Genomic DNA, 104,316 nt, shown 5'->3' with positions numbered 1-104,316 from the left:
GAGAAGATTGAACTGGAGAGGGAGTCAGCTTCCCAAAGGAGATTGGGCAAGTCTTCACCTATAGGCACCTACCTTCGTGGCCTCCACATATTTTGTTTGCATGTTTTAAGTCGTTAACTATTAGAGAAACATACTAAAGTATTAGAGTGGAATGTTATATCTAGGATTTGCTTTAAAATACCCCAACAGCAAAAATGGTGGGTAGAATAGATGAAACAAGAATGGCAAAATGTTAATAACTGAAGCTGGGTGAAGGATGATGGGTACATGGACGGGGAGTGCAGGAGGTAGCCAATTAATGACTCTCATCATTGATGTTTCTATCTCTTTCTTCCTCTCTGAAATCAATAAAAATATAAATAAAATAAATAAAATATGACCATAAAAATAAAGAGCAAGGAAGAGTGAGTGAAATTATTCCACAGGTACAGATAGCAGAAAATGTGGGCAACCTGACACTATCTAAACGTGAGTGATCATTAGACTCACCTGGGGACCTTTGAAAAATGCAGGTTCCTGGGACCCATGTTATGTAATTTAGATTCAATAGTGTAAGTTGGCCCCCAAAATGTGTATTTGTAAAAGGTCCCTGCAATGGATACAAGATCAGGCCGGCATGCAACCTTGTCCAGAATTGAGGTGGAAATGCACCAACATCACCTGGAACACCTGCTTCTACGCTTATTATTGGAAAAATTCATAGAAGGAGATGACATCATCTCCGGGTAAGTCGTCCATGAAGGACGTGTTGATGTGAGTGTTTATTTTACACACTGAGGTTGAGCTTTGCCCAGATTTTGTTGTTGTTTTGGTGGCTACCGAACGTGTGGAAGAGACATCTCATTTGGGAACATTCTTTTATCGTTAACAGTAATGTTTATTATGGCCTAACCACAATGGACTTGATTTTAAGTGTTTCTTGCATTAGGCCAAGTGGAGCCCAAGAAGAGGGGAGCGGGGGCAGCTGTCCGTGGTGCTGAACTGGGGAGCCGGCTCCAGCCTTTGACCTTTCCCGCAAGAAAGGGCTCTCCATCCGCCCTCCAGCCCCGTTTTCCTCTCTGCTCTCACCGCCAGTTTCTCCTCTTTCCCAGTACGAGCAGCGGCGAGAGTGGCCCTTCATATTTCCGTCCCAGGCGGCAGATGATCTTGGGTTGAAGTCCCCCACCGCCCCCCTTCTCCGACTGCCTGGGCGGCGGCTGATGGGCGCAGCACCCTCCTCTCCCTAGGCCCCTCTGGGGACCTTACCCCACCCCACACCCAGTCATCTCCGCGGCTCCCTGAGCACGCGGCCCCACCTCCCTCCGCGCCCCCTCCCCACCTCCCAGCCTCCTCCTCCTCCTCCTCCTCCTCCTCCTCCTCCTCCTCCTCCTCCTCCTCGGTCCCACCCCGCGCGCTGGCAGCCCCGGATCCGGGCGCTGGGGGGAGTGAAAGGGGGCGAAGGAAGCGGTACCAAGGGCGGAGCGGCAGGAGGAGGGGCGCCGGGCTGGGCTCCGGAGGGCGAAGCGGGCATGGACGCCGAGTACCCGGCCTTCGAGCCTCCGCTCTGCAGCGAGCTCAAGCACCTGTGCAAGCGGCTGCAGGAGGCGTACTGGGAGCTGAAGGAGGACCTCACGCCGTTCAAGGATGACCGCTACTACAGGTAGGGCGCGTGGGCCTGCAGGGAGGGGCGCAGCGCCGGCCCCGGCCTCCCCCACCGCCCTTGCCGGACCGGCTGAGCTCCGGCGGCCCCTTCCAGGAGCACCAAGCCCTGGGTGGGGGCGGGGGCAGCAGGTGCTTGGGTGCTGGCTGCGGGCGCCCGCATTCTGGGGGCCTAGGGTAGGTCGGGGGAGGGGCGAGGCGCCTAGAAACCTGAGCCCAGATTCTTGCATCCCGAGAACGGGACTCGGGCTGCGTCCCTGCTGCGCTCCTCCCTCTCTCCTTCTCTTCTGGTCATGCTTCCCCCCCTCTGCCACCCACCGCCTGCTCAGTCGTGGTCTGGGGACGTGATCACCCCCCTTCAGCGTCCAGCCGAGAGGGCCTTGCGTCTCCTCTGAGGTCCGAGGCCCCAGGGCTGCGGTGGGAGTCTCTGAGGCTGGGGGCTCCTGGGTGGGGCAGCTGCCTCAGGCTGAGCAGCGCCTGGCGAAGAGGCCGTGGGGAGCCGCTGTCAGCACCCACAGGGGCGGTGTGTTTGGGCTCCTCTGTGCTCATCTCTGCATCCCTCTCCTGAAGCCAGGGGAGAGCTGTGGGGCCCACAGACCCTGGCGAGGGCCCGCCCCTTCCTCCCTGCGCTGTGCGGTTCTGCGGGGAAAGTGTGGCCATTGCCAGTGGCTGGCCGCCCCTGCTGCGCCCGGTGCGGAAAGGACCTATAGGGGCTGCAGCCTGGAGCCGGGATGGAGTTTGCCCGAACTGGCTCCGCGGCTCGAGAAGGCTGCCTGCTAACGGCGCTTCAAGCTTCCTCCTCGGGAAAACGGGAAGCTTGGACCAGAGGCTCCTGAAAGCCAGGCTTCCAAGCACGGCTTGCTCACTGCATGCTTAGGGATGGCCAGTGTCCTGCATGGAGGGAGGGGGTGCAGCGCCGGGCCTCCCGAGGACAGGTGTCACAGTTCTGTCACACCTTTCCAGAAACCCGAGGCTTCCCAGGGCTCATCCACAGTCTATTACTGAACAGTGTATCTGAGGGGGTTTTAAATGTCATGTGGTGTAGCTTTGGGGTGCGCCTCAAAAATCTTTCTATTGCAGGTCCTGGGGGACAGGATAAAAAAACCTACAACCCGCAGAGTTTCACATCTTATTTTCCATACATTCCAATCTCCTGTTCATGAATCTCTCCCTCCCCCCCCCCCCCCCGCTCTATTTTTCCTATATTTTATTTTCTTGGGAGTTAGTGAATAGCAGAATGGTCTTCATGCAGGTAGCAGAAGAGAGAACAAAGCCACATCACTGGTTAACCCACAACTGGACTGTGCTTTATTCACTCAGCCATTTATTCCACTAATAGTTACTGAGCATCGGCTGTGGTTCTGCTGTGGTTCTCGGTGTTGGGGTGAGCAAGACAGACAGGGTACCTGCTGTCCTGGGGCGTATGGGTAATAAGCAAGTGGTGACCTATGGCTATGAGTGCTGGGAAGAGAATGAACCATGTGCCATGATCCAGCGTGATGGGTGCTACCTCAGAGAAGGGGCCAGGAAGGCTCTTTGAGAAGGTGACATTGACTGGGAACTGAGGAATGAGTTGCTCACTAGACAGTGAGCTGGGAGAGGAAAGGAGAAGAGCAGACAAGTGTAAACCCCTGAGACCATAAAAACATGGAGTGGTGACAGAACAGACTGCAGACCAGCGTGTTGGGACTCAGGGTTGGAAATGGACAGGGCCAGGTCCTAAAAGGCCTGGAAGGACAGACTGATGGTGTGATGGAGCTCCAGTGGGAGCCAGTGAAGGGTTGGGGTGGAGGAAGTGACCCTGGCCGTTTGGCTGCCTATGCTACAGCAGGCGCGGGAATCTTTGCTCCAGGAGCAGCTCATTTACGTTGGCTCCTGAAGACAAATCCGCCGTGGGCGGGAGGGGCACCGAGGATGCTGCCCTCGGCCATGGGAATGCTCGCTGCAGCGTGCTCTGCAGTGTGGGTGCCGGCAGCGCGGTTAGGCCGAATCAGAGGCTGTTTTGTAGTGGGGAGAGGTTTGGGGTCGCTGAACTGTCTTCCACGGCTCCACTGGGCGTTTCTATCGGTCAGTGGGCTGCACCCTCACAGAGCTCAGAGAAGCACTCTTGGGCATCTAAGTTGAGAAGCTGATAGTTACAGCTCCTGCATCTGGCTGGCTGGAAGGCGAGCTTGCTACTATAATTTTTGCTCCTACTCTTCTCAGCATCTTCACTTTCCCATTAGCGATTTATGATTAACATGCACCGGTCCTTTTCTCCCTGGAGAGCCAGGGACTAGCCTCGTGTCGCCAAGTTTCCTCATAACAGGGCGAAGCCAGGAGACAGCTGCTAATGCTCTGTTAGCTGGCATGGCTCTTTGCGTATTAGCTGCATCATCTGGCATCACTGAAAACCGGCAGCTATGTGGTCAGAGGGCTCACAGTCATTTTCACCAAATGAGAGATGACAGTTGTACTGCCTGCTAGGGACAGGTGGAAAGGCATGGGCTGGGCATATGGAACCCTGGCTTCCAGTCCCAACTCTGCCCTTTGCCTTGGGAAAATATTGAATTTCACTGGTGATCAATTTCCACATCGGAAAAATGAAGCAAAGATGTTGTGAGGCTCAAGTGCTTTATGGAGATAACACTGGAAATGCTTCCAGTCCTTGCTGGTTTGGCTCAGTGGATAGAGCATCGACCTGCAGACTAAAGGGTCCCAGGTTCGATTCTGGTCAAGGGCACATGCACAGGTTTCGGGCTTGATCCCCAGAAGGGGGTGTGCAGGAGGCAGCGGATCAGTGGTACTCATTATTGATTTTCTATCTCTTTCTCCCTCTCCCTTCCTCTCTGAAATCAGTAAAAATAATTTTTTTTTTAAAAAAGAAAGGTACTAAAATGTTCATAGCACCACGATTTGTCATATTCCTGAACTAAAACCAGCCAAACACTCAGCAGTAGAATGGGTAAAGGTGGCTTGTTCCATAGTGGAATATTATCTACACTAATAAAATAGAACCATGCAAATTGACCATCCCTCCGCTGTGCCCACCAGCCAATCAGAGTGATACACAAATTAACCCAACAAAGATGGCGTTAATTTGCATACACAGGCACTGAGCGAAGACTGCAGACAGCATAGAAGGAAGCCAAGCGCTGCAGAAGGGAGCGAAGCGGTGGAGAAGGGGAGAAGGGAACGGGGCCGAGGCAGCAGAGATGGGAGCAGAGCTGAGGCAGCAGAGAAGGGAGCTCCAGCCTCAGGAAGCCCTTCCTGCAATGGGCCTCCAGTACAGCAATAAGTGTAAACAACTTAAAACAACATACAACAACGAAGATGAGCCTCACAGATATCCTGTGAGCAAAAGAAGCCAGACATGGGGAGTACCTACACTTTGCTTCCACTTAAATAAAAACGTATAGAGCAGGCAAAATGTCTCCACTGTTAGAAGTCAGGGTAGGGTTACTCTGGGGGGACAGTGGATGGGAGGGAGCAGGAGAGGGTCTTCTGGGGGCTGGTAATGTTCTGCTTCTTAATCTGGGTGCCGGTTATACGGGTACATTTAATGGTGAGCATTTACCAGGTTGTGCGCATGATGTGTGCACTTTTCGGTATGTTTATTATGCTTCAATAGGAAGCTGAAAAGAAAACTAGCTCCTGTGTCTCACTGATGACATCGGGCCCTTGCCCTCTCTTGAGCACATACTGGCAACGGGGTGGAATCAGACTTCCACAAACCAGGGGCCCAGGAACTGAGGGTAGAGCCAGTCCCACCAAAGGAGGAGGAGCAGAGGGCTGAACCAGATGGGGGTTCTGTTAGGAACTAGATGTGGGTAATGGATGCAGGGTGGGCAATTGGCTGTGTCTATGTCACAAACGGTAGAGGGTTAAACAAAGGAGAGGGACAGTAAATGCATTCCCCTAGAGCTCAGTTCTCGACAAATTTGTGGTTGGCCATTTGCTGACCCATACATGGTTTCTCGTGTGATTACCTTGTAAAATACATGAGCAGCGAAGATGGGCTTGCTTTTTCTTGGCCAATGACCTGTCCTCACCCAAGAGGCTTCTGGAAGCAACATTTCGTCCCCTGGGTGAATTCATCGCCCCGGGGTCTGGCCCTCAGTCTCACCGGTCTATCTTAGACCTCACGTCCAGGAAAAGCTGTTTTCAGTGACGGCTTCACAGTGTTTACTCAATTGGCTGGTGCAGACCCATGAGAACACGGGTCCCGGTGGCACCGCATCAGGGCAGGGCAACTGGCGAGACGGGTTCTTAATGCTGGCCGTGCATCAGAATCACCTGGGGAGCTTTTAAAACACAAATGCCCAGGCCCTGCCCTGGAGGATTATGATTTCATTAGCCCGGGCTGGGTCTTGGCCAGGATGGAGAACCCAGGAGGGGTGAGGACTGTTTAGAGCATCAGACGGAGGGAGCCTGGAGCACCCACTCCTCCGCGGACAGGAATATGGGAAGTCATGAGCCACGGGCCCTGTCCCCCACACAGCTCAGTGGCCACGGTCAGTGACCACCTCGGCTGATTCTCCCGTTTCTGTGCTTCCCGGCTGCCCAACCTCCCGTTTTGGATGAACACACCTGCTCAGGTTACAGTCAGGGTTAAGGTCAGAGAACCACTTTCCTGGTGATGGCAGCCTGCATATTTCCACCCTGACCCACCGTGCTGATGGGCTGTTCATGTTTCAGCGGACGAACTTGTCTCCTTGTCCTCAAGGTCTTGGAGACAACCCACCGTAGCTGGAGTCCTGACCTCTCTCTGTGTCCTCGTTTCTGTTTTGGTGGGAAGAGTGATAAGTGTCCCTGACGAGACTGTGGTTTTAGAACCGGCTTCTCTATCCCCATCATGTAGACCAAGAATGTCATTAAACTTGAATACTCGGATCTTAGCTTAGTGTTAGCCACGCCCTGGCCTGCGAGGCGGACTGGTGCTGTTGTTCTCCATTTGCAGCAAGATACAGGCCGTGGGGCGGGCCAGGGTCCGAGGGCCTGAGCAAACACAGGTGTGAGGGGCCAGCACAGTCAGCTCCCCAAGACATATCCATCCCTGTCTTTGCACTACCCCTGCCCAACTCCCCAGGAAGCACCCCTACTCCTGACCCTCTCTTCTCCCTCTAGGATCTTCCCCCACAATTGTCCCCACTTGTCCTCATCTCAACTCTGACTCCTCCCATTTGTTTGCAAAGTTCCCTCAGCCCAGCCTCCAGGAGCCACCACACTAAATTCTTCAATGCCTGTGGGCCTGGCCCCCCGCCCTGCTGCCCTGTAAATGGGGTAGCGCTGGGCCCTGCATATTGGCTCCACCTTGCTTGTTTCTCCACTTATTTCACGTTGCCCCACTCACTCCCACCGGTGACTGACTCAAATTCTCACACACCCGTTGCTGTAAACGCAGCCACAGGATGCATGTTCTAGCCATTTCGAGTTTGCGTACCTCTGAACCAGCACCCAACTTCTGCTGCCATCGCCACAACAAAGCCCGTGGCTGTCGCGGACCCCGACCTGCTGCTGCCCTTGGGAGCTCTGCCATCTAGTCTTCCCACCTTGCTGCTGAGTGACTGGCCACGGAGGCCCGCTCTCCCACTCCCCTCTCCGGTGGGAGTTCCGTCCCTCTTCCCCTTCTGGGTGGTGGCCCTGACCACCCAGTCGGGAGGGTCTCCTGCGGAGAGGGACCTCCCTCTCTAGGCAACCGGTCCAAGTGCCACCCACTGTTGTGCAACGCTGGGGGTCCCGTCTCTTCTTATTCAGCTCGGAACCCTGGACCTCACCACCCGGGTCCTGGAGCTGCTCTTGCCCACATCACTGGCGGCCTCTACACGTCAAGCCCAGTGACCCCTTTCAGACCCGCGCACTGTGCGGGCCGGAGGAGCTGACCGGAGCTGGGCTGCCTTGTTCCTGCAGGGCCAGTGACGCCCTTCTCTCATGTTCTCCTTCCGCCTTGTCCTCTACATGCTTGCGAAGCTTCTTCAGTAGAGTCTCTTCCTGTTTGGACTTGCTGAAGCCATAGCACTGTGACTCACAGCATTAAATATCCCCCACAGTAGTTGGGAACACTGTTGTTTATTGCCTCCCACACCTGTCAGATGGGTTACACGTATGACAGATAACTCTTCCCTCCTCGCGGTACTGGTGGGTGAATTGAGAAAGGTTGTACCGTATGAACCAGACATAGCAGCTCTTGTTACCTGTCCGGCAACTTCCAGGTCAAAAGGAGATGGTGACCATAGCCCCCTGCCCCCCCAAGGCCGGAGGTGGAGTTGCATCTATGTCACCCTAGGAACCCATAGTTAGGGCATCAGGGCCTGCTCCAGGTCATTCCATGACTTCGGAGAATTCCTGTTCTTTGTCTTGGCCTTGGGACAGTGTCTTAAAGCCAGGTCGGATTCAGGGACATTTCTCAATAAGCTTTATGGTCCAGAACATAGAATACTAAAATTTAAATTCAAGCCCACACTGTTTCTCATCTATTAAATGGGGATAAAGGCCACTGATAACTCATCAAGTTGTTAAGGTGATTCATTGGCTCAGACCTTGGGCTTTTCGGGTGCTCAGTACTTGTTGGTTCTTCTCCCTGGACAGCGTGGCCCTGAGCAGAGAGTTGAGGAGGCGTCTTGAGAATGGAGTAGGGGCCAAATGGGGGGAAGCTGCCGAAATGTGAACTCCTTCTCAGGGCTGATCCGGACCGCATGTGAAATGTGTTCCGTTCTGAGCTTAAAGAGGAAGCTTGCCAGACAGACAGACAGAGGCAAGCTCAGGGTGGGGAAGCCTGGAGGGGAGGGGAGGGACCTCATGCGAGGCATGGTTGATGAATCAAACTTCCTTGGAGCCCCAGCATATGTTGGGTCCCTCTCCCTTCTTCCTGTACATGGTCACAGCACCTGTCCGTTTTCCTCTCCATCACAGTTAATGCTGGATGAAAAAATAAACGAGAAATAGCGTGCTCTAAGTGATGCTGGACAGCAGCGCAGGAGAGCAGCAGCTAGGAGACTTACCCGGAGGCAGTTTGGCCCTCAAAGATGTCAACTCTTTTTAGAACCCGGAGTCGCATGGAAACAGCGAGGGTCTGAGGGTCTGTGGGGATTCCCAGCAGCGGCCCAGCAGCGGGCGCAGTCCCTGGAGCAGGCGTTTCTGCACCGGATAAGGCTGCTTCAGGCGGGAGGGGGAAACTGGCGGCCTCTGCGTGTGGTTTCGTCCTCTCAGAGTCTAAATAGTTTTTGAATTCGTTTCTAACATTTGAGAATCATAAGGTATCGCATGAAAAGTCCTATTTGAAGTCAGGCTCTTTCAAAGTGCTGAGTGGCAGCCGCCCTTTAGAGGAGGCTCACTCTCTGGTTCGTGGTACCCACCTGACCCGCATCTCATTACCTGACTGTCCCCGCACTGGTGCTTATGTTCCCCAGTCTTGCGGCCTTTTCTCTCCAGTGTCTATGGAAAGAACCTGAGAAATAATCTTTTGTTACGGCTCCTGTGAGCGTTGAGGTTTATGATTCAGAGTGCTGATGGAATTTCTTGTCATAATGATGTACTCCATGTTCAGGCTGCTGCTTTCCCTGCCCCGCCCCTTCCCCCTGAGGTCAGCCCAAACATCGTGCCTTCTGCTTACCTTGTCCTGTCCACCCGAGTCCCAGGTGGGTCAGGGGCCCTTCCTTGGCGCCGCCAGGGGCCCTTCCTTGGCGCCGCCGGAGTGACCTGTGCTTGCGGTAACTTACTTTGCCCGTGAGTTTGCTGAAGGAGGGCAGGAACTGTATCCTAGTCCTGTTGGTCTCTTCCCACCTTCCAAGCTTGACAGCTTAGAGCGTGAATGTGGATACATTAGGAAGGAAGTTTGAGACTTTTGTTTTCCTCGTTTGGTTTGACTTTAAACCCTCAGGACCGTGAGACAGGGGACATTTTGACCGATGCTGCAAAGGAAAATCTTGGAAGTATCCGGTCCGTGGCTCTCGACTGTTCTGATTACAAATGCAGAACCGTGGGCCCAGATCCCGAACCAAGAAAGTGCTCGTGGTCAGCTGATGTCTCCGCCCCGAGCGTGCGAAGCGCTGCCACAGGGATGGTCCCCATAGCGACATTGTGGGCGCTGGTACTGGGGACGGAAAGCTGCATGCCGGGCAGCTGTTAGGAAAGGGTTTGCAGAGGCACCAGGAGAGCGGGAAAGCGCTCCTTCATCACTCACGGTGTCAGAGGTCACCCCCCGCCTTTCATCTCCTCGAGGTCACAACCCTCTTCGGGAATACGGAAAGTTGTGGATTCTCTCCCCAGAAAAATGCAGACACCACAGTGTCTTTCAGATTCCATTCGATGCCCGGTTGAGATGGCCTGGCAGCAGGGGTTCGGATGAATTATCGTGTGGCGCCCTCCGCTAAGGACCGGGAGGAAGGGTCAAGTCACTCATTCATTCATGCATCACTCGTTCATTGGTTCCTTCCTGCGGGAGCCCTGGCCCCGCCTCTGGGCTCTGGAGGCGCGGAGGAGGGAGACCCACCCCCGAGCTCGGCCCTCAGCCTCCAGGCCCCGCCCCTCACCGCCAAGGCCCCGTCCATCACCTCCAGGCCCCGCCCCTCACGCCTGCCGCGCCTCTGGCCCCGCCCTATTCCCCGCCCCGGGCCCCTCCCACTGCCGCTGCGGCCGCTTCCGCGCACGTGACCCGCCGCGCGTCTCGCTCTGACGAGTCCGAGAGCCGCAGCTCCGGCCGCTGTCGTTCGGGCTGCGCCTGTGGCTGCCGCGGCTGCTGAGCGGCGCGGGGCGGGCGCGGACCCGGGGCGCCGGCCGCGATGGAACCGTGAGTGCGGGCCCCGGAGGACGGAGGACGGGCGGCGGGGGCTGGGTGTCCGGCGCCCGGAGTTGGGGTTCCAGCGTCCCGCTCCCGGGAGCCCTGCCGCGGGGCCCTCCGCCCACACCGAGCGCGGGGACGCGGGAAGGGGCGCCGCCGGGCTTCGAGGGGGGCTCGGCTTGGGGCTCCACCGCCGGGCTGGGTGAGCCGTGGAGACGGGGTCCGGGTCCGGAGCGGCCTCGGCGAGCGCGCCCAGGAGGCCCTGGGATGCCCCGGCCCTGCTCGCCCAGGGGCCCCGGGCCCGACCTGCCCAGGCAGCCGGGTGGGTGCCCGAGCGGTGGCCGGCTCCGGGGGCCCTCGCGTCGGCGGCCCCGCGCGGGGAGCGAGGTGCTTGCGAGGCGTCTGGCGATGCTGGCGCGTGGCAGCCCGCCAGCCTCTCCCGGTCGCGGGATGCCCGGCCCGGCGAGCAGCCTGTTGACTTTGGGCCTCGTCGCTCAGTGAAGCTACGGACTTTGAATGAGGAAGACCCGTCCCGGGCCCCAGGGACGCCACCCCAGGCCTGCTCCTGACGCAGCTGTCACCGGGTGCCCTCGGGGCGTCCAGAGAAGGGGAAGCGGAGCACCCGGGCTGCAGAAAGTCGGGGAGAAGGACCGCCCGCCCAGGGGCCCGAGGGCGGGTCCCACGATCCAGGGCGGCCTTCAGACAGGGCTTTGCTGCTCCGTGTCCCCGGTGCCCCTGCTAATCTCTGACCGCGGACATAGGGCAATGAGATCCAGGCACCTGGGGGGTGTCAGCCTTACTGCCTCTGTGCTCCCGGGGGGGCCCGTTCATTTGTGGGGTCTGTGACTGGCACCCCGTGAAATGCTGGGGGAAGGGTGCCTTCTGGTGTTGTGCAGAGTTGTGGCCCTGTGGCAGAGTGACCACCGCATGCCATTGGTGGTTCTGTCCCCTGCGAATCTCTCTCCTGGGGTCCGCACAGCAGCCCCGCGTGGTGTGTGCTGGTGGTAAACCTTTCATAGGACAGAGAGGCCGAGGGCTTGACGTGGTGTGGGCGTTACCAAGACCCAGTCCAGGGCTCCTGCTGGACCCCAGCCGTCTGTTACCCAACTTGGTGGCAGTCCTTCCGCTGTGCGTGGAGCCATAGGCAGCACGGATGCTCCCGGGAGCCGGGTGTCAGGCTCCGCTGAGCAAGGGGCTGGGAGGTGGATGTGTTATCTGGCGGTCAGCTAGCCACCACCGTCCAGCATTCAGGATGGCATGGACCTGGGAATCAGAGAAAGTGTTTGGCAGCGAATAAAAATCCTAGGAGAAAACAGGCCTGGAAATCCGAAGGGTGTGTGGGACTTAGGTGCCTGGTGGAGTCAAAGTGCTCTTGTTGGCAGATGTGACTACTGAGAGCCCAGTGCTGAGAAGGGTGACAAGCGACAGGAACAGGAAAAGAAGCTGGAGAAAGAATGGGGTGAGGGAGGGTGGAGGGGGAGCCGTGCGGGGTCGGTGACATGCAGGTCCCGGCCCCAGGACCTCCCTGCTCACATGCGGCCCAGCCTACTCTTTTTAAAAGGACAGGAGAGAGCGCCATCCAACCAGTCAGAATAAAAAGTTTCCAGTTTCTTAAAGATTTACACTCACGCTTCCTGCACACTCCATTCCTTATCTGACAGTGCCTGGGAAGTGAGATGCCCGGAGGAGAGGGCGGCGGCGGGCGAGTCCCACTCAGCTGTTAGCTCTCGGAACTTCCTGTTGGGTTGCTGACTGCGTGTAGCTGAGATTTCTCAGGTCCCATTGGTTGCTTTGCTCTTACTGTAGCATTTCTCTGCAGACTTAAATAAGGTAGGCGTTTTGTGTGGGTCTCGCTTGGTATTTACCACCCATTTTTAAAGAGTGCACTTTACATGTCTCTGTCATCCTGGGGCATCTAAGTGTGAAGTGTATCAATTAGACTCCCTTCTGGCAGCAGCGAAGGGGTGGGTGGCGCAGCGGAGCCCCGCTGTGGTTTCTGTGTCCCAGGCTTCCTCCGTGGCCCGGTGCGGGGGGAACACCAGGCCTGGGTCAGTATCCTGGCCCTGCAACCATAGAGTTATTTGGGATTGTGTCTCTTAGAATAGGTTTGTTTTTTCTGAACCACAGTGATCTCTAGAACTAATGAGAGATAACAGTGTTCACTTGTACCAGGTGCTGTGGTGAGCACGTGTGTACATCACTTCATGCAGTCCTCACAGCCACCCTCCACATGAGGAAGCTTTTCTTATCCCCATTTGACAGATGAGGGAACTGAGGTGCAGAGAAGTCAGGGAGTCAAGTTCACAGCTAGTAAGGGGCAGGGCTGAGCCTGAAGCCCGGGTATCAGCTCCAGAGCCCACCCCTGACATATTATCCTCTGTTGCCGCTCAGTTAACAGCGGCAGTGACTGAGCGAGGGCTTTCATGTTGTAACTCGTTTATTTGCCACAGCAACCCTAGGCGATGGGCTCCCTTAGCGTCCTCCCTTTTACAATCTGGGAGCCAGAGAACGAAGGGAGTGCCCCAGGTTACGCTGCTGGTCAGTGGTGCAGGCCCTCCAGCCCAGGCAGTTGGCCTCCAGATCCCAGTTGTTAACCACTGGGCTGCACCGCCCGGGGCCCTGCGTTGACCAGTGTGCGGCCTGCTTCCTTGATCTGTTTGCCCTGACAAGGGTATTGGTGGCCTAACCAGCACGCTCCGGGGCGAGAGACACTGGGTTTGCAGCCTGGGAGGCATACACGTGAATTCATGGTTTGCTCATTCAAATACATTTTGAGGTTGCTGGGCCTTGGCTACTTGCATAGTGGCCTTTCTGAGTAGCTAAAGAGAAATTATCTGTAATATATTCAAGTTGGTTGATTGAAATGTCAGAGTTCTTGTTCTGTTCCTCCCCTCAGAGTTTCTTCTCGAAACCCAGTAAATGGCAGGTTTGAAAAGGAAAGACTGGCGAGGAGGGCAGGGAGTGAGTGTGAGGGAGTTGTGGGCCACCTTTCTGCGCCTGACCGTGTGGGTTCAAACCCCACCTCCACCGCCTGCTGCCTGGGTCCTCGGCAGGCGACCGCTCCCGAGCCTCTGTGTCCCTGTCTGTAAAAATGGGCTCATCAGACCTGCTTCACGGGAGCGCCTGCCTGGTACCCAGGAGGTGCCTAGGGGATGCCAGCTGCTCCTGCCCTTTCCTTCCGTTGGTTTTAGACCGGGTCTCAGGGATACTGGTAGGATGAAAAAAAGAAAAAGTGTGTGTGGGGGGGAAGCACAGCTACTACTACTTCTAACATGATTGAATTCTATGCTCCCTCCACTGTTCTGAGCGCTTCATTATTTCATTCATGCCCCCAGCAGCCCTCTGGGTATTGTTTGTCTCTGATTATAGAAAAGGATGCTGAGGCCCGGGATTACCCAGGCACCCAGCCAGTGCTTTGGGCCACAGAAGAAATTATTTGTATACAGATTACAAGAAGAAATAAAATGGGAGGGGACCGAGAATGAAAGCCCCTTTCCACTTCCCAGATTCTATTGTTTAATTCTTAAGTGGGAACTCCTTAAGACAGGATAAAATGAGTAACTAGAAAACGCCGGCCTCCTGGCCCTGCTGCGTGCTGGTTGTCCCCTGGCGTTTGTGAAAGGCAGGGCTGTGGGTGGGTGCTGGTGTGCCCTCCTATCTCCCCACAGAGCCCAAGGACCAACCTGGAGGTGTTTTCTCGCATCCTCTGCTCACCCAAGCTCTCTCCATTTGTGGTCGTTCTGCTGCAGGCCCATGAGGAGGCTCACGGCGTGCTCGCCTGCCCACTTCTTAGTGCTGTTTGATGAACTCTTAAGGGCTCGCGTGGGAGGGAGAAGTGCTTAGAGGGAACACTAATGTTGGCTCTGGGGCACTCAGCCATCCTCCTGGGCCCTGGCTGTCCAGCTGCAGGAGAGGGAGGGGGCACGTGTGGCAGGGTATGTGGCCTGGAGGGCTGCTTGCTGGGGAAGGCACGTGCTTGGAGCTGTAGTGGCCAGATCACCGGCACAGAGGGCAAAGGCCAGAGCCCTCAAAACATTAAAAGATAACATTGGGAGAAAAAAGTTAAACTTTGCAGTTCAGTGGTTGATAATCGATCATAGCAGGAAAAATAATAGAACGTAGGAGAGCAGAGTAAAACCAGGGAAGAGGGCATTGAATGCCTGCCGTTCATAAGGCACAGTTTTGGGCCCCAAGAGCCACAGGGAGCTCCCCGTCGGAGAGGCGTGAAAGCGTGTGAACAGTTGTCACCCAAGATGGAATCTAGCCACGGGTGGGTGCCCCTTCCTGCAGCCCAGGAGCCATTTGCTCTCCCAGTGGTGGGAGGTGGGACCTCGGCTGGGCTGGGAAGGGTGGGTGGGTGCGGGCTGGAGGGAGGGGTGGTGGGAGGAGGAACGGCACTGCGTGGTGACGGGTGGTTGGCGCCTGCCTCACGTTCCAGAAGGGCAGCTCCAGGGGCCTTCAACCAGGGGGTTCCCATGCCTGTGCGACTTAGTAGCTTGAGTTTCATTTTAGTTTTGTTTTATTGTCTGGGTATGTGTATCAATAGGAAGCATTTGATGCTAATAGGATATGTCATGAAAAGCGGCTTACACGACAGGGGTATCCAGGAATTGGGCCGGGCACCTCTGGGGTTGACTGGGTGGTTTCTGCCTCTGGGCTCTCCACCCTCCTGCATGCAGTGTGGCTGCAGCCACTCCGGCAGCGCCCAGTACACAAGTACACAGTCAGGTCCAGGAGGCGAGGAGGCTTCTGTGCCCTCCAGCTCTGCACTGGGAGGGGAGCCTTTTCTTGCAGCGCCTGGTCGATTTCCTGCAGGGTCTGAGACCTGGAGGGGATGAAGGCTGGGGAGGTGGGAGTCTGGCACTTTCAGCCTCTGTGATGGGAGGCTGGTCTCACTGGCAGGGGACCGGGTGGAGGGAGGGGCAGAGAGTGGCCCTGGACAAACAGCAGGTGGTGCTTCTGTCCTGCCCCAAAGAAAACACCGTCCTCTCTGTGGCTCCTGTTCCTTCTTTAGAAGGAAGTGGCATGGTTGTGGGAGGGTCTTGTCCAAAGGAATAAACACCCGTAAACATGTAACAGGCATGTCAGATCCACGAAAGGCTTGGCTGTCACTCTGGGTGGCCGGGAAGTCACTGGACAGTTTTGAACTGAGAACAAACACCTCCAGCTGTCCCTGGCGTGGCTGGGCAGAGAGCAGAGTGTGGGTGCTAAGGGTGGAAGCAGAGACCCGTGGAAGGTGGCAAGGCCAGGCCGGAGGAGGGAGGAGGGCCGAGTCTCGCTGTGCTTCAAAGGCCTTGATGCCCTGGGATGAAAAGTTGGAATCACGGTGTGGACCTGTCACTTGTCTGGAGTAGGCAGTGTCCTTGAGGTATCAGTCGTTTTTGGTGACCTGCTGCTTCAAAGCGTTCGGACAAGCGTGGGGAGGAGAACCATGGCCGGGGGCATTGTCACGTGGAATTGTGCTGTGGTGCTGTCCCTGGCCCAGGACACCCAGCCCTCCCAGAGGGAGGGAGCCTGGCCAGGGTTCCTGCCTGTTGGCCGGTGGCGGTGCCGGCGGCATTTTCTCAAGCAGGGGCTTTTTTTTTTGCTTTCTCTGTGTTTTTTTCTGAGTTGGGTGATGCTTGATTTTCTAATATTTCTAATTTTCTGAACCAGGAAACTTTCTAATAAAGTCACTTTAAGTGGAAGCTTTAAGGAAGGGAAATGATAGACGGTGATAGAGCCCTTGGGAGCTCTCGGGAAAGCGGGAAACACCGGGTGGGCTGTTCGCTGCGGGGCGTGGCTGTGCTGCCATCCCTTCCTTAGGTCTCTTCCTCATCCCTCCTCACCTGCTGAATAACTGCTTCTAAAATCATCATTGATGTGTTTTAAAAATCACAATTTAAGCAGCACCGTCCTACTCTGTGTTTCTCTGCTGCCAAGTGCACTCTGTGCTTCCTCGTCTGCTGGGAGCCTAGCCCTCGGAGCCTGGGCCCCGTGGGGGGCAGGTCACCTGAGAGCCGCAGAATGGGGTGCCATGCGTGACCTTGTATAATTTTTTAAACAACTGTGGGTTTACAGAGAGCGGCCAGGACAGTGTGGAGTGTCTGTACACCCTTCTCCCCGCTCCCCTCATGCACTCACCACAACCCAGGGCTCAGCGCTTGCAGTGCTGTCAGCTCCTGGCCGCATCCCCCAGCGTCTCCTCCCTTGAGCGCTGTGAGGAAGGCTCCAGCGTGAAGCGCCCGTGCAGCTCCCCGACCTCTCCCCTCTGCAGAGTGTAGGCATGTGTTTAGCACCTGGGGGAGCAGACAAGGGACAAAGGAGACCTGCTCTCCCCCAGCCCGCATTCCACAGGCTCTCCCGGGGGCACTCAGGGAGTGGGGTCCCTCAGCCCTTTCTCAGGGATCGGCAGTTACTGCCAAGGGCCAGAACTGTGACATCTTGGGCAAGTGTCCCGCTGTCTCTCGGCCTCAGTTTTCCCATATACAAGTCAAAGGGGTTGGGCTTCCTCCCTGAGGCACTTTCTGGCTCTAATATTTTAGGGCTTTCAGGTCTCATAATCTCTGGGTCCAAAATCTAATGGGCTCAGGCCACTGAATCCACTAGTTGTCTCTTCTCACTCACAGCAGGGTTGCGTGTGGCTCAGCCTTTGGACCCAGGTCCTAAAGGAAAAGATCGAGGCACTGATTCCTTTATTTCTTCACTGTGACACTGGTCTGCACAGTCACTGGCCCAAAGGCCTGGCAGGTCCCGCTGGAGAGAGCTGACCTGGGTCAGCAAAGCCACGTCAGAGCCATGGTGGCTGTGGGCCCCACCTTTGCCCTGGAATATGCTCCAGCTGATTTCCTGCTGAGGAGCTGGAATCTTGGCCTTGTAGGGGGAGGGTGTGTGTACACAGTGTCACGTGAGCCTCGCACCACAAAAGCAAATAACCTTATTCTCTGCTGGTGGTTTAAGCTGTCCCTCCCCCTCCCGGAGGTGTGTGTTTTACCTGTCTGTGAGGCATGAGAAATTGCCTCAGCTCCTGAGACCAGGAAATGCTAGAGGAGTAAAAAGCAAAGCACCCCTCTCCCCCAAGTCCGCACCCCCATCCCCCAAATCTGCACCCCCATCCCGCTCTCCTCTCTTTGGGTTTATGGGTCTCCTCTTCAGGTCCCAGGGGCAGGGTCAGCCACTCTCCATATGGGGTTGATTGGAACAGCCTGGCACACTGGCGTTTACGTGGTGTCTGGGACTGCACTGTTTGGAGACCGTGTGGCTTGCCAAACCTCAGACCTGTCTTCTGGTCCTTCACAGACTTGCCTTGTTTGCCCGCCGCTGATGGAAGGAGTTCTAAAAGAGAAGTGACACTTAACCCCTCCACCATTGTCTCCTGACCAAGGGACAAAGTAGGGATGACGAGGAGGGCACCTGAGAGGGTTAGTGTTAGGGGTAGGGTTCCATATTGGTGTTAAAGCACAGAAAACTGCAGGCAGCTCGCTCAGTGCATCAAAACCAGACCCCCTAGCGAAGGTCAGGCGGAGCTTCACCACCATGGGTGACGCCAGTGAGGGTCTCAGACCGTGAGGAACCTTGGATAGGAAACAAAACGGGTTGGCGGGAAGACAGATAGGGAAGGTGATGCCGGTGGCACCTGCGTTCCCAGTCTCGGCTGGGTTGTGACAGCTGACAGTTAAAGCTGCGTGTTTGCGTGTGAGTGACTTGGGGGCTCCCCGACTTGGGCTGTACTCTGGCAGCTGGAGACGGGATGTGTGTAGAGGGGTCTGGCCACCCACGTGGAGTGGCAGAATGTGCCCTGAATGGGCATGGGTGCCACAGCACATTGTCCTGCCCGAGGAGTGGGGCTCGGCTGGCGCTGTGCCGACCAGCGTGGCCCGGCCTCTTCTCGGAGGGCTTCACCCCGAGCAGAGTGGAACGTCACCCGGCCCTGAGGTCATGGAGACTGCTTTGTCAGGTGGGTCGCCTGGGTTCAGAGTAGGTCCGATTGTGAGGTGAGGGCTTGCAGGTGAGGAGGGCCTCCTGCGGTCCGAGCGGCTCCCTGCCTGCCCCCCACCCACTGGCTTCTGCTCCGCAGGCTGGCGCCCATGCGGCTGTACACGCTCTCCAAGCGCCACTTCGTGCTCGTGTTTGTCGTCTTCTTCGTCTGTTTTGGCCTGACTGTCTTCATCGGGATCAGCGGTAGGTGCAGGTTTTGATCATTTTATCCTGTACAGTTACCTTGGTGCCCCCCCCCCCCCCCCCCCCCCCCCCCCCCCCCGCTGTATCTACCTGCTCTCACCCATCAAGGCCTGTCATGGGGGGGGAAGCCCATTTCTCTCTGCACCCACTGGGTGGAGGGGTGACCCTGGTCCTGCCCCTCACAGCAGCCAGGGCCTGAGTTCAGCGTGCAGCCCTGGGTGGCCTTGACCATGTACCTTTTGTTGTGAAGTCCAACATTTCTGGAGAGTCTTGTGTGCCAAGATCCCGCCTGGGCGCTGGGGAGTCCAGAGCTTGCTGGCTGGCGTGGGAGGCAGGCCATGGTGCAGCGAGTGGTGGGGAGGGCGTGAGATGCTGGCAGCATGAGGCTGCTCTCATGATGCCCCGAGCTCTTGGCAGGAGGGAGCCTGTAGATGGCTTTGGCCTTGAGCTCAGGGCCGCCGGTTGCCTTGCTGTTTGACGGGGGAGAGAAATGGGTTTCTGGTCCTCAGTTTTCCATCTCTGAGAAAGGGGGTTGGATGGGACCACTTCAAAGGCAATTTCGAAGCTAAAATCGGCAAAAGACAGGTTTCTTAACCTAAACTGAGTCTTGGGTCGGTGAATGGACTGAGGAAGCTGGGCAGAGAGGGTGATTATTTCAGTGCCGTTTGCCTCCTGCTGCTGAAGATGATGGTGGCATGGCAACTGTAGCCAATCTTGTTTTCCTCTTCTTTTGAATCCTCCCCCAGGACACTTTTCCCATTGATTTCTAGAGAGAGTGGGAGGGAGAGTGAGAGAGACACATCGATTGGTTGCCTCCCACGCGACCCCAACCAGGGCCAGGAGCCTGCAACCAAGGTATGTGCCCTTGACGAATCCAGCCCGGGACCCTTTAGTCCTCAGGCTGACGCTCTATCCACTGAGCCAAACTCGCTAGAGCCTGTGGTTTTAATTTGCAACTCTCTGACAATCAGTGACTTTGAGCATCTTTTCATATGTCTCTTGGCCATCAGTATATCCGCTTTGGAGAAGTATCTTTTTAGGTCCTTTGCCCATTTTTTTTAATTGGATTTTTTGTCTTCCTGGTGTTGCATTGTGTAAGTTTATTATACATTTTGGAAATTAACCCCTTATCAGATGTATCATTGGCAGATATGTTTTCCTAAACAGATGGTTCCCTTTTTCTGTTGATGGTGTCTTTGCTGTGCAAAAGCTTTTTAGTTTGATGTGGTCCCGTTTGTTCATTTTTTCCTTTGTTTTCCTTGCCCTAGGAGATGTATCGGTAAAAATATTGCTATGTGAGATGTCTGAGATTTTATTGTCTGTGTTTTCTTCTTGGATTTTTATGGTTTCACAACTTACATTTAAGTCTCTGATCCATTTTTGAGTACTTTTATGTATGGTGTAAGCTGGTGGTCTAGTTTCATTTTTTTGCATGTGCCTGTCCAATTTTTCCAACACCATTTATTGAAGAGACTTGATCACTTCTTTTAAGGCCAAAGTCCTAAAAAATTACAGTGTAAGAGTTTGTGAAGGTTGCATATCTGTTATTTCAGGAAAAGCTTTGAGTATATATTAGCAAGTATGCTTTTTTTATATTCTCTACTGAATATTTTTGTAAGACTGGATTAATTGGATGAATAGGCAAATGTCTTAATTTTTTGGCAGAAATGTTTATGCTTTATAGAATAGTTAGGTGCTGCCTGTGTCATAAGTGTTTTCTTGGGTTTGCAGTGCAGAGAGCCCTCATTGAGGGCATGGGAGAGGTTTCTGCACGGACAGAAAACCTCGGGAATGATGTACCTTGTGTGACGATCATGGGGTTCACCTGCACCAGGAGGTCACCATGCAGTGGAGTGGATGTTGTGTGTCTGTGTGTTTTACATATATGTGCAACCTCTGATGACAGACCAGGAAAATAAGATCACCGCCATGTAATGTATGTCTTTCTTGGCATTTGACAAAAGTCAATAAATTATCAGTGTAGGATATAACCTGCTTTTTTCCTTCTGTTACTCTTTAGGACCCAAAGTGATCCAGACTTCTGAAGCTCATTTTTCACTAAATAATAGCAAAAAGGTAAGACTGGGTCTCTGAGTGGCAGGCGATGGGGCATATAAGCATCCAGGTCACTAGCAATGGCCCACCTTGTCCTGCAGGTTGCTTCTCAGCTAACACTGTCCTCTGGGCCTCTGGGTCCTATTTGACAAAATGATTTTTTCTGCTATAATAAATGCCTCAGTGCGAGACAGGCTGGTGGTGTTAACACTTAGAGAGCAGCAGTTTATTTCCAAAGGCTGGTAACTCGTCCTGGCTCCTCATGTCTGCAAGTCTTCCTATTTGCCCAAAAAACGTGGTCTCCATGCTGGGTTTCCAGCAGTAACAGTTCTTTCTAATGACTGGCATTCTTTGCATGAACTCAGGTTAAATGAAATATCCTTTTTCTTTTCTTTTTTTAATTTTCCTCAATTCTTTGCCATCTTTAGAGAAAAACAAAAGTCCTTCCAATTGGAGAATTTTGGTATCTATACTAATAAAAGGGTAATATGCTAATTAGACCGGGAGACCTTCTGGACAAAGCCATTGTGGCAGGGCCGAGGCAGAGGCGGTTAGGGGCAGTCAGGCCAGGAGGGGAGGGCAGTTGGGGGCGATCAGGCTGGCAGGCAGAGTGGTTAGAGGCTATCAGGCAGGCAGGCAGGCAGGTGAGCGGTTAGGAGCCAGCAGTCCCAGATTGCAAGAGGGATGTCCAACTATAGTCAGACATCCTCCGAGGGGTCCCGGATTGGAGAGGGTGCAGGCTGGGCTGAGGAATATCCCCCCCGCCACACACATGAATTTCGTGTACCAGGCACTAGTTCTTTAATAAATACTAACTTGTGGGAGCCCAAATAACTAAACACTTTTATTTTTCTGTGTATCAAATGAAATCTTTATCTGTAAACTGAACACACTTGTCTTGCATTCTCATTACACCATAACATCTGATTGACCCCAAATATTAACTTGTCTGTTCCTCAAGCTCCCTGCTACGGGTCCACTCTTAACAGTTTTCAAAAAGTCAAAAGGAGAAAATATCCTAAAACTTATACCTTTTAATTTTCCTATTTGCTACTGCTGGCTTGAAAGAATCTCCTGTGTAGCCTGTTTCTTCGCATTTCCCTGTTTTCTTTAACTCTTAGACTGAGCACCTGATTTGAAGAGGCACAGCCATGAGGTTCCTGATTGTAGTTTGGCCTTTTAAATTTTCTGTCTTAAGATGTCAGTCTTTTTATGACACTGAAAATAGCAGCCTTCCCACAGGGCTGACTTGCTTCTGAAGGACCATCTCACTTCTGAAAGATGACAGATTACCCTCCAAGAGATCTCGTCACGTAGGTGGCTTTTGGGCACAGCTCTGGTCAGGGTTTTATGGAGACCTGCCAGAGCATGAAGACACAAAAGGCACACGCTCACTCTCAGAGACTGTGCATGCAAACAGTGCTTTCCTTCGGAGCTGTGTGGGGATGGGGGGAGCAGCTTTCTCCGTAGCCGCTGCTGTAGACACCGGTACTGGGTTTTTCAGCAGACACCGCAGAAGTATCATTGCCAACGGAGTCCCCTCTAATTTTTCTCCCCCAGGGTGTTAAGACTCCTCTAAAGCTGAGAATAACAGATGTCAGACAGCGACATGTCTGGTATATTGATATTAAATCAAGATTCTTAGGAACATCCTTCTTTGGTACCCTTATTATCTTATCATACGTCGCATCACATGCACTTTAACTTTCTCCGAGATGGCCTTTTCTTGGTATGGGTATTGTGCCGAGGCTGCGGGTGGTGGGGACGCCTGCCTGGAGGTGTTCATGAGAGACAGATGTAAATTGTAGCAGAGTTAGGCCTTTCTTTTTATGGAGGGTGGGATTTCACTCCTGTTGTCAAGGAAACCGTGCTGTTTCTGGTCCAGCACCAGTGCTCAGCCCTCATGGCTGGATATCAGTTTTGGATGTTAAGGTGAGGTATTTGGTAGCTGCAATGGAAAGGTCACATGGGTTACTTAACTTTTTTCTTTTTCCCTCAGTTGAAGCCAATTCACATACGTTCAAATCCACTGTCTACATACAATCAGCAACTGTGGCTGACATGTGTTGTTGAGTTGAATCAATCAAAAGGTATGAAGCCTGACCTTTGGTCTGATTTTTCTTTGTACAAAGCACCATATTGTAAAAGTTGAAAGAGCTTTCAGATCTTTTAAAGTGTTTTCAAAGGTGGATTATAAGGATGGCCTTTATTCTTTATAATAGCAACAAATTGGAAGCCCCTTAAGTGTCCTCGGTGTCCTCCACACCAAGTTATGCAGCCCCCGGGGAGGGTAGGTCACCCCCAGGGAGGGTCGGTGACCCCTCGGGAGTGCTGGTCAGCTCAGCTGGGTGGCTGCACAGTGAAGGAGCTGCTACTGCAGCCTTTTGGGTGGGGTTCTGGGGAAAATGAAGTCCCAAAGCCCCAAGGCAGTGGGTCTGCCCCCCAGGGACACTTGGCAGTGTCTGGAGACATTGTGACATTTTGATTGTCACAACTCTGGAGAAGGGGTGCTATTGGTGTCCAGTGGGTAGAGATCAGGGCTGCTGTTGAACACCTACAAAGCACAGGCCAGCTCCTCACAGCAAAGGATCTTTGGCCTCACAGTGTCAGCGGTGCCAAGGCTGGAAGACCTGCCCAGAGCACCTCCAGGCCCAGGGCATTGGCTCCTTCACCGCGATGGCACTAGTCATGGGCCGTCCAGGAGAACTGAGGCGGGGCCACCACGCGAGCTCAGTGTTCTGTGGTTCACACGAGGGGCTTTGGTTGAGAAGGAACTTAAAAAAAAACCTTGAAAATTCATATTAGAAAAAAATCAACTCCTTTTCTTGTAACATTTTAAGAAGATAAATTTGATATCCTTGTGTATTTGTATGTCTAGAAAATGGGATGATGGGCATGTACATATTAACTTGGTTCTCTCTAGGTGGGATTATAGTGTATAATGCCATCGTCATAGTTTTTTTTAAAAATATTTTTATTGATTTCAGAGAGGAAGGGAGAAGGAGAGAGAGTTAGAAACATCAATGATGAGAGAGAATCATTGATTGGCTGCCTCCTGCATGCCCCACACTGGGGATCGAGCCCGCAACCCAGACATGTGCCCTGGGCGGGAATCGAACCTGGGACCCTTCAGTCCGCAGGCTGATGCTCTATCCACTGAGCCAACCCAGCTAGGGCCATCATAGTTTTTTGTTCTCTGATTCTTTAAAACAATGAGCATGAAATCAGAAAAATTATATAATCAGAAAAAATAAATCTATTTTTATGTTTGTATAAAGTTAAATTAAAAAATTATGTGGGATAGAAAAGTAATTCATTAGCTGTGAACTATTTGTCCTATCATGAAATGAAGCTAATGGATCTGAAACAGGCCTTGGCATGGGCCCTGGGAAAGGGGTTGCACGTAGAGCTAATAGGAAGGCTTTACGTTGCTGGTGAGCCAGAGGTTCTCGAAGATGCTGAGGCCGAGGTGGGTGAGACCCTCCTGGCTTGTCACAGAGCCAGGCAGGCATGTTTGTCGATGTGAGTGCCTGACGTGGTCCCTGACACTGAGTTTCTTTCTTTTGTAGAAATGTCTACTCAGAAAAGCTTTCTCATGACCGTTAAAGTGGATGGCGTAGCTCGAGATGGAACCACCATGTTCATTCATAACAAAGTTCACAATCGGACAAGGACCCTCTCGTGTAGAGAGGTGAGCATTCCCCGGTCCGTGATTACTTATCATGCCACACCATCCAGACTTGCTTTCTTAAGTAAAAAAGCTCATACCAGTGAGGGTATGGAAAAACCATCTACCTTTATATACTGATACCCTTATAAATGCTTATTAACATACACACACGCCTGTACATGCATGCACATGTACACAAACCCACTCACATGCACGCACATACCCTGAGTATATGTGGTACCTACTTTTGCTGTTGTGTAACTTGCTGCCTGGTGTGTCTGTGGACTGTTGCTGGGAAGAGCAACCTGTTGTTGAGCAGGTACCCTAGGTGCAGAGTGTGCCTGTGGGATGGGAAACGCGGTGGCCCAAAGTGGGGAAGGAGCCGCACTCTTGGTTTTGTCAGCACCGTATTCTGTCAGTCAGAGGAGTCAGACCAGGTCCCTGTGAGTGAGGAGGCGACGTCAGGACGGCGTGGTGGCATGGAAAGCGTGAGGTGCACCAAGACGAGCATGTGTTTTTGAGTCTAGAGCAGCGGTTCTCAACCTGTGGGTCGCGACCCCTTTGGGGGTCAAACGACCCTTTCACAGGGGTCGCCTAAGACCATCGGAAAACACATATATAATTACATATTGTTTTTGTGATTAATCACTATGCTTTAATTATGTTCAATTTGTCACAATGAAATTGGGGGTCACCACAACATGAGGAACCGTATTAAAGGGTCGCGGCGTTAGGAAGGTTGAGAACCACTGGTCTAGAGTTAGGACAGCGGTTTTCCTGCTGGGCCTCGTGCCAGGTGCTCTCGGACGGCACCTCCTCCAGTCCTCCCAGCGGGCCCACGGGGCAGGATCTGTTACCAGAGCCCATTTTATGTCAGAAGAACCGAGGCTCAGAGAGGTCAAAGCACGGACCAGAGCGACACGGGCGCTGAGGAAAGGGGCCAGGATTTCAGTAGGAGCTGTTACTGCAGCCTTTTCAGTGAGGTTCTGGGGAACATGATGCTTTGTCATCCCGAAGACTGTGCCCTCAGTACGCACGCACACGCCTGGTGGGTAGCCCCGGGACACTCGGCCTGCGCGTCCTGGCCGGGAGTATGCAGGTAAGGGAGCCCCTGCTCAGTGCCAGTGATCACTCTCTGTTGGTGCCTCTAAACAGTGGTTCTCAACCTTCCTAATGCCGCGACCCTTTAATACAGTTCCTCATGTGGTGGTGACCCCCAGCCATAAAATTATTTTCGTTGCTACTTCATAACTGTAATTTTGCTACTGTTATGAATTGTAATGTAAATATCTGATATGCAGGATGTATTTTCATTGTTACAAATTGAACATAATTAAAGCATAGTGATTAATCACAAAAACAATATGTAATTATACATGTGTTTTCCGATGGTCTTAGGCGACCCCTGTGAAAGGGTCGTTCGACCCCCAAAGGGGTCGTGACCCACAGGTTGAGAACCGCTGGTCTAGGAGATCCTGAGATGGTCAGAACCACATCCTGAAGGGGCTGGGTCATTGGGGGCAATAGCAGAAGTGGGCCGAGGAGGAAAGTGAGGCTGAGGGGTCTGATGGGCTGTGTGTTAGCTTACACTCCCCTGTGCACGAGTGTGTTTGTGGGAATGTCCGGGTTGTGTTACACTGAACTTTTTTATGCAGGTGCATATGATGAGTCATCTAAAGTAGAGTCTAAGGACTGTAAATCATTTTTGTTTCCAAAAATACCCATTTGGGTCTTTCTTTCTAAGAACTGTTGTTGGCTGGCATCTGAATTTTTCTGGGCTTCTGGCGAGTTCCCTGGAGATGATCCGTTGTGATCATCTGTTGTTGAAATGTGTCACTTCATGGGTCACTGGGTGGGAGAGTGAGGCTGGCTTGCTTTAAAGACACAACTCTTCCCTGTGCGTGTGCAGACGTGTGCAGAAATCATTGTGGCGCACCTGGGCTACCTGAACTACACGCAGTACACGGTGACCGTGGGCTTTGAGGACCTCGATCTGCCCCTCAAGGAAGTGAACTTCACAGTAAGTGGCCAGCTGACGCAGAGGCTCCTGGGCTCCCTCGTTTCTCGCCCATTCTGCTGAGTGGCTGAAAGAACACGGCACTGAAGTTATGTTATTTTAGATTGTGAAAGACATGTACAGTTTTAAAAAGTTACAAGAAAACCACAAATTTATTTAAAGAATTTTTTAGTTTTCACTATACATAGTTATTACAATACAAGGTGGGGCAAAAGCAGACTTACTGATGTTCGTATGGAAAATAATACAATAATTAATAAATATTAATTATTAACACATTGTATGCGGGAAACGTGTTTACACGTTTTACGTATTTATACGTTCTACCAGTGTAGTAGAGCGCGGGACACGTATTAATACGTTTTTTATAGACTAGCGGTAGAATGTGGGTAACGTATTAATACGTAAACTAAAGTTATCGTAATTTTACTGAACGTTGCCATTTGCGCAAAAAATTAGCAAAAATGGCCCGCGCCACCTGTTAGCGCGCGATAAAAACTACCCGCAAACAATGTGTTAATAAGTGAAACCATCTGGCATGTGCCCTGACCGGGAATTGAATCGTGACCTCCTGGTTCATAGGTCGACGCTCAACCTCTGGAGCCACACCAGCCGGGCTCCTGGAGGCATTTTACTGGTTAATGTTTTAAGTTTAATTTCTTGGTGCCTGCACAAGATTTGACATTGTGTTTGCTGATATGCGGTCAGAGTTGGTGCTCAACAATGCTGACCGGAGGAACTGGACCAAAACCTGTAGGCTTTAATTAGGGAGAAGTGACCAGGCCATGAAGTCAGCCTTGTTCCACGTGTCCATTCACGGAATGACAGGGTGAGCCAGGAAAGGACCCGTGGCTCTTCAGACGTCAGAGTAAAGGTCTGCAGCCTGAGTGTTTGCTGGGATTTTACTCTGTTTATTTCCTTTTACTTATTTCCTTTTAGTTTCATTGCCTCGTGTCCAGTGTCTTCAGTAGTATGTGTGTCTGTGTGTACCTTTCAGGGTGTCAGGCAAGTGAGTTAAATCTAGTGTCGAAGACTCTCTGCTCTGAAGTGGGTTTTAAACGCCTCAGATGACTTTAATTCAGTGCGTTGCGTGTGGGCTCTGTGGCCCAGTGCCATGCTCTGGACCTGCTGGTGAACTGGCCGTGGCCGAGGCTGCGTGGGCTGCCTCCTGCCCACGTCAGCACGTGGTGCCTGTGTCCGTGGCTCAGCTCCCTGCACACCTGGCGGGAGTGAGATGAACTTACGGCTGACTCCACGGTACTTATTTGGTTTGAGATGCATATTTTTATGTTTCATTGAGTCTTTTATAGAACATCCTACTCACATCCTATCTACTCACAGTTTACATCTTTTTAAAAATCTGTTTCTTTTCGTGGAAAGCTGGTGTTCTCTAATAAAGAGATTGACAGTGTTGTTTTTTTATATGAGATTTAAAAGCCAAATGCTCTTATTATGATTATAGACTAATTTATCTGCCAAGTTCATCATTAGTATAACACTAATGAAAAACTATTTTCAGATGTAGGTCATTAATATTTTCAAAGTCTGTGTTCTTTGATATTAAGAGAAAATGTAATGTGTTAAAATTTTAGAACATGTAAGAAAGTAGAAGGAAAGAGAACATTTTAAATTACCTAACAGTCTCATACCTAGAGATTATTATTATTTTATTTATTTATTTATTTATTTTAAATCCTCACCTAAGGATGTTTTGCCATTGAGTTTTAGAGAGATTGGAAGGGAGGGGGAAAGACAGAGAGAAACATTGATGTGAGAGAGACATATCGATGGTTGCCTTCCTCGTGCGCCTCAATGGGCTGGGGACCAAGCCTGAAACTGAGAGGCACATGCCCTTGACCGGAATTGAACCTGTGACCCTTCAGTCCTTGAATGACGCTCTATCCACTGAGCCAAACCAGCTAGGGCTACAGATAACTATTATTAATAATCTGGTGTACTTCCTTTTTTGTGTTTAATTTTAATTTTATTTTTCAACTACAGCCGACATTGAGTGTTATTCTGTGTTAGCTTCAGGTGTACATCATAGAGGGTAGACACATACTTCACAGAGTGGTCTCCCTGACATTTCCAGTCCATCCTCGCCCACATTCACAGTCATTACTTTGTGTGGCTGCATTCCCTACGCTGTGGAGTACTTCCTTTCAGATGCATTTTTCCTCAAACATTTTTCCCCACTTTCCATTTTAGTGGAAGACTTATGACCCCGCATTTTCCCAGATGGAAATTTGGTTCCGGTTCGCCTTTGTGGTGCTCACCTTCATTGTCACTGTAAGTACCGCTCACCTGACAGCCAGGCCAGGTTCTGACAAGAGCAGAGTCAGTTTGTGAATTTGGTCATCCAAGTGCAGACCCCACGGGCAGTTTCTCTGAGCTGAGACACGTGCCTCGGGCCTGACACACTATACGCGCCTCAGGTCTGCTCGGGTGCGCAGTGTAGGCGGTGATGCGGTCTCTGTGGCAAGGACGTCCGTGTCGGAACACTAATCCCAGGGCGCTGACTTGCAGGCAGACCCGCATCCGTGGGCACTGACCAGTGCCACTCCCCATGCGGCAGGAAGGCACCGGGTTTGCGTGACTTTTCAGTGCAGGCACAGCCATTCCTGGCTTTCACGTGTGGAAAATTGTACCACACCTTTCCGTCCTGGGCTTTTCGGGAGTGAGGCCCAAATGAGCCGGTTTGGAGGTGCAGGCTTTGGGCTGGTTTGGGATCTGAGCTCAGTGTCCACAGCACAGTGTGACTTCGGGGGAAATGCCTACCCTTCGCACACCGGCGACCCCCCGGCGGCCGGCCAGTGGGGTGGGGTGGGTGGATGGAGCAGGACGTGTGCCTCACGCAGTGACCGCGCCGTCTGCAGGGCGGCATCGTGCCCCTTGGCTGCCGCCCTGTGCTGGCAGAGCATGTGACTTGGGGAGCTTTGCGGTGGTGTCCACCCCAAGTGCCACCCAGGAACACTTGGTGCTTTGCAGACGAGGTGCGTACAGCAGGACACAGCTCGTGGGGGGACGTGAGGCGAGTGCCAGGTGACAGTGGCTGGGGCCTGGGTGTGGCCGGAGGGCGGGACCCAGCCACTCAGATATGCAGAGCAGGGGATGGGCTTCCTTCGTGACTGACTGCAGGAACCACCACTTATAGTTGGTCAGTCAGAAACCCTTCCTGTTTCTGGAAGCAGCTCTGGTACCTGGGATTCTGCTGCACAGTCTGGGCCCAGAGAACAGGCCCAAGAGAAAAGGCCTGGGCATGACAGACAGACTGGAGGACAGGTGTAGGCCTGGTTCCCTTGGCTTTTCCTCTGGGAGCCCAGTGCCATCTGTCGTGTTGCCTTGCGTGGAGCATGTGGCCTGTGCCCGGGGGAGCTCTCTGTGTGGCTCCGTTCCCCTCCTGCCCATCTGATCTGGGCCCCTTGCAGCAGTTACCATCTCGTCGCAGTTGTCACTGGTGGTCTCAGTAGTGAGTTCAACAAGGGCTGACTGCGAGCTCTTGGCTGGACCGGGACTGTGGATCTGGGAGATGGCGGTGCTCAGCGGGAGCAAGCACGCAGTGACGAGGCCGCTTCCGTTGGCAGTGCCTGTTCGCACATTCCCTCCGCAAGTTCTCCATGAGGGACTGGGGCATGGAGCACAAGTGGATGTCCATTCTCCTGCCTCTGCTGCTACTTTACAATGGTAGGTGCGCTTTTATTCCGGGCTTTCCCCTTAGAATGGAGGGCTGGGAGGCATCCGCGAGGTGGGCTGGTCTGTCCCCCTAAGTGGGGGGAGGGAGTCAGGAGGGGGATGCCTCGAAGGCACAGGCAGCAGCGCCCCCAGCATGTGAAGGATGCCGTAAGGATTCGCAAGATGCTGGAGCTTTCACAAATGAGTGACTGCAACTCGGATGGGCTGCAGACAGCCTCCTTGGGACTTGGCTGAAGGCTGCGAGCCCTGCCATCTGTTCCTCTTCCCTTGCCCAGAGCTGCACCTCGGGATTCCCGGGCCTGCAGGAGGCGCGGGCGGCGGGAGCAGACGGCGTTCTGTAACCATCACAGGGCCCATCTGCTCGTTGGCTTTTAGGTTTTTTGAAAAACAAAACGGCCTTTAGTGTCCCCCCTTCTATCCCTGCCTCTGCTTGCAGACCCGTTCTTCCCCCTCTCCTTCCTGGTGAACAGCTGGGCGCTGGGGACGCTGGACGACCTCTTCCAGTCCCTGTTCCTGTGTGCCTTGCTGCTCTTCTGGCTGTGTGTGTACCACGGGATCCGGGTGCAGGTGAGCCGCCGCCCTAGCACTGCCGGGGGCCAGGACTCTGCCCATGCCTGCCTGCCTCTGGTGGTCATCCCTGCCCGCTTCCGTAGGTCATCCCTGCCGGCCGCTGGTGGTCATCCCTGCCCGCTTCCGTAGGTCATCCCTGCCGGCCGCTGGTGGGTCATCCCTGCTGGCCGCTGGTGGTCATCCCTGCCGGCCGCTGGTGGTCATCCCTGCCCGCTTCCGTAGGTCATCCCTGCCGGCCGCTGGTGGTCATCCCTGCCCGCTTCCGTAGGTCATCCCTGCCGGCCTCCGGCGGTCATTCCTGCCGGCCGCTGGTGGTCATCCCCGGATGAACTTGGCCTTGGGGGCCTATCTCCAGCCTTGCGGTCAAGAGAAGCATGCACCCATGCAGAAATGGTCTCAGTGTGTGCGACCCAGTGCACCCTCTTAGGGTTAGTGGTTTGCTGAATTACTAACTTCTCTATTTCTTACTCTTTTTTGCTTTTTAGGGAGAAAGGAAGTGTTTAACCTTCTATTTGCCTAAATTCTGCATTGTCGGACTCCTGTGGTTGGCTTCGGTCACACTAGGAATATGGCAGACGTGAGTATTTTTATAACGCGTGAAACTTGTCCTGGACAGCAGCTGGCATGTGGATGGATCTGAAGTCTGACTGTGTGCTGTGCAGCATCCAGAAAGGAATCTGTCACCCAGAGTCTTAAGACAGTAGGGCGACTTGACCTGAGGATTCCATTTTGCTAGAATGGCATGTGGAGAGATGCACGATTCTTCTAACCTGGGATGGGAAAGGGAAGAGGCGTGTCCTTCTGGAGTCCTCCTCCAGAGAGGCCAAGGCGTCATCTGTAGGCGTGGTGCTCAGGTCGTGCCTGGCTCACCACGCCCACCAGGTGTCTTAGCTGCTCCTTTGGCTGCAACCTGAAAACTTCCCATGTTTCTAAGTATTTCTGTGCTTCTGTAGAATTGTACCACTGCAGAAGCCTGTGGGTTTTCTGCAGAAACTAGTTCCATTTTGGCACCTGGCACATGAGACTTCATAGCTCACACTTTCTCCCCTCCCTCTCCCTGCCCGCCCATCATTCCAGCAACCCGGTTTCACTTTCCAGTGATGCAGGGAGTTTACAGTTATTTTACTTTTGTGTGGACTCATCTGCTTCCTGGTGCCCATTTATCACTGAAAGGTACCTGGAAACAGCTCTTAAAATTGCAGGAGTAATAATAGTATAGGGGTTTTCAAAACGAAAAACACTCCAACTTTCCCATGGTGATACTGTGGACAGTTATGCTAGCAGCATCATATGCATTGCCAACATGAGAGTTAGGATTCCTCAGAAATTTAGGATTACTTTTTCAAAAGCCTTCATCTAAGTGAAAGTATAAAAATAAAAAGTGAACTAATTATTAATCTATGGTTTCTTATAACATATTTTTAGAGTTAATGAATTGCATGATCCAATGTACCAGTATCGCGTTGACACAGGAAATTTTCAGGTAAGGATTGTTAATAAAGCCTGCGGATTTTTTTTAAATGCCATTTTTTTAAAAATGACTGAATTTTGTAATTTAAATTGTGCTGTTGACACAAACTTGCTAACCGGCTATTTGGGAAGGACTATAGGAAATTCATGTGGAAAATTTTGAAAAATGTGCTTGAGTAGTCTGAAAAATAACTCTTTAAAAGCTATGCTGTTACTCCCGGTCCTTGGCTTATGGCTGAAGCTCCAGGGCCAGAAAGTGTCCGACTGTAGGGACACCGTGGGACAACTAAGGAAATGTTTTGTTCATTTATTCTCTCATGCGGGCGGTTTCCAGCGGGAGAGTGGCGGCAGGGCCCGGAGCACGGGGCCCGGCTCCAGGAGGCGCCATCCTGAGATCATGTCCTCTTCGAACCAGGGCCCACGCATTTTCACTTTCACGGTCAGCCCGAGTGGTGTCCTCTCGGCTCCAGGCGCTGGCGCCCTCTAAGAGTCTCCGAGTCGTGTGTCCCAGGGCACGGAGCCGAAGCTGACCTTGGGCGGCCTTAGCATGTCTCTGGGCGCAGTCCCTCCAGAGCTTCCTGTGAAGCTGTAACGCCGGGGCTCTTTGTGGAGTGGCCGCAGAGAAAGAGGGCAGTTTAGTGGGTGATGCCGTGGGAAAGGCGGCAAACCTGTGTGGAGACTCGAAGGAACGAGTGAGTGTCTGATTCTTCACTGGAACCCAGTGGGGGTGCCAGTGGCCTTTCCCATCAATAATGGATCAGTGTGAGGAGTTCGGAAGGTCACTGAATGTAAGCCTTACGAACAGCATGCCATGACCTTTGCCCTCGAGGACAGGTGACCTTGTGAGGGAGAAAAGCACAGAAGTAGAGACCGGAGTGCTGAGGGTTCAGTGCCCACCTGTGGACTGTGGGCCCCAGGGTCGAGGGTGGTGGCATCTTTGCTTTGTCCTTTTTCTGCCATTGAATCAGCCTTCGGACACGTTAGTAACATGGGGAGAGCAGCACCTTGAGCTGGAGTGGGGAGGCGTTCTGGGCCAGGGAAGCCACTGCTCCCGGGTCACGTGGGGACGGCCGTGCCCAGCAGGGAGACGGCGTCAGGCAGGCTCCTGTTACCAAGGAAACACTGGTCAGACTTCCAGGAAGCTGAGTAGCTCCAGACCCACGACCGATCTCGTGGAATCCCTTTATGTTACGGACAAGAAAATGAAGCCCAGACGAAAGTCACAGTTCTGACGAAGGCAGAGCAGCCCCCTGGCCTCCCGACTGGCAGGCCTTTGACGTGGGGGGGTGGGGGGGCTGGCCCTGAGAGGAAAGGGCAGGGATGCCGGGGGGTGGGGGGTGGGGGGGGCTTAGAGCTGGAGGAGGAGCAGCACCACCCACCCTGCGGAGCCAGGCCTCACCGCCTGCCTCCCCACCACAGCTTCTAACCTCAAAACAAAGTGTTCTTGTTTTTCCTGCAACAAAACTACAGAATTGTGGATTAGACCTAACGTCCTCTAAACGACTTCCTTCCGCCCCATTTCACAGATAAGAAACCCAGGTCCAGAGAGATGAGAGTTGCCTGAGGGATTCTGTCTGTCTTTGACACATGCCATGACCTTTGTAGGCAGGGCAGGCAGCCAGGCCTCCATCCGGAGGGCGGAAGTAGGACCGCTGACATCTGCTGAGCACCGCTGCGTCCAGCCCTGTGTGTGCGGGGCTTGCCGCGTGGAAGGGAAGGAGTCTGGGTTCTCCCTCAGCTGGTCAGCAAGGGCTGGGTCCTCGTGGGGCCACTGTGCTCAGAGAGGGCGAGGGCTGAGCCTGGACAGGGACAGTTGGCGCGGGGGGAGCGCTCCTGTTCTGTTGTGGGGCGACCTTCAGGGCTCCAGGACCTGCTCCTACTCCAGTGCCGTGTTGTTGCGTTCCAGGGAATGAAGGTTTTCTTCATGGTGGTGGCTGCTGTCTATGTCCTATACCTTTTGTTCCTGGTTGTGCGGGCCTGCTCGGAGCTGCGACACATGCCTTACGTAGGTGAGCGCCACTTCACAAGTGCCCAGTGCGAGGCGGTCAGGGAGGAGTGGCTGGAGGCCACCAGGCAAGTGACCTGGAGGGGGAAGATCCAGAGGGTCCCTGGGAGCCAGACGGCTGAATGGGTCCCTCTGGGCCATGGGGACGGAGCCTTGGCCAGCGCTGGGGGAGGCCTGTGGGCTGGAAGCGAGCTGGGCCCTGGGAGAGCGTGGGTTGGAGCTGCCTGGATCCTTCCAGCAGGCACCTTGCGGAGGGCCCGGCTGGGGCGGTTTCTTAGTCCTTGAGTCGGGAAGTCACCGATCTCGTGGGGTCCTTTCCCTGATCTGTCACAACAAGTCATGTGGCCATGGCCTCGCCGGGGCCTGCCTTCTGGCGCCAGCATTCCTCCTGGCTTGGCACTAGCAGGTTTCAGATCAGAGGGAAGAGGGCTCTTGTGCAGGGCTTTGCTTTATTTCCAGGCGAGACAGAAGTGGAATGTACTTCCTGGGGGTTTCATGGGGGTGTTCCTTTCTTTTTCAGATCTCAGGTTAAAATTTTTGACTGCGTTGACTTTTGTAGTGCTTGTCATTAGGTAAGAAAACTTTATTTCTCAAAGAAGCAAACTGCATGTTAATCTTCCTCTTGTGGCGTCTTTTCTCCCCTGTGACGGTTCACGGCATCCTCCCGTCACATGTGCTCTGCAGCTCAGAGCACTGGCCCCTTGGAGGGTCTGAGGCCACAGGCAAAGGGACCTGATTTACACTTTCATTAACAATTGTCCGGCTGGGCTGCGTGTGGAGAATGGAGCCCACGGAGGGGAGGGAAGGGGAGGGGAGGGGGAAGGCAGGCGAGGGGCGGAGGATCGGGGTGCTTCGGGGCAGAGCCTGGCTGTGGGCTCACCTTAGCAGAACCTCTGTTGCCACTTGTCGGGGCAGGTGTCTGACAGGGAATCGCTGCCCAGGGATGTGATTGTGGAGGAGCGGACGTTCCTCGGGGAGCCGGTCGTTAGGAGATGATCTTGAAAACATGAACCCACAGGGGCTGCCCTCCCAGGGGCTCAGTCACTCACCCACCCTGCTCAGACGCGGGTGAGTGCACCTGCTCAAACATGAACTCCAGGGAGTGAGAGGAGGAGGGGATGTGCTGAAGGTGACCTCCAAGGCCCTGATTCAAGACCGTGCCATGGCCAACGTCAGGCTTAGCTGACTGTCCCAGCAGCTGGCCCCTGCACCTGAGGTCACACCCTCGCGGCAGGGGACAAGTTTCCATGCAGAAACAGTCGTGATGAGACTGTATGTTAATGGGGCGAATACAACAACTTACACGAAGCTAGTGCTGTTTCTTCCTATATCTTACATATTTCCCTCCTTTTTTCCAGCATCATCATCCTTTACTTAAGGTTCGGAGCACAAGTATTACAAGACAATTTTGTAGCTGAGCTGTCAACTCACTACCAGAATTATATCCTTTTCCTCGGGCTCAGTGCTTCAAGACGGAGTGGTTACAGTCAGGTCTCTGAGCACCACAAAGAGGCAGGTCACCTTCTGGGCCTGTACTGCCTGGGGCGCCTGGGGTCCCGCTCCGTCTGCAGAGAGGTGTGCCCACCTGGCCCTGCAGCTCAGGCTCGCAGGGTGAAGTCAGTCCCAGTCACCAGGTGGATTCCAGCCCGGGACCCAGTGTCTGTGGCCACTCCTGGCCTCTCTCACCACCACCCAGAGGCCTCCAGCTGCAGTCCATGTGGCTGGTAATGAGGACAGTTTGAACCTGTCTCCAGGGAGGGCTTGTAAACCTGTGAGGCCTCCTTGCGTTCCTCTGTGGGTGCTCGTGGGTGCCCACGGCCACGCCTCCGCAGGGAACTGTCAGGTGCGTGACAGGCTAGGTGTGTTTCCCACTCGATATTTGTGACTGAATTTCACACTACGCTTTTATCAGCTTCTCAAAGCGTCTGTCATCCAGAAAAGGGGTAAGAATGACTGCTTTGAGGGCCCGTTTCCACCTCTTCATTTCATTCTTGATTCACCCGTGTGGCCTTCCCGCCCTTCCCTGGGTCACGGGTCCTGCCTCCTCGGAGGTTCCGGGGGGTAACCTGTTCCTTGCAGGTAACCTTGCAAGGTTGCTGTAACCTCTGGCCATGGGCTTGTCCTGTGGTGGCCACGGTCTGGGTTAGGGGGCCCGGGTACTGGCGGTCAGTGGCAGAAAGGGCTGGTGGGTAAGGAGCAGACAGACTGACAGCACAGACCCGGCCCGACCGCCACCCGATGTGGAGCGTTCCAGGTCTGCTTGCTTCCCTTGACGGTGCCACCAGCTGAGTTCTTATCTTTCTATGGCTTGTTGAACTTTTACCTCTACACGCTCGCCTTCGTGTACTCTCCATCGAAGACCGCCCTGTACGGTAAGCCGCCGGGTCAGACGCTGGAAGTTCAGGGCCCATCTCCCGGCTTTCCCTCCTTCCCTAGCAGAGAGAGGAGGTCCCTTTAAGTGTGAGCTCTGCGACTCGGAACACAGCAGCTGCGTGTGGCCAAGCACAAAGTGAAAAGCGTGTGTGAGGTCCCAGCACGAGCGTCCTGTCCGCCTGCCACAGGCCATAGTCTGTTGAATGCTAGTGCCATGACCCCCAGGAGAGAGTCACATTGTACAGCCCTCCCGGGAAGCAGAGCCAAGGGCAGCCGGCCATGGGAGTGGACAGGACGAGAGCTTTCTGGAACCGGGGCAGAGCCTAGCGTGTCAGGACCACTCCTGACTCATATCCCGTGAGTTCTCAAAGCATCTCCGTGAAGAGGCTTGTTTGAGCTTCACGGCAGCTGTAGAGAAAGGTGCAGCTGGGCCCGTTTGCTGCAGGTCCAGGGACGGAGAGGAGGGCAGGCGGTCCTCCTGCTCCCTGTGCACTTAGGGCAGTGGTTCTCAGCCTTGGCTGCACATTAGAATCACCTGGGAATCTTTAAAATCCTGCTTTCTGGGTCCCATCCTCCGGACATTCTGTTTCTTTGTTACTAATGTTGTGGCCCCACCCCATAACAAAGAAAGGGAATTTCCGGAGGATGAGGCCCAGAAATCAGGATTTTAAAAAGATTCCCAGGTGATTCTAATGTGCAGCCACGGCTGAGACCCACTGACTTAGGGGAAGGACCGGGAGGGAGGCAGCGCCCTCCGCTTGTGGGCTCCCGGTTGCCCAGCAGTGCTGCTGCCCTGGCGGGCAGGTGAGAAACATGCTCGGGGCACAGAACACTGTCCCGCTCCCACAGATAGTAGAGGTGGAAGCTGGGCTTGAACCCAGCTCTGTTCAGCCCGTCCTAGGACGGCATCCTGTCCGGGCTAATGCCCTAGAAAATGCTCTGGTTGTTTTCAGAGTCGCAGCTGAAAGACAACCCTGCCTTCTCCATGCTCAACGACTCGGACGACGATGTCATCTACGGGTGAGTGCACGACACCTGACGGCTGTCCCGGGGGCACTCAGCCTGGGCCTGCGTGCGCGTATTCAGCAGGTGTCAGTCAGTCTCAGATGATTTTCAGGGTGTCCTAGCTCATGCTAGAGCTGGCGGTGTCACGTGGCTTTGCTTCCACGTTATCCTGGCTGAGATTGAATGGTGTTCTGTTTACTCAACACCCAGCCAGTGGTGACCACAGGAGGCCAGTGCTTTCTGGATGGTGGGCCCTGGTGATAGTGCGGGTGTGGAGTGGGTGCTTTCAGTTGGTGATAGAAAGGGAGCGAGATCCTGTTAGAATGGCCTGTCGTTGCGGGAGAGAAGCCATCCCAAGCGTCTTAGTAGCGAAGGTCTCTTTTATAACAGGAGTGACTATGAAGAGATGCCCCTGCAGAACGGCCAGGCCATTCGGGCCCAGTACAAGGAGGAGTCTGAGAGCGACTGAGCCCCTGGGAGGGCAGACGTGGGGGCCTGTCCTGCAGTGGCCTCCTGCCCTCCCTCACCTGCCTGTGTGCGACTTGTCTTCTAGCAGAGATTTCCGGGTCCTTATTTGTTTACATATTTTTTAGAGGAAAACCAAAACTGAGGACCAAGTTTAATGTTGGGCCAAATTTATTGTTAGGGTGGCTGCATTTATTTGGGAAGAGAGGCACTGACACAGCCAAATTCTTTTTCAGAGATTTCAGATGAGCGAGAGCTTGTCCTCAGTGGTAGGAAGGGAGTGACTCCTGCTCTTAGTAGAGAGAATTATGTACTTACTTTAAGATGATTTACTAATCCCACGTTGGTGGGGAGCTCTTCTGAAGGCCCACTGCATGGCAGCGTTCCCTCCCCCTGCCCGTGGTGCGTTTTCTGACTGAACTCCAGGGAAGCCTGTGTGCACGCTGCCTCTCGGGGGCAGTCCCTCCCCAGTGAGTGGCTGGCGCTCTCCCAGGACGGCAGCTCCTGTTAATGTGAAATGGGAAGTAATGGCTCAGGAGGGGAAGGTGGGTGGCAGGTCCCGCCCTTCACCCACCAGGGCAGAACGGTGTTGGGGCATTCGAGGAGGGTTTGATAGGGTTTCCAAGGGAAGAGCAGGTAACTGACAAGTTGCAGCTCCAGTGGGAAAGGTCTGGCTGCCATAGGTCTCCCAGGGGTCGTGTGCATATGTGTGCATTTGTATGTACGCTGCTCACATCCATGGATCTGGAGGGATGGCCCTGTGGTTGGGGCAGGAAGAGGTGTCCATTCAAGTCCAAGGAACAGCACTTTCTGCAGCTCTGCTATGAGGACACCCAGTAGAGCTTTATTTTTTTAATAAAAGCTAAACAATTGATTGACATGTGATATTTCAATGGCTCCTCACTTCTTTACTGCCAAAAAGCTTTTTAGTTTCTTATTTGGAACTAGGTGAAAGGAAGTAAAGCATTTTGGATGGTTTATGGAAGAACCTCTTTGGGTAGAAGGTAACTTGTTGGGAATGTCTCGTCTGGCGGTCAGTCCCCTGGTGGCTGCCGTTCCTGTCCCACCGAGCACCCTGGTGGACACCCCTTGCTTCTGCTGTGACATGCTCGGAAAGGCCTCCAGCTGCCAGCAAGCTCATGGCAGACACCGATTGGCCTGGCAGATGCAGAGGTTGGGTATGGCTGTTCGCTGTGCAAACAAGTCCTGCACGTCCTTCCCCTGTGCATGAACTCTCAGCTCCCCTCACGCTGAGCACTGCCCCCTCCGGGCAGTGCTGGGACCGCCTAGAGGTCAGGAGGGACTGCTCATCACTTCAGACCTTCCTTTTTAATTTAAACATCAGTGATAACATACCTTTAATATGGATTCCATTTATGTTTTTAAAGCTCTGTAAATATGAATGTTTGGATTACAACTGTATTGCTGCAAGGGTAATTCAGGTTTACATGGTCTTTTTATATTTGCAATGGTGTGTGACATTTTTTTATTCTGTGTGCTCAGAAGTGTTGGGAAAAATTTTGTTACCAAATTTTACAACCTCTATTAAGACTAACTATAAATAATATGTAAATTGACAAAACTTACTTGTGCTAATAAATGTATCCTAGTATGTGATATAGTTTACGTTTTAATGATAAAATAATTGTCCATAATTTGGAACACTGTTATTTATCAGTAAGTGTAAATTTGAGGCATTTAGTCACATAACTTAGAACTTTTTTTTGGCCTGTACTGTAACCATAAACTGATGACTGATATCTTCATATATTGATTCATCATGGTGTCAAGTTAAGGAAAGGAACAATATGGGCATATTTATTTACTTGGTGTAACGAAGTTGGAAACAAGAAAAAACTTACAAAAGAAAATCCTTAAGGGAAACAAATCATGCATTTTCAATTTCCCTTCCTGGTATATCATACATATCAACATACTAGGGGCCCGGTGCACGGGTTTGTGCACCAGTGGGGTCCCTCAGCCTGGCCTGCGCCCTCTTGCAGTCCGGGACCCCTTGGGAGATGTAGTAGTGTGCGAAACGGCCGGCAGCCAGGGAGGAGCCCGAGCCCTTGCTGGGCCCCGCACCACTCCTGCTCATCCCAGCCCCACTGTGCCTGCTGCAGCTCGCAGCGCAGCGGTAGCGCTGCCTGCCACTGCAGCTGCACTCGCCAGCCATGAGCATGGGTGTCTGGCACCTGTCAGTCAGCTGAGTGGCAGTTCTACTATGGGAGCGCACTGACCACTAGGGGGCAGCTCCTGTTTTGAGTGTCTGCCCCCTGGTGGTCAATGTGCATCAGTCACTGGTCAAACAGTCAACCAGTCGCTTAGGGTTTTATATATATAGATTATATACTCCATGTAAAATTTTGCTTAAAGTATATTTAGCAAATACTGTATGTGCCCTAGGTGTTAGATTAAGACACTAACATCTGCCAGAAACTTTAAACAGTAGCAAGAAATTATTTCTTTGGAGCCTCAAAGTTTTGCAAATTTAAATTATAAAGTCAAAGGGCTAACTTTAGTTCTTCCATGGTAACCGCTTGCATAGCATCATCTTTGGGATAACTTTTTGTGTTGGTCCCATCTAGGGTGACCTGGAAGATGACCACAGGTATTTCAGTGTTCCAAGGGAGACTGTCATCATCTCTGTGGACAACAGTTCCTCTTGATTTATTATTAAATCATTACTGCAGTGAAGTGATGTGGTTTCTCTTTCTTAAGCCCCATTTGAAAGGCTAGAGAAGGCGATATATAAAATGGATTCAAGGTCAGTCCTGTATAGGATTACAGACTGTAGTAAGCTTAGATACATTATGTACACTAGCCCACTAAATGGGGAGATTTATAAGACAAATGTCACCAGCCTCTAAATTTTGTGAAGTATTTACTAAAGCTATAGTTACGGTAAATAGGTTATAATGTGGGCAGTAACTTACTTCCTGGAATCCTTTTCACAGGGAACAACACAGACGCCATTCGAAGGTATGATTAAAAGGGATGCCTACAAACACTAAAGTATATTTAGGTATTTTAAGGGTTTTAGAAGGCAGTTGCCTTAGAGGTTAGACTTTCAAAAAAAACCTTTTCCCCAGGCCAAAGGGAAGTTGCTTTAGTCTGTGACATCTTGTTATCCTGTTTATCTTGATTTCACGTGTTTTAGATATCCTGGTAACTATACCATACTCTGAAATACAGGAGGATTTTTCTGCTACTGAAAACTGCCTTTTTACAAGAAGACTGTAAATATTTGTAAAATAAAACACACTAGAGTTAAAGCTTGAAAGGGTAGAGCTGCAAATTAGATCTTCTGTCAGTGGGCACAGTAAACCCGATCACAGAATGAGCACTGTAATCAGTTAAAATGAATAAATGTTTATTTATGGCAAACTTTGGGAGTGGCTTCATTCTGAGCCTACCTTTTTGGTACGTGTATGTTTGTAATATTTGATCCTTTTTTATTACATTGGTTTGCTCTTTGCATGTGGAGTTAACTTATCTTTCATACGGGAGTGCTTTCAGGACAAGAGCAGGGTTTTTTTCATTTCAGCAGGTGAACATGGAGTGTGTCTTTATTGCCAAGACAATGTGGCCCAAGGATGAGCACAAAGATGAGGTCACAAGACCAGGGTTTGGGGCCCAGCTCCTTACTTACTTGGATATAACTTTAAATCAAGCCAATAACCTCCAAACACATTTTCTATAAATAATGGTGTTAATTGTTGTAGATACAAAATGAATGATTGTGAAGGCATTTTGCAAGCCCTAAAGTACTAAAAAATTTGTGTATGTGAGATTGCTACTGGAAATGAGAACACGGAGTACAAGCTGTAGTGCTGCAGATCTGAGCCGTGTGTGTGCATTAGAGCTCCTGGCTAAGGGAACAGAGTCAGTGGGCCCACTTCCCACCTGCGCTCTAGGAGAGGGAGCCTTAGGATGGAGGTAGAAGAGATCTCACCAGAACACAGCGGAGCTGTCAGGGCCTGGCCCATGGGTTAGCAAGTCTTTGTGTGGAGAGAACCAAAGCCAAATTGCAGCTTGTTTTTGTTTTCCTTTTTGGTTTTATAGATGCTGAAGCACTAATTAAATATGAAGATTTTGTTTGTGATACTATTTAGACCAGCGGTCACCAACCGGTGGTCCGTGAGGTCCGAAAGGTTGGCCACCGCTGATTTAGACTAAAGAAAAACAAACTTTAAATTGGAATAATTTATTCTAACAAAAGTACAAAGTATGGAAAAATTAGTGTGTTTGAATGATTTCAGAGAGTAGAGAAAGGTTCACACTAGCAGGTTGAGTGTTTAGCACCTTTGAACAGAGATATTCAGAGTGCGGACACGTGGCAGTCCAGGTTCCGACTGCCCAAGAACGATCCGTGATTGAGGGTGTGCTGATCACAGGACAGTGCGGTCACTTGGGTTTTTCTCTGCATGTTGAGAGTGCCACAGAAAACAAAGGGCGGGAAAGCTGTTCACTGAATTCATGGCTGGTGGCTAGAAGATCGGAGAGAAATGTTGAGACAGAGGAGAAAGAGCCTGGGGGGATGAGGTGGTCAGTCAGATGGACAGTCCGAAGGCGCTGACGATGCAGTACATGGTCTTATTCTCCCATCGCACGGTGCAGCTCCCTGCGGGCAGATGGCACTGAAAGTCAGGAACGTGGGCCACCTCGTGCTGATGTCTCACTATCCGGCCCCAATACTCAGATACTTACCTCTTTGTGGTACATACATAAAGGCTGGCAAGTCTCTTTTCTATAAAATGCTTTAAAGGTAACTCTAATAAGCATGCATTCAGAGACAGGAACACCCACGCACACAGTTCAGGAAACTCGGCTTTGGACAGTCTAGATCTCAGCAGGTCCAAGAAGACACCACCGCCTCAGGAAAATGCCCACGACAGACTCTGACCCAGAGACTGAGAACCGTACCGTCAGTAGAGCTGTCCCAGAAGCAAGAACTCGCCGTGTGTAGTCCTGCTCCGTTCTTCTGCATAATTATACAGGTCACTTCAATGAAAGCAACTTTCATTAGCGAAATCTACTTGGCAACACACATTTCTTTTTGCCCACTTTCAGCATATGTATATTGATCATGTGGTTGATGCTCATAAAAATTAAGGTCCTATGACACTGACAAACCACACCTGTCCCTTCCCTTCGCTGCACACCTGGTCTACAAGCATCTGACCTGAAGTCTGGGGCATGCCCTGCAACTGTTCCAGCAGCCAACTAGGCAGGTGATGCCGGCTATGACCTAAAGTAAAGCAGTGTGCACAACACAAGTGACACTTCTACAGGGAACTGGAAGGTTGGGCACCACGCTGACACAACCACTCTCTTCTGACACTCGTCCTGCCTCATCAGTATTTCAAGAACCAGCATCCATATATACGAGAAGCAAATCCATTACCAATGTATTTGAATGGTTTTCCCAGCTTGGTGAGTTGGCTTAAAGTTTGTTCTACGACATTTGTGGTCCACTGGTTGACTTTGCTGTGCTGATAGGCGTTGCCGCCGATGGCACTTTCTATAGCCTAGAAGACAAAGCACAGAGGAGCCACTAGCAGCAGCGTGCACCCAGCACCTTCCAGTTAGTATGCAAGTTCGTCCCCTAAGAACTGCTGAAATACAGTTTGCATCAATGTAAGCTTATTTGTATCCATGAGACCAAATACACCTTTTGTTTAATAGGATCATATTTAAGTAAGTTTTACATTTGTTTTTAAGAATTCATAATTACATGGGGGTCTGTCAACATTGTGAAACATTCTGACTTAAACCAGAAAACTTGAGTTTTTATGACAGTTACAACCTACAATAAAAGTGGTCAGTGATCATCAGGTTCTGTCCTGAGCACGAGAGAACAGTGCCAGGATCTGGTTGTGCACCTAGGTGACAGGGGCCGACTGCCTGGCACAGCCCAGTGATCTTGCTTTTGAGAAACAGAAAGCTACCTACAGTCACACCCTCATTTCTATCTACAGGAATTCCTGCTTCTCGGGGACTCCGAGTAGTCACATTACACAAAGATCATTGGCATCCTGCTTCTTCCACCCCATGCGTTTTAGCGTCTTATCACAGCTCCTTTGCATTCTCTGCCACACACCCCGCGCCCTCCAGCTCTGCATAAAGCGAGGCTGGGGGCTTAGGAGCCCCTGGATTAAAGGGACCAGATTACTAGATAATAATCAAGCTAAATGTCTAACTCTGAGGACCCTCCACACACACACTTTGGGCCCAGTTCACTGTTCTTCAGGGACGGAGAAAAACCTGTCTCTGATTTTGGACCCACCCAAACGTACTACTACCCAATACTTAGAATAGCCCGAGAGGACATCACCAAGCAAAGCTGTGGAGGCCGGTGACCATGTGAAGTCAACACCACAACATTACCTCATGCTTCCAGGGAGACTGGGAAGCCTGCCTTCCACTTACCTGCTGCCTGGTAACCAAGTCAACGCTAATGAGGAAAACGAGGGAGGCCCAGGACACTTCATAACCAACTCCACTTCCCACTGGCTCAGTGATTCACCCACCTTCCTGCTCCCCCCACTCCTTCCCTAAGAAACACTATTTTGGAAAAGATAAAAGACAACTAAAAAAAAGCACGCCTAATGCTGAATAATGTATAAGGCAGAACAAAGTCATTTTGTTTTTTGATGATGTTCACAAAAATAGGTTGTGGTTCTTTATCATTCTGGCAATAGTCAATAATTTGTATTAATAACCTGGATTAGAATCAGTTCCAAATCACATACAGATCCTCAATGGTACTGTTAACTCAGATCAACTAATGACTTTCTTGTAGCCAATGGCGTCACTATCTGCTCAGCTTACAGAGGCTCTTTCCCTCTCAGGCGGCCCAGCTCTCTGCAGCCCTCCCATCCCTCAGACACACTGCACACCCCTGCACAGGGCCCTGCACACGCCGTCCCCGCCTTGGCACTTGGCCCCTATTCCCGTGATGGCGAACCTATGACACGCGTGTCAGAGGTGACACGCGAACTCATTTTTTTGGTTGGATTTTTCTTTGTTAAATGGCATTTAAATATATAAAATAAATATCAAAAATATAAGTCTTTGTTTTACTATGGTTGCAAATATCAAAAAATTTCTATATGTGACACGGCACCAGAGTTAAGTTAGGGCTTTTCAAAACGCTGACGCGCCGAGCTCAAAAGGTTCGCCATCACTGCCCTCTTCGCTGAGTTCATGCTGCCCCTACTCAGAGTCCAGCTCTGAACTCCCTCCAGCACCAGCTGCTGTGGCAGCGACCACTTCCCAGTGTTGTTACTGGACAAACGCCCGCCTTCCCTGTCCCGACTGTAGACTCCAGGATCAGTCCCCTGCATGCCCCTTGGCTTTTTTTTTAAATAAATGAAGAACAAGAATCCTTTTTTGTCTCCCATTCTCATTATCGAAGGCAAACACCACAGTCAGTAATGATAAAGCAGGCAGTGTAGGAATGTAAGAAAAATAAGGAAACAAACAATGGCCAACTGAACCACCAGGTGTGCAGTAACTGGAAGTTCAATTTTTTACACCCACTCTCTTCACTAACGTTGGAAACAGTCACTTGTACACCATGACTCTTTATGCTAAAAGTTATAGAATCAAGCCTTAGTTACATCCAATAATAATACTAACATATAAAATTTCCTGTCTGGTTTAAAATACATAATTTACCTCATATGGGAGTAGTTCTTATCTAGCTATTCTCTGAGGTTAAAAACTTATTTGAGCCCCAACCGGTTTGGCTCAGTGGATAGAGCCTCGGCCTGCGGACTGAAGGGTCCCGGGTTCGATTCCGGTCAAGGGCATGTACCTTGGTTGCGGGCACACCCCCAGTAGGGGGCGTGCAGGAAGCAGCTAATCGATGTTTCTCTCTCATCGATGTTTCTAACTCTCTACCCCTCTCCCCTCCTCTCTGTAAAAAATCAATGAAATATATTTTTAAAAAAACTTATTTGAAATACCAAAACACAGGCAGGCTCGGCTGAAACCATTCCAAGACAGTGCTTAAAACACATTATTTTCACTCATATAAGCCAGCGCGCGAGTATTTTAAAAGTAGGCATGTCTCCTCTTACCTCTTTCACAATGTTGCTCACTTCGTCAACAACAAAAGTGGTCTGCAAGGAAGAACAGGGGCAGACTTGGACTTAGATTCCCATCCATGGAGCACTGACTCATGCAAATCTAGGCAACGAGCACTTGAGAAGTGAAGACCTTCCTTTTCCCGAGGAAAACATCACGGAACTCCAGCGCGAAGGGCTCGCCCAGGGGCCCGGGGCCGGGAGAGACGTCGGGAGGGTTCTGGTTTGGTGTCTGCTGGGATCATGCCAGGACCCAAAAGGCTGGCTTGACACTAGAATTTAACCCCTTCATCCACGTCCACTGGCCACTGGGATCCTTGGCCCACATGGAAGCCGTTCGAACCGCGCACCGTCACAATGACCGTCTTCCGCTTCGCCAACAATTGTGCGCTTCAACCCCGTCTTCACCGAGACAATGAGGTGCCCCCGCCCCCACTGACAAGCGCTGTCTCACCGCCGGCTCGAACCCAAACCGAAATAACGGCCTTTATCGCCCAGGACGCCCGGTAGCGAGAGCCCGGTGCGCACGGCGGGTGAGCGCGGCGGCCAAGGGCGCGAGCGGCGGGGACCGTGCGCACCGCAGACAAAGGCAGGCTCTCCGACCCGCACTCCGGCGCCTCGCCGACAGCCCGAGCATCAGACCCGAGCCCGGGGGGACTGGCGAGCTGCGGCTGTGCGTGCGCTCACGCGTGCGTGCCCCTGGGGTCGGCGTTAAAGCGCGGCCTCGGCCAGCCGGCGCCCGCGCGGCCCTGGGGCGCACCGGGCGTGGACCGCCCCGCAGGGCAGGGTCCGCATCGCTCATAGAAGGGCCGAGTGGCCTGACTCCCGGCCGGGACCAAGTGGGCGCGGCGCAGGCGGGAGGTGGGGCGCATGGGGCGCCGCGCAGGGAGCCCCTGGGCCGCCCCACCCCGGCAGGTCGGGGACACCCGGGCAGGCCGCCCGGGGTCACCGCGGAGCGCTCGGGGGGCGCGGCGCCGTCAGCCCGCGCGGGGTACGGCCGCCGCCCTCGTCCAGACGCCCAGGGGCCCCCCACGGGCTGCCGCCTCCCACCCAGCCCGGGGCTCCCGGCCTCCACCCGCCCGTCGCCGGCCGGCAGTTACCTCTTCCGCAGTCTGGTAGTCTTCCATCTTCCCCGGCGCGTCGCCTCCGCCGCCCCGAGGAGAGCGCACTGCGCCGGCGCACTGCGGCCCAGGACTACCCGGCCCCGCCCTTCCCCAGGCCCCGCCCCCACACGCCCACGCCCGCCCCAAAGGCCCCTCCCTCCTCCGGGCCCCGCCCCTATGCGCCCACGCCCGCTCCAAGGCCACGCCCACGCCCCTCAGGGCCACGCCCTTCCCCTTGTTCCTCCGTCGGGCAGGCGCGCCGGGCGTGGACTCGGGACTATCTCCTCTCCTCTCCGAGGTGGCGGTTTCCGCGGGAACCCGATTGAGTAGCCAGGCAACTGCCTAGACCACGGCAGCTAAAACAAAACAAACGTAAGCAAAAACGAAATATGATAAGTGTACAGGCCATTTCGGGGGGCAGAGTCGTCTGTGCGGGGTAATTTGAATATTCAGACGGGTGGACACCTGGTGAACTGTAAGGTGACTTCTGACCTTGATGGGCAGCGAGGTATTGGTTACAGTCCCTCTGGGGATCAGGGGGGCTAGGAAACTTCGGCTCTGATAGGAACCTTCCTCTGGGGAGGCAAGTTTTCCACATAAATTCTTCCTACTATTTTTTAAAGCACCATTTTAAAAAGCATTCTGGGGTGGAAACTTTGTAAAATGCTGCACACTTACAGGCTGCCTTCACCAGCACGACCTAGACGTACACTGGACTTGAGTTCGGGGTCTTTATGAAAATTAGGAATTGCTTCGGGCTCTGGCCGTGTTCTCCGAGAAGGGCTGGGGCTATGGGCCTGCTTGTATGGACTCTGAGGCTGAGATGTGTGGCTTTGCGGACTATTTTTCCGGTTTTACCACACCCTTGAAGTCAAGCTGCCACTCCTTACCTCTCCAAAGCCCAGTTGCTAAAACCCACTTCCCATCCTCCCCGGGAAGAGCTGACGACAAGACCCTGCGGCTCCGCCCAGCCCGCCTGCAATCCATCAGCAGCCCTTGTTTCTACCCTATAGAATCCTAATTGCCACGCCGGCGGCGGAATCTGTTTATTCGCTGATGTTTCCCCTGCCCCTTGCATTGTGCCTGGCACAGAGTAGGCGCACAATGAAAATTTATTGAATGAGTGCATGCTTTCCACACACACACTGGTTCTGAGAGAACTGGGGTGCAGGAAGATGCAATGGCCTGCCTCCTGTGGGTCAGGGGAGGAGGGCAGAGCCTGAGACACAGCTGCTGGGCCCGGACACTCGCTCTCCCACACGTGGTTTCTGCTTCTCACATTCTGAACTTGACTTTCTTTTTGAGTTTTGTTCTCTTCCTATGATCTCGCTTCAACTCGCCTGTTCCAGTTCTCAGTCTTGTGCCTCAGTCTACATGGGATTCCAATCCGTGCGTGTTTTTGTCTGTCTCCTGGACATTCCGGCTGCCCCCCGAGAATCCATTTCTGGTGTTTTCAGTCACGTGACCCCACAGGCCTGAGCCCAACGGGGCCTTTTCCCTCTCTTCTAATTTCCCCCTCTGCTGTGGCCTAGAGGAGCCGAGTGTCTTGGGGTTATGTGCAAAGCCAGAGTGAACAGGTGAGCACCTGCAGTTAAAGGCTGTGAGGTGTGGGATGTATTTTAGCTATTGCTCCACAGCCTTTTAGGAACTTCCCAATCCAGCATTGGTGAGGCAGAGACTAGGGATACTGTAACCGAAAATCACCCCCATATTCATAGTCCCACTTTTTTGTAAATAGGGGGTTTGAAGTCTCCAGGCTCAGTGATGTTGCAGTGCTTGGGAGAACGCAGTGAGAGGGCCTGGCATTCTGCCCAGTGGATGTATACTCTGTAGGGCGGAGGAATGGGCAATCACTGGGGCATTTGGTCCAATCGGGGCTCCCAGCACCCCGATTGCCCAAGAATGCAGGTCCACCAGCCTCATGGCTGCCCATATCTCTGGGATTCAGCCACATTTTAGAATAACGTTTAGTTGCTGCGCAATAAGTCAGTGGAGTGAATCTCGAGTTTGCTTTTCCATTTGGGAGTTAGCCGTAGATTGGCAGGTATTGCGTGCTTTCTTCCTTCGAGTCGTCTCCTAACTACACTCTTTAGAGATAGGGATTGGTGTTGCCAGTGCCTTGATTTAGCAAGTGCAGGCCTCGCAATCCCAGCCATGCCACCTCAGCTGGTAAGTCAGCGGCCTCCGTGGGGTCTCGCAGTGTTGTCTGTGATGTGGTGCCCTTCACCATCCCGACCCAACCCTGTGGCTGTCCGAGTTTTCCTCCCTTTCCCTGTGCCTAGGAGTGCGTTACTGAGATGCGCCAAGTCAATAATAACAACAACAATAATACAAGGAAGCTGGTCATGCCAAAACACTGTAGTCTGAGGAATCTCATGCTGTAAGGAGCAGAAAACAAATCTGTGGCTGACACATATCTAAAGTGAGACTCCTAGGCTGAGAAATTCCATGCTAGCGAGATGCTGTCCGCTGGGAAACTCAGGCACGGTGGGACTGAAGTACCAACTGGAATGGCTGTTGCACTGAGCCCCTTGGGTCCATCTTCCTCCCAATCCTGGCTACCTCGCCCCTTCCCTGGGGCTCCATCCCCAAGATTAACTACTAAGGGATAGCTCATGGGCATAACAGGAACCTCCAGCTGCTATTTTTTCTGACGGTTGGTTTTTATGCTATAACTAGAGGCCCAGTGCACAGATTCATACACAGTGAAAGGGAATTAATTAGAAGGTGGCCAGTGGGGCAGGATTGGGCCAGATGGGCCAGACATGCCCTGGAGCCAACCTCCCACGGTCCCTCTCTGGCGTCTGCAGAGTGAACGGGGTCCCTCTGGCAGGTGGGGTCCCTTGGGCTGGCCTCCGGGGATCTGACCAAAATCAGCTCTCCCGACATCCCCCAAGAGGTCCTGGAATGTGAGCGGGCACTCTGCAAAGTTGCTGTCGTACAGGGTGTGGAATGCAAACGCAAGTGTGCAGTAAACCAGATTCAGGGCCGACAGGAGCCTAGAGGAGCCGAGGTGTGGAATTGCACAACATAACCCACGGCCAAAGGTGGAATTGCACGGCCCCACGAGGAATCGTGCTCCCTCCTCTCTGGTTTTGGGGTGCATCACCAGAGAACCGCTACTGCCAAGTCACTGCAGCTCTGCAGCTGCTGTGTTGAGCATCTGCCCCCTGGTGGTCAGTGCCCATCATAGCGACCAGTAGGACGGGAGGAGGGACACTTAGCATATTAGCCTTTTATATAGAGAGATAGTTATTAAATACTGTGTCAGTTCTGTGTATAGGAACAGACACAGCATAGGCTCAGCTGCAGAAACAAATGACCCTACACTCTTGGTGGTTGAGGACAGCAAAGATGTGTTGTCACTCACACCGCATGCCCATGGAGGGTCTGCTGTGGCTCTGCCCACGTCTCCTCCACGCGGGGACCAGGCCGGGGGAGCAGCGTGACTCCAGAGTCACCGAGGGAGAGAGAACGGTGGCCCAGTGTTGGCTAGGAAGGTGTTGCTCACAAAGTGGCGGGTGTCACCTCTGCACACGTTTTGTCGTCCAGGGCAGGTGCCTTGTCCCTGCCTGAGCTGACAGGGCAAGGACACAGAAGGGAACAGAGTGCTCTCACCTGCCACACACAGTGCGAAGGCTTCCCTCGGGCATGTAGCACCTTCACGCTCTCTTTGCCGACTCCTGGCCGTGCAGCCACTCGGCTGCTCCCTGACCTCCCTTGCCCTCTGGTCGAACCCCAGGCCCGCCCTGTGTCAGCTCCCTTTGCTTTCAGATGTGATCTAATTTATACCTGCCCAGCCCTAGCTGGTCTAGCTCAGTGGGTAAAGTGTCAGCCTGCGGACTGAAGGGTCCGGGTTAGATTCCAGTCAAGGGCATGTACCTTGGTTGCAGGCTCCTCCCTGGCCTGGGCCCTGGTCAGGGCGTGTGCAGGAGGCAACCAATCGATGTGTTTCTCTCACATCGATGTTTCTCTCTGTCTTTCCCTCTCTATTCCACTCTCTGTAAAAATCAATGGAAAAGTATCCTTGGGTGAGGATAAAATAATAATAGCTTATACCCGCCCAGCACCCAGGGCTCTGCTGTCTGCCGACTCTTCCCTGCTGCCCACTGTAGCCCGAGGCCCCAGATGAGTGGTCCCCAAACTTCGTTAATTATGCCCCTCAAGCAGGAACAGTTTTTGAGCATGTCTCCCACAAATGTGTATATTGCAACTATGATATATTAAACTATGAATCCATTTCCTAAACAATAAAGTTTACGTTTTTAGCTTTTGAAAAAGTGGAAGTTCTAAATTTTCCTAGTATATCCTACTGTTATGGGCTGAATTGTGTCCCTCCCAAAATTCACATATTGACCTTTTCACCACCAAGTCCTGAGAAGGTGGCATTCTGTATTTGGAGATGGGGCCTTTCAAGAGGTTAAGTTAAAATAAGGTCCAATATGACTGTGTTTTTATAAGGAAAGGAGATTTGGCACAGACACACAGAGGGAGGATGGTTTGGAGACAGCCAGCTACAGGCCATACCAACACTTCCATCTTCCAGGCCTCAGAATTGTGAGGAAATAAATTTCTGTTGTTTAGCTCTCCGGTCTAAGGTATTTGTTACACCAGCCTTAGCAAAATAATAACTATTCCAGATTACCCTAATTTCTAAAACATTTTCCCCCAAACATTCCTAAATGGATTTATTCAGTGTCTTAAGCTACAAAAATAGTAATATTACTACTAAATAAATAGCAGTTACTAGTTATTGATTGATTGGTTGATTTTTATTGATTTCAGAGAGGAAGTTAGAGGGAGAGAGATATATTACATCAATGATGAGAGAGAATCATTGACCGGCTGCCTCCTGCATTCCCCCTACCGGGGACTGAGCCCACAACCCAGGCATGTGCCCTGACTAGGAATCAAACTGTGACCTCCTGGTTCAACCACTGAGCAACACGGGCCAGACAGCAGTTACTATTTATTAGGAATCTTTTTAAGTCAGGGATCCTCAACCATGATCACTATGGCAGCGCCTGACATAGTAGATGCACAATAAATATTTATGAATGAATTGAATGAACTATATACTACCAGGGAAGCCTTGTGGTCGTCACCAGGAGACAGGCTCAGAGAGGCCAAGCAGTTTCCTGAGCATCACTCAGATCTGTCACTACAGAGTTTGCCCTCTGAATTCACTCTTCCCTTTAGTCATTCTAACCCTTCACAGCTCACCATCACCTCCTGCCCACCACTGCTCCTCCCCTGATGGAATGCACCACCTCAAGTTGTCACCCTCAGGCCAGGGAAGAGTGAGATTTCAGAACCAAAGAGCCAAAGTGATGAGCAAAGCGAACCTCATTTACAGATGAGGAAACCAAGTTCCAGGAGTGTTCAGAGAGATCTAGTGACTCCACACAACACACCCTATTCTTGGTCAGCAGCTGGCTTGCCGGAGGAATCATATTCTCTCAGTTAGAGTTCATGCTGTATCACCCTTAAGAGTGAGTTCAGGGAATGAAAAAAACAGTTCACAGAGCGGGAGAAAATATCTGCAATATAAATATCTGACAAAGCACTCGTGTCCTCAATATATAAAGAACATCTACAAATCAGTAACAGAAAGACAGGCAACCCAATAGGAAAACAGGCAGAAGACTTGAACAAGTCCAACATCAAAGTAGATCTCCAAATGACCAATAAACATATAAAATGATGCTCAGATAACTCAGCTACACAAAACATCAGGGAAATGAAAATTAAAACCGTAATATGATATCACCCCCGGTTGACCAGGAAGTATAAAATAAGAAGGACAGATGACATCAAGTGTGGATGAGCATGTGAAGCAACTGGAAATTGTTGCTGGTAGGAGTGTGAGTACGGCCATTTAGGAAAGCTGTGGGTGGCATCTACTGACATTAAACATAACCTATGACACAGCAATTCCACCCTTACACACGTAACCAACAGAAACACGTACAAATACTCACCCAAGAGACTATATAACAATGTTTGCAGTCACACTATTCATAATAGCTAAAAATTATAAATAACACAAGCATCCATCAATAGTACAATAGATCAATTTTTTTAGATGTTCATACAATCTACACTAATAAAAGAGAAACATGGTAATTGGCGTACGACCGCTACCCTTTTCATTGGCTAATGAGCGAGATATGCAAATTAACTGTCAGCCAAGATAGCAGCCGGCAGCCAGGCAGCTTGAAACTAACATGAGGCTTGCTTGCCTCAGTGACGGAGGATCGTTGGAGGAAACCAACGTTCTCCGCCTGCGGCTGCAGGCCTCTGAGCAGGCAGTTTAAGAAACATTGTAACAAATACCGCCGGACTTCAGCCAGCAGATTCGCAACATTGTAAGCAAAGGCCAGAAACCTACTTTCAGCCGCGTGGAGGCCTAAGAGCTGGAGCCAAGCCTCAAGGTAAAGCTGGCCCAGAATAAAAAAATAAATAAATAAATAAATAAAGGAGCGGTTGGGAACTTCAGTCACTCCCAGCCTGAAAACAGCCCTCAGCCCCTCACCCAGACTGGCCAGGCACCCCAGTGGGGACCCCCACCCTGATCCAGGACACCCTTCAGGGCAAACCAGCTGGCCCCACCCATGCACCAGGCCTCTACCCTATATAGTAAAAGGGTAATATGCCTCCCGGCACCAGGATCAGCGTGACAGGGGGCAGCACCCAAACCCCCTGATCGCCCTGTGGCTCTGTGTGTGACGGGGGCGGGGCCCCAACCCCCTGAGCAGCCCTGCTCTGTGCCTGATAGGGGGGAGCTCCCCAACCCCCCCCCCCCCCACGGGCCCTGCTCTGTGTGTGATGGGGTAGAGCCATAACCTCCCCATCGGCCCTGCCCTGAGTGTGAGAGTGGCGGCGCCCCAACCCCCTGATCGGCTCTGCTCTGTGGGTGATAGAGGGCGGTGCCCCAACCCCCTGATTGGCCCTGCTCTGTGTGTGACGGGGGCAGCGCCCCAACCCCCTGACTGGCCTTGCTCTGTGCATGACGGGGTGGCACCGCATCCTCCCCATCGACCCTGCCTTGAGTGTGACAGGGGACGGTGCCCCAACCCCCCAATTGGCCCTACCCTGAGTGTGACTGAGGGTGGCATCACAACCTCCCAATCTGCCCTGCTCTGTGCATGACAGGGGAAGGCGCCCCAACTCCCCAATCGGCCCTGCTCTGAGCCCGACCAGGGGCTGCACCTAGGGATTGGGCCTGCCCTCTGCCACCCGGGAGCAGGCCTAAGCCAGCAGGTCGTTATCTCCCAAGGGGTCCCAGACTGCGAGAGGGCACAGGCCGGGCTGAAGGACCCCCCCCCCCCCGAGTGCACAAATTTTTGTGCACCGGGCCTCTATCCTATATAATAAAAGGGTAATATGCAAACTGACCTAACAGCAGAACGACTGGGAATGACTGGTCACTATGACACACACTGACCACCAGGGGGCAGACGCTCAATGCGGGAGCTGCCCCCTGGTGGTCAGTGTGCTCCCACAGGGGGAGCTCTGCTCAGCCACAAGCCAGGCTGATGGCTGCCAGTACAGCGGTGGTGGTGGGAGCCTCTCCCGCCTCCTCAGCAGCACTAAGGATGTCCGACTGCAGCTTAGGCCTGCTCCCCGCTGGCAAGTGGCCATCCCCTGAGGGCTCCCAGACTGCCAGAGGGATGTCTGACTTGCCAGCTTAGACCCAATCCCCTGGGGAGCAGGCCTAAGCCAGCAGGTGGTCATCCCCCGAGGGGTCCCAGACTGCAAGAGGGCACAGGCCAGGCTGAGGGACACACACCCCCCCCCCCCGAGTGCACAAATTTTTATGCACCGGGCCTCTAGTAAAATATAATACTACAATGTGAACTTCCAGGGTGCTGTTAAAGTTCGATTTCTTTTTTTTAATAGAGTTTTTTTTATTGATTTCAGAGAGAGAGAGAGAGAGAGAGAGATAGAAACATCAATGATGAAGGAGAATCATCAATTAGCTGCCTCTTGCATGCCCCAACTGGGGATTGAGCCTACAACCTGGGCATGTGCCCTGACCGGGAATCAAACCGTGACCTCCTGGTTCATAGGTCAATGCTCAACCACTGAGCCACACTGGCCAAGCAAGTTCAATTTCTTGATAGACGCATTCACTTTGGGAAACTTTATCAAGCTGTGCTTATGATTTGTACCATGTTCCTGTATGTATGCTAAACATCAATGCAATTTACCAAAAAAAAAAAAAAAAAAAAAAAAGGAGTCCATGCCAGTCTTGTTCTAAATTGGTGTTTGAGTTGGCAGCTGATGTTTGGGATGTAGTCATTTACACTTGAAGTTAACGTGAAACCCTTGCAGGTGTGGGGACATTTGAGCATTTGGAGTCTCTGCTCTTGGCGGGGCGGAGGGGGGGGGGCGTTCTTGATAGGGGTGAGACATTTCAGTAGCACCAGCTCAGTCTTCCCTCCAGATAAAAATGGAAACTGCTGGCGTATGAGAGTTCCTGGGTGTGGTTCGGGTGGCTTTGTTCTCGGGGGCCCTGGGGATGTGGGGTAGCCACCGCGCACTCAGGGCCAGCGGGGAATGCACACTTCACCCCGTGCCCAACAGGAAGGAAGGAGAACTACGTCAGCTGTTCTAACACGAAGAAAAGTTGACTTCCTCCTCTTCGGAGCAGACTCCTCTGATCTCTTCTCTCGCAGTTGATTCAAAGGTAGGCTGAGCATCCAGGTACAGCGTGGGGCCATTTGGGGGCCGGGGTGAGTAGAGATTACAGCTGCAGTGACTTTTCTTAGATTGATGGCATTAAAAGGTGAGAAACAAAAGCAATGGTAAATTAAACAAAGGTGACTAGTCACTTTATTGAATAGCATACATTTAAAATTCAGGGTGATAATGATTTAAATGATATGGAGGAAGCATGTTAGAGTTACTTAAAACAAAAACACTATCCCAAAGCTAGATGGTGTGAATTTTTTTAGGCGGTGGTACAGTGTCCAATTTCTTCTTTGGCTTGTGCGTTACTGTATGTATAGTTTATTACTGTTTTGCTCTGAGTCTGCTGCATAAATTCTGTTTGCTTGGATCAGCCATAATCTTCAGTTTGGAGGAGGAACAGAAATACAATTTTAAAATAAAAAAATTAAATTAGCTGTGGTCTAATTTAAATTTCTTTCAATTAAACTTCCTTAATGCCCAAACCAATTTCTTGGCAAGAGGAGAGATTCTGAGAGGAAAATGCACAGCAGATATTAAGGCTCCATTGAGCTAGAATTGGTGTAGAAAAGGTTATCTGGCCAAGGAAGTGGGAAATTCTAACTTCTCTGCTCAAACAGAGCAGAAAGCTTTGGAGCTAAATGGACCCAGATTAGAATGTGACATCAGGTAAATTACTTAATCACGCCAGCCTCACTCTTCTCATCTGTAAAATGGGTGTATTTACTCCATCATGTTTGTTGTGTGTTGAAATGAGGATTGAGGTATGCAGAATACTTGGCACACTGTCTGGCCCAGAGTAAGCGCTAAATAAATAAATCATAGCTGTTGGTACAGTTGTAAGTAGTAATGACAATTGTAAGTAGTACCTATAAGAATATAATAACATTAATTCTCATTTCTTCACCCTTCCATAAGAAGATGTCAAGTATAAGCCATGAAAATCATGGACTCCTGTGTCAGTGTTTTACTCGGATTTTTTTTTTTGGGGGGGGGGGGCGGGAGGGGCAAGATACCCTCCTGCCTGGGAAGAGAAAGCAGGATCAGCAGTGCACTGTGCGGGCTTTCAGAGGAAATTCCCTTCTCAGCTTGGGTGGGTGTCAAGTTTTCTAGATTTAAGCCCATGTACACGCAACCTCACGTGTAACGGATGGAGTTTTGAGGGACCTGCAGTTACACAGCTTGTGGAGAATTCTTCAAGAAAAGGAATACAGAACTAGGTGCCAGGCCTTGGACAGGGCGTGCGGGTGAGGGACGCCAGGGCTGGCGCTCACTGGCTTGCGGAATACCCACCTCTGATGAAGTAACAGCAGAGCAAAGGAATTCATCAGCGCACGTGTCCGTTTCGGGTCAGACTTTGTGATGGGCGCACACGCCTGTCGTCTCGCCTTTGCAGAAACGAATCTGTCCCGCGTGCGAGTCTGGGCCCAGGTGGGTGGGAGCCGCAGACAGAAAGCTGCTCTCCATTCACCTCCTTCCTTGGGCGACGCCGCCTTCAGGCGGTCACGGCCTCCGGAAAGGATAAACACACGCCAAAAAGACACGGGTGGCGTTTTCCGTGGCCCTTCCAGGTCACCTTGGCCCCCAGCCTCCCCCTGCGCCAGGCTGCCTTCTCGGCGGTGCAGCTGCTCCAGGAAATGGCTGTGGCCAAGCCCCCGAGTGGCCTGCGCTGAGGCTGTGGCTTTGGGGCTCTGAGAACGTGCTGTCATTTCCCCTGCAAGCGGGGCAGCGATGACGCTCCTGCTCGCTCCTGTTCACACGTTCACAGGCCACACCCGGCCCCTCCGCCGTGCGCCACATTTCCAGCCTGCAGGTCGAGTCCCTCCCTCACGGCAGGGAGGAGTCTTTCTGTCCTTTGATTTCAGGGCCAGCTGCTCAGAGCTGGCAGGTAGGTGGGAGAAATGGGGGGGGGGGGGTGCGTTGCAGCCTGCAGGTAGATCGTTGGCTTTCCCATCCTTCCCCCCCCCCCCCCAGTCTCTCATTTCCGGTACTCCCTCCACCGCCCCCCCTCGCCCCCAGCTCTGTCAGGTCTAAAAGCCAAAGGCAAGAGCACTTTGCTCTTAGGTGGAGGAAAGCAAGCAAGCACGTGACTGGCAAAGTGGCCCTGCACACCCTCCCCCGGAAGCCCCCCTGACCCCCGCCCCCGCACCTCCACTGTCCGGTGGAGAGCACCTGCCTCCCCGTGAGCACTCCTTCTCTGTGGAGGTCGTGGCTTTTATACTCACCCTACATGTTGTCGCTTGTTTTCTGGCTGCAATGTGAACTTTTTTTTAATATATATTTTTATTGATTTCAGAGAGGAAGGGAGAGGGAGAGAGAAACATCAGCGATGAGAGGGCGTCATCGATCGGCTGCCTCCTGCACGCCCCACATTTGGGGATCTAGTCCACAACCCGGGCCTGTGCCCTGACCGGGAATGGAACCGTGACCTCCTTGTGCACAGGTCGTGGAATGTGAACTTCATGAATGCGGACACTGGGTCTTGTTTATTGTGGATCCTCACTGCCACGTGCTTGGCAGAGAGCAGGCTGATAAAGTCGGGCTGTTGGGCTGATGGACTAAACCCCGTGCTTGTCCGGATGCCCCTGTTCCACTGGGCCCGGCAGGACTGCACACGGACAAAACGGAAATGCAGGGATTGAAGGACATGCTGGCTTAGGGGGCACCCCACCCCCACCACTGCGGCCTGCATCCCTGTCAATCCCAGACAAAGACGTGGCTCCCGGCCTGGGCCTTGCTGAAGGGAAAGGGAAGACAGGCTGAGGGGAATCCTCCTGCATCCTCCTTGCTTTGTTCCAGCTGTTGGAGCAAAGGGCTGGACCCCGGTGATCCTGGATGCGTGTTGGAGCCAGACTGACGGCCAGATCTCCGCGGAGATGGCGGGTTTGGTGTAAATGCATCTCCCCGCGGCTGGCGACTCTTTCCTTCTGAGTGGTGCCCTGGTATAGGGGTCACTTCATTGGTGTCGAATTTCTTTGCCACTCAAAGTATTTTATTTTATGCATTTAAATATGGACGGTTACCCATCTTTCAATATAAAGATTTAAAGGAACAAAGGTTAGGAATCACTGCTTAAAGAGACTGATCCCTTGGGCGTATTCACTGCTCACCCACCGATTCATATGGATCGTAAGGACTAGGGTGTGGGTTTCTGTAGAAGGCCGACAGGGGGAGTTTAGCTTCTCGAGCATTAGAAGGAAGTGTTATCACTAAGGAATTCATGTAGATCTGATAACGAAACGGCATTGTAGAAAGTGCATTGACTCCGTGGGCTACACTCTCTGCATTTCATCACTACGCATCTGTCCAGTGTCTCATCCATTCACAGCCTCCTTGGTTGGGGGGAGGGACAGGCTGAAGGGGATGGCTGCCCAAGGCCACTGATTAGGAACAGACGTAGGAACAATGTAGGCAGAGCCTTTCGACTGGCAGTAGCAGAAACAGGACCCCATCGTGGGCAGCTGGTGAAACCACTGAGGCCCATGCATGATGGATGGGTTGAGGCTGTGGTGACATCTCTTCAGGCCTCCCTAACTGGTTACTCTTTTTTGAGTTCTGAAGTTAATTGTAAAAATAACAGCTGGCATCGAGGACATTCTCTGCTAAAATGTTTTCAATGGGGAGGTTGGTATTAAACACAGACCTTTCGCACCTCTAATCGCAGAAGAGGCGGAAGTCAGACTAGAAAGAGTCAAGTTTGGGAACTGGAGGCCTTTGGAAACACGAGACCAACTTAGTAAAATTTAAAACCTTCCGACATCACCAGGGCAGACAACGCAAAGGGCTCCCCGTGTGTGGAGGCGAGGCTGCAGGGATGCAGGCCGGGCGCCCTGACCTGCTTTTATTCTCTCCCCAGGCGCTGAGCCAGCTGGCTTTCCGCTGTCCTTCCTGGCGACCGGCAGATGTTTGAAGGGGACAGTTTGCCTCTGAGTCACTGACCGTCTCCCTGCTGCTATTTAAACCCCTCAGATTGGAGATAGGCCTGCTCCGCCGGAGTTATCTGGGTGCTGGGCCCGTGCCTCGCGTAGAGCCTGCTGGCAAGACCTCAGAGGAAGACACGCTCTTGCCTTGGACGGACGCCAGAGGCTGCGGCCGGTGAGAGCAGAGCGCCCGCCCGGTGGCCGGTGGCCGGTGGCCGGTGGCCGGGGCGAGCTCCGAGCGCTCTGTCCGGGAGTGCGGCAGGGAGAGAGGAGAAGCAGAACCACACGGGGAACAGGGCGGGAGCGCTTTCGGGAACCGGGGCTGCTGGACGCGGCCCCTCCGCGCTGCACGACGGGCGCTGGGCCATGGAGTGAAACGTCACCCCGTCCCAGAAGCGACAGCGAAATGGCCCAAGAAGTCAGTCTGGACTCCCTGCAGGAGCTGGAGCAGGAGGCGGTCCTCCGGGTGCTGCACCGGGACCGGGCGGTGCAGAGCATCGAGGAGGAGCGGGTCCGGTAGGTGCCCCTGGATGGGGGGGCCGTTGGGGTGGTGGCTTTTCCTGCTGGGAGCTGCCCCCGGGACATGGCATATGGCTCCTCGCTGCCTGCAGCCTCTGGTCTGACAAGCGCCCCTGGGCAGGGGGGCGGGCAGGGGGCAGGAGGCGGGATCACCTTTACTTAAGCTGCTTTTGTTACTCACTCAATGGTGCCTTTTTGGGGACACATTTGCCTACTTTGCAGGAATAACTCTAGGGAAGCTGACAGGCTTCCAGCACCCCTGGGGGCAAGCCCCCTGGTTAAAGGTTTTCCTAAATTATTTTCCGTGGCACCTGAAGGCACAGCAAATCTGCTGGAATCCATTCCTGCCTTTTTTTCTTTCTTTTCTTCTTCTTCTTCTTTTTTTTTCTCACTTTGGCTGTGAGGAAAGGAGGAGGATGTGGAACCCAAACCTGCTTGGCCTGTTCCCGCCCGTGGGCACGTCTTTCCTCCGTCTTTGTGCCGGGATCCGGTCCATCCTTGCTGTTTCAAGGGACCTGGCATATATGGCATACTGTTCTTAATATGTTTGCTCACCTTCTTGGCACTATGTGTTTTGGCTGGAGATCCAGATCTTTGTACAGCTGTTTGCCGTCAGCTAACATTTACTGAAGCAGAACTGGGTGTTTCAGAGCAGTGTCCATGTCAGCTGTCCAGCCCCCCCTTCGAGTGGGTCGGGAGGCCAACTGGACGCCGATGCTGTGTCTGTCCGCGTCTGTGGGGACGTGAGGTCCAGGAGAGCAGGGAAGGGCGGGGCTGTGGGCCGGGCTGGGCTCTCAGGGTTTGCCAAGGAGAACACCCGCCCAGAGCACACCTGCGGGCACCGCGTGCCTGAGGGAGGAGGGAGACTTCCCGGACACCTGGAAGGTGCTATGCGCTTTGCCTATCCCCACCTGCTCTCCCCAGACTCTCTAAACGGACTCACTTCCTTCCGCTAAGAAATGCAGCAGGCTGAGCATGGGGTGAAAGATCTCTCCGTGATTAGACCAGCGGTCGCCAGCCTTTCAGGGCTCACGGACCACTGGTTGGCGACCCCTGATGAGGAGTGTCGCTTTGGGTATCAGTGAAGAACGTGTACCTGGGGCCAGGTACCTGAGGCTGCCGATTCTGGGGAAAGCCTGAAAGTGGGGTGTAAGCGTGTGCTTGGAATTGGCTTCTCTCTTCTAAAAGCAGGTCACAGGGATATTTCAGAAAGAGTGTCCTGGGGTCCAGCGAGATAGCCCTTTGCCCTGGGCCTGCTGCCTAGGGGCTTGGCCACCGGGAATGGGCAGTGTCCGAGCAGAGCATCCGTTAAGCCATCTCAGCGGACGGATGGCAGTCGCAGGCGTGCCTGTTGCGTTACAGAGCTTCCGTGCCTTGCACATAGATTGTCATCCTCTGCGTGTTGTTTTTCCTCTCCTCTCTGTTCCTGCCTATCATTTTAATGCCCTTTGGGCATGAAAGGATAAACCCAGAGCAATGAGCAGCTCGCTCCTCTGTGCCAGGCCTCTCCCTGATGCTTTGCCCTTCACCCTCCCAGCAGCCCTGGGGTAAGGTTTCCCCTTCCCTGTTTCACAGCTGAGAACCCCCTGAGCCTCGGAATGGGCCATGGAGGGGCCCAGGGCGTGGGTGGCAAGCCCCTTGTCCCTTGCCGCGGGGGTGCTGTCGGGGCCCTGCCCGCGGGGAGGGTGTCTGGCCTCTGCCGTCCGCTCTGTGGGATCTGATGGAACTCTCTGGGCCACAGGAAGCTGAAGGCGCACCTGCAGCATCTCCGGTGGAAAGGCGGGAAGAGCCCAGGCCAGGGGCACCAGGAGAAGGCGTGTGCCCACTGCCGGCGGGCGCTGGGGCTGCTGCTGGACCGGGGCGCCGTGTGCCAGGGCTGCAGCCACTGCGTGTGCTCCAGGTGCCGCGTGTTCCTGAGCAGGACCCGCCTCTGGAGGTGCACCGTGTGCTACGAGGGCAGGTGAGGATGAGGGAGTCCTGGGCGGTGGCCCGAGACAAGCCTCAAGTGCAGTGGGCAAATGTTTGCAGAGCGAACTTCTGAGACTTGGAGGTCACCGTAACTCAAAATCCATTGGATTTCCCTGGCGGGTGGCTTGGTTCATTGGAGTGTTGTCCCGTGCACTGAAGGGCTGTGGGTTCGAATCCCTGTCAGGGCACATACCGAGGATGCAAACTTGATCCCCAGTTGGGGCTCGTAAGGAGGCAACCCATCCATGTTTCTCTCCCTCTTCTCTCTCTCTCATCACTAAAAATGTATCTTCTGGTGAGGATTAAAAAAAAAAAAGAAACGGGCATGCTTTCCATTCGTGATAGACTGAATCTAATGTATTTTAATCTTTTGGTGGTGTGAGGTTTTAAGCATTTTTTTTATCATGGAATTGGTATTTTTGAACTGTCCATTTTGAAAATGGTAAACATGTTGGGCTTGGGCTCCCACTGTTCCTAGCAAGAATGGGTTGTTTGTGGGTCTTTGCACCCCCACGGGAGTGTTTCTGGAGGCTGGGGGACAGCGTGTACCAGGCCACCACAGGCCTTGTGGGGAGGCCTTGTGGGGAGGGAGTGGTCTGCCCTGAGCCCGGGGTGGAGCCAGCGGCCCGGAGACGGACCAGTTCTCGCTCCGCAGTCGCCAGCTGCGGGTCGCTCAGTGTGAATGCAGCGGCCGGATTCCCGCTCCCCTAACTCAGGAGGGCTGCTTTTTGGGCGCCCTGGCACGAATCTCCCTAAATTTCCAGTCCCTTCGCAAGGCCTGATGCATTTCAGTCGCTCACCCAGAGAAAAGTGCAGCCATCCCACCCGATGTCTGTGGTCCTGAGCGGCCTACCTTCCGTCTCTAGCACCGACTCCTACCAGACCCACCTCCTCGCATCTCAGGTCTCCCGGGTTCGTGGGAGCCAAGCCCTCGGGCTTTCCTCGCTTGAGAGGAAGAAGCAGAATCACTGCGGCCGCCGGCCACACCTGTGCTCGCTCGTGCAGGCCTGGGCCCTCAGGAGGGTAGGTGGCAATTCATTCCAAAAATGCCTCGAGAGATCAAACGCTCTTCCTCCGTTTTAATCAGCCACAGACATTGAGGTCTAACGATAAACACGGCGTGGTAAGGCATTGCGTTCTTCAGCAATTTTCTCCTAAAAGTGAACTAGAAGCAAAAAGTCAAAACGGGGGGACGGGGCTGAGCGGCCGCCCAGACGCTGGCCGTGTTGAAATCTCGGCCCCAGCGTCGGGCCCTGGTGTTGAAACTCTGCCCTCTAAGGATGCTAAGTGTGATTTCTGTAACCCCAGCTTCCTTCTTTTGAAATAAAGATGTTTTCCAAAACACCTAAGATAATTGCATTGCCCTGTGTGAACCGACACAGGTCCCGTACGGGAGAGCTAACTCATTTCTAACATCTGTCCCCCCCGCCCCTTTCTCTTTGCTTCTTCAAAACCCTCTGCTCTTGCTCTGGTTGGTCCACTCTGGGCTGCTGTCCTCTCTCTCTCTCTCTCTCTCTTTTTTTAATCCTCACCTGAGGCTATGCTTTTCAATAAGAGAGAGAGGAAGGGAGAGGAAGAGAAAAAGAGAAGCATCGATGTGAGAGAGAAACATCGATCAGTTGCCACAACCCGCAACCCGGGTACGAGCCCTGACTGGGAATCAAACCCTCAGCCCTTTGGTGCACGGGATGGCCCTCTAACCACTAGACAACACCGGCCAGGGCATGGCCCCGCAAAGAGAAGGCCTGGTAGCCCTTTAGAACATTTGACATTCGTAACTGAATGGGGGCCTGGAGGCGGGTTTGAGCCCCGTCTGTCTCCGTGTCTGCTTCTTCCTCGGCCTGAGTCCTGCTCCCCGAGAACCAGGGGGTCTGTGGGCACCGCACGAGGGGCATCGCGTTTTAAAACCAAGGAAGGAGAAGCTCTGGGACCTCAATTACAAAGAAGCAGCAGCAAACCCAGCTCGCAGGTGCTGCAGCCAGTGCAGGCGAGGGCCGGCCTGGCCAGGGGCGTCCGGGGGGCAGCGAGGACCCCGCCTTCAGGGCAGGTGTCCTCAGGGGACCGCAGAGCAGCCCTGGCTGCAGCGCTGCCGGGAGAGGCCAGGATGAGAGGGACGGACACAGTCGGGAGAGGAGACACACGGGAGTGACAAGGACCGCCCACCACTGCGAGGGCGGGCGAAGCGCTCCTTGTCCTTGGCGCTGACTGTCGGTCTTAAACCTGGAGGCGGCCTCCTGGGGCAGCCACTGCTGTGATCCTGTGTTCCAGGTGAGGACACAGGGGCTTGGAGACACCAGATAGTTGGCCCATGGCCATGAGGTCAGAAAGACTGGGACCCGGTCTCCCCGTCCCATCTCCTCTTGCCTCCGCCCTCTCCTGTCTGCTGGGAGCTCCCCCGTGAGGACAGAGTCTTCAGAGCCGCCCAGAGAGCTGGGCTCGGGGACATATGGGCTTTGCCGGAGGAAAACCAGGAGAAGGGGGCTGTGGGGCCAGGCGGACTCGGGAGGGGAGATAAGGTAACAGGCCACGTGGAAGTCCTGGTAGTGAAACCAGACTCGAGGCGATGAGGCTGGTGGCGGTGGAGATGACAGATAGCCCGGCCGGTGTGGCTCAGTGGTTGAGCATCGACCTATGAACCAGGAGGTGATGGTTCGAGTCCCAGTCAGGGCACAGGCGGGCTCCATCCTCAGTAGGGGGCGCGCAGGAGGCAGCCACTCGATGATCCTCTCTTATCATTGCTGTTTCTGTCTCTCCCTCTCCTCCTCTCTAACATCAATAAAAACATTAAAAAGAGAGAGCCCCTGACTAGTTTGGCTCAGTGGATAGAGTGTCGGCCTGCGGACTCAAGGGTCCCGGGTTCGATTCCAGTCAAGGGCATGTACCTTGGTGGCGGGCACATCCCCAGTGGGGAGTGTGCAGGAGGCAGCCTATCGATGTTTCTCTCTCATCGATGTTTCTAACTCTCTATCTCTCTCCCTTCCTCTCTGTAAAAAATCCATAAAATATATTTAAAAAAAAATAAGAGAGAGAGAGAATGTGACAGACAGTTCAACAAAGGGGTGGTGGAAATGAGTTATGGGGGATAAAAGCGGGAACCACACCGCCATGGCCAGCAGGCTGCGACAGCCCGAGACCTTGTTTCGCTGGCCTTGAATGCCCAATACTTATCATCTCCATGTGGAAACGGTGCGTGGGCTCTCCGATTGGCCACAGCGCCCACCCCTCCCTGCAGCCTCACACCCAGCCCGCTCTCCTCACTTCCAGCTGCTGCCGGGGGCCGAGTGTGTGAGCGGCCGGCACGTCCGAGGGCACGATGCACGGGAGACCTCAGGCCGCTGTCTCAGGCTCCCCCGGTGCAGGTCCCACCCGATCCCTCCGGTTCCCGGGAGCCCCTGCCCACGTGGGATGTCATTCACTCCCCAACCCACACGCACTTCCTGGCCCCGCCGCGGGCCTCCATCATGCTTGGGGCTGTGACTATCGCCTCTCCGAGGCCAAGTGGGGGAGAGTTATCAATGCTTCGCACGAAGTGGTGGTGGCAGCCTGATGCAGTCGTTTCTTTATCTTCATCTCGACTCCGCTCCCGGTTACCTAGGATTTAATCGCCGCGATCAGTCTGTTTTCCTGTGAGAACGTTGAAATCAGATCGACTGGGCTGGTGCAGAAACCTCACTTGTGCTTTGTTAGTAAAAGCCATCTTAGACGCAAGAAGTGAAACGATTTTCGCGGAAAGCACGCGGGACCACGTTAGCTGGGACTCGCCCAGCAGCTGGACAGGCTGGTGAAGCAGTTGGTTGAGCTCAGGTTCACAGGGAACTCCTTCCCTGGGAGTTTGGCAGCTTGTCGGTCTGAGGAGCCAGGGGCTGGAGGCTGCTTTGCCATCAGGGCGCTGGGGGGAGCGCAGGCCACGCGGGAATGTGCTGCTTTAGCCGCTTGAGGAACCTGACTGCACAGGGCAGCTCCCACCTCTGCCCGTTGAGTGGAGCCACCCAGGGTCATCACGCTGACGTTTCTGGAGCAGGAAGTAGGGACAGTGTCGCCTCCTTCCGCTGTGACTGACCGGCCCCCTGCCGGCTGGCAGTGACGAGGTCAGACCGCGCTGCCGGGGAGCGCCTGTGCTGGAATTAGCAGAGCGCTTTCCAGCAGCTGCTTCGCAGGGCTCATGCAGTGACAGCGACCGCAGAGCTCCGGGCCCCCCAGGAGTTGATGAGGGTCGTCTACGCACCGGCGCTCGTGGTCATAATCACAGTGACCTGAATGCAGTTAGTGGAAAGGCCAGACCCCGAAAGAACTCAGGTCTCCTGGCCCTCTGTCTTCCAGTCCCCCCACCCCCCACCCTGCCACCCTAGATCTTACTTAAACTTTGCATACTTATTGATTGATTTGAGAAATTTTAAGGAAGCAAGTCATGGTTCTGTTCAAGAAACATAAAGGCGTTAGCCCGTTGCTAAGCTCAGAAACTGTTCCGAGAAGCTTCGTAGACACATTCTGGTCCGCCATCTGGGATGAGTAGGGAGTCCTCCTTCGGTTCCTGCGACGCGGGCTTTCCCGTGGGGCCCTGACCAGGACAGAGACGCAGGGCTGCTCACCTCGGTCTCAGGCCGTGAGTAGCAGCATTTATAAGCCTTACCCTAAGGAACCCACTTGTGTTCATATATGGCTAAAAAGAACCGAATGAGAACTACCTTCAGTAAGTGCTTTACAGAAGGGAATTGGCCGCGAGTCGAAGCTTCCATGTTTCTTACGTAAGCAAGGAATTGGCGGGGTTTGTGGCACATTATTTTAAGGGTATGAGCAATTTACAACTTCTGTGCATTGCCTCTCTACATCCTCAGAGGATGTGAACAGTTCTACCCGTCTGGGGCTCTGAGAGGTCGAAGGTGGTTTCCCCAGAAATTTGGAAACTGTCAAGAGTAAAACACGCTTGGGGCGTGAGTTCCAGGCAGTGAGCACAGGAGCGGCTCCCCGTGCGCGTCTCCCTGTGGCCGAGACGGGGAGCTGCAGCCCAGGGAGCACTGCAGGCCAGCTGGCCAAGGAGCCACTGCCCGGGCTCAGGTGCTCCGCCGGCCCCCAGGCCCCCAGCCGCCATCGAAGCACAGTGACCCCACGTCCCAGACTGCGGGGCCTGCGGGGCCTTCTCTGTTGGCTCTTGGTAAATGTTGTGGTAACTCAGGTTCACCCTAAATGAGGTGAAGTGACCCCTGGATGATCTTCCTCCCAGCGAAGAGGCCGCATGGAATGCTTTTCCTAGCGTATCCTCATGCCGTTGCTTCCTGCCATAAACGCGATACATTCTCTCCTTTTCCCCTCCCCTCCCCTCCCCTCCCCTCCCCTCCCCTCCCCTCCCCTCCCCTCCCCTCCCCTCCCCGCCACTCCCCTCCCCTCCCCTCCTCCCCTCCCCTCCCCTCCCCTCCCCTCCCCTCCCCTCCCCTCCCCTCCCCTCCTCTCTTCTCCTCCTGCCCTTCTTCTCCTCTCCTTCCCTCCATCCCTCTCTCCCTTCCTTCCTTCCTCACCCAAGGATATTTTTCCCATTGCTTTTTAGAGAGAGTGGAACAGAGGGAAGGAGATGGAGGAGGAGAGAAATATCGATGTGAGAGAGACACATAGATTGGTTGCCTCTCACATGCACCCCAACGGGGGACCATGAATCAAACCTGCAACCCAGGCACGTGCCCTTGACCAGGAATCAAACCTGTGACCCTTCGGCGTGCACGCCAATGTTCTAACCACCAAACAATACTGGCCAAGGCTCCTTGATTTTTTAAAAATTATTTTGGAGCAACGTTGGTCAATATATTACTAGTATATAAATTTCAGGTGTACAGCTTTATAATACAACATCTGTATACTCGATCAACCAAATTGATTATTTTGATGACAATTTTGTTTCCCCTTGTACATTTATTCAGAAAACGCGAAGTACTTACCGTGTGTTGGGCCCATGAACAGGTTGAGGTATATGTGTTACATGTACATATTACACAGACGGTAAAACACGCCCACGCAGAGACCCCACCCTGCTGCCACTGGTCACATGCTGAGCTCTCTGGGAGAGCGGCAGGGTCAGGGGCTGGGCCGCACGTCTGAACCCCGAGGTCCTTGGCCAGACTGATACTGTGTGACACCCCCACCTCCCTGTGAGGGGCCACTTCCCAGCCGACGCTCCTTCTGCTTGCTTTTCAGAAACGTGAGGATAAAATCCGGAGAATGGTTCTTTGAGGAACGGGCCAAGAAATTTCCAACTGAAGGTAAATGCGCTCAAAATCTTTACTAAATTAAAAATGATAAATTCCTTGTTTTAAAATATGGGGTTTAAAGCTTTTGAATGGAAACAACTCCACAGGGCGAGGTGACAGCATCACCCCCGTCCTCCTGGTGCTCCTGTTGGCGGTTTCCTGCCTCTGCCCTGCCCCCCCCCCCCATGTGCCCACCTTGGGTCGCGGTGTTTGCCTCACTACCCTGTGTCCCCGAAGTCTCCCCGACGCCCAGCTCCTGGGAGCCAGGTCTCCCTCCTCCGCACGTGTCCCCCAGAATCGCTGGGAGAGCCTTTGATCGGGTCCATATGTGCGCACTTTTCTCGCTCTCCACACGCAGAACCTGTCCCGTTAGCCCCTCGCAGCCCGAGCACAAGACCTCGTTCAGGATACAAAACCTTGACCGACACGATTGCGTGAATCACTGAAGAGCACGGCATGGGTGGGGCTAGAACTGAGCAGACGCTGATGTGATGAAGTCACCTGTCACGACCATGGGGGTGGAGGGAGGGAGTAGTTGGTCTGTGTCTTGTAGACCAGGCATGTCTTATAAAACAGTCGCAAAGTCGACGTGACGGTGTGATCAGCAGCTGGGGCCCGAACCCGTGGTGAGAACTGGCAGTGCCGTGGTTACGGAGGCGCCATGCCGGAGGGTGGCAGCGGGGCAGAGAAGGGAGTACCTACGGGGGCCCGCGGGCCCCGGCATCGCCCCCCTGCGCCTTGCTGAGCGATGGCGCCCCCCCCCCCCCCAGGCGCTGTGTCACAGCGGAGCCTGCACTGGCCCAGTGGGAACGGGGTGCTGGAAACACTTTTTCTTTTTCCTGGAAAAGTGATGGTTTGAGGTGGAGAAATAAGCTACTTGTTTCCCTGCGTGACGTTCTCCCCTGGGCTCCACTCCCGACTCTTCTTATCAAGACCCAAGGGTGCTTCCGCCGAGCGTGTTAGGATCGGGCGGGGGGACACCTCCAACGGGAGCTCGAGGAGCCGACGCGGCCAGTGTGAGTCCCGCTAGCCCAGGGTTCTCAACCCTTTCCCGCTGCCTCCTCTCTCCTGGCCCCACGCCTTGTCAACACTTTCCTTTAACTGCTCCCAGGCCCGGGGCCTGTGGCCCCAGATGTCCTGCCGGCCTGTTTACGGGCGGAGGCCGGGGGGCGAGGCACACACCATGTGACGGCTGCGGTGTCCCTCCTCGAGTTCTGGCCTTGAACGCGGGCGCTCGCCCCACCCGGAGCGCCACCGCAGAGCAGGGGCAGCTGGACAGCCGTGCATCTGCCCGGCAGCTCGTGCTGTGGTTGTAGAGGTGTGAACGCGGCCCTGCTCAGCCCCCGCGCCCTCGGCAGAGGCAGAAAGCGAGGTGCCGGTTTACACCACGAAGGGCGTCAGACCCGGGCTCCCTTCTGTGCGCCCCTTGCCTTTGGCCGGGAGCACGCGGCGGCTTCAGCAGCTTTATTCTTTCTCACGCCTGGCTCCAGCGGAAGGCTCGCCTGGGCTGCAGGGCAGCTTTCTCGGGGCTCAGGCACGCACCTGCCGGCCAGTGCTGCTGGCAGGCGCCGGGCTCCTCCCGCCGGGACCCCTCCACAGGGTTGCCGACCCCCCACGGCCAGGCGCCGGCTTCCAGCTGGTGATCCTAGAGCAGCCGTGGGCTGTCAGCCATGGGCAAACTACGGCCCGCGGGCCGGATCCGGCCCGTTTGAAAGGAATAAAACTAAACAAAAAAAAAAAGACCATACCCTTTTATGTAATGATGTTTACTTTGAACTTATATTAGTTCACACAAACACTCCATCCATGCTTTTGTTCCGGCCCTCCGGTCCAGTTTAAGAACCCATTGTGGCCCTCGAGTCAAAAAGTTTGCCCACCCCTGGCCTAGAGAGACGAAGACAGAGCACCGCGGCACCTTAACAATGGTTTTTAATGTGGTGGAACACATGCAACATTCAACGTAGCATTTTAACCATGGTTAGGTGTACGGTTCAGTGACATTAAGTGCAGTCACACTGCTGTGCAACCATCACCGCCATCCGTCTCCAGAACTTTCCATCCTCCCACACCGACACTCTCGTGCCCATTAAGCAGTAACTCCTGTCCCCCAGCCCCTCCCCAAACCCCTGGAACCTCTCTCCTACTGTGTCTGTCTCTGTCGACATGGCTTGGCCTCAGAGCTCACCCCGTTATTGCTGCCCCATCCCAAGGTTGCACAGGCCAGCTCTCTGCAGGGCGGGAGGCAAGAATCACCACGTGAGACTATCTGCAGGTCTCCATCTTGCTTTATAATTTAATTTAGCGTAAGCATGTCCCTGTGCTACCAAGACTTCTCCCAACGTATGTTGACGGCCGGGATGCGCTCCCACGTGTTCAGCCGGCCCCTCTGGTCAGCGAGCGGCCGTACTTGGACTTTCACGTCACAGATGACTCTGTGGTGGACGTCGGCGTCTCTGTCTGTGTCCGTCGGTGGCGTCTCAGAAGAATGACTGGGTGAAAGGCTTTGATGTTTTCCAAGTTCCTCTCTGGGCAGCGTGTGCCCGGGCACCCCCTGGCAGGGCGCGTGAGCCGCCCCCTTAAGTCCTGTCCCTTGAGACACGATTTCAAATTACATTTGTGATTTTGTTCTGAATGTAAAGGTAATATGGATTCATTTTAAAAATGGAAAAATGGAGAAAAGCGTAAACAGTAACATTGAAAATACAGTGACTTCACCCGGAGAATTATTGTTGACATTTTGGTAGATATCATTTCTGTTCTTTGGTGAATATACGCATCTACATTGGTGAGTATGTATGTACATTTTTAGGTAAAAATGATGAATAGAGGAAATTTTATATGAGCCAAACTAATATATCTTTGGGATCAAATTATCCATACAGACGTATTCTGATATCTCTCCACATAATATCATCATCACTGTTGTTGGATAGCTAGGGAATTTCCAGTTCTGCTGTCACATTTTTGGGAGTTTGTCATATTATTAAAGTCATAGTAAAGTGCAGTGAACACCCCTGGAGAGCGGTCTTTGGCACATCTCTGGAGAGTTCTAGAAACAGAAGGAAAGAAAGTGTTAGGAACACCACCTCAGAACACGTGCACCTCTGTCACCAGCAGGAATTACCCTTAAAAGCAAACAACTCTGTCAACACAGTGAAACCACTCCGGTGGCCCCCATGCTCCCCTGTTATTTCAGTTGGAATCACCTAATTATTGGATGGGCCATTTCCGCTGCTTTGACTCTCGGTAGATGTTGAGGCTCTCAGACCTTTTCAGCCGTGTATGCTGTACTGCGCACCTTTGTTGACATGCAGAAGTTTTTCTTGTTTGTGTTCCATTCCACCTGTTCCTGTAGAAGTTCTTTCTTTGCTTTTATGCGTAGAGACTTCTTCCTGGTCCTGTCATCGATACGGTAGCCACGCTTCTCTCCTAATTGTTATGAGCTCGTTTACATTTAAGTCTTCACCAGGCATCAGGGGCCTGATCTAATTTTTTCTGCCCATCACCAGTGTTCCCAGTAGTGTTTCCCAGTAGCCCCTTTCCCGCTGGTTTACAACCCAGGGCGAGTCATCGGCACAGCTGAGCCCTGAGTTCCCGGGGTCTCGGTCCCATGGACACCACACTAATGCTGCCCTCGCCGCCTGCAACTCTTGGTCCTCTGTCCTAACCAGGTTTTCAGTTCTTGGCGGGCAGGAGCTGTGAGCAAATGTACATGAATGGAAAAGTAAGGATAGGTTGTTTGGAGGTAAAATGTGTTGCTCTGTGTGGTAGCTTCCATTGTCAGAATTAGCACCTAGTAGGCACCTAAAACTGAAAAGTCGGATTTCTTTTCTTTTTTGGCACCCAGAAACCTAGAGCCAAATTTAAAGTCCAGTTGGACTAATTCCATCATCATGCCGTACGCTTTTACTTACCTCTATTTTAATGATCTAATTGGATATGTGCCATTTACAATAATTGCTCCAAAAATGTCCTTGAAAGTAGGGAAGGTATAAGCAATAATCCAAAGAAGAAGAATGAGGTGAACTGTGGCAGCTTGTTATGCTAATTCTCCAACCATTAAAAAGATTCGGAAACAGGAAAACTGAGCCCCAATTCCTTATTTTGCAGGGAGATGGTACATCGAGCATTTAAACATTCTCCTTTCCTTCATTTCTTTTCTGATTGTAGACTGTTTTTCCCCTCTAAGGTTTTATAAGTCAACATTTAGTGTTGTCTTTAAACAGTTCCTTACATGCCGTCATCGTCGTGGTTTCTCTGTGGTGCGTGAAAAGGTGGGAACGTAGGTGCTGGCCTGCACCCTGCTATTGTGCCCTCTGCCCCTCCACCCCTCCGCCGCCAGGCACCTGGCAATCTGCACAGAAGGTGTTTCCTGGGGCTTCTGAGACCCTGGCTCCGGGATCAGCTCTGAACTATTTTCACCTCAAAGTTCCTGACTCGGTGGGACCAGGTGGGGCCCAAGAGTGTGTATTTCCCAAGTTCCCAAGTAATTGTTTTCACGCACTTCAAGTTTGAGAGCCACCGGGAAAGTAGCAAAGCTAATGCGCAGGTACGATGGTCATTTTCTAGATCACTGGTACCCAGAAACCTGCAACAAGACATTTATTCTAATCCCCTTGGTACTTGCTAAGCATATAGAGATAGTGCCCTCTTCTGGCTCCGTGCTGTAAATGCGTATATTTTACAGCCATGACGTTTTTATTGCTTAATATTTGAGCTTTAAAGCAGAAAAATGGCAATATTGCCCCACTGGCGTGGCTCAGTGGTTGAGCATCGACCTATGAACCAGGAGGTCGCGGTGCGATTCCCGGTCAGGGCACATGCCCGGGTTGCAGGTGTCAGCAGGCACAGATGAGAGAGACTTTCTGCCAACAGGACTGTCCACCTCTCACTGACGCTCGCGCTGTGGGAAGGCATCGGCTGTGAGTCATGGCTGTGCGCTCTCCTTTAACAAAAAGAGAACATTTAGTGCTTTTTAAGGAAATGGTGTGTAAGAAACATCTGAGGAATAGATGAGAAAGAAACTGAAAATAAATGGCAAATCAGACAGAGCTCCTGGGCAGGCTTCTGAAATTCAGCACCAGGTTCCGATTCTGCAGGGCGGGGCCTGGGGCTCTGCATTGCCGGGGAGCGCCCCCAGGAGCTGGGGAGACCCATGGCCCACACCTGGGGAAGCAGGGACACGGCACACTAGGACCCGTCAGCCCAAACGGGCCCTCTGCCTGCTGTGTGTCCTGGGAGCTAAGCTAAAAATGAGTTTCACATTTTTAAATGGTCAAAAAGTCAAAAGAATATTCGTGACATAGGAAGTACGTGAAACTCAGTTTCAATGTCCAGTTTTGTCAGATCCCAGACACACCACTCTTTCATATTGTCTGACTGCTGTCACAGGGCAGTTAAGTACTTGGAACAGAGACCCTACATGGCAAGGAACCTAAAATGTTTACTAGTTGACCTTTACAGAAGGGTGCACCCACCCTAGCCGGGGTGCTAAGTGGTAGAGCGTCGGCCTGCAGACTGAAGGGTCCGGGGTTTAATACTGGTCAATGGCACATGCCCGGGTTGTGGGCTCAATCCCCAGTAGAGGGTGTGCAGGAGGCAGCCGATCAATGATTCTCTCTCATCATTGATGTTTCTATCTCTCTTTCCCTTTCCCTTCCTCTCTGAAAAATCAATAAAAGTATTTTTTATTAAAAAAAATAAAAATACATTTAAAAAAGAAAAAAGAAAGCTTGCACCCAACTCATACATAGGCCAAGGGTGCAATAGCCAGCAGGGGGCAGCAGAGAGCTGTTTCCAGGCCAGTGTTGACCTCAGGTTGGGTAATTAGAAATGTGGCAGAGGGAGAGGAAGCTATGATATGGGCCTGCGGTAGAAATGCCTGGGCAATTAACACGAGGTGAAGTGGGGGTAGGTAGGAGTGAGCAGGCAAGGCCCGGGGTAAGGAGGGCAGTCAGAAGCGATTCTGTTGCTGGAGCAGAAAGACAAGGCCTGCAGGGTGTCGGCAAGCAGGCCGAGAGGTGAGGCCAGGCGGGTGCGGAGGCCCAGGACTGCTGTGCAGGGCTTGGCCTTCAGGAGGAGGCAATAGGGAGCCACTGAGGGGCGTTAGGTGGTAGAGTGATAGCATCGCATCTGGGAGGACGGACTGTAACTCTGGTGGCTGTGCCCCTGGGATGCTGTTGCAACAAACAATCCAGGGTCCAGAGGATGAGGCAGAGCAGCCGCAGTGCAGGTGACACAGCCCGACCGCGGGAGGGCTCCGCGCTGTGCCTGGGATCCGGGGCGTTGCTGTTTCTCTCCCTCTTGCCCATTCGCTCTCTGCTGTCACAGCCGCTGTGACGCCTCCGGCCCTGGCCGGGACCTTTCCTCTTGGTGGCTCCTGCGGATGTGGCCTCGCCATTGCAGGCTGGCCTTGCTAGCTCGTTTCTGTCTCAGGGCGTGTGTCTTCATGGGGGAGGGCGCGCAGACTTCTGTTAGAATCTGGTGAGCACCATGAACCCCCGGGAAAAGTGCGCGGGCAGGGGGTCTGCATCTGAGATGCTGGCAGGGCCTGCACCTCCCTGAGGCCCGCCCAGTGGAGGACCCAGCCCAGGGCTGCACAGTTCAGGCTCGGCTGGGGGTCAGGGGGCAGCTGACTGAATGTCAGATGCTGTCTGCCCCCCTCCCAAAGGCCTCCCTGCCCACCCTGCTTCTCTCTCCACCTGCCCTTCCTGCTGTCTTACGGAGAGGATTTGAATACTTGCAGTTCTTTGGAACGCTCAGGACGGGAGCTGCACGGACTCCTGGACGGCAGGCGGTGGCTCTGCTGGTGTCAGGCTGCCTCCCGGCCTCCCCCCATTCACTGGGCCAGGAAACACTGTGTTCACAGAACTCTGACCACATGAAGCTCTATCTTGGGGTCTTAATACTTCATAAATCCCCTTTCCTTGAAACAAAAAGAGCTCTGTGTTCTTGTTTAGGAAATTATTAGCCTCTATAGCTAGAAATAAGGAGATTACATTTTTTAAAAGATTAATTTAAGCTTCGCAACAAGGAACATTTAAAGGGAATATAGTCATTCAATTATAAAATATTTCCAGAGAGCAAAATAGAAGCTTGGAAGCCTGAACTATTTTTCAAATTCTCCAGATTTAGAAAATCGAATCCAATATCAACTTTTAATAAAAGCAGCCATTCCCAGCAATTATTATGGTCTCTTTGTGTGTGTGTGTGAGTGTGTGTGTGTAACAATAGCTTTACTGGAATATATGTTAGATAGCATAAATTTCACCTCTTTTAAGTGCATAATCTAATGATTTTAAAGTAAATTTATAGTTATGCAGCTATCACCACAATCTAATTTTAGAACATTGCTATCCCTCCAAATCTTACATTTTCATTGTAAGACGTGACATTAGAAAAATGGTCACTTTATTACTTCTTGCATTTGCATCATCTGAGTTATAACCTTACTAACACCGACCTTTGCTGGTATCTCTCCAGGCAGGCGCGAGACCGCCGGGGCTAAGCTCCTGCAATCTTATCAGAGACTGAGGTGAGTGTCGGAGACAGACAGGCCGCCCTGGAACACAGACCCGCTAGGAGCTGAGGTCTCTGCACTTTCAGAGGTCACTGCTTTGGAATGTAACTTTTTTTTTTTTTAAATGATAAAGTACCTGGAAAAGATTCAGAGATACTGCCAGATTCTTATGAAAAGCCTTCTAGACACTAGCATGGTGTTTTCTCACCAAATGTTCTGTTTTGTTTCTTAAATTCTCCTGAAATGTCCTAAGGAAACAAAGTATTATTTTTGATGGCACGGTCAATGAAAGTCTAAACCGAGTCTTTGTTCGGAATCATTCATGCCGCCAATATCTTCGAATAAACATTGGTGGACATGAATAATGGCCTGAGTGAGGTGAACTTCTTTTTACAGAAAATATATTTTATTGATTTCAGAGAGGAAGGGAGAGGAAGAGATAGAAACATCAATGTTGAAAGAGAATCATTGATCATCTGCCTCTTGCACGCCCCCTACTGGGGATCAAAGCCTGCAACCCGGGCATGTGCCCTGACCAGGAGTCAAACTGTGACCTCCTGGTTCGTAGGTCCATACTCAACCATTGAGCCATACCAGCCAGGCAGATGTTAACTTCTTTACACAAAATTCTGAACAGCGGCAGTCTGGATGCCGGCAGGCGCACGCCTGGTTCCCCGGCACCCACCGAAGTGTCGCTGGAAGCTCCCACCAGCAGCTGTGTTTTGGCCACGATGAGATTTTCCAATCTCAGGACTTTTTTGCTTGTCACTCCCCCATTTCCCCCCCAACCCCAATGCTTGTCGCACAAGTTTCTGATTTTTCTCGTGGTGGATTTTTACATCCATGACATTTCTGGTGCTTCTACCCGTGTGGTTTCCAGAGGGACCATGCCATAGGGAACACGCATGTGGCTTCTGGATTCAGAGCCACCAGGCCGCCCGCCGGCCCTGAGCTCCCAGCTGCTGCAGGTCGCGCAGGTGACGAGCACGCAGACGCTGGTCTGCGCCTGCTGTTCCCACGTTCAGACCCCAGACTTCATGCCCTGCGCCCAGCAGCACATCCAAGTGGGGGTCGGCTAAACTCGAGGAAGTTAAAAACACACACAAAAGCCCCAAAGATAGAGAACGCCAGTTATAGGAGGAGGAGGAATCTTGTGTTTGTAAGACTAGTTCTTGCATCATTTATAACCCATTTCTTATCCCTGTATTTTTCCTCAGCAGCAAAATTTCCGTGGTTCCTCCCACCCCACCTCCGCTCAGTGAGAGCTGGTGCAGTGGCAGCCCTGGCAGGGTAATGGGTCTGCTCTGTGGGCTCCCCGGGGAGGAGGGCGGGGGACACAGAGGGAGAGAGGGGGCTGGGAGGATGGGTGGAGAACCCCAGGGCAGAGGGAGGCAGCTGTGGCTGGAATGGTCATGAATGAGGCCGATAATGGAGGGTTGATTGGGGGTCGGGAAGTGCTTGGCTCTGCCCAGTGTCATGCCACCACCAGGCTTTGGGGACCCCGGACCATCTGCATTAACAACCGACTCATCTGCTTCTACCCCACATCCTCACCTTCACCTCACACCCTCTCCTATACCCCATGTCCTCACCTGCACCCCACACCCTCACCCACCCCACGTCCTCACCTGCAACCCTGTCCCCATCTCTTTCCTTTTGTCTTTTCGTGGCCTCTCTCCCCTCACTGTGCTCGGTCCCATGGGTGTGGGGTCTGCGGAGGCTCAGTGTGTCTGAGGGTCTCCGGGGTCGAAGGGGAAATGCAGGTTGATTCACAGGAATGAGAGAGTGGGTGCCTCTAGAAATGTGTGTGTGTGTCTTCTGATTGTTGGCAGGTGCTAACGTAGACCAGGGCCCTTTCTGTCCAAAGAAATGAACCCTGTGATTTTGAGGGAGTTCCCTGGGTTCCCCCCTGAAAGGTGGAAGTAATGATACTCATCTGACTTGCCTCCATGACCGGTGTGAGAAATTAATGAAATCATGCCTATGCCGTACTTGGAAACTAACGTGCCATGGAGATGTATGGTCTTGATTATTTTCATTATTATTATCCTGTGAATGCAAGGGAGTAACTATATCTACATATAGAAGGATACACACTCTGGGGAGAGAAAATATGCACATTCTTTCATTTCAAACCGAGATGCTGGAATGACCTTCAAAATCCTGCTCTACTTTCTCCTTGCGATTTTAAATTCTCCAAAGATCTTTGAACAGCACTGCGCTCAGGACATATTTCCTGGATGGATGGGTGGATGGATGGATGGATGGATGGATGCATGGATGGATGCATGGGTGTATGGACGGATGGATGGATGCATGGATGGATGAGGGACAGATGTGTGCATGGGTGGATGGATGAATGGGTGTATGGACAGATGGGTGGATGGATGGATGGATGGATGGATGGTTAGATGGATGCATGGATGCATAGATGGATGGATATATGCATGGATGGATGGATGTATAGATGGACGGATGTATGTATGTATGCATGGATAGATGGATGGATGGATGGATGGATGGATGGATGGATGGATGGATGGACAGATGGATGCATGGACGGATAGATGGATAGACAGATGGATGCATGGATAGATAGATGGGTAGACAGATGGATGCATGGACGGACAGATGGATAGACAGATGGATGCATGGACAGATAGATGGATAGACAGATGGATGCATGGACGGATAGATGGGTAGACAGATGGATGCATGGACGGATAGATGAATGAAACTTGCAGAGGGAAGTGATCTCTTTTCTGTTGTTTTCTCTTCCTTTTTCTTTTTCTCTCTTTAGTTTTTGGAGGCAGAATTAACCCTTGGCTTCAGGCTGGTCACCTTGTGCCTGCTCCACTGTCAGCCCCTATGACACATGCGTTCTGCCCGGGTTGGCATCCCCTCTGCGCGGAGTGGGGATGAGATTAAAGGAGCAGGTTACTTGGGTACAATCTTTAAGCCAATGAAATGTCAGGCAGTATTTCGTAGAGGTCATTGTTGCCTTGTCAACAACCCCTTGATCATGCTCCTTCCTTTAATGTGGTGTCAAAACTCAGAGAGAAGCTGAGTAAAGAGGATACCTGTCCCTCAGGAGGACAGTGCCCTCTCCACTCCAGACATTTATGCACCCACTCCCACACCCGCACCCACCGAGCACCCACACCTGCATGCACCAGGCACCCACTCCCGCACCCACCGAGCACCCACACCCACTGAGCACCCACAGCACACACCTGCCGGCGTTTGGGGGTTGGCAGCCGGGAGGCTGCTGGGGCCGTACAGGTCTTCAAACATAACTCACTATCTCTCCTTCTGTGTCTGTTTTAGTTACAGGAACTTGGTCAGTTTAAAGGATTTAATAAGTCCGTGGAAAATTTGTTTCTGTCTGTTACCACCCACATGAAAAGTAAGTGGATGCCTCTTTCCATGTTCTTCCCAGCATTACCCGCGCCCCCAAGGCCCAGGCTGAGGCTGGACAGGGCCCCTCTCCCTGCCTCTGGCTTCTGGGGAAAGCCAGGGCCCCTGGTCCTGCACCCTCCACCCCCAGAGCAGGCCTCTGGGTCCCTGGGGAAGAGGACCCTCTAGTTTGCCAGAGGCCCCCCTTCTCCCATCCCGGGCAGACCTGCCCAGCAGCGCCCGGGGCCAAGGAGCTAGCTGGTGGAATGGGGATGAGGTTAAAGGTGCAGGTTACTTGGGTCCAGCCTTTAAGCCAATGATAAGCTGGTACTCATCCTCGCTCCTGCCAAGGACCAACACGAAAACAGAGAGAGAGGGTCCAGTGCGCCCGGAACCAGAGCCCCTCAGGCGGGCGGGGCCCTGGCCTGCCTTTGCCTGCAGTGCTTGTCTGGCCTCCTGTTCTCCTGGGTAAATTCATGTTCTTCGATTAGCAGTCATCATGCTCCCTGCAAGGACCCCGCCTGCTGCGTGGAAGTTTTGTTCTTCCAATGTTTTTTCTGCCCAGACATTTCTTCCTGTTTATCTTAAAATTCATCCAAGAGCAGGCCGGGTCTCGGCCTCCCGAGGTGCCCGGGGCGGGCCAGGCGCCCGGGGGAGGCTCCTGGGGCTGGGGCCCCAGTCCATTCTCTCTCTGCTGCCTGGCCCGCCCCGCGCCCTCTCTCTGCAGCGCATGTGCTGGTCTCCGTGTGGTACCTGGCCCGAGACAAGCTTATCGTTTTAATTATTCCTCTGTATTTCCCATGAGCCCCGCTGAGCTGTAGCCCAAAGACAATCAAGCAAAAGCCGCTTTCAGATCCGCACAGAAGTGACTGTGTCATGTGACAGTCTGTGCCCCTCCGCTCAGAAGGGGGAGCAGCCGAATTTCATGGCCTTTTGCTAATAGAGCTTGGAGGTTTCAAAACACCCTGCCACTCAGCCAGGCTCTGGGGTGCCAGAGGGGCTCCCCTCCCAAAAATACTGACGCAGCGGACTTCTCTGCTTTCTTTCTTTTTTTTTTTTTAGTATATTTTTATTGATTTCAGAGAGGAAGGGAGAGGGAGAGAGAGATAGAAACATCAATGATGGAAGAGAATCATTGATCGGCTGCCTCCTGCACACCCCCTACTGGGGATTGAGCCCCAAACCTGGGCATGTGTCCTGACCAGGAATCAGACAGTGACCTCCTGGTTCACAGGTTGATACCCAACCACTGAGCCACACTGGCTGGGCTCTGCAGTCTTCTTAGATGCACAGCCTCTCCCCAAATCCTGTGGCTTATGTGACTCCACCCCCACTGCCACTCTGGACACCCCTCAGTGTTGATTCGGACTCTGCTGCCCCTCAGCCTGACCCCCGGAGAGACAGGATCACAAATCGTCTTGTCCAGCCACATGGCCCTCCACGCGGGGACCACATGCGGGCGCCATGGGCGGGCTCACGCCCCACAGCTGCCCGATCACGTGTCACATGTTTGAGACTTGCCAGTTTAGTGCCCATGTTGCCAGGTCATTGTTATAGGGCAGCAGACCCAGGTGGACGCTAGAGCAACCCCTGGGGGACTCAAGCAGCTCCGGTCTCTGCCCCGGGACATGGACTGAAACCCCCAACCCGCACCCCCTCCCCCTGTCCAGGTGCCGCTGCTCACAGGACCCCGAGCCCTCACCCTGAGGCAGGGACACAACACCCAAACACCCAGCTTCCTGAGCCCCTGGGGATGCCTGTCCGCCAAGCCCCTTCCCTGTCCTTCTGCTGGGCCCACAGGACGGCCCAGGGCACACACTCTCTGCACTGGCTCAGCGGGGCTGGGGGTCAGGGAGCACCTGGCGGCTTTGGTGTTTCTCCCGCTTTGGGCTATGCGGCCCGAACCTTTCTCAATCCTCGTGGCTGCCTGCTTCCTACAGAAGTGCCTAGGGAGGGCAGCCTGTTCTGGGGGCGCAGGGGCCTGGGAGCAGGGGTGGTGGGGTGGGGTGGTGGCCTGAAGTTGCAGTTCCAAAATGACAGCCTCTGGCGGCTGCTGCTGCCCAGTGACTCCCGCCCCACCAGCAGGAAGAAATGAGTCACTCCGCCTGCTCTATGGTCACTGCCCTTCTGGGGACCTCAGCCAGCTCCTCGGAGCCGGAGGGGGACAGGGACCTCAGCCAGCTCCTCGGAGCCGGAGGGGGACAGGGACCTCAGCCAGCTCCTCGGAGCTGGAGCGGGACAGGGACCTCAGCCAGCTCCTCGGAGGGGGAGGGGGTCGTAGGCTTCTCGCTCAGGACCACCTGGGCTCCTGTTCCTCTCCTTTGTACCCCATCAGAAGCCTGTGAGAACCTGACTTGCTTCAGAAGGGCCCCATCCCCCACACGGTCCCCCCTCCCCACCCCCCTCTCCTCCATCTGTGAACATCAATAGACCAGAGGAAGGAACGGGTTTTGGGGTGAGTGCTAAATGCACGGCTCGGGGACATCTCCTGGCCGCTCACACCCCGTGAATCCAGGCCGGGGTCTGGCCGCATGAGGCGTCCTGTGCCACTAACTTGGGGGGCCTGTGGGTGCCGGGACCTTTCCAGCTGCCGGTGTAGAAAGATGCCCGGAGTGCCCGGATGGCCGACTTGAGAGCCGTGTGGATGGCGTTGCTCTCAGAGTGAACAGGCTCCACACACCTGGTGGGAAGGTGGGCACCGGGCTGGGGGCAGGTGGGGTACCCGCTAACACAGCGATTGTGCCCCCCCCCCCCCCGTGTGCCCGCAACAAAGATTGCAACCTGACTCCAGTCAGGGGCACTGACCTCGTTCCCCTTAGATTGTCAAATCAAGAAAAATGACAACAGCCAACACAACTATAGCCATCCAGTGTGACTGGATCAAAATGATAGCTTTTTTGTCAGATCGGCCAAAAATGTATATTTTTTGGTGTACTGCAGAGTTTTAGTAATTGATTTATGTGTGTCATGAGACATCGCTGCTCTAGAGAAAAGAGACGGGCCTCGGGCAGTGCGTGCGGGACCCCAATAAATAGCCAGGAATAAGGACGCACAGGGCGTCCTCGGGAGGGGTCAGAAGACGAGAGGGGTCGTGGGCTGTGCTGTCCAGTGCGGTAGCCGCGGCCGCGGCCACAGGTGGCTCGCGAAATGTGGTGCCTGAATTAAGAGTAAAAACACACCGGATTCTGGAAACTAAGTATTCAAAACTTAGTTTATAATTTCATTAGTAAGTTTAATATCAATTATATATGTGAGCAATGTGTGGGTATATTATAGTATTAAATTATTTTCCTTTGTTTTTTAAAGATATATATTTATTGATTTCAGAGAGGAAGAGAGAGGGAGAGAGAGATAGAGACATCAATGATGAGAGAGAATCATTGATTGGCTGCCTCCTGCACGCCCCCCACTGGGGACCGAGCCCATACCCCCCAACCCCAGCATGTGCACCTGACTGGAATCGAACCTGGGCCCCTTCAGTCCATATCCACTGAGCCAGACTGGCTAGGGTACCTTTTCCTTTTTAAAATGTGGCCAACATGGACATTTGAGGTGACACGAGCCATAATGGGCCACTGCTCTAAAGACAGCCTCCAGGTCGTCCTTTGAGAGCGGCTGGGATCTGGGGAGGAGCAGGGGTTCGGGGGGAGGGGGCTCGTTTGCGGTGTCCTCTCCCGGCTGGGACTCATCCTTCTCCCACACAGACCACGGTTACCTTGCAAACCACCATGTAAAGCCGTCTTTTCCGGTTTTGCTTATTGAAATAGTGTCAAGGACGCCTCTCTTCAAAAAGGACTCACTTGTAGCTGGTTATAAAGTCTTGGGGAGGACCCCCTAAAACACTGCTGTCGGCTGGGCTGTCGTCTGTGCGTTTGGACAGTCCGACACCTGGCGTGTGGCCCGGAGGCAGACCTTCCTGTAACTCCCGCCCTGACGGCGGCCCTCGGCCCACAGAGGGGGGTCAGGCGGTCGCCCCTTAGGGCTCCCGTCCTCTGGCCCGAGCCAGCACGCAGTGTCTGGAGATCCCCGTTTGTCTGAGCTCCCCCTACCCCCAGGGCCCGGAGCTGGGTGCTGGGCACACGCCACCCCTGCCCCTCCATTAACCCGCTCTCCTGGCACCGAGGGCCCTCCCCTCCTGTGTGGTTGAGAGAGTCCCCTCGAGGGCCCCTCGGGTCTGCGTGCCTGCCGGCCACCTCCTGTCTCTTGTTCTCTAGAACTCTCCAAGTCCCAGAACGACATGACCTCGGACAAGCAGCTCCTCAGCACGGGCCCCAGGCCGGGCGCCAGCCGGACGGAGCGGCGGAGCCAGAGTGACACGGCCATCAACGCCACCACCAGGGTACGGCCCTCCTCCAGGGACCCCTTTTCCCTTCTGACAGAGCACGGAGCGGTCTGCAGACATAAGCACAGGCGCCTCTGGGTGGGGGCTGGGCCACAGGAAGGTCCAAATTCAGGTCAGAACAGGGAAGGGCTCAGCCTCGTTCCCAGCGCCTGGGGTTCCCGGAGGCCCTCCCGGCTGCCCAGCATCGCAGCTCCCAGAGGCGGAGCCAGGAGCACAGCAGCTGCGTAGGTTCTGAGTCCCAGCTCCTAACGCCTTCAGTGTGCGCCCTGTGAGGTCTGTGTTCTCACTGACCCATCATGGATGAGGACCCGGGCAGGGAGACGCCGGGGGTGTAGGGTGGTGGGAAGGGCAGGGCCGGGTAGAGCCGGCCGCAGGGGCCACGCCTGCACATCTGCCGGGAGGGGCACAGCACCTCGAGGGCCTGCATGCTTCCCAGTCCTGACGTCACTGCCGCGGGGTGGCATCCCCGGCATCCCCACGCGTAGCCTGGGCTTTTGGATGCTGATAGAACCCGCACTCTCGGCATCCTCCCCGCTTCCTGTGCCCGGAACAGCCTGTGGGCCATCAGGAGGCTGTCAGGTGGGAGGCGGGAGGAGGCAGAGGAGGGCATGGCTGCGAGCTCCCGCTGTGTGGACGCTGTCCTGCAAGTGAGTGTCCGCGCCGCTGCTGCACTCTGGACATGCTGACAGCTTCCTGCAGGCCTGCTCTGTCCCCACCTCCCTTGAGTGAGGGTCTGGCTGGTTTTCTGTTTGTTTATTTAATCTTCACCCAAGGGTACTTTTTCCATTGGTGTGCTGTTTTCTTGTTTGTTTGTTTGTTTTTAGAGAGGGAAGGGAGGAGAGGGGGAGAGAGAGAAACATCGATGTGAGAGACACATCGATTGGTTACCTCCCGGAAGCACCCCGACCAGGGACGCAACCGAGGTACATGCCCGTGACTGGGAATCAAACCCTCGACCCTGCACTCCATGTGCCGATGCTCTAACTATTGAACCAAACCGGCCAGGGTGAGGGCACGGGTGTTTTAGAGGACAACTTAGCCAGTGTTTATAAAGTACGTGCCAATCATGGCATGACCTATAAACGCTAAATAATTACCGGGTTAAACTATAAAGAGTACAACCTCACATAGGACACTTGTCAGACGGCAGTTACACACGCCCTGGCTGGGGAGCTCGCGGAAGTTATGCCCACATTTTGTCGCAACACAGCGCCGTGCCCCCTGGGTGAGGGCTGTCGGCGCCCACGGTGCAGGCGGCCACAGCGAGGCACAGACACCGTCGCCGCTTTTCTCAAGGCCACATGTGACTCCGGGAGGTTGGATGAGAAGACGGCCAGGAGGCCCGCCAGGTCACTTACTTGAGCTACATGTTCTGAGATGTCCCTGCAGGGCCCTCCTGTGAGCTGGGCCAGCTTCTCCAGGAAGTGAGCTCTCACCTCTCCTTTGAGGCTCCTGCGCAGCCCAGGGGACCTGACTGTCCGTCCTGTTAATGTGTGGGTGGCCTGTGTGGACCATAAAAGGAGACCCATTAACCAGGAAGGGACGAAACACTCTGTAAGGAGGGGCTACGCCTGAGGAGAGGGCCGAGGACAGCGGTGGGGAGACTTTAGTTCACTCTGAGCACCTGGTGCTGTGTGATGTTTCTCATGGACTCCTGAAACCTACAGACCACCCCCCCCCCCCGCCCCAGGGCCTGGCGCTTCCTGAACGTCCCCACCTGCTGGCGCCACCTGGAAGGCTGACCAGCCAGAGAAGGGAGGCGGCAGCGCTGGGCTTCAACCATTAAAGCTCTTGGGCCTCAGACTGAAGGACCAGTGACCTTTCTGATGGCCCCGGAGGGGGTGTCTGCTTTTCAGCTGGGACTTAGTGGGGCTCAGAGCATATATTACTGGGTATTTTCTGGCACCCGAGTGAGTGAGCCTGTTAAAAGGCCACCCTCAGCCCTGGCCGTGTGGCTCCGTGGGCTGGGTGTTCACCAGGAGGTTGCCGGTTCCATTTCCAGTCAAGGGCACGTGCCCTGGTTGTGAGCTTGAACCCCGGCAGGGGGTGTGCAGGAGGCAGCCAATGTATGTTTTGCTCTTATATCAATGTTTCTCTTTCTCTCTTCCCCTCCTTCCCTCTTCTCTCTAAAAAATAAAATATAATAAAATAAAATATTCTTTAAAAAAAGGGTGGGGGAGCAAAGCTAGATGCAGTCTCGGAGGCGGCAGAGGTTGCTCTCCCTTCTCTTATCTGAGATCAGGAAAATCCCGAACACACGCACTGCGTGGTTGCATCGCTCGGTCAGAGCAAGCCTGATGCTTATGGGCCTCTCGGCTTAGACGTTAGACTTGCCTCTGTGCAGTGTGGGCCTCACGCAGGGCAGCCGTTGTCTCTGTGATCTGCCCCAAACCAGGTGGCTATGGAAATACATTATAAAGTCACTGTGGGGGGCGGGGAGCCGGTCTCAGCACGCTGACCAGCTGCTCTCTGGGCCTTGGTGCCCTTTCAGAAGGTGCTGACCTGACAAACGCATCCGCGTCCTTCAGAACTTACTGGGGCGGAGGTGACACCACGTGCCAAGGTGGATTCCTCAGTCAATCAAAATAGGCAGGTCTTCAGAATAGGACCAACTTTCTAATAATTTCAAATATATACGTCTGCACGGATGCTTCATCACCAGCTTCCCAGGACCCGGACCTGGAAGCCAGCCTTCCACACCTGCTCAGGCACAGTCCCACTGACGCCCAGGCCCCCCAGCTGGCATCAGCCCTCCCTCTCCTCTGTCCGTGGACGTGGCTCCTGCCTCCATGTCAGCCGCGTGTCTACTTCCTGATGGCTAGGGAGACCTCTGAGGACAGCCTCTGCATCTCCTCCCCCTTCCCCTTCCCGCTCCTCCTCTCTCTGCCCCCAGGACGCAGGGTGGTGGGTCGGACGTGGTGTTGCTTAACACAGGTCTGATGCACTCGGGTTGATGTTCTGGGGGCTGAGGGCAAAAACCGTAATTTGGAGGTAATCTCTTTCTTCATTTGTTCTGTAAATTCTCACTTAGCTTTCCATTCCTGAAAATTATGACTGTGGTATTTTCAAGTTCTACTTCTAAAAAAAAGTCTCGATTCAGAAACCTTTGCATCTTCAGCTAGATGAGTTTCCCCATCTGCCCACTGTGTTCATTGTTCTGTCCTCGCACTGTCCAGTGGACCATCTCAGTCACGGCCTCAGTGGCTCCGAAGCACTTGGAATGTGTCCAGTACAGCCAAGGAGCTGAATTTAATGATTTTATTTGATACCAATGAGTTAGAACTTGGATTTGAATGGCCACGTGTGGCCAGTGGCTGCCATATTGGAGAGCTTAGCTGTATCCATTATAAAAGTGCCCACTTTTCATAGAGTAGTCGTGTAAGATTTAGAGATATATTTTGATTTTTCCCTGTTTTCTGAGTTAAAATTCTGCCTGTCCAGTGAATATTACATTTCATGTGATTAAATGCCAGGGTCATTATGAAGGCCATTTCTTTTCTTTTTTTTTTTTTTTAAATATATTTTGTTGATTTTTTACAGAGAGGAAGGGAGAGAGATAGAGGGTTAGAAACATCGATGAGAGAGAAACATCGATCAGCTGCCTCCTGCACATCTCCCACTGGGGAAATGCCTGCAACCCAGGTACATGCCCTTGACCGGAATCGAACCCGGGACCCTTCAGTCCGCAGGCCGACGCTCTATCCACTGAGCCAAACCGGTTTCGGCATGAAGGCCATTTCTTTAAGACTTTCACTAATCCCTAGTAACGCACCCATACTGGTCGTGACTACCCAAGGCTTGGTGATGTCCGCTCAGGGCTGTGTGTGTGTGTGTGTGTGTGTGTGTGTGTAGGCATTTGCCCAACCAGGAGTGCGCCTGCTGGGGTTTGCCCATTACTGCCACTGGTCATAGAGGCAGGCTGTACTCGCCGAAGTCGCCACATTTGAACGAAAGTGAGCTGGGATGCAGACGCCGTGCTTAATCCTGTGTTTCCTTTTCCAGAAGGTCAGCGCACCCGATATCCTGATGCCACTCAGCCAGGAGAGTCCCAAACGCGCTACCAACCCTGTTTCCAAGCAAGGAGGTCTCTCAGCACCCCCAGCGCCCAGCTCTTCATTCTCAGGAGGCTCGAGGCGGGTGAGTCTGTCTGATAGCGTGGGCACGGGGTGTGGCTGCCGACCGCACGCGGAACTGGCTTGGCCGGCCGGGGTGGGAGCGAGTGCTGTTTGTGGAATGAACTGGAGCAGAGATGGCGCCTGGAGGTCCTATTGACTTAGGGAGCTGGGGGAAGCCTCCCTCTCGCTGATGGCGTTTCTTTCTTACGTCGTCTCAGTGTGAACATGTTTATATAGACAGAGAGGAATTAGTAACATATAATGGTGTCTTCGGATGAGAAGTTTTCCATTTCGATGAAGTTTGATTTATCAAATTTTTCTTTTATCGCTGTTTCTCTGTCTTGGCTACTCACAGATTGTAGACATATTCTCCTACGTTTTCTTCTAGAAGCGTTACAGAAGCTTAGCTTTTATGGACAGGTCTTGATCCAACTCACTCGTTGTGAATGGTGTAAGGCAGTGGTCGGCAAACCACGGCTCGCAAGCCACATGCGGCTCTTTGGCCCCTTGAGTGTGGCTCTTCCACAAAATACCACGTGCGGGTGCACACGTACAGTGCAAAGTTGACGTAAAACTTTAAGTAAAGTTTATTAAGTTAATTTTAGGGAACGTTGTGGAGTGAAAGAAGATGTAGTATCAAGGATTGAGAAAGATATATTGAGGTGGTTTGGACATACAGAGAGGATGAATGAAAGGAGAGACGAAACAAGTGTACAAGACGAGTGAGGATGCGAGAGTTGGAAGGGGTCGACCTCAGTGAACGTACCTCAATCAGATTGAGGACATTTTTAGCAAAGGACAGCTTAGGAGGACCCTAATTAAGTTAATGACAATGTACCAATATATATATATATATATATATATATATATATATATATATATATATATATAGTTTAAGTTTAAAATATTTGGCTCTCAAAAGAAATTTCAATCGTTGTACTGTTGATATTTGGCTCTGTTGACTAATGAGTTTGCCGACCACTGGTGTAAGGTAAAGATTGAGGTTCACTTTTTTCCTTACAGATACTCAGTTATTCCAGCACAAAAAACCCACACCTCTCATTTCTCCGTTCACTTTGGTGGCTCCGTTGGAAAAAGTGTGGTTCTTTCTCTGGCTTCTCTCTCCAGTGGTGGCCAACCTTTCGGACCTCACGGACCACAGTGGTCCGCAGACCACCGGTTGGCGACCGCTGCTCTATTCCCGCTCACTGATCTCTGCCCATCCTCACGTCAGCGCCACGCTGCCCTGGTTACTGAACATTTGTTGTAAACCTTGAAGTCAGTTTATTCCTCCAACTTTCTCTCTTTTCTCAAGGTTGCTTTAAACATAGTGACTGTTTATAGGCAGGCCTTTTATTTACTCATTTTCTTACTTAAAAGCATTAAAGAAATGCTCACTTTATGCCTAAAATTGTGGTATATTGTAATAGATCCTTGGATGAGGCGTCCTGAGGCCTCAAGTACAGTCAAAGTCTTTTAATTAACTAACTGATCTGAAATCATCATGAAATCATCATGAAAACTTTTAAACTTCAGAGTCCTCATCAAGGAAATGAGTATCAAAGTTGTTCTTTTTTAAAAAAATATGTTTTTATTGATTTTTTAGAGAGAGGGGAAGGGAGAGGGATAGAGAGAGAGAGAAACATCGATGAGAGAAATACCATCTATCAGCTACCTCCTGCGAGGCCCCTACTGGGGATCAAGCCTGTGCCTGACCCGGAATCAAACTGGTGGCCTCTTGGTTCCAGGGTGGATGCTCAGCTGCTGAGCTCCCCGGGCCAGCCGGGCCCAGCGTTGCTCTTTTTACTTCACTGGATTGCTTGGAGAATGAAATGAAAGCAGGGATTTCGTGCGTGATATTGTGGTTAAGAACTCAGCTTCTATATAGAAACCAAGCTCTTGGTTCACATTCCAGCTCCTTCTGGAACTGATCCAAAATGCTGCGCCCTTTCTGGGGAGAAGGCCCACGTCTGCATCCAGTTCCCAAACGAGTCTGTGCGTCCACGCTGGTCCGGGGCGCGATGCTCTCAAACGCAGATGCGGTTCACACGGTCCTCTGGCGGGTCCCTCCCAACTCCTGCTGAGGGCAGTCGCCTGCCCGGGACACGCAGGGGTCGAGTTCGGCCGCTGGGCTTGACTCTCTGCGTCTTGGATGCCCCCAGGCTGTGAGCTGGGGTGGCCCTGCCAGGATTTCAGCAGCTTGTGCTGGAGGACGCTCAGCGCCTTTAGGACCAGGCGTTGTTTATACTTGAGGATAATTCGGGAAGATCCAGGCACTGAGGAAACACATCCCTGGGGGCCAGGGAGGCAAGGGCCCCTCTAGAACGTTCTCTCCTGGGTTGGCAGCCTGTGTGGATGGAGACAGGGAGACACAGGGTGGCCTCTGAAGGCTTTTCTAACACTCCCCGGGCCTGCCTCTGCCCCAGGTGACGAGAGACCCTGGGAATCCAGCCAGCTTGGGCCTGTTAAGCCGATCCCCGAGGCTAAACCTTCCCAGAGAGCCGAGGGGCAGCTCTCCCTGAACTGCCCAGGCCCCACCAGACTGGCCTCTGAGCTCCTCCCTGGGCCCAAGCCATGGCTTTCTATGCTCGGAAACCCACACACAGACAGAGACCCGCCCACAATGGTCCACGGGCCCCACACGAGGTAACCCCCCACCCCTGCACCTTCCCCTCTGTTCACGCCGCTCAACCACACGGGCCTTTGGCTGGCCCTGGACCGAGTCAGACTCACGCCTGCTCTGGTGTTTCTGGGCTGTGCCCTCTCCCAGGCACCAAGCTCCTTCACTCCCTTCCTCCAAGTCCTGGCTCCAAGGTCACCTTCTCGGGGAGGTCAGCCCCCTGCTTGCCCCTGTCCTCACCTGCTCCCCACTCACGTTCTTATCACCTTCCACAGCCTGCAGCTGGCTTACCTGGTGTTTACTGTCTGTCGTAATTGCCAAGTGCCCAGAGCAGTGCCTGACCCTTAAATGGCACCCAGTAAATATCTGTGGGAAGGGTGCATTCATCCTCATTGGAGCTGCCATTTACTGAAAGCCTACTATGTGCTGACTATTGAGCTAGGTGCTCCACCTCCCAGTCCTCTCACAGCATCTCCTCGATGGGTGCTATTATCAAGCACGAACGGGAAACTGAGACTCTCAGAGGGGACCTGCAGAACTCTGAGTCAACCCCCAGGGGCCGTGTGAGTCGGAGCCAAGCTTTTTGTGTGACCCCATGGGATTGCTTGGCCTCTGAAACCCAGTGGTTTTCCTGAGCCCACCTCCTGGCCCAGCTGACAGCCTGGCTCCACGGCCGCCTTTTGAGCCACTGCGATCGCGCCCTCGGCTGCTCTTGGCGATCAGCGCTGAGGTTTACGGTGTAGCTGTGGGTTCTGGTGGTGCCTTGGCTTTTGTCAAATACAAGGGCATCGGGCCTGGCTCGCAGTCACAGTAGATAAGTTGTGACCTTCAGAGAAAGTGCCGAGTGCTCCCTCTCCTTTGCGGGCCTCCTGGCCGTCGAGTGTGGCTTCATTCGGCCTTGCAGCCCTGCCCTGCGCCCACGTGGACAAAGGTCGCCAAGGGGAGGGATGGCGAGTCAGGCTCACCTCACGGCGGTCCTCGTCTCCACAGCCACCCGGACCCTTGCTTCCAGCTGACGTGGTGGCTCTGCGATACCTTAAAGCAGTGCCTGTGGTTTATTCCGAGTTCCATTTGCTCCTGGCAGAAGGGTGGGTTGGTGCGATTCAGTCTGGCAGCCCGCGTGGCGCGCGCGATGGTGCCAGTTTCATTATCAGAAGTTCTCGGCCCCTCCGTCGGCCCACCGGGCATCTCCGAAGCCGCTCACGCCGGGGCCAGGCTTCCCCAGCCATTAGCCTCCATCTTCTCGCTGTCGGCCTCGCTGTCCCCGCCCCTCACCACGCATGCCTTGTAGAGTCTGGACATTTTTAAGTTGTTTTCCATTGGAGCGGTGGTGTGGGTGTTGGCAGGGGCCTTTTTCAGAGCCAGAGGCTGGGCGTGGCGGAGTTGGCTGTGTTCTTGGCGCTAGCTCGGGCTCGGGCCCTCTAATGAGTTGGTTTGGCTTTCATCTCTCTCTAGTGTGAGAGAGAGAGCCCAGGCTTGCTTCTCAGTTTCTCCCCAGGGTGTTGCAGTGTGGAGGAGCTACCTGGGAATTCGGAGAGGAAAACGATTAGAGCAGCGGGTCTCAGCCGTGGCTGCACATGAGAATCACCTGGGAATCCTATTAAAATCCTGATTTCTGGGCCTCGTCCTCCAGAAATTCTGTTTCTTTGTTATGGGGTGGGGCCACAACATAGTAACAAAGAAACAGAATTTCCGGAGGATGAGGCCCAGAAATCAGGATTTTAATAGGATTCCCAGGTGATTCTCATGTGCAGCCACGGCTGAGAACCGCTGCACTAGAGCTCCCTGTCTCAGAGTCAGCGCTGAGACTGGCTGCGTGCGAAGGGCGGCAAGTATCTAAGCAAATGTAGTCGTGACGAGGCAGTTTGCTTTGTCTTTTAGGCACAGGCGTCCCATTCCATGCGGCTCACCTACATCGTCTCAGCTCCCAGGGCCCTAACGTAGGATGGGTTTGGTGTTCATGTAGGTGCCCAAAAGAATGCAAACGTGATGGATGGTTGTCTTCGACTGCATACCTTCCAAACTGTATCCCACTCATCCTCGCCACAACCCTGGGAGACCAGTATTAATTTTTCCATTCGGACTTTGACACGGCTAATGGGTGGCAGAACCAGCAGGTGCATCCAAATCTCTCTTCCCCCTCCCCATTCCCCTCCACCCCCGCCTACGGCACTGAGCCCCACACGGTGCTGCCTTTTCCTTGGCTGTTCCTGCCACGGACACATTATCTGTCCTCTGAGAGTTCTCTTTGCAGAAAAACACAGGGGATAGTCCGCCTTAGCCCCCATGATCTGTGTTAAAGAATAAGACTCTGTAACCTTTGTTGCTAGGCAAACACCAGATCTGGGCAGGACAGGTGCTGCTGAGGGTTCCCCATCCCCTTCGAACAGAATCTGCGGTGACTTATTTTGGCAAAGAACAAACTCTAGCTGATAACTTCATGTGAGTCAGGACGCATGCTCCGTGTGAATCTTGATTGACCTGATATCTTGAAATCAGAACTGCGAAAGAATTGATGAACTGTGAGGTAATTTATTTTATCTCTCATTTTTATTTCAGGGAAGTTTAATCAGCATTAATAGCACTTGCACGGAGATTGGCAATTTTGACAATGCTGATGTCACTGGAGAGATAGAATTTGCCATTCGCTATTGCTTCGAAACCCGTTCTTTGGAAATATGCATCCAGGCCTGCAAGAACCTTGCTTACGGAGAGGAGAGGAAGAAGAAGTGCAACCCGTGAGTTCCTTTGTCTGCGTTTTGATGTAGATGACAGGCATATTAATTCTGAAGTTTACATGGAAAGTCCAAAATAGCCAACACAATTGTAATGGAAAGAACAAAAGGTAAAAAGACACACGTCAAGAGCCACTGTAAAGTTCCAGTCACTCCGACAGTGTGTGTTGGTGGGAGGCCAGATAAGCAGGTTGGTAGAGCAGAATCAGAAGTCCAGACACAGACCTGAGCGTCTACGGGAAGTCACACCATCAAGGGGCTACTAGAAATCAATGCATAAATGGTGTTGGAAAATTTGCCTTTCCATATAGGAAAAATAAAATTAAAATCCTGTCTCACACAATCTGTAAGCAGATTACATTTCTCTCCGACTGATAGATATGAAATGGTGTCACGTTATTTTAACATGCGTTTCCTTGATGAGTAACAAAGATAAGCAACTATTTATGTACCATCAGCCACTCAGGGCTTCCCGTCCGTGAACTTCCTGTCATCTGAACGATGGCCGAGTGGGAAGCATCAGGAATCCCTCTCCCCACATAGACAATAACGGCACTGGCAGGATCCGTCTGATGCAACTGTTTTGTAAATGGAGTCTTTGAAGGCTTGCAACTTGCAGCAGAAGGCTTCCATGGTTAGCTGGAGTTCGCATCAGTCAGTGCCAGCTCTCAGCGCAGTAGCAGCTACCCATCCTCCACCTCCAACCCCGTGGCGGGCAGCTGCGCACGTGTTCCTAGAGCAGCTTGCACTCCGCTTTCAGGAGCCAGGGTGGGCGAAAGGATCCTGTCCTCCAGAGATCAGGGATCTGTTCTCTGATTGCTGGTTGCTGCTTCTGACCACAGAGGTGCAGACAAAGAAGCATACGGCCATTGTTGCTTCATCTCCTCCCAGAGCTGCACTATCTCCCCCTCTGGCTGATGTAAGTTCCAGGGTTTATAAGGGCCAGTGCCCTTATTTGTCTCCCTTTTTCATTTTTCCCCCCCACCTGTAAGCCAGACACTACAGACTAGGACATTCACAAGTAACTGCATCACAAGAAAAATTAGAAAATAAACATGCATGCTCAGGGAAAGGTGCAGGCTCAGAAAAAAAGCCTGAGTTTACATCTCAGGCTTATCTTTGGCACAGGAGCAATAAACAAAATAACAAAAGACAGAAAGCCTTGGCAAGGGGGAGAATCTGATTTCCAGAGTTAACATGTTATTAGACACAAATGTCCAGTATTCAACAAAAATAAGACATATAAATAAACAGGAAAGTATGGCTCATTCAAAGGGAAGTAATAAATTAACAGAAGCTGTCCCTAAAAAAAGATCTGATGACAGGCTTACTAAACAAAGACTATACAACATTATCTTAAAGATGCTCAAAGAACTAGAAGAAAATGTGGAGGAAGTCAAGAAAATGATGTGTGAACAAAGTGAAAATATCAACAAAGAGAGAGAGAACCTAAATAGAAACCAAAAAGAAATTCTCCAGTTACTGAAATGAAAAAGTCACTGGCGAGATTTGAAGGCAGATATGAGCAGATGGAAGAAGGGAGCAGTAAACTTGAAGAAAGGTCAACAGAAATTATTGGGTTTGAGGAAAAGAAAGAAAAAAGATGGAAGAAAAGCAAACAGAACCTAAGGGACCTGAGGGCCACCATCAAGTGGACCAACATCGCATAAGGGAGTCTCAGAAGGAGAAGAGAGAGAGCAAGGGGCAGAGAGAATATTTGAAGAAGTAGCTAAAAACTTCCCAAATTTGATGAAATTCATGAATATAAACATCAAAGAAGCCCACTGAACTCCAAGTAAGATGAACTCAAAGTGACTCACCCTGAGACATAGTATTAACAAACTCTTGAACGACAAAGAGAATCTGGAAAGCAGCAAGAGAGAAGCAAATCCTCAAGATCTTCAGCAGATTTCTCATCAGAAACTTGTCAGGCCATCAGGCCAATGTATTCAAAGTGCTGATCTCTCTGTATAAAAGCCTAAGCGACCATGCGACTGTTCCACCGTCCCATCGGTAGCTCTGATGCGCAATGACATCCAGGGGGAAGATGCTGTGACCGGTAGCTGTGACACACACTGACCACCAGGGGGCAGACACTCCAGGAGCTGCCGAGCTGTGATGACTTGGCGGCTGCGGTTCTCAGATGATGCACCCAGAGCCAGAGAGGAGGGAGCCCAATTCTGGGGTGCGTCACCCAAGAACCACCCTCTCGCAATCTGGGACCTGTTGGGGGATGTTGGAGAGCTGGTTTTGGCCTGATCCCCAACAGCCAGGCCGAGGGACCCCGCTGGTGCACAAATCCATGCACTGAGCCTTTAGTATATAATAAGTACCTCCTTGTTGGTAATTACTTTACATGTACATGAATCAGACTCTCCAATCAAAAGACAGAAATCGGCACAGTGGGTAAAAACATAGGATCCAACCATATGTCATCTATAAGAGACTCACTGTAGATCCAACAAATAGAAGATATTCCATGCAGATAGTAACCAAAGAGAACAGGAGTGGCTATACTAGTAACAAACAAAGTTAAATCAACAAGGTTACAAAGGATAAAGGACATTATCCTATATAATAAAAACCTAATATGTGCTAAGGGTCCGGTCATCCATTTGTCTGTTCAACCAATCAAAGCGTAATATGCTAATGATATGCTAAGGCTGCTCAACCGCTCGCTATGATGTACACTGACCACCAGGGGCAGATGCTCCGACTGGTAGGTTAGCTTGCTGCTGGGGTCCGGCCGATTGGGACTGAGCGAGGGGCTGGACATGCCCTGGAGCCCTCACACGGTCCCTCCCTGGCTGGCCAACCTCCCGCGTCCCTCCCCGGTCCTGATTGTGCACCATTGGGGTCCCTCGGCCTGGCCTGCACCCTCTCGCAATCTGGGACCCCTTGGGGGATGTCAGAGTGCTGGTTTCGGCCCGATCCCGCAGGCCAGGCCGAGGGACCCCACTGGTGCACGAATTTGTGCACTGGGCCTCTAGTATACTAATAAAAGGTGTAATGCAGCAAGAAGATATAAAATATATAAATGTTTATGAACCTAATAACAGCCCATCAAGACATATGAAGCAAAAAACTGACAGAGTTGAAGGGAGGAGTGGATGGTTCCACAGTAATCCTTGGAGATGTCCATCCTCACTCTCAGTAACAGAACAACCTGCCAGGAGAAAAGTGAGGAAACAGGACTTAACATCGTAAGCCAGTCAGATGCATGGGTGTGATTTTGTTTCAGTCCTTTAAGCTGTGCAGGTGTATCTCATACACCCTCTTTCATGTGTGTGGGATCTGATGATGATCAGCAAGTTAAAAGTGAACAGTGAGGATCGGTGCCCACGACCTGGAGTACTTTCCCAAGAACTCTGATTGACAGGGAAGAAGAGGCGGAGCCTGGAGCTCCAGGGGGGACCCAGATGAAGGGAGGGCGATTGCTCTTTGCTTTGGGGAAGTTGAACCTGTTCCTAGCCTGTGGGAATGGGTGCCTGGTCAAGGGGGGTCATTGCCATGGACAAAGCTGCCAGAGGAGCCAGGGAGGAAAGTCTCCGGACCTGGGTAGAGGGACCGACCTAGAACAGGGTTTCAGGGGGGCAGAGGGCTGGTGGAGGTGGCCTGTCACGCCGCCCCGCCAGCTATGCTGCAGCCCCGAGTCCGCAGAGGGCTGGTCCGCAAGTCAGGAGGACAAGCTGGAGGACAGGCGAGGGAAGAGCCAAGTGTAAGGCACACACTTCCCATTTCCACTTTTCTTTCTGGGGGTGGGGGGGGTTGGATGGAGTGACAGGTGGGGAGGACAATTGGCTCGTGGCCTCTGCATCCAGAGATCCAGGAGTCTGCCCCCCTGGAGCCCCCCCTCCCCCAGAGCCTGGCAGGTGGCACCCACCCAGACACATTCCAGGGGCAATGGCCGCAGACTGTGTAAACAGAAGCGGCGTCCCCAGCATGGCATTGCTCACTGTCCGTGGTGGCCCCTGACTCTTCCTATCAGCGCCCAGCTCAGCAGCAGGCAGGGCAAAGACTCCCGCTCCCGCCTCGCCCAGCCTCACCCTGAGCCTCACCTGCCCTGTCTCCTTCAGGTACGTGAAGACCTACCTGCTGCCTGACAGGTCGGCCCAGGGCAAACGCAAGACGGGAGTCCAGAGGAACACGGTGGACCCGACCTTCCAGGAGACCTTGAAGGTACTTTCCGGACAAACGTTCCCCTGCAGAGTCTCCCGTCCTGGGCGGGCACAGGGCCAGAGTCCATGAAGGCTCCTCCACACCCTGAGTCAGTCCAACAGGAGCGCAGACACTGCTGATGCCCGCGGGGCTGGCAGTCGGGGCGCGGCTGGGTCACCCTTCATCCTGGGTGGGAGAAGGGCAGTCCTCGGGACTGTCCGGGAATGATTTCCGAGAAAATGGTGGAAAAGAACTTGGCTGCCCCTGAGCTTTTAAGACCAGGTTGTCCTGGCGAGTTTTTGTAACTCTCAGAGCATTCGCAGGCCGGCAGCCTGTACCCTCAGCGACTGGGTTACCGGCTGCAAAAGTGCCCCCTAATTGCAATATCTGGAAACCCAGCGTTCTTCTTCTTTTAAGAAACAACTTTTATAGAGGAATTGTTTGGGTTTTCACCTTCCTCGGTGCTAAACATGATTTGTGTTTAGGGCAGGGATGGGGGAGACTCCTCACACTGGGGGTGAGGAGGGAGAGGGGATGATGTGTGAGGCACGCAGGTTAAGTGGGGGAGGCCCCGCACCGAAGGACAGGCCAGACTCACGGAAAGTACCCATGGAGGCTGAGCAGCCCCGGGACCCCGTGTGCCAGGACTGGAAAGGGGAGGGCTTGGCTTGGCCTCCTGCTGAGAAGGGGCATTTGTGAACTCCCAGCGGGGCCATCCGGCAGCTGGCACGAAGCCCCGTCTGTTAAATATTCATGCTGCTGTTTTCTGTGCCCCTACTGTGGGCACGTGCTTTATGGACCCCCTGAGCTAAGGGTTAGACTCCCATCTACCAATGGGGAAACGGAGGCTTATTGAACCCGCAGTGGACTAGCCGTCCTTCTCAAAACTGATGTGCCCAGGGGTCCCCAGGGACTGCAGAGAAACGCAGGCTGTGACTCAGCAGGTGAGGGCGGGGCCTGAGATGCTGCTGTGGACGCTCCTAGCCATTCCCAGGAGACTGGTCTCAGATGGCTCTGCTTGCGGACCTGCTGCAGGAGTCGGCAAAGATCTGTCTCCTCACACATCCCAAGTCGATGTCTAAAACTGCTTCTCCGTTTCACTAAGGTGTTTTTGCTAGAGAGAGGTAGACGCGTATTTTACATTTTATGAAATGAGATCAAATTGAGGATGGACTACATTTTAGATACATATTTAATTGTATAATTTGATTTTTAAAGTTTAACTTGTTTAAAATGCACGCAGAATCTCAGAGAATCACCTAACGTTTTATGCGTTGGTTTTACCCAGCGTATTGTGAGTGCTTCGGTGGTGCCGGAAAGCTTCCCGGGGACATTGAAAAGAATCATTGTCCCTAATCTAATCTAAATCAGAGCATCCGGACACAGTCTTTACAGAAATGCATGGAGAAGCTGAGAGATCATGAAGAGTTCTGCAGAAATCAGTATTTCCAATTACCATTCGTTTAGCACACGGGGGGTTCGCACATCCTGGGGCCAGGTGCCAGATCCGGGGTGTAGGAGCCGCCTTCCACCAGTTTTGAGGCTCTAGAACAGTGGTTCTCAACCTTCTGGCCCTTTAAATACAGTTCCTCATGTTGTGACCCAACCATAAAATTATTTTCGTTGCTACTTCATAACTGTAATGGTGCTACTGTTATGAATCGTCATGTAAATATCTGATATGCAGGATGGTCTTAGGCGACCCCTGTGAAGGGGTCGTTCGACCGCCAAAGGGGTCGCGACACACAGGTTGAGAACCGCTGCTCTAGAAGTTGAGGTGGCTGCAGGTGTCCGTGTGGCACATGGGCACGCCCAGGAAACCTTGGGCCCAGGTGACTGTGTGCAGGGGCCAGGCGGTTCAATAGCAGCGTTCGCCCTGGCCGCGTGCACAGGTGGTGGGAACAGCGTCCCAGTGCGCCCAGGTTGCAGGTTTGATTCCCAGTCAGGGCACAGGCAGTTTCCTAAGCGGTGGGGTGGTGCGGGGGGGGTGGGGAGGGGGGAGGGGGACAAGGGAGCCCTCTCCCCGCCTCTTCCTGGACATCCACCCCCCACTGAAGGGAGGCCCCGCCACCTGGGCCCTGGGGCCTGGGCGTGCGGCCCTGGAGCGCAGGCTGACCTCCCTGTTCCGTCTGCAGTACCAGGTGGAGCTCGCCCAGCTGGTGACCCGGCGGCTGCAGGTGTCCGTGTGGCACATGGGCACGCTCACCCGGCGGGTGTTCCTTGGAGAAGTGATCGTCCCTCTGGCCACGTGGGACTTTGAAGACAGCACCACACAGGCCTTGCGCTGGCACCCGCTGCGGGCCAAGTGACATCTGGTCGGGCCTGGGGCCCGCTCCCACCGGGAGCGCTTTTCCGAGGGATCCAAGAGGAGAGGACCCCCCCCCCCCAGGAAACCTTGGGCCCACGTGACTGTGCCACGGGCCAGGCGGTTCAATAGCCGCGTGTGCCCTGGCCGCGTGTGCAGGTGGTGGGAGCAGCATCCCAGTGCGCCCAGGTTGCAGGTTTGAGTCCAGTTGGCGCACATACAAGTCTCAGCCAATGAGCATAACTAAGTGGAACAACAATTCTCTCTCCCTCTTTCTCTCAAATCAATACATTTAAAATAAAGTAAACAGCAGCTTTCTAGGGAGAAAAGGCTCCGTGTCAGACTCATCTGTGGGCTCACCTGCTCAGGTTCGTTCGGGACCCGAATAGCCCTAACCTGTGCCACCCAGTGCCAGCCTGGGTCCGGCCAGGGCCCAGCCCTTCCTCCAAGGCCGGTCACTCGGTGTCAGCTGGGGTGGCCTCAGCCTCCTCCGGGCTCGGCCAAAGTCCACGCCCTGTGCCTGGCTGCCCGCGGGCGGGGCCGCAGCTCAGGCCTTTGGGTGTGTTGTTCCTAAACCCCCCCGGCCCGCCCCGGACAGCGGTGAGCAGGACCGGGCCCAGTGCTGCCGGCTGCGAGGCTGCCCTGCCCGTGGGACGGCGTGCCCTGTGCAGGGCGGTGGGACAGGCCAGGAGGAGTCGCCGGGAAGGGAGAGGGCAGCAAAGGCCGGGGCTTCCTGCGTGGCCGCCTTGCACATTTCTGTGCCGAGATCCAAGACCCGGAGAGAGACCTAAGGGGGAAGGGGGAAACGTGGGCTCCACTGTCTCCTGAGAAATGACAGCGAAGGTGCAGCCCCGCCCGTGAGCCTTAGGGCCTGGGCCCTCTGCTTGTCCTCCCTGAAGCCAGAGGGATTGTCAGGACACCTCTGTTCCAAGTGGCCACTGCAGGGTCAGGCCGGGCCACTGCAGGGTCAGCCTGTGGCCACCGCAGGGTCAGCCTGCGGCCACTGCAGGGTCAGCCTGCGGCCACTGCAGGGTCAGCCTGTGGCCACTGCAGGGTCAGGCCAGGTTATTGCAGGGTCAGGCCAGGTCATTGCAGGGTCAGCCTGTGGCCACTGCAGGGTCAGGCCAGGTTATTGCAGGGTCAGGCCAGGTCATTGCAGGGTCAATCTGTGGCCACTGCAGGGTCAGGCCGCGGTGCCCAGCCGGACCGCCCCTCCCGCTCTCCTGCACTCCGCTCAGTGGCCTGGCAGCCCCTGGTGCCGGCTCTCCCTTCTCTCGCTCAGAACAGCCCCATGGAATGCTCTCTTCGCCCGGGTCCGCCCAAGACTCCATTTAAGACCCTCCTCTTCCATGAGGCCCCTGGTGTTCCTGCCAGATGTGGCCCCCTAGGCCCCTGAACTGGGGGACCCCACCCGTCTCCTCCCCCAGGACCCCACACTCGGGACAAGTGAGGCTGCCACAGGCCCGGCCATCGTTGGCAAGCGGGTTAGGAGCAGAAAGCGGGCCCGGCGCCCCTGCTGAGCTGGCGGAGAGACGGGGCCCGCACGCACGGGTCTAGGCAGCCGCCACAGCCCTGCCGCTTCCCGGACCCGGACCCGGACCCGGACCCGGACCCGGACCCGGACCCACACGGGAGGGCTGTGTGGTTGTCCTGTGCCGGCGTGGGTCCTGGAAGCGGAGGGTGAGGCAGCCCTCCCTCAGGGCGCCCCAGGCCCCCACCCCGCGAGGGGCAGCCAGGAGACCAGGGGCCACCGCGGCTCTGGGTGAAGCCCCTTCCCATGCCCCCCCCCGCCCCCCCCACGGCCAGGGCTCCGTGGTTCCCGTCTTCTCTCCGAGCCCTTGCCTCACTCACTTTCTGGCAAAATCACTCGTGTCCAGTCACGCCCCGGAGCAGCGGGGAGGCGTCCTGTCCCTGCGGGAGCCGGGACAGAGGGGACATGAGGGGCGACTCGCGGCCTGGAGGGCCCCCCTGTGCCCGGGCTCCGCGGAGCCCTGCGTGGCCCTTCGCGGCCCCAATCTCCCCTGCCCCTGCCCCCGTCCCCGCCCCTGTCCTTGTCCCTGCCCCTGCCCCCACCCCTGCCCCCACCCCTGCCCCCAAAGCAGGCTGCGCGGTGGCTGAGGTTTCCCAGCATTTGCCGTCTCCCACCGGTCCGCCTGCTCCCCTAAGCGCCCAGCTGTGGAGCCACCTGGGGAAGGGGCTCCCTGGAATGTGAGCTTGGAAGGGAATTGAAGGCCCCAGCAGCCCCCACCCCACCCCCCGCACTGGGGGCACCTCCCAGGGCCTGGCCGCCTGGCTGCGCGCCGCCTGCTCACCCCTGCGTCACGGCCGGGGGGGGGGGGGGGGCTCTTTGGGAGACTCCGGGCCTGCAAGGCTCTGCGAACAGGCCCAGCCCCCCACCCCCGCCCCCCCTCACTCGAGCAGTGGCTGCCCAGCAGGATGACGGGCAAGGACATGGGGACATGCGGAAGATGAGGTGGCCATGGCCGTGAAGACGGACAGTGAGCAGTTCCATGGTGCATTTTAGCGGTTTCCTGTTTGGCTGGCCCTGCAGACCAGCAGCACACACCCCCTGCTCATCTCCACCCCCTGGAACAGAGGCCTGGGCCCCCTTCGTCCAATCCCACTGGCGCCCACCCTTCCTCTCCCTGCGTTCTCTCGACTCCTCGGCAATCCCCGCAGCCTGGTCACGCGGCCGAGGCGCTGCTCCTGGGGCCTGTGGACTGTCACACGTCTTTGCTGAGCTACCAGGTGGGGGTGGGGGAGGGAGGGGGGCAGGTTGTGCGCAGGGAGGAGGGGGTGGGGGGTGATAGCAAATGGCGGCTTCTCTTCCAGCGACAAGAGATCAGCCATCATGTGACGTCAACTCTGTCTGGTGGTGCTGGGAGCCAGGAATTGACCGGTGCGGTCAGGTGGCACCTGAACTCCTGTGTCAGGGGGTAGGTATTGGGTTTAATAGAACATTATTTACTGGTAATTTACTATACGTATGGCATGGGCCTGGGGCAGTGGTCGGCAAACTGCAGCTTGCGAGCCACATGTGGCTCTTTGGCCCCTTGAGTGTGGCCACGAGGTTTCAATTGCACTGTACGTGTGCGCCCGCACGTGGTATTTTGTGGAAGAGCCACACTCAAGGGGCCGCAGTTTGCCGACCACTGGCCTAGGGAATACAGGAAACACCAACAAGGGTGAGCCATGTTAAACCCCCAGTGTTTTACCTTTCCCACAAGAATTGACTAAGTCGTGTTAAGACTCTGATCTCTGCCCTCGCCTGTTTGATTCAGTGGGTAGAGCGTCAGCCTGTGGACTGAAGGGTCCCAGGTTTAATTCCGATCAAGGGCACATGCCTGGTTGCGGGCTCAGTCCCTAGTAGGGGGTATGCAGGAGGCAGCTGATCAATGATTCCCTCTCATCATTGATGTTTCTATTTCCCTCTCCCTTCCTCTCTGAAATCAATTAAAAAAAAAAAAAAAAAAAAAAAAAAGACTGATCTCCAAAATGTGTGCTGAGTCTAGGTTTGGATACCGCATTGGTCCTCATCATAGCGAGTCAGCATTCACTGACTGAGCGGGAACATGGAAAAAAGGCGAGTTTATAAATATTTCCTCAGCTTCTGCGTCACATCTCCCTCTATTAACGGTAAGATGGGTGACTCAGCAGATTTCATTCTGACTTAACCCCAACCCTTAGGGTTAGGATTAGAATTTAGGGTTAGGGTTTAGGTTTAGGTTTAGGGTTAGGGTTAGAGTTTAGGGTTAGGGTTAGAGTTTAGAGTTTACATTAGGGTTAGGGTTAGGACTAGGGTTAGAGTTTAGGGTTAGGTTTAGGGTTAGAGTTTAGGTTTAGGGTTAGGGTTAGAGTTCAGGTTTTGGGTTGGATTTAGCGTTAGGCTTTAGGGTTATAGTGTAGGGTTAGGGTCAGGGTTATGGGTTAAGTTTATCGGTGCATCGTTTTCAAAAGTAAAGCAAATACCATTTTCCCAATTGATTTGAAAGAGAGAGGAAGGGAGAGGGAGACAAGCATCCATGTGAGAGAGAAACATAGATCGGCTGCCTCCTGCACGTCTGTCCGGGGTCCCAGCGGTAAACCTGAGCACGCGCCCTGACTGGGCACTGAATAGTGACCCTTTAGATGCACGGGACACGCCCTCCCAAGCCACCGAGCCAGGCTGCCAACTCCATTCTGATGTAGAATCGCTAAATCCCGGCAATGCCACGGTGGGAAGTGATGGCGACTAGTGCGGAGCGTGTCCTCACCCGGGACGGCTCGTATGGCCTTGGGGAGTTGCTTTGTGCTTCTGAACTTAACCTCCTGAAGAAGACAGGGCTAAAACAAGGTAAGGGGTGCGCCTGGTCCTGGGCCTGCTGGCAGGCCTCATACGTGGGCTGTGGCCGGCTGGGAGGCCGAGGAGGGGATTGCGCGAGGGACCACATGGCCTCAGCATCCCAACCGCCCCAGTGCCTGGTGCAGATCCCGCCAAACTCAGAGCATCCTCCCCAGAGGTCCTCTCCAAGCCTGTGGCTCCCGCTCTCTTCCATTTGTTTGTATTTTGTGGTGGACTTAGCCCTCTTCTTAGCTCTAATCATCTCCCTGATAAGCAAGTACCAAGAAGCCAGGGGGTGTTGGAGGGCGGGATGGCAGCTGTTTTCCTTCTCAGCTGCCTCTCTGCCGGACACAGGAACACTCAGGCTGCGTCCCGGTCCTGAAGAAGCCAGCG

General features: G+C 53.4%; 3 protein-coding genes across 12 annotated transcripts; 2 read left to right on the top strand and 1 right to left on the bottom strand.

Moving 5' to 3' along the window:
- The first annotated feature begins 1,466 nt into the window (after positions 1-1,466).
- On the top strand, positions 1,467-41,266 carry TMEM181 (transmembrane protein 181). 3 transcript variants are annotated; one of them, XM_036316032.1, is made up of 17 exons: positions 1,467-1,639; positions 18,453-18,556; positions 20,577-20,632; positions 22,611-22,701; positions 24,181-24,302; positions 26,191-26,301; positions 28,507-28,587; positions 29,883-29,982; positions 30,428-30,558; positions 31,047-31,138; positions 31,987-32,044; positions 33,938-34,040; positions 34,557-34,608; positions 35,395-35,477; positions 36,319-36,408; positions 37,363-37,429; positions 37,805-41,266. In XM_036316032.1, exons 1-17 carry the CDS (start codon positions 1,509-1,511, stop codon positions 37,881-37,883), a joined length of 1,551 nt encoding a protein of 516 aa, XP_036171925.1. In that variant the 5' UTR covers positions 1,467-1,508; the 3' UTR covers positions 37,884-41,266. The 3 variants fall into 3 exon arrangements, with proteins under 3 accessions (XP_036171925.1, XP_036171927.1, XP_036171928.1); XM_036316034.1 differs by lacking the exon at positions 1,467-1,639 and adding an exon at positions 10,270-10,405; XM_036316035.1 differs by lacking the exon at positions 1,467-1,639 and adding an exon at positions 20,288-20,492.
- Positions 41,267-42,070: 804 nt separating this feature from the next.
- DYNLT1 (dynein light chain Tctex-type 1) lies at positions 42,071-47,186 on the bottom strand. 4 transcript variants are annotated; one of them, XR_004968684.1, is made up of 5 exons: positions 47,073-47,186; positions 45,967-46,008; positions 43,287-43,410; positions 42,590-42,883; positions 42,071-42,503 (listed from the first exon to the last, which is right to left on the bottom strand). XR_004968684.1 is itself a non-coding variant. In XM_036316036.1 (5 exons), exons 1-5 carry the CDS (start codon positions 47,097-47,099, stop codon positions 42,433-42,435), a joined length of 342 nt encoding a protein of 113 aa, XP_036171929.1. In that variant the 5' UTR covers positions 47,100-47,186; the 3' UTR covers positions 42,071-42,432. The 4 variants fall into 4 exon arrangements, 2 of the variants coding, with proteins under 2 accessions (XP_036171929.1, XP_036171930.1); XR_004968685.1 differs by having other exon boundaries at positions 42,590-42,863; XM_036316036.1 differs by having other exon boundaries at positions 42,806-42,883.
- A 128-nt stretch (positions 47,187-47,314) lies between these two features.
- SYTL3 (synaptotagmin like 3) lies at positions 47,315-99,925 on the top strand. Of its 5 annotated transcripts, none has more exons than XM_036316509.1 (12): positions 47,315-47,447; positions 59,626-60,205; positions 61,950-62,168; positions 68,360-68,424; positions 75,895-75,946; positions 77,149-77,221; positions 79,259-79,337; positions 83,542-83,666; positions 87,672-87,806; positions 92,964-93,142; positions 97,216-97,318; positions 99,433-99,925. In XM_036316509.1, exons 2-12 carry the CDS (start codon positions 60,096-60,098, stop codon positions 99,604-99,606), a joined length of 1,314 nt encoding a protein of 437 aa, XP_036172402.1. In that variant the 5' UTR covers positions 47,315-47,447; positions 59,626-60,095; the 3' UTR covers positions 99,607-99,925. The 5 variants fall into 5 exon arrangements, with proteins under 5 accessions (XP_036172402.1, XP_036172403.1, XP_036172401.1 ...); XM_036316510.1 differs by lacking the exon at positions 47,315-47,447 and adding an exon at positions 55,712-55,767 and having other exon boundaries at positions 77,152-77,221; XM_036316508.1 differs by lacking the exon at positions 47,315-47,447 and adding an exon at positions 55,712-55,767.
- The last annotated feature ends 4,391 nt before the right edge of the window (positions 99,926-104,316 follow it).

The sequence above is a fragment of the Myotis myotis genome, unplaced genomic scaffold (assembly GCF_014108235.1).
Source record: "Myotis myotis isolate mMyoMyo1 unplaced genomic scaffold, mMyoMyo1.p scaffold_m19_p_7, whole genome shotgun sequence".
Taxonomy (NCBI): Eukaryota; Metazoa; Chordata; class Mammalia; order Chiroptera; family Vespertilionidae; genus Myotis; species Myotis myotis.
The sequence above is the reverse complement of the archived record's forward strand: the minus strand, read 5'-3'. Positions and strand labels throughout refer to the sequence as shown.

Excerpts from the sequence above, each read along its gene's own strand:
- DYNLT1 (XM_036316036.1), bottom strand. The coding sequence starts at position 47,099 with ATGGAAGACTACCAGACTGCGGAAGAG. Across the intron at positions 46,009-47,072 it reads ACTACCAGACTGCGGAAGAG|ACCACTTTTGTTGTTGACGA; the intron begins GTAACTGCCGGC and ends TCTTCCTTGCAG. Across the intron at positions 42,884-43,286 it reads AAAACCATTCAAATACATTG|TGACCTGTATAATTATGCAG; the intron begins GTAATGGATTTG and ends CTTTCATTGAAG.
- TMEM181 (XM_036316032.1), top strand. The coding sequence starts at position 1,509 with ATGGACGCCGAGTACCCGGCCTTCGAGCCTCCGCTCTGCAGCGAGCTC. Across the intron at positions 22,702-24,180 it reads TGAGTTGAATCAATCAAAAG|AAATGTCTACTCAGAAAAGC; the intron begins GTATGAAGCCTG and ends TTTCTTTTGTAG. Across the intron at positions 36,409-37,362 it reads ATCGAAGACCGCCCTGTACG|AGTCGCAGCTGAAAGACAAC; the intron begins GTAAGCCGCCGG and ends GGTTGTTTTCAG.
- SYTL3 (XM_036316509.1), top strand. The coding sequence starts at position 60,096 with ATGGCCCAAGAAGTCAGTCTGGACTCCCTGCAGGAGCTGGAGCAGGAG. Across the intron at positions 77,222-79,258 it reads GCAGTGGCAGCCCTGGCAGG|TTACAGGAACTTGGTCAGTT; the intron begins GTAATGGGTCTG and ends TGTCTGTTTTAG. Across the intron at positions 93,143-97,215 it reads AGGAAGAAGAAGTGCAACCC|GTACGTGAAGACCTACCTGC; the intron begins GTGAGTTCCTTT and ends TGTCTCCTTCAG.